The sequence below is a fragment of the Artemia franciscana genome, chromosome 4 (genome assembly GCF_032884065.1).
Source record: "Artemia franciscana chromosome 4, ASM3288406v1, whole genome shotgun sequence".
Taxonomy (NCBI): domain Eukaryota; kingdom Metazoa; phylum Arthropoda; class Branchiopoda; order Anostraca; family Artemiidae; genus Artemia; species Artemia franciscana.
Genome location: NC_088866.1, coordinates 59753523 through 59865471, shown reverse-complemented (window position 1 = coordinate 59865471; position 111949 = coordinate 59753523). Strand labels below are relative to the sequence as shown.

Here is a 111949-nt window from a genome sequence, read left to right as displayed (position 1 = left end):
TTTCCATGAGTAGGGGGCTTTCTCCATGGAGATGGGGTCAGATCTCCCGGCAATATTTAAAAAACGATCAGAAATGAAATTAAAAAACAAGTTTTTTCAACTAAAAGTTAGGAGTAACACTAAACTTAAAACAAACAGAAATTTCTACGTATACGAAGGGGATCACCCACACCTCAATACCTCACTCCTTACGCTAAAGGTTAAATTTTATGCCAGTCCCTTTAGAACAACTCCTGAAACACAAGGGCCGTTTAACTAAAACAATAAGAATCTTTTTTAAAAGTGCTTGAAACTTTAGCCTAGAGAGTAAGATGCTGAGGAGGGGGCAATCCCCTTCATATACGTAATAATTACTTTTAGATTTGAATTTTTAATGCAGATCCTTACTTTCAGTTGGAAAAAATAGTTTTTTACATAATCAAACAGTTAGTGGTAACAAACTGTAAGTAAGAAGCGACCCGGCTCAATAGTAACCGAAACTCTAAAAACAGAATTTCATTAACCAATAGATATATCAAAATAATTGAATTTTTATGCTAATTTCCAATAAATATCTTCATTAAAATTAACCTTACCCATCAAAGTTCAGAAACTCAGAAAATTTGCCTAATTTTCGGAGAAAGGAAGAAACGTCCCCTAAAAGTCATAAAATCTTAATGAAATCCACACCATCAGATTTCAGACAGTATCAGAGACCCGTACTGGAGAGGTTTGAAGCTTCTTCCTGCAAAAATGTGGAATTTTTTATTTTATGCCAGAAGAAAGATCCCAGAAACGTGTTTATTTGTTGTTTTTTTCAGGGATGATCGTGCCGATCCAGTGGTCCTAGAATATTCTGAGAGCTCATTCAAACAGAAATCAAAAGTTTTAGTGTTCTTTTTACGTGACCAAAATATTGAAGGGCAACTAGGCCCCTTCCCCTACCCCCTTTCCTGCACAATTGTCCGATTAAAGTTTTGAGATAGCCATTTTGTTAATCATAGTTAAAAGGCCCAATAAATATGGCTTGGATATAACATCGCGCCCCCCCCCCCAAAGCCCCAGTTGAAAGGTCTTTAAGTTATAAAAATTTCCTGTGGCTTATGCATAGTATTTATTGTTATTTTCTTCACTTTAATACCTATCCATCTTACCTCTTACTCAACATCCCGTAGCTTTCCACTTTTCTAATTCCTCACATGCATAATCCTAGTAAATTGATCTACCTTTCCCCTAAAATCATTTTTTTTAGCAAATTTCCCATTCATACAATTCTCCGTCCATTAGTTTACCATGCAACAATTTCAAAATTATCATTCTAGCTACCCACGGCGGCAAGGGGCTGCTCCCATTCATTAGGCCTATAATATTAAAATACAAATTTACAATAAATATACATTTTTGTACTTAAAATATTTTCACTTTTCTTAAATTACTTAGAAACAACTTTTCACTACATTTAATCTACATAAATAAAAAAAACATACCACTTTTTTTTTAGTACATCACATATCACATTCTACTCTCGCTGGGTCCTGCGTTACTGAGTAGCTACAATAATCCTAAAAATAAATTCCAACAGATAAAATATTTCACAATCCAGTCGAATCGTATCTTCCTCAACATAAAAAATAAATTCCTCTAATTTAAAATAAATTTAAAACAATCATTAAAAAATGATTTCAAATCTAAACTCTATAATCTAAACATTCTTACAAAATCCTATACTATTTCTACATTCCCCAAAAAATGTTCAATCTTAAAACCCCATGTAAAAATTCTAATCAAGTATCGAACTCTAAACTCTAACACTTAATTAAAAGTTCAGAATAGAATTTACTCGTAGTATTTGTTATTGGGAAGCATTCGTACACTGTAGGAGGGGAAAAAAATTTCTACTGGGAGTTTCTTGACGGGGGACTTTCCATGGGGAGGGAAGTTTCCAGGGGGTTGAACTTGGCAGAGGAAATTGTACACTGGGGAATTTGTCAGAAATCCTATACAAAATTCTTTTTATATTTCTTGCTTTCTCTTTTCCGCCTCAATTTTACGCGTGGAGATGTTAAGGGTAATTGTCTTGGGTAAAATTTTCACCGGGATTGAATTCTATAGACGATATATCCGTGGGGAGGGTATTTCTCCGTGGCAGTAGGGCGAGACTTCCTGGGATTATTTAAAAAATGATCAGAGATTAAATAAAAAAACAAGTTTTTTCAACTGAAAGTAAGGAGCAACATTAAAGCTTAAAACGAACAAAAGTTATTACTTATATGAAAGAGGTTGTCCTCCTCCTTAACACCTTGCTCCTTATGTTTAAGTTTGAATTTTGTGTTAGTTATTTAAGAACGACTCCTTAAACACAAGGGTTGTTTAATTGGAACAATAAGAAGCTTTTTTTAAAGTACTACAAACCTTTAGCTGTACTTAAAAACTTCAAAACTAAAGAACAATGCTGGAAGTCTGTTTATTCCTAATGGATGTCTTGACATTTAAACAATAAACTAATTCTTGTTTAGAGAATAGCGTTTGCTATTCAAAGAGCAACTTTCTCAGTGTAGCAAAACTTACATATTTGGACAGTCCAAGCAACAAACTTTCTTTGCTATGCTGTCAAAATATCTTAGAAGAGAGATGGGAATAGCTAAAATTCAGACAAACGTGAGGCCTCGGTTACGATTAAGAAAGACTGCCTTTTAAAAGAGGGGTCCTTAATTTTCAAAACGAATATATTATATTGTTAGGTATAGAGATTGTTTTGTATTTTCACAAAAACATAACTCCGATCAATTTACGTACTCAACTTTCAAAATAATTTCTCTTTCTTGCAATGATTTAATATTTTCTTATTATAGGCAGTATTTGATATACTGGGAAGCAGCCCTGTCTTTTTCAACTGAATTTTAACTAGCAGCTGTGAAATCAAATTAAACTGAGGTTAAAAATTACTCGTTCTATGCTGTTTAGAAGGTCTGTGTTGAACATCTTCATCATGCCTTCCTCTATATTCTGCTTTTGGGTTTGTCTTCATCCTGCCGTAGACTCGTATTTACTAGGGTATAAAAAAGAAAGAAGGGCCTCATATACTGTTTCGTACCTTTGGTTACAAAATGAAAAGGATAGAATTTAGGTAGCCATTTGCATAACAAAGAGGACAGAGTGGCCAATCTACACTAATTGCCTATTTGAGGGGCTTTCCAGTCAAACAGTCCACTTCTAGTGGGTTGCTTGTGCAATCAATCACTAGCCTCGCATCTTTATTACATCTATGGCTTTCAAAGGCAGCTATGATTAAATATACTACACCCCTCTTAAGAGCATGGTATTGCATTTCCGCCAAAATATTTTTTTCCTTTATAAATAAATAAGAAATATTGATGTGAGTTGTTTTGTGCATATTCATGTGAGAACTTTTTCCCAAGACATTTATGGAATATCTACAGTCTTTTGACTATGAGAATATGTTTACCTATGTGATTTGGCCTTCTCCAGCAGGGAGAAGTTAAAGGTTTTTCCATATTTGAGATAAGAGAGGGATTTTCCCAATGTTTTACTTCTGCTTGGTTAAAAATAATTTACCCTCACAAAAAATTCATCACACTACTGAGTTATTATGGCCAAATCCACGAATATAATAGAGGCTCAATTAATATGGTTATTCCAACATCTTTATAAATTCATACCTGTATTAACATGAAATGATGAACCACAAAAAATTCAGATGTTGATTTGAAGGATCTTATCTGTATTAAATGAATAACAACTTTTAATTAAATTAATAGCAACGGCAAAGAGCAGCATTAGGATTTCATCAAACTAAAATAATACTATTTTTCAGGAGGGAGGAGGTTTTCTGCCACCAGCTCTTTACACTACCGTGAAGTAAGTTTTTTAAAAAATATTTCAAAATGCAACAAATATAGCCAGATGGTCCTTGCAAACGTTTTATTTGGCGATACATGTCATAAAATTCAAACGAAAAGCTTTATTATTTATTTACTCTTTGCCAGGATCAAGGTGTCGAGTTGAGAAACATGATCCAGAACTCGAACAGAAGCCATCTGTGGGATGTGCACTCTTCAAACTAGAGATGGGACAGTTCCGGTGGGAAGTCAAAGAAGTCAACTAATTTTGAAATGACCCTGGTACTTTATTTTTTTTTGTTGTTGAAAGAACTTTTTTTAAAAGAACATTCAGATGCATTCGTTTTACGAAACAAAATAAGATTTAAATAAGCATGGTAGGACTCTTACCCCTCGAAAACCCAGTCTTTACATTAGTTTTCTTAAAACCGAGGGCCTGGAAGCTACAATTTAGTTAGAATCCAATCACTAAAATTTTTAAACTTTAAAATGTGTGTTTGTAAAATCACTTTGGTTTTTGAAACTGTTTTCTTTACAGATCCCTATTAACAAAGTTTCACATCGAGCAAAAGATAATCCCCCTCCATGGACGTTATCCATTCTGGAGCTTGTTTTCATGAAAATTGGATTGACCTTTTTTCAGATGGTTCTCACTTAACTTGACTGTAACGGAAGAATTTTCATCGGGATTACCTCCAATATTGATCCACCGATTGTATTTGAAAGAAGTGGTACATAGATGGGTCTGAAAGTCACACGTGAGGCTCTAAAGACTATACCCTAAGCCTCATTATCATATTACAGACGGAACGTCTCATTAGCATATTACAGGCAAGAAATACTTAATATTTAGAAAGCCCATGACAATTTTATAAATAAAATTTTTATTTCGGTTGCATGAAACCAGTTCGCATTATTATAGGATTCCTAAATTGAATGAATAAAAATTTGGATTTTAAATGCTTTTATGATACGAACCGAACTTTAATGAATCAATTTTAATAAAAGTTTTCGAAAAGTCTGCTACCCCTATTTCTTATGACATGCCCTTGGCTAAAGTGAACTGGCGAAATTATGTGCCCAATAAATCAATTGCTATGGTATTTTATTAGAGGGAATTTATGGTCATCCATGTCCCACCTCCAAGTGTCCTCAATGTCCCTCCCCCAAATCTCCCCCTTATTTTGAACTTATAATTTTTTCTTTTGAACTTGAAATGTTTTATTTTTTAGCTTGGAAATATTTTCAACTTTTTGGGGGCACTTAAGAAATTTTTCAACTTTATAAAGCGGGATTTTAAATGTATCATATTAAAAGTCACTGAGAATAGAATTTTAAAAACAGTGAAATAAAAAAGAAATAGAAAATGAAATGAATATAAGAGAAATAAAAAACTAAGTCCAAGAAATGTGTCCAACCATCGTGTGATATTATATTTCAATGTGCACTTTTGTTATTGACGACGGAACATGAAAAAATTGACTCTTATCACCAGAAAGTATTTTATAATAAGTTTGAGTATGATAAGAGCTTGTGGAGTGCTATTTAACACCAATATGAATTTCTCATTTAAATATGTAGTATAATACGTACCATTATATCGATAAGAACGTTTGCTTAAATTTCTTTTTATATTTCCAATGTTTAATGTGGTCGTCCCCGGGGTAATCCATGGTTGTTCATAGGCAGCAGTTGGCTTATTATATGTTTTACATCAATATTAGTTCTGCACTGGAAGGATGTTTACTTACATCATATTTAAAAAAAGTGACGGTGAAACATTCCTAGAAAGTCTATGCACACGCTACAGTTATTGCAGCATTGAATGCTGACAAAGAAAAATATTTGAACTACAAAACAAGTAGTAGTGCTGAAATTATTGGAAACTTATACATGCAATGCCATGACAGTGAGGGATTAAATTTCTTTGGAATATCGAAAAAGTCAATATTACTGATGCTGGATATGTGAGAGTAGCATTTCCAGAGATGATAACACTAAAAGAAAAAGCAAGGATAGAAATAATAGTCAATGATGAGGGGAAACGTCTTGCAAACGCTAATGGTAACACGTTACTCAGTGATTATCCTTATCGCCAGTTTTCAGGCATTAGCATTAAGCGGAAGGTAAAAAAGATTGTCGTAATACTCTACCAATATCATGAACTATATCTCATCTACGTGTCGGAACTTTTAAAACTTGTAAACATAATGTGATAATAGACAGTGAAATCACATGCAAAATAAAAAGAGTATTGGCAGATAATATCAACAAGACATATAAAGACGAATAGACGAAAAACAAAGCGCGTATGAACATTATTATTACATTGATTTTATACCAACAGATACAGTCAATGAACTCAATATTACCAATGTCAAAACGCATATTAAGCTTGTAGGTGAGACCATAGCAAAATTAAGTACGACTCAAAATGGACTAATGACTATTCTAGTGGATACAAACTTAGAGAAGAGAATAGCTACACTATCAAGAGAGAACATAGTGAATTATTTTATGGAACAGACTCATTTTCCCAGTTTTTCAATGATACTAATAATGTGTAAAATTCTATGTAACATTGTTTCAATAAACATTTTTCTTAGAATTTTGGTGTTATGATTTGGGACTTTTAACAGGTCCGTATAAGAGCTAGACTTGATATGGTGATAGTTACGTTGATATAGACAATTTGAATTTATGTGTACGTAAATTTGATAGGTTACCAGCAAATGGCTATTTCAAATGAATATTTTGGAAGGAGACCATAGGACAATAGTTTGTAAAATTGGTAATTTCTTTTGAAAAACTACAGATTTAAATCAAGGATTTTTCTTGCTATTGTTTTTTTTAAGGATATGCTTTATGTTACATGCTAGAAAAAAGCTTGAATCAACAAATGTACCCTGACAAACCTTCATTGATGTTGAAAATTGAAGGTCTTTTTTAACAGGTTTGTATTAGAATTTGACATGTTATGTCGGTAATAAGGTTGATATAGAAAATTTGAAATGATTTGTAAGTAAATTTGACAGGCTATTAGCAACTGGTTCTGTGAAATGTTTTTTTTCGGAAGGGTTTATTTTGAAAATATGTTGTGTTACTGATAAAAATTTCAGCGAAGTGTTTCCAAATCTTTTGTAATATTACTAAAATATTGTCTGATATTATCAAAAATCTTGAACTACATTGTCAAAACTTGCTAATATAACAAGATCCTCTATTGATTTATCAAAACTTTCCGTGGTATTATTAAAATCAACAAACAAACACACAAATATAGACACAGAGACAAGCAAACAGCCGCTCAGACACATAGGCACAGATAGAGAGAGAGAGAGAGAGAGAGAGAGAGAGAGAGAGAGAGAGAGAGAGAGAGAGAGAGAGAGAGAGGAGAGAGGAGAGAGATAGCGAAAACGCATACAGAAACACAGAGTCAGACACAGAAACGTAAAGAGAGATTGGGACAAGTAAACAAAAACTCACACACATAGGCACAGAGAGAAAGAGATAGAGAGAGAGAGAGAGAGAGGAGAGAGAGAGGAGAGAGAGAGAGAGAGAGAGAGAGAGAGAGAGAGAGAGAGAGAAGCAAACACCCGTTCAGACACAGAGACTTAGAGATAGAGAGACATGCAAACATCAGCTCCGACACACAGGAACACAGAGGAAAAGAGAGACACAAAGACATTACAAACAAACAGAGTCATGCACACAAACCCAAAACGACAGATGCAGAGACAAGGAAACACCTGCGAAGACACATAGGCATACAGAGAAAGAGAAAAGCAAAAACTCGCTCAGACACAAAGGCACAGACAGAAAGACCAGCAAACACCCGCAGCAAAAAGAGCAAGAGAGACAAGCAAAAAACCGCTTTGACACGAAGGCACAGAAATAGATTGAGAAACTAAAAAACATGCACAAACACAGAGTCAGACCCATGAAGACACAAAGACAGTTAAAAAGACAAGCCAGTATCCCGCTCAGACACATAGGCAGAGAGAAAGAAGCAAACAGATGGTCAGAAACACAGGCTCAGAGAGAGAGAAAAACCACATAAAAACACAGAGAGTCAGACGGACAAACAAACAAAAGACAGACATAGAGACTTAGAGAGAGGGAGAGTGACAGCAAACAGACACTCGGACATTCAGGCACAGAGAAAGAGAGAGAAAGACAGAGAGAGAGAGAGAGAGAGAGAGAGAGAGAGAGATATAAAAACACATAATAACACAAACAGATTCAGACACACTAACATGAAAAAGACAGACACGGAGAAAAAAAGGAAACACCCACTCAGACACATAGACACAGTAACAGAGAGAGAGAGAGAGAGAGAGAGAGAGAGAGAGAGAGAGAGAGAGAGAGAGAGAGAGAGAGAGGAGAGAGAGGGAGAGAGGAGCGAGAGTGAGAGAGAGAGAGAGAGGGGGGGGGAGAGAGAGAGGGGGAGGAGAGAGTGAGGGAGAGAGAGAGAGAGAGATAAACCACAGAGATAGCCACAGAGACATGCAAACAACCACTCAGACACACAGGAACAGAGAGAGATAGATAGACACAAAAATACTTACAAAAAACAAAGTCAGACACACAAACGTGCAAAGCCAGACACAGGGACAATGAAACTCCCACGTAGACACACGGGCGAACAGAGAAAGAGGCAAGCAAATTCCCACTCAGACAAACAGGTACAGAGAGAGAGACAAAAAACTGCCGTTTGGACACACAGGTACAGCGAAAGAGAGAGAGAGAGAAAAGAAACTACAACATAAAGTGTCAGACAAACCAACACACAAAGACAGACAGAGAAACAAGCAAACACCCGCTCGAAAAACAGGTACAAAGAGAGAGAGATAAGCAAACACCCGCTCAAACACAAAGGCATAGAGAGACAGCGACAAGCAAACACCCGCTGAGACAAACAAGCATGGTGAGAAAGACAAGCGAACACAAGTTTGATACAGAGACACACAGCGTCAAACACAAAGACAAACAGAAAAGTCATGCAAACAACTGCTCAGACACCTAGGCACAGAGAGAGAGTGAGAGAGAGAGATAGAGAGAGAGGGGGGGAGAGAGAGAGAGAGAGAGTAAAAGACAAGAAAACAGCTGCTCAAACATAGAGGACATAGAGTGAGATAGAGAGACAGAAATACCTACAAACACGAAGTGGTCAGACAGACAAAACACACGAAGACAGAAACAGAGACAAGCAAGCACCCACTCAGACACAATAGCACAGAGAGATCTCTGTATCTCTCTCTCTCTCTCCCTCCCTCTCTCTCTATCTCTCTCTCTCTCTCTTTTTTACCTGCATTCAAATGGTATAAAAATATACCATTTTTATACCTGCATTCTCTTTGAGTGTTATCATCCCTGGAAATGTTACTCTAGCATATCCATCATCAGTAATATTGAATTTTTTCGTTATTCCAAAGAAAGTTAATCTCTCGCTGTCATGACTATCCATGCATATTTTCCCAATAGTGTCACTACTACTACCTTTTCTGTAGTTCAAGTATTTGTCTATCTCAGCTTTCAGCGCGACACTAACTTCATTATGTGCACACACTTTCTTGCGAACGTTTCATCTTCAATTTTTTAAATGTGATGTAAGTGTTTATCCTTCTATTGCACAATTAATATTGATCTAAAATATATAATAAACCAGCTACTGTTGATGACCAGCCATGGAGTACGACGAGGGCGGCTGCATTAAATATTCGAAACATAACAAAGTAATTAGACGAAATATTCTTATTGAAATAATGGGACGTACAATATTACATATTTACATAAAAAATTCATATTGGCGTAATTTAGTACTCCACAAGCTTTTATCATACTCAAACATGCTATAATTCACTTTCCGGTGGTGACAACAGTCAATTTCTTCATGTTCCACAGATTGTTTTTCAAGCCCATATCAAAACAAATTCACTTTCGATATTTATAAAATGTAAAATGAAAATGGTATAAATATGCTCCTCGTGATTTTTTTTTAAGAAATAATATCTAATGATATTTTCTTGCAATTTTTTTCTTTGTGTTTTAATTCTTTTCGTTTTTTTTATTTCTGTGTTATTAAAATTCTATTCTCGATGCCTTTTAATATAATATATTGAAATTCTGCTTTAAGTTGAAAAATTTCTAAGTTCAAAAAAAGACGAAAAATATCCAAGTTAAAATTTATTAAAAATTCAAAATTCAGAGATTAAATTATAAGTTCATAAGGGGGAAGAGGGGAAGAGACCATGAGGTCCTTGAAGGCGGAAATGGATGACCCTAAATTCCCTAAAAAATGCTATTACAATTGATTCATTGGGGACATAGATGTGCCGGTTTACTTTACCCAAGTGCCTGTCATAAGAAAATGGGGTTGCAGACTTGTCTGCTTTTTGATTAATTAAAGGTCGTTTGTATTATAAAATTCATTTTGAATCCCTATTTATATTCACACAGCTTAGGAGTCCTATAACAATGTAAATCGGTTTCATTCACTCCTAATAAAAAAATAATTTATAGAATTGTCATGGTACTACTGAATATTAAGTATTGCCAGCTGTAATATGCTAATGAGATGTTCCATCCATTATATGGTAATAAAGTTTAAGGTATAATCTTTAGACCCTCAGGCGTGACTTCTGGATCCATCTATGCACCACTACTTTTGAATATCCTTTCTATAGAATTTTAGCTACCACTGACACGGTTCACGCTTTTCTTGCCTTTCATTGTCATCAGCTGTAAGAATTAACAGGGGTCTTTTTTCATTTTTCTAAGGAATAAATAAAATCAATGCTGTGTTACTTCAAGACTTCGGAATTAACATAGAAATGACTCCATTCAGAACTCTAAAATCTGGCCTTAAAACCAAACCCAATTGGGGCCAGGTTCTATACTTTTTTTCTTCACTTGAACTATTGCTCATAAAACACAAGTTCTATATTGGAAATTGTGGCTAAGTCATTGAATTTTTTTTTTTTTTTAATGGTACTCATGACACATTTTTATTGTTTTGTTTACTATTTTTTTTTTTGCTTCGTTTGAAAATTATTTACAGATCACAAGCAAGGAAAAGAAAAGAAAAATAATCCAGATTTTAAACCTTTTCGTCCTGTCCTAACGACGAAATAAAAAAACTCAAAAGGACATTCAAAACAAATTTAGAATGCATCATTTAATTCCTTTCGCACGTACAAAAAAACGAAAAAAATGAAATCAATTTCTATCGAACTCAGTAATCTTGAAACGGTGGTTGCACGAACTGACATAATGTGATAACAAGAACGGTATTTTGATGAGCCAATTTTCATTTTATGACTTGGTAAACCTATAAAACAAGGTGAAATAATTATTCAACACGGCACTTTTGGATGGGTGTTTAAAGATCAACGCGAGGGGTTGTCCACTCTCCACCAATCTGGTCTACGTCTTGGAGTGCCGGCTGCTCCACAACATTGGCCACACATCTGCCATGCCCGACCTCTTCACACGTCGCATGGCACACTTACTACCACATGTACCACAAATTTTCCATGCAAGGGATGCGCCAACTTATGTACACAACTATTGAAAGTGGGGAAACCCCTCGGATGAAAGCTAATTTATCTAATGCATCTACACATAACTTTATTCAGAAATTGTTATGATTTTAAACTGAAGTGTTTAAAATTGGACTTTCCACACTCTACCGAGCAGATTATATACCGGCACCATATTGAAGTAATGACTGCACCAAAAAAATATTAATCTGTCACGACCGTACCTTGCCGTATTAGGCAGAAAACTGTTTTTAACATGACGAATTTTTTTTTAATTTAAGGAGCTTACACCTAGTTCTACAGAATAAGTTCAAACTGAGCTTTGATATGTCTGTCAGAGTCTTATTATTGAAGTGTATATGACACAGTTTATTGAGTGCCTTTAACAGGAAATAATTTCCTAAGAACAACAGACGGGTTTCCTTTTTCCATGTCTGATTATTCCAGTTGCCACAAGAGGGGATCAAATCAGCTATCTTTATGTTGGTAACATAAATGTAGTAACTCTTCCGAGGGTTGCGCACTTTTAACCCCCCTGGTGTGTATCTCAGAGTGTCACTTGGGCCGTCCAATTTCATCACGCTTGGCACACTGTTCACCATGCATAGCACGTGCCATCTGGTACAAATGATTTCCGAAAGTGGATGCCCCCTCGAACTCGTGATCTTCTCTTTATAATGGATGTTTTTAAACTCAGTTTTTTTTTTAAGTGGGCCAACGCTTCTAGAACTATGACGATACAGCACCAATAATATGGAATGTTCAGTCCACTAAGTAAGTGCGAATCATTTTTCTAGTACATATTTCGAGCTTTTAGTGATTTACAGCCCCATACTAAATGAAAAGAAATAATAGGCTTAGTTTTCATTGAATTTAGCCTTATCATCAAATTCACGACACAATGCTGGGAGGTTACCGCAAGTAACAACACAAGACGTTTATATTAGGCTTGATTATATACATTTTCTAAAATTTATAAATTATACATATGTTAGCAATAAAAGCCTTAAATCCATGAGGATTAGCTCTATTATAGTCAGTTATATGTTATTACCTTCATCGTAAGATAATTCATAACTACAAATTCATTCACCTGTATGCTCGTAAATAAAACAAAAAAGGGGAACAATCAAGTATCATTTATAATAGAAGCAATGACCTTTGTTTTATTTTCTTGTATCATAGAATGGGAATAATAAATACAAGATTCACTATCGTTAACAATATTCGTCTTCTGAAACGTAAAACTAATAAAATCAGGTTTAACACAGTCATTCATAATGATTGATGGCTAATGCCAATATTTACCTAACACCAACATTTAGTTAGCATCAACAATTTAACTTATAAAAGACCCATTCATAAATAATATATCTGATTGGGCAAGTCTCATTAGTGGAGATTGGAATATGGCTAAATTCCAATATACATTTTCTTTACACAGCTAAGAATTGATAATCTGGTTAGCAAAAAGTATGCTTTTCATGCCATAAAGTTCATTTAGTCACGGAAGTCTGTTTCCAAAGGAATTAAGGAATAGCTTCGAGTTTTTTACTAGCAGGAATAAAGATAACTAAATTACTGAAGTGTCATCTGATATTGACCAGGTCCAAAACTAAACCTTAATTGATTTCAAACGAGCAATATTGAAATTTGGAACTCTTGCGGCAATTCTATTGACTTGAAAAAATTACATCCAATACAATAAAGAAGGGAATAAGATTACCATACGTGCACAGAGATGAGAAAGGGGAGAAGGAGATTCCTTTCGATCAGGAATAGTACAAAATTGAAAAAAAATTACATTTAAAAATGTTCGTTTATCTCAGAATGAAAACAAAAATTATTTTCTTTTTCTCTCTACTGAGAAAAATTGCAACTTAATGAGTAAAACAGAGAGCCTGGAACACTATAGATTTTATAAATATTTTTATTACTTGAAAAAGTAGAGTTGTGACAAAGAGTCAAACTTTAGCATAAGGAACGAGGCGTTGAGGAGGAGACAGCCCCTTTTATACACGGAATAATTCCTTTTTATTTTAAGTTTTAAAGTCACTCTTTACCTTTAGTTAAAAAAAAATACTTTTTTTAATTTTCTGAACATTTTTAAGCTATTGCAGGTCCAAATTTGGCTCACCGTACACAAAAAACTAAAACTGAATTTGTATATTTTGTTTTGGCAAAGTTTAACCCCATGTTAAATTTCCTCTGGAAATTTCCTTCTATTCAAATAAGCGCCCTCTCCTGGTTGTCTAATACCATTGGTTTCGACACGATCACTCGACTATGCTTTAGCTTTTAGCACTCTTAAAAAAACTTCCTGTTCTTTTTAAACGACCTTTGTGTTTTAGAATCCGTTCTTAAGAAATTGGTAGGCCTACAGACAGTAAAGAAAAAAAAAAAAAAAACATATATCTATGATCGTTCTTCTGGCTAGAAATGCAAAAATACAAAATTCCACATGTTTGCAGATCGGAGCTCCAAACCACTACGGTACAATTCTCTGATACGCTGATTCTGATAATACGATTTTTATTAAGATTCTTTGACTTTTAGGGTGACTTTTTGGTGCAGGCGACGTGGTGGTCAATTGCAGAATTGGTGGACAACTGCCAAAAACGACTTCGACCCCATTGGCGGATATCGAAGGTTTGGAAGAAAGTGGGAGAGCTGCTGGCTCCAGTTTGGTAAAGAGCTGGCATAAGATTGCGACAAATGGGAGTCAGCCATGCGTAGTCTTCTAGATGCTGGATGAGGAGTCCTTGTTTGGTCCCGCTACAAGTACAAGTAAGTGCAAGTAAGTAAGATTCTAATAATATGATTTGATGGGTATTAATTTTGGAATAAGTCAATTTTATTTATATTTTTATCCGTTTAAAAATTCAGTTTGTTAGAGTTTCGCTTATTATTGAGCAGCATCGCTCCTTACTTATTGTTTGTTACCGCAAACTCGAAAGTTTATTCTAATTAAAAAGCTTCTGTGTTTCAGTTGTCGTTCTTAAAAATTGGGACAAAAAGTCAAACTTTAGCTTAAAGACAAAGTTATTGAGAAGGGGCAATACCCTTTATGTACGGAATGATTTCTGTTTGTTTTGAATTTTAATTTTGTTCCTTACGTTCATTTAGAAAAGACTGAATTTTTTATTTAATTTCTGATTGTTTTTCAAACTTTCTGGCTCACCCTTTATGAAATATCCCCCTCCCCTCACGAGAAACTGCTCCGTCAAAATTATACCCCACTTAAAGTGCAAATTCCCTCTAGACCGTTCCATCTTGATTGGAAATCCCCCCCTGTAAAATATCTTGGGACGATTCAGCCAGAAAAATTCTCCTTAGCATTCTTACATTTGAAAAAGACTTCGATTTATAATCGTCTTCTGTATCTCCCTGGAAAGGGCCCCTTCCATAGTAATTTTCTGGAAATCAAAACACACGGAAAATGGCCCTCAGATAACTCCATCGGAAAATCTCCATGTGCAAAATTGAGTTGGCAAGGATAATGTAAGACATTTAGCAGGAATTTTGCATAGGGATTCTGTCAAATCACCGTAGTATAAAATTTTCCCTGGAAAATTCGCCTTTCGGAATCCCATCCCATCCAAAAATACCCCGTCCCAAAGATTGTCTGTATACTTCCTAATAACAAGTACAGTTCGTAAGCAATAGGCATATTTCATAACTTACAAGCCTCTCTCAACGGGCTTGATAATGTCATTTTATCTTTAAAGACCCATTTGTTGGATCTTCCAACTATACTGAACAAAATGGCTACTTGAAAATTGGGATCAGACAACTTTGGAGAAAAGGGGGCGTAGCAGGGTGGCCAGCTGCCTTACAATCTTTTTGCTCAATTTAAAACGGTACTAGAGCTTTTAATTTCAGTTTGAATAAACCATCTCCCGACCTTCTAAGACCATTATCTCAATACGATCACTCATGGGGAAAAAACAAAAAATAAACGGGCATCCGTGACCTATCTCTGACCATTAACTAAAAACATTCAATTGCAACTAAGGAACAGCATTACAACTTTTAAAGTTTAAAAAAACTTTTGAAACTTTACAGCATTTAAGCGAATAGAAATTACTAAGTTTATGAGAGGGGCTGTCCCCTCCTCAACACCTCACTTTTTGCGTTAAGGTTTTTTAGTACTTTTAAAAAAGCTTCTTATTGTTCTAATCAAACGTCTCTTGTGTTTAAGGAATCATTCTTAAAGAATAGGGACACAATTCAAACTATAGCGTAGAGAGCGAAATGTTGAGAATGGGACAACTCCCTTATAAACATAATAATTTCAGTCCCAACCTTTTTCAGTATGCGTACCCCTAATCAAGGCCCAAAAGGTTCTGTACCCCTTACTTTAGAATCGTTACTTTACTGTTTTCTCAAGTAAGATCGGATTGTCAAAAACACGATATTTATTGTCATATATAACAATAAATGTTACATATACTTATTAAATGTGTATAAGTACTAACAAAAGTCAAAAGTGTCGATCACTTTTACAATTGTCACGTTGAGGGTCTCGTGCAGATATGCGTTCATCCTTTTCGATGCAAGAGCTTGCCTGTGAATGATACAGTGCAACAACTTCACATTCATATTTTTCTTCCTTATCCAGGCCTCGATCCCTTTATTCTTCCCTGTTAGGGTGGCAGCCCCATCACAGCAAACTGACGGACACCGGTCCCACAAGATGCCCTTTTCTGAGAAGAATTGGTTGATCACCTTGAATAGTTCTTCTCCTGTTTTTCTTGACTCTAGGTTTTGACAAATTAGAATATTTTCCCTTATGTCAGAATGGTCTTGATATCGGACAAAAACAATAATCGGGACTTTACCTGGCACATTCATGCTTTCATCAAGCTGCAACGCAAACACCTTCGCCACCATTTTTTACTCAACAATCTGCATGACAATATCACTTGCAATGTCTTCTATCCTTCTTGAAATTAAATAAAAAAAACAAGTTTTTTTAACTGAAAGTAAGGAGCGACATTAAAACTTAAAACGAACAGAAATTACTTCGTATATGAAAGAGGCTGCTTCCTCATCAACGCCCCGCTCTTTACGCTAAAGTTTGACTCTGTCTATTGATTCTTCTTTTTAAAACAGTAAAAAACTTTAGCGTAAAGAGCGGGGCGTTGATGAGGAAGCAGCCTCTTTCATATATGAAGTAATTTCTGTTCGTTTTAAGTTTTAATGTCGCTCCTTACTTTCAGTTAAAAAAACTTGTTTTTTTTATTTAATTTCTGAACGTTTTTGAATCAATGCATGTTTTGATTTTGGCTCTCCGCAGAGGAATAATTAAAACGAAATTTACATTTTTTTTTTTTTTTTTGGCTAAATGGCTTTCTCATAATTTTGATCGAATGATTTTGAGGAAAAAAGAGCGAGGGAGGAAGCCTAGTTGCCCTCCGATTTTTTGGTTAATTAAAAAGGCAACTAGAACTTTTAATTTTTTACGAATATTTTTATTAGTAAGAGATTTACGTAACTTATAAATTAGCTTACGTAAAGAACTTTTGTATTTTCATATTTTTATTACATATATGAGGGGGTTCACCCCCTTGTCAGATCCTCGCTCTTTACACTAAAGCTTAAATTTTGTCCCAATTCATTAAGAATGACCCTAGAATCACAAAAGCCGTAGAATAAATAGTTGAAATTACTAAAAATATTTTAACGTAAAGAGCGAGGTATTAGGAGGAGGTGAGCCCCTCAAATGGGTAATAATTTCTGTTTGTTTTAAGTTTTAATGCTGTTCTTTACTTCCAGCTGAAAGTACTTTTTCATATTTATTTTTTCATTGTGTTTTTAAATAATGCTAGTAAATCCTGCGCTCCCTTCATGGAGATTTTCATCCCCCATGACAAATTATCGATGGAAAGTTCCCCCAGCATATCCCCCTCTTCTCAACCCCTCCCCCAACCAAACAAATCCTCCTGAAAACGCCTGTACACTTCCCAATAACCATTACTATATTTAAGCATTGGTCAAAGTTTGTAACTTGTTGCCCCTCCCATGGGGACTGTGGGGGAGTAAGTCGTCCCTAAAGACATAGTTATAAGGTTTTTCGACTACGCTGAATAAAATGGCTATCTCAGAATTTTGATCCGTTGACTTTGGTAAAATAATTAGCGTGGGAGGGGGCCTAGGTGCCCTCCAATTTTTTTGGTCACTTAAAAAGGGCACTAGAACTTTTCATTTCCGTTAGAATGAGCCCTCTTGCAACATTCTAGGACAACTGGGTCGATACGATCACCCCTGGGAAAAAGAAAAAAAAACAAAAAAACAAAAAAAACAAATAAACACGCATCCGTGATCTGCCTTCTGGCAAAAAATACAAAATTCCACATTTTTGTAGATAGGAGCTTGAAACTTCTACAGTAGGGTTTTCTGATACCCTGAATCTGATGGTGTGTTCAAAAAGAACACACTGAGCATTCACTTGATCAGACTTTGTCGCACTAAATCCGAGTCCTAAGTATTCTGACAAGTGCCGACACACTTTCACCGAACATGATTCGTCACATTTTTTCTTCTTAGATGCAGGTTCTAGGTCAGGGGTACCATCATTTGGCTGCTTTTTATTCCTAGGAATCTATCCATTCTTGTTTGAAACCACTTTATGTTTCAACAGACGACAAGATACTGGTCCTCGTCAACCCGAAAGGGGCTTAATCGGCCAAGGGTGGAAATACAATGAACAAAGAGCGATTTTAACGAGACCTTGCTACTACTAGCAGGTCAATGAAAACGAACGTTTTGGAAGTTGAGTCTGAAATTGTGCATAGTGGAGAATCTGATTTGTAAGGACAATGTTGGAACCGAGTCAGAAGGGAGTCATAAAGCTGTACACTAAACTGATTTTGGAACCTTCACGTACCCCTTGCGAGGGGTTCGCGTACCCCCTAGGGTATGCGTACACCCGGATGGAAAGAACTACTCTAGACAATTCAACCCCGGCAAAAATTAACCCCGGACAATTACTCATAACAACTCCATGCGTAAAATTGCGACGGAAAAGAGAAAGCAAGATATATAAGTAAGTTTTGCGTAAGTATTCTGTTAAATCCCCCCAGTGCACAATTTCCCCTGAAAAGTTAACCACCTGAAAACTTCCCTCCCTTTGGAATGTTACCCCTTGGAAAACCCCCCAGCAGGAAATCGCCCCTGTCACCCGAAAATACATGCATACTTCTTAATAACAAACACTATGCGTAAACAATGGGCAAATTTTATAATTAGAGACCTTTTCCCTGGGGCTGTGGGGGTCATGTTATACCCAAAGGCATAGTTACTAGGCTTTTCAACCATCATGAACAAAATGACTATCAAAATTTTTTATCGGACGATTTTAAGCAAAGATTTACCCTCCAGTCTTTTTGGTCACTTAAAAAGGGAACTAGTACTTAAATTTCAGTTTGATGAGCCCTCTCACGATATACTAGGATCACTGGATCGGTACAATCACACGTGAAAAAAAACACGGATCCTTGATCTTTCTTCTGGCAAAAAATACAAAATTATACATTTTCCCAGATAGGAGCTTGAAACCTCTACAGCAGGGTTTTCTGATATGCTTAATCTGATGGTGTGATTTTAGTTAAGATTGAAAAAATGTTGGGGGTGTTCTCCCCCTCTTTCCGAAAGTCAAGCAAATTTCCTCAGGCTCGTTACTTTTAACAGGTAAGACTAAGCTTTTTTTTCTTTGTCCTGCATTATTTTCTAATTTATTTTTGCCACCCCCTCAGACAAATTCTTACTTCTCGGAGTGGCTGCTATTACTGTTTTTGTTTTGGATTAACAATAAACTTTTCTCTCTCAAACTTAATGAACTTTATATATTTAACATCATCATAACAAGCCAATTCCTTTTATATATCTATTGGTATCAAAATTCGTTTTTTTACAGTTTCGGCTACTATTGAGCTGGGTCGTTCCTTACTTTCAGTTCGTTACCACAAACTGTTTGAAATACCAGAGTTCTACATTTTTGTATATAGGAGCTTGAAACTTCTACAGTAGGGCTCTCTGGTCCGCTGAATCTGATGATGTGATTTTCATCAAGAATCCTTGATTTTTAGAGGATGTTCCTGCTCTATTTCAGAGTTCAGGCAAATATTCTTAGGCTCGTAATTTAGGATGGGAAAAAGTAAACTACACGAATTTTATACATTTCAAATCAGCATATTAAGCTGATTCCTTGGATATATCTATTAATATTGATATTTATGCATAATTGATTATCATTATATCTAGCATTTATGTACTATCGATATGATCGATATTGATGAATCAATTCCGTTCTTTAGAGTTTTGGTTACTATTGAGCCGAGTTTTTCCTTGCTTACAGTTCGTTACCAAGAACTGTTTGATGACCCCCAGTAATTCCTGAGAAAAGGATTGTAAGATACACACTTTATCCATTGCTCATATGTAATATTGGTTATTCAGAAACTTACGCAAAATTTTTTGAAAGGGGGGATTTTCTGCAGAAGGATTTTCCACGACGAGAACTGTTGTCAGGGAGGAGTATTTCCGGAGGAATTTTCTAGAAGAAATTAAATAAAACAATTTTTTCAGTTAAAAGTAAAGAGCAGCATTAAAACTTAACATGAACGAAAAAAATTTGTTATAATAGGGGGGCTGCCACCTCCTCAATTCCTCACTCTTTATGCTAAAGTTTGACTTTTTGTCACATTACTTATATTTTATATACCTTATATTTATAATACTTTATTTTTTTATACCTTATTTTATACCTTATTTTTAAAATACCTTATATTTTAACAATGGGCAACTTGCATAGCTTATATTTCTTGCCTTGGGGTTTGAAAGGGAAGTTGCCAAACCCATGGGCATGATTACTTGACCTCTGGATTATTTTAAACAATAAGACTATCACGAAATTTTGATCGGATACGTTTGAAGAAAATGGGAAGGGGAAAATAATCCGGGGGTAGGATTTTCCACCGAGGAAGAGAATCTTCCGAGGAGAATTTCCATAGGGGGGAATTTCCCACCAAGGAGAATTTTCTGAGAGGGAAATTTCCTCAGGGAGACTTTTCTGGAGGGGATTGTCTCCGGAAAAACGCCTAGACCACCTTTTCAGGGTCTGTGGGTAGGCATGTTACCCACAGAGGCATATTTATCAAACCTTCCAACAATGCTGAACCAAATAACTATCTCAAAATTTTGATTGGATGCCCTTGGGAAGAAAAGGAGAATGAGAAGGGTGGGGGGGGCTATATACCCTTCAATCTTTTACGGTCACTTATAAAGGGCAATAGAACTTTTACCTTCCGTTCGAAGAAGCCTTCTCCTGGTCTTCGAAGACCATTGGTTCAATGCGGTAACCCCTGGGAAAAAAAGACAAACAAATAAATATATATCTGTGATCATTCTTCTGGTAAAAAAAAAATACAAAAAAAAAATTCCACATTAAATGTGGACACAATTACACAAATTTTGTGTAGATAGAAGCTTGCAACCTCTACAGTAGGGTTCTCTGATATGTTGAATCTGTTTGTGTAATTTTCATTAAAATCACTTAAGATCCTTGGGGATGTTTCTCCCCTTTTTATAATCAGGCATATTTTCTCAGGCTGACAGCTTTTTTATTGAACAATAAACTAAATGGATTTTCAAAATGTTCGTGGTACCGAACTGTAGTATGTGACCTTGCTAAATAAAAAAACAAAACTCTAAAAATCGGAATTTTGATACCAATAGTTACATCAAAAGAATTGTATTTTAATGCTGATTTTAAATATATAAGTTTCATCAAGTTTAGTGTTACCCATCAAAAGTCAGGAGCCTGAGAAAACTTGACTTATTTTAAAAAATAAGGGTAAATACCTTTTAAAAATCATATAATCTTGACGAAAATTGCACCATCAGATTCTGCGTATCAAAGACCCCAGTAGAAGTTTCTAGCTCCTATCTACAAAAATGTGGAATTTTGTATTTTTTGTTAGAAGGCAGATCAAGGATGTGTGTTTATTAGTTTTTTTCACAGGGTTGATCGTGATGACCCAGTGATCCTAGAATGTCACGAGAGGGCTCATTCTAACGGAAATTAAAAGTTCTAGTGGCCTTTTTAAGCGACCAAAACAAATTGAAGGGCACTCCTACGCTCATTTTTTCCCAAAGTCACCGGGTAAAAATTTTAAGATAGCCAATTTGTTCGGCATAGTAGAAAACCTGATAACTATATCTTTGGGGATGATTTAATCCCCCACAGTCCCCGGGGAAGGGGCTGCAAGTTAGAAACTTTGACCATTGTTTACATATTGTAATGGTTATTGGGAAGTGTACAAGCGTTTTCAGGGGCTTTTTTTCAGAGCGTATATGAGGGTGAACCCCCTCATATACATAATAAAAATATACAAATATAGAAGCTCGGTACGTAAGTTACTTCGTAAGTTACGTTTATTTATTTCTAATAAAAACGTTTGTAAAAAATAAAAAGTTCTAGTTGCCTTTTTAAGTAACAAGAAATTGAAGGGCAACTAGGCCTCCTCTTCCACCCCTTTTTCATCAAAATTATGAGAAAGCCCTTTAGCCAAAATACTTAATATACAAATTTCGTTTTAATTATTCATATGCGTTTAGCATAAAACAAAACAAAAACAAGTTTTTTCAACTGCAAGTACGGAGCGACATTACAACTTAAAACGAACAGAAATAATTCCGTATATGAAAGGGGTTGTCCCCCCTCAACGCTTCGCACTTTACGCTAAAGATTTTTATTGTTTTAAAAAGTAGAGTTGTGAGAAAGAGTCAAACTTTAGCACGAAGAAATTTTGTGCTAATTTTCTTTATTTAATATATACTTGGAACCACCATAAAAAGCCAATTCTTTTTATACATACATTGTTACCATTTTCTTTTTTTTTTGGGGGGGGGGTCGTTCACTATGAGCCTACTTATAGTCCGTTACCACAAACTGTTTGATAAGTTTCTGTAGTAATATTTTTCAGTCCTAAGAAAGAAATTCCAGGGAAATAGCCTAATTAACTTAAATTAGCGCTAGCTACATTTCAAATTTAGTAAAAATCTTATTGTAAAATATTTGGATATTTAGCCATCTTTTGTTGCCTCTCCATCCTGTTGACTCTTTGGCTGTATTTGGACCAAAAATTTGGTTTCTATTGCCAAATATTCAGAAACGACATTATGATGCGGACTGCCGGCAATGAAATTAAAACACAAAGTCTGTATTTGAATCAACCCTTTCCCAATCTGCTAAGGTCATTGGCTGAGTGAAACTGGGCACCACCCTTTAAACTAGAAGTATATTTGGTCATCATTAAAGTTGGTTCTCTTGAGGTGCGTTTTGTTTTGAACGTGTTTTGTTTTAAGCCCACGCCTACGACGAAAGAGTGTTTATGTCACTTGGTATTAACCAAGTGCCATATAGCCATCGCAAATTCTGTCGGTCGGTCGGTCTGTCGGTCCCGGTTTTGCTACTTTAGGAACTTCCAGTTAAGCTAGGACGATGAAATTTGGCAGGCGTATCAGAGACCCGGACCAGATTAAATTAGAAATAGTCACTTTCCCGATTTTACCATCTGAGGGGGAGTGGTGGCTCGTTAATTCAGAAAAAATGGAAAAACTGAAGTATTTTTAACTTACGAAGGGTTGATCAGATATTAATGAAATTTGATGTTTGGAAGGATATCGTGTCTCAGAGATGTTATTTCAAATCCCGACCGGATCTGGTGGCGTTGGGGGGGGGAGTTGGTAGGGGGAAACCTAAAATCTTGGACAACACTTCGTGTGGAGGGATCGGGATGAAACTTGGTGGGGAAAATAAGCACAAGTCCTAGATACATGATTGACATAACAGGAACGGATCCGCTCTCTTTGGGGTAGTTGAGGGGGGGGGGTAATTCTGAAAAATTAGAAGAATGAGGTATTTTTAACTTACGAAAGGGTGATCAGATCTCAATGAAATTTGATATTTAGAAGGATATCGTGTCTCAGAGCTCTTATTTTAAATCCCGACTGGATCTCGTGACATTGGGGGGGGGGGGAGTTGGAAGGGGGAACCTAAAATCTTGGAAAACACTTAGAGTGGAGGGATAGGGATGAAACTTGGTGAGAAAATAAGCAGAAGTCATAGAAACGTGATTTACATAATTGGAGCGGATCCGCTCTATTGGGGGGGGGGGGCTAATTCTGAAAAATTAGAAAAAATGACGCATTTTTAACTTACGAAGGAGTGATCGGATCTTCATAAAACTTCATATTTAGAAGGATCTCGTAACTCAGATCTCTTATTTTAAATCTCAACCAGATCCAGCGTCATTAGGGGGGGGGCAGTTTTGGGGGACCGGAAAGCTTAGAAAATACTTAAAGCGGAGAGATCAGGATGAAACTGGATGGGAAGAATAAAAACCTGTCTAAGATACGTGACTGGCATAACCGGACCAGATCTGCTCTCTTTGGTGGAGTAGGGGGGGGCGTAATTTTGACAATTGAGGTATTTGTAACTTACGAAAGGGTGACCAGATCTTAATGAAATTTGATATTTAGAAGGATCTTGTGCTTTAAAGCTCTAATTTTAAATTCCGACCAGATCTTGTGACATTGGGGGGAGTTGGAGGGGGTAACTGAAATTCTTGGAAAACGTGAAAATTTGGGGTATTTTTATCTTACGAATAGGTGATCGGATCTTAATGAAATTTGATATTTAGAAGGAATTCATGTCTCAGGGTTCTTATTTCAAATCTGGCCGGATCTTTTGACATTGGGGGAGTTTGAGGGGAAATCTTGGAAAACACTTGGAGTGGAGGAATCAGGATGAAGCCTGGTGGATAGAATAAGCAAATGTGCTTGATACGTGATTGACTTAACCATACTGGATTCGCTCTCTTTGGGGGAGTTGGGGGGAGGGACTCAATGATTTGGCGAGTTTGGTGCTTCTGGACGTGCTAGGACGATGAAAATTTGTAGGCGTATCAGGGAGCTGCACAAATTAACTTGATGAAGTCGTTTTCCCAGGTTCTACCATCTGGGGGGGGGTTAAAGGGAGAGGAAAAATCAGAAAAAATTAGGTATTTATGACTTACGAGTGGGTGATCGAATCTTAATGGATTTTGATATTTAGAAGGATATCGTGACTCAGAGCAATTATTTTAAATCCTGACCGGCATTAAGCCTCTGATTTTCCTTTTAAATCAGTCTATTGATTCTTAGAATTTTGTTAAAGCTCATACCATATGAGCTCTTGGCTCTTAGCTCTTCTTGCCTCGTCACAAGTGCCATATGAGTTCTTAGCTCTTGTTTTCTCTACTTGCCGTCCATTGTCGTGAATGGATAAGACATTTACCGTAATGGTTCCATGAAGGGTTTGGTTAATCAGAAGGATAGGCCTTACATAGGCCTACTCGACTTAAGTCTAAATATAACCACAAATCACCTCAGTTTGTACTTAAAACAGTTCGTGAATAAAGTATACTAAACACTAATAGCACATAAATTGGACAACTGAGTACAGAGAAGTGATAATCCAAACGGAATTCTTTCCATACAACTGTTAAATTAGTGGTTTAAATTGTTAGTAGTATTTTATTTACAAAATATTACCCGTTTCCCATTATAGGCTTCGAAGCCAATCAAAATTTTCACTTGCTGCCCAATTTCAATATCCAAAGCATCTACACCTTTACACTTGCGCCAAGCCTCTTGTAAATATTATCGATTATTAGATCAAAGGGTTGGAAAATTTAGAAACAGATTAATAAAATATAAAAAAAAAATATAAGTTTGGTTTAATAATGAAAAACCTAGTAATGAGTAGAAAATATTTATTATTTCTAGAAAATCTAGCTTCTTTTTCACTCTTAAACAAGAAAGTATAGAATGATGAATAATGATTCTTTTTTTTTACTACATTTTTAGTATACTGAGTTTCTTCAGTATAAACATCTCATTTTATTTTACAAGTATTACTAAACATTCCCATTTTCAACTCGGTCAATTAAAATAATTTTCTCACGATTCTATCTAACGTTTACCCAATTTTGGATAATAAGACATGAAAATGGAAGAATATTCAAGCGACAATTTTGTGCTCGCAATTTGTTTTAAATACATGAGCCCTTGAGAGAAAATTGTGTAGCACAGCATCTCAGAAGAAGACGAAAGTCCAATTTTGGCGTAGGGGCAAGACATTATTCACTAAAAGGCTGAAACACGAGTCGAACAAGGTCGATGACATATCAGACATAGAGTCATGATTACTTGTGGCATAGGGTATTATCCCGTAAAAGGTAATTTGTTAAACAGTATTGAAGGATGTGTTTTCCTCTGCTCTGTTTAAGATAAAGTAAAATTCTAACATTGTTTGCACAGCAATGCCATCTGACTGGCTTGAAATCAACAAGTTCGGTCTTCCCTTAAAATTATAACCATTATCGAATAGGAATTAGAAGCCCTTAAAAATTACTTGGGATTAATCCTTGTGCTTATTGTTTTTTTTTATAATTCTCTATTTATTAATGTTTGCAATTTTCATTGGTAAGGCTTAAAACTGGGTGAGGAGTGATTGATTTCATTTGGAAAGGAGAGTAGGAGGGATAAAATCATATGGTAGTATTCCAAATGAATCTCTTGAATTTGGTATGAAAATGGGTAATAAATTATTTCCTTCGCACCTATTCAAATATTGCACCAAAATACATTTTCTTTATATTTTCCGATTGCACGAATTTCTTACAATTTGATTTTTCTTTTTTTTCAAATTTTCACAAAGAAGTAGGAACCTAAGTTGTAAATCGAAAACGCCTCTATCATGTTGAAGTTTATGTTGAGTTAACCAAGGAGCGAACTTACATCTCCACGGATTCCGAAGCACAATATCAGAAATAATAAAAAGTCAAAACTACGACCGGGAGAAGAAGGTGAGGTTGTTCATAGCCTTGTACAGCCCATCGTACCAAATGCTTGAATGTTTAGTAGCACTAATAGACCTTCTAACACAGGCACAAATTGTGTGGGGTATGGTCTTTGTGCTCACCCCGACTTTTCCGCTTTCGAAAAAGAAGTTAATTTTTTGTTTCATAAGAAAATGTTTATTTTGTAAGAACCTCAAACGAAAAAGTTCTAAAACAAAATACTTCAGTAGGCTATTCACATAATATTCTAGGGGTGCTCACCTTCAAAAATCATTTGCAGGCTTTTTGAATCATATATTGCAGAAATTTACCACGTGTGCCACGTAAGTTCCCTATGCTTGGCGTGAATTGGTGTGTAGTAATGGAGCCACTGGCACTCCGAAATGTACGCCAGATGATGAAGAGTGAGAAGCCCCACGAATATGTTTAAACATATTTTCAAAAGAAATAACTGACATCACAAAAATTAGAAATTAATATAACATTGAAACGAACCCTATCTCCTATTCCCACATCGTCAGAATAACAATCTGGCTAAGTTTCAAATTTGACGTATCAAATGAGCAGCGATTCGAGTCAAAACTTGGATCCAATTTCACTGAGGAACTAGGGCTTAACTTATAAATATACTTTACTGTTTGATTCCTGAACCGTGTAGATATTGCTCCCATATGAATTTCTAACACATAAGGATGCGACAAGAAAACCTAATTTATAGAACACTTTAGATTTCAACTCACTGATTTATGTGACATCAATAAAAGTAGGTATTGAATGAAGCACTAGCAAAATACAAAAAGAAAGGGGTGGCATTGAATTTAAAGTTATAGACGGCGACCTACAGGTCAAGTAAAAAAAAAAATTCATTCGATTGGGATCCATTTCCCACTGAATCAACATTAATACCACTGTTATGATAGAAGATCTCTCAAGTAATTAAATAAAGGTTTAAATATGGTTTTGACAGCTTCAGAGTAAGTTTTATTTAATTAAAGTTTGGAACTTTAGAATCAAGCTTCTGAGGAATTCTAAGTTTTTTACTGACGGCTTTTGTGTAACTGGCAGGCTGTAGATAAGAATTTAGGTTTCAAAACAAGGTTTGATTAAAAAACAGTGAAATGTAGGGCATCTCAGAAGCAACTGTTATCATAGACCAGAGAATTATTTGCTCCAATTGTTTTTCGTTTGTTCCTTCCAGCCATAAATCCATTGTTTCCATAATTTTCTTCTTTGGTTTTGGTAAAAAGGTCGAAATGTCAAAACTACTCGATTGGTTCTTCTGTTCGAACCTTTACGTCAGAAAATAGAACAATAAGTTATGAGCCACAAGTTTTGTTTTACTTATGGGTTTCTTTATGGCTAACCTAAGATTAATCACCTTATACAGCCATATGGTATATAATACTTTAAATAACTATTATCTGAAAATTTCAACTTTTTTTTAAGCACACAAGTAACTAGAGAAGAATGACTCGCGTATGAGTTAAGAGACATGTTATAAGTCACGAATGTCGTTCGTCATTAAGGTTCAAAGCTGATAAACGTTTTTCAATTATACAATAAACAACAGTCTGTGATTAGAATTTTGAATGTCATTTAATACACAATAGATAAATTTTAGTCACGTATCAAGTTAAACCGACAGGATGCAATTAAAAGCGTTGGTACGCAAATTCTGAGCATAGGTCTACATGATGAAACTTACCGAGGAAGCTTAAGTTTATTAGAGATGAGAAGGGGTAAGTAATTGAGTCGATTTATTTTTGGCCAGAATACCCAAATAACTTGTACAAGAATTTTTAGCAACAGCAATAACAATGGCTTGTTATTAGTATATGAAATATACCAATAGATTTTAGCATTTTCAATGATTTAAATTTTCAGGGTCGATTATTTTTGAAAAGGTAATTTTTTGACGGCTAGATTGTCAAGGTTCAAAAATATTTATTGTAAGAATATGATAAACGGTAAAGCTTTGTAAACAGTGAGAAGCAAGCCGCCTGTAAACGACAGATTAGCTGCACTGTAAGGCATTTTGAAATACAAAAAAAAGCAGCTGAGAGGACTAAAACCCATGCCGAATGATATTATTTCTATTTTTTCAGTGGCATGTTCTTTTGTATTTTTTTTGTGTATAGGTACTATGCATTGCTTTAGTGCACTACATATTTCGTCGAACATACGCACAATTTGATTTTTTTTTTTCAAATCGTGCTTCTATATCCCGACTTCGTCTGTCTTCCACTATTTCTTGGATGTTATACAGATTTTCGGATGTTTTATTTCGATGTTGAACAATCAACCAAGCAGGAGCGAATCCGGGAATTTCTTTATGAGGGCGCATAATAGGTTGCATCGATAAGCTTGCGAACAAAGAAATACCCGCAATTTCAGGGGAACCTCGAAAATTTTTTTAATGTTTTAAAAAGAAGAGTTGAGAGAAAGAGTCAAACTTTAGCGTAAAGAGCGGGGCGTTGGTGAGGAAGTGTGTTTTGAAAAGTAAATACACTAGACAGTTGTTTTTCTTGAAGTATTTTTCTACAAAAACTACACTTTAATGCAAAAAGATGGTATTTGAGGGAGTGGCAGCCCTTGCCATATTGAGGATACCCTGAGACGACATTGAAACATATAGAATTTAAATAAGAAATAGCTTGGTTTTAAATGAAAATAAAATTTAACATAGAAGCTTAGAACAATCATGTATATTCTGTATATGAGGGGGATTTCCCTCTCCTCAAAACCTGCTCTTCGGGGTGAATTTTGATTTTTTGCACTCAATTTTTTGAAAGCGAATTCTCAAACACAAGGCCAGTCGGAATTGAATATATATATATATATATATATATATATATATATATATATATATATATATATATATATATATATATATATATATATATATATATATATATATATATATATATATGTATATATATTATTGCCTCTGTAGAATCATTAATTCTACATTACCTCTGTGGTAACAATAGTTTATCTTTTAATAAGACAAAAAAAAAGTTCGACTATCAACACTAATACTTTCAATCCTTAGCTAGTCACTAATCTTGACCAGTGAAAACAATCGTGTGACTTAATAAAATTTATATCTAAAGCCAAGCAAGTGTTTTCTACATTATAAAGTAAATAGGTTTCATTGAAATGGTGATAATTTTTTTTGCACAACTCTAATAAGTGTACCCAAATTAACCCTATCATCAAATAAAAAACGCGATAGCATATGACAACATATCGACACAATACCTATCAACGATAATTCACTCAGGTCATTCACTCAGACGACCTTAGAACTCGCAAGCTTTAGACGGTTTACGGAAGACCACACACAAAACTTGTCAGATGAGCGTCTTTAAGTTATTAAATAAAAAAAACAAGTTTTTTCAACTGAAAGTAAGGAGTGACATCAAAACTTAAAACGCACGGAAATTACTTCGTATATGAAAGAGGCTGCTTCCTCATCAACGCCCCGCTCTTTACGCTAAAGTTTGACTCTTTCTCTCAATTCTTCTTTCTAAAACAGTAAAAAACTTTAGCGTAAAGAGCGGGGCGTTGATGAGGAAGCAGCCTCTTTCATATACGAAGTAATTTCTGTGCGTTTTAAGTTTTGATGTCACTCCTTACTTTCAGTTGAAAAAACTTGTTTTTTTTATTTAATTTCTGAACGTTTTTGAATCAATGCATGTTTTGATTTTGGCTCTCCGCAGAGGAATGATCAAAACGAAATTTGCATATTTTTTTTTTGGCTCAATGTTTTTCTCATAATTTTGATCGAATGATTTTGAGAAAAAAAGAGCGGGGGACGAAGCCTAGTTGCCCCCCGATTTTTTGGTTAATTAAAAAGGCAACTAGAACTTTTAATTTTTTACGAATCTTTTTATTGGTAAAAGATTTACGTAACTTATAAATTAGCTTACGTAAAGAACTTTTGTATTCTCATGTTTTTATTACATATATGAGGGGATTCGCCCCATCGTCAGTACCTCGCTCTTTACACTAAAGCTTAAATTTTATCCCAATTCATTAAGAATGACCCCCTGAATCACAAAAGCCGTAGAATAAGTAGTTGAAATTACCGAAAATACTTTAGCGTAAAGAGCGAGGTATTAGAAGGAGGTGAGCCCCTCATATGGGTAATAATTTCTGTTTGTTTTAAGTTTTATTGCTGTTCCTTACTTCCAGCTGAAAAAGCTTTTTCACTTTTATTTTTTAATTGTTTTTTTTTTTAATAATGCTAGTAAATCCTGCTCTCCCTTCATGGAAATTTTCTTCTCCCATTACAAATTCTCGACGGAAAGTTCCCCCAGCATATCCCCCTCTTCTCAACCCCTCCCCAAAACCAAAAAAATCCTCCTGAAAACGCCTGTATACTTCCCAATAACCATTACTATATGTAAGCACAGGTCAAAGTTTGTAACTTGTTGCCCCTCCCACGGGGACTGTGGGGGAGTAAGTCGTCCCCAAAGACATAGTTATAAGGTTTTTCGACTACGCTGAATAAAATGGCTATCTCAGAATTTTGATCCGTAGACTTTGGGAAAATAATTAGCGTGGGAGGGGGCCTAGGTGCCCTCCAATTTTTTTGGTCACTTAAAAAGGGCACTAGAACTTTTCATTTCCGTTAGAATGAGCCCTCTTGCAACATTCTAGGACAACTGGGTCGATACGATCACCCCTGGGGAAAAAAAAAAACAAAAAAACAAAAAAACAAAAAAACAAATAAACACGCATCCGTGATCTGCCTTCTGGCAAAAAATGCAAAATTCCACATTTTTGTAGATAGGAGCTCGAAACTTCTACAGTAGGGTTCTCTGATACGCTGAATCTGATGGTGTGATTTTCGTTAAGATTCTATGACTTTTAGGGGGCGTTTCCCCCTATTTTCTAAAATAACGCAAATTTTCTCAGGCTCGTAACTTTTGATGGGTAAGACTAAACTTGATGAAACTTATATATTTAAAACCAGCATTAAAATGCGATTCTTTTGATGTAGCTATTGGTATCAAAATTCCATTTTTTAGAGTTTTGGTTACTATTGAGCCGGGTCGCTCCTTACTACAGTTCGTTACCACGAACTGTTTGATTGATTTCTTATTAAAAACTTAGGTATTTGAAAAAGTAAAGATGTTTTTGTGAGATTGAAGGATGCTATTTTTCAGGCAAAATTCGTATTCAATTGTAAGTTAAATGTGCGAAGTTATTTGCCGCTTTGCAATAATGTTTTGCTAATCAATGATAATCCCTGCTGACTTACTTCATACAGAATTCCTTTAAAATACAATCGAAAATTGTTGCGTACCGAAAATTCTTATAACTGTAGCTGAGATCAAAAGACTATGTGCATTCTCCCATAAACTGAAAAATAAACTTGAAAAACAACCACTTATACATGAGGAATAGTACCAAAATAGTGCTATGAAACTGCTCAGGAGCTTGAAAAAACAGGCTTGATCCTTGGATTAATTTCTCTTATTTTCCATCACATTATTTTGCGAGAGAAGAAAATAATCCTTCTCCAAAACACCTCTAGGAACGTCTAATAATAGAGATAAGTGATAAATGAATTTAATCTAAGAACAAGCAACCATTAACGCCCTAGTTTACAAAAAGTATTTTTCTACATTTGTTAACTTCATGGTTACATCCAATAACATTTTATACAGACGATTTAAAAGTTTGTAGCTTAAAGTTTATTTTTGTTTTGTCTCCCTTCACCCTTGAATGTGGTATGTAAAGTGTCACTTGAAGTTTGTTGTGAAAGTGACGTGTATAGACCAGAAAGTGAAAAACGACAAATTTGATTTATTCACCCAATAAGCTTTATTATGGCGCTTGGTATTTACCAAGGGACATATAGAAATCGCATTTTTGTCTATCTGTCTGTCGCTCGGTCCCGGTTTTACTAGTTTGGGCACTTCCATTTAGGCTAGAACAATGAAAGTTTGCCGGCGTATCAGGGACCGGATGAGATTAAATTAGAAATAGTCACTTCTCCGATTCGACCATCCGGGGAGAAATGGAGTGACGGTTAATTCGGGAAAATTAGAAAAATGAGGTATTTTTAACTTACGAACAGGTGATCGTATCTTAACGAAATTTGATATTTAGAAGAGTGTCGTGCTCCAGCGCTCTTATTTAAATCCCGATTAGATCCGATGACATTGGGGAGAGTTGGAGGGGAAAACCGGAAATCTTGGAAAACACTTAGAGTGGAGAGATCGAGATGAAACTTGGTGGGAAGAATAAGAACAAGTCCTAGATACGTGATTGACATAATCAGACTGGATTCGCTCTTTTTGGGGAAGTTGGGCGGTATTTCCAGTGCTTTGGCGAGTTTGGTGCTTCTGGACGTGCTCGGACGATGAAAATTGGTAGGCGTGTCGGGGATCTGCACAAATTGACTCGATAACAGTTATTTCTCCGATTCAACTGTCTGGGGGGCTGGAGGGAGGAGAAATAATAAAAAATGAGGCATGTTTTTCTCAAGAACGGGTGATCGGATCATAATGAAACTTTATGTATAGAAAGATGTCATGTCTCAGATGCTCAATTTTCAATTTGGGTCAGATCCAGGGACATTGGGTGGTGGAGGGGGGAAACAGAAATCTTGGAAACTGGAGTACCGAGTCTAATTTTAGGTTCCAACCTCGTCACAAGTGCCATATGAGCTTTTGGTTCTTCCAACCTCGTCACAAGTGCCACACGAGCTCTTGGCTCTTGTTATTTATTTCTATTCATATTAGAAGTTTCTGGTTCTTATAAAACCAGATTCTATTTTATTTTTACCCATGCAAATATAGATGGACATCATAGTTGACCTGATTGTCTTTTGCCATATCTTGGAGCACTTAAAAACGTTTCTTGTCCAAGAAAATGTTACACATTTACAGCTTTCCACTTCCCTGTGCAATTGATCTTGGGAACAAATTTCCTTTAAAGTTACAATAAAAAGACTGAAATGTCAAGTGTATAACTGTTCTTGTGGGTCTATTCAAGGGACCTAGTGCCACCACAAACTATCAGCAGCTCAACACTTAACATTGATCATTCGAGGGAAAATTTAAGTTGAAGCAAATTTAAGTTGAACTTATGCAAAGCTTAGTTATGTAGGATTAGTTAATTGTGTTAGGAATTTTAATCGTGTTATGATAGCTGTACCAAAAAGTTTATTGTCAAGTATTATAATACTTGTTAACCATTGTTAAAATTAATATACTAAGCATTGTTAAAAGTCATCTTTAACAAGGCTCCTTAACATGTCATAATTCCCGATCTCTGATCGATCGAATATTACCGATTCCTAATTTTTTTTTTCAAAAAATAAACAAGAATGAATCAAGTTCATTGCCACAATCAGAAAAAAGAACATCATTCACAGTTCTCCCGTTCATCCTTCTTTTTCACAATCAGAAGAAAAACCATGTTCTTCTTCCCATTTTATTGTCCCACCCGGTAGTTATACAGTTCAGTGAGCACAAAAGTGAAAATAATTGCGAAGGTGATGTCCTTTGCTTCATGAAGAATAGGTTTTATCATTGGCTATTACATAATCGAATTAACTAATAATATTCCTTGTAGAAAAAAACGGTTTAATGTCAATTATTGTGTAATATAGTGTAGTCCAAAAACAAGAACACGTTATCAAATTACACTTTTACTGTTAGGAAACAAATTTTTCAAATCAAAAACATCACTTCTAGGCTTGTAAGAAATTATTTTATGTTTAAAATGTATTTTTGAATGTAAAAGAATTGGCCAATTGTATGTTGACCATTTTCTGTTGTCTGTCATGCACAGAAGTTTGAGAGCAAGATCTTGAATATTCCTTTCGAGCCACTACTTGTTTTGAGCTGTTCTTCAGCATAGCCAAAACTGTTAGTTTTGTCGTTAAAAATATGCCTTTTGCGCAAAAAGGTGAAGCTTTAAAAACTTCTGAGAATCGAAAATTAATAGACAATTCATTGCATTTTTAAAATCTAGAAATCTCTTATGCCTCATATTGCATATTTAAATAGTCTTGACCGATAACTTAATTTTCTCAAATTTTGATTAGTTACACTGCAATAGCTGTCGAAATCCAGTTTTCAAGCCTGATGAGATTGTTATAAGCTAGACCAAGAATTTAGAAAATAAAAAGCTGGTGTTACGCTAGCATTTATCAAAGAGAAGCTGAATTGATTTGGGAGAAGATCATGTCTTTCAATCCACGTTGCTGAAGAAATTCATGGCATGTGCATTTATTACTGAATAGACAATTAAGACAATATATTGAAATTCAAAAGTGTGTCATTTATACGAGTTTTAACACTTGATTCTCTTAGAATTTTTAAAAGTGGCGAACGTTGAAACAATGCCTCCTAAAACCAGTAAATAAGAGTCGTTTAAACAAGCCGTATACCCTTTTTCATGTCAAGGTCTGTCACCACAACCATCTTTCAGTTCTCAATTGGTTGTTGTGCAACAACAAACAAGAGATCTTTTCAAACAGTTCGTGGTAACGAACTGTAGTAAGGAGCGACCCGGCTCAATAGAAACCAAAACTCTAAAAAATGGAATTTTGATACCAATAGCTACATCAAAAGAATCGCATTTTAATGCTGATTTTGAATATATAAAGTTCATCAAGTTTAGTCTTACGCATCAAAAGTTACGAGCCTGAGAAAATTTGCGTCATTTTACAAAATAGGGGGAAACACCCCCTAAAAGTCATAGAATCTTAACGAAAATTACTTCATCGCATTCAGCGTATCAGAGAACCCTACTGTAGAATTTTCAAGCTCCTATCTACAAAAATGTGGAATTTTGTATTTTTTGCCAGAAGGCAGATCACGGATGCGTGTTTATTTGTTTGTTTTTTTTTTGTTTTTTTTTTTCCCAGGGGTGATCGTATCGACCCAGTTGTCCTAGAATGTTGCGAGAGGGCTCATTCTAACAGAAATGAAAAGTTCTAGTGCCCTTTTTAAGTGACCAAAAAAATTGGAGGGCACCTAGGCCCCCTCCCACGCTAATTATTTTCCCAAAGTCAACGGATCAAAATTCTGAGATAGCCATTTTATTCAACGTAGTCTAAAAACCTTATAACTATATCTTTGGAGACGACTTACTCCTCCACAGTCCCCGTGGGAGGGGCTACAATTTACAAACTTTGACCAGTGCTTACATATAGTAATGGTTATTGGGAAGTGTACAGGCGTTTTCAGGAGAATTTTTTTGGTTGGGGGAGGGGTTGAGAAGAGGGGGATATACTGGGGGAACTTTCCACCGAGGAATTTATTATGGGGGAAGAAAATTTCCATGAAGGGAGCGCAGGATTTACTAGCATTATTTAAAAAAAAAATGAAAAAATAAATATGAAAAAGTCTTTTTTTTTCAGCTAGAAGTAAGGAACAGCATTAAAACTTAAAAAGACAGAAATGATTACCCATATTAGGGGCTCACCTCCTCCTAATACCTCGCTCTTTACGCTAAAGTATTTTTAGTAATGTCAACTATTTATTCTACGGCTTTTGTGATTCAGGGGTCATTCTTAATAAATTGGGACAAAATTTAAGATTTAGTGTAAAGAGAGAGGTACTGACAAGGGGGCAAACCCTCTCATATGTGTAATAAAAACATGAGAATAAAAAATTCTTTACGTAAGCTAATTTATAAGTTACGTATATCTTTTACTAATAAAAAGATTCGTAAAAAATTAAAAGTTCTAGTTGCCCTTTTAATTAACCAAAAAATTGGAGGGCAACTAGGCTTCCTCCCTCGCTCTTTTTTTCTCAAACCATTCGATCAAAATTATGAGAAAGCCATTTAGCCAAAAAAAAAAAAAAAAAAATATGCAAATTTCGTTTTAATTATTCCTCTGCGGAGAGCCAAAATCAAAACATACATTGATTCAAAAACGTTCAGAAATTAAATAAAAAAAACAAGTTTTTTCAACTGAAAGTAAGGAGCGACATTAAAACTTAAAACGAACAGAAATTACTTCGCATATGAAAGGGGCTGCTTCCTCATCAACGCCCCGCTCTTTACGCTAAAGTTTTTTACTGTTTTAAAAAGAAGAGTTTAGAGGAAGAGTCAAACTTTAGCGTAAAGAGCGGAGCGTTGAAGAGGAAGCAGCCCCTTTCATATGCGAAGTAATTTCTGTTCGTTTTAAGTTTTAATGTCGCTCCTTACTTTCAGTTGAAAAAACTTGTTTTTTTTTTATTTAATCTGTCAAAAGATCTAAACAATTCAGCCACAGACACAAAATAGACCGTCTGCAACGAGCTTAAACTCGGCTCTGTACGTGACCGGTTTGAATTTCAATCTTTTCAACCAATAGTAGCAAAGTTTTTTTTGAATGTCTAACATTGACACCGTCCACGATTGCAGTATGGACTGTACGAAAATACTGGTGGTCTAAAACAGCAGCAAAGCTCATCACCAAAAGGGTGCAAAATATTATCCCAATTAGTCATCATCCACCCATATAGGAAGTTTTTTAACGACGGCCTAAAGTGCAGATTCAGCCTTGATTAGGTTTTTTGGAGAAGAGGCTGACTTGAAAAATCGAGTTTCTCATTTTCAATAGTTTTTGTTCAGAATTTGGATTTTCGAACTTCGAGAAGATATCACCAACTAGCTTTCTACCAAAAGATGTCCCCGGGTGGAAATACGAAAAGAAATAACCTTACTTTTTATCCCCTAAGAAGCGTCTTGAATCGCCGTGATTGGCATTCCCGTTTATGCTGCATGCTGCGCTACCCTAATGTCTTATCGTAAGTTTGGTTTCTGCATATAAAATGTAAAAACATTAAAATAATACATATTAAATATTAAAATATTGAAAGTTATTTCTTGTTAATTCAAGTTTTAGAAATACATCATGCTGGTAGCTGCTATCTTAATTACAAATTTATTTCTAAGTACCAAGAAAATCAAATAAAAATATTTATTACCCATCGGGCCCATCTTAGGTCTCTTTATAGCTGAAAACTGCTATTCAAGGGTTTTCTTTCGGCTGTTCAAATATTTCTGTTTTGCCTATTTAAACTGTCTAGATAAATCAACAAAGCTAATTATTCTGGCAACGCCTTTTGACCGTAAAAACTCAAACATCAGCAACCTGTTGACGCTTAACCCTTTCAGGACTGAATTATGATAGAGCTAAAGAAAAAAATTAATTTTCAGATTTTAGCCTTAAATGACCTCACTTATGATGAGTTTGAAACAAAATATCAGTTTCATTCATTCATTCCAGACTTACAGTCTTGACTCCAATTGACATCATCCGCTTTCACACGCCGCAAAATCCATATAGTTATCTAACATGGAAATTTATTTTTAATGCCAATGTAAAGAAGAAGAAGTACAAAATAGTCATTGAGTACGAAAGATTTTGAAACAGTTTCTGTTCTGCACCAGACACAACGAAACCTGACACTTTGAACACTGGATTCGAGCACAAGCGGAGCATAGCCGGCATCGCTTCTTATCAGCCACTGCCTCTGGCCAAGGCTGGATGCCGTCATAGCGAACACTATCATATGGCTTTGGTTTGACAAGCTTTGGTCTTTATGGAAAGGAACAGTCTTGGTGTCTGAGGGGTCTTCCACGAGACCTTGGAGTTCCATTATTTGCAGAGGTAAGGTAATTGGAAATTTCGCTCTTGAAGTCTAAGAGGCTCTTTTTGTGGGTTCGGCTGTGCTGACCCATATGATGCCGATAAAGCAACCATGCGCTGACGACTGAAAGATCCAAGAAATAGTAAAAAAAGACGAATATGCCATTTCTTTCCATGGATATTTATCCTGTACAGCTCAATGAGCATGCCACCGAGGACAACGCCACCCATGAATTTGTTGTACTCAGCAATGCACAGGGGATGGAAAACGCCGACGTATTTCCTCAAATCACTGTCCCAGCGTTTGCAGTTGTCTGAAGGTTCGGCGCCGACCAAAGACGAAGCAATGCAGACCATCTTGTTGTCGAACCACTTCGTGACCCCTCTACCGCTATTGGTCTCAACTCTGTAGTCAAAACTTCCTCTTTCCCTTTTTTTCAGTACACCGTCAGCTTCGATAGAGCAACCTTTCAGTATGTTTGCCCTGATGGTGCCAGCTGAATGAATCCCAAGTAAAAGGAGCTCGCGAATCAGTGGTATACTTGTGTAATAATTGTCAAAAAAAGAGCTTGAAGTTCTCGTTTCTTGGAATCATCTCTGCTAGTCTGAGCACAACCTCTGCCCTCCGACCAAGCTCATTGACCGGAACCGAACCTTTCCCAGTATAGACCTCAAAGTCGTAGATGATTCCGCTGGCTCCTGCACGACTGAATATCTTGATTCCCAAGGAGCTGGGTATGTCCTTGATGTATTGCTTGAAGCTTAGCCTTCCCTTATAAGGGACTATTTGCTCGTCAATCCTCTGCCTTTTCTCCGCAGGGATCTTCTTTAGATTTACTCGCAGTCCGTCTATCATCGGCTGAAGTTTGAAAAGAGAGTCGTAGCCGTCTTGACCTTTTGGAACAGCAAGATGGATATCGTTTGCATGAAAAAAATCTTCGAAGGGTTTTGAACCAGTGCCTGGACATGACATTTGCAATGAGGGGAAGCCTTGTAGCTCTACCCCAGTGTTGAGAAATTATGGTCTGTTTTATTATGCACATGAGTATGTGGATTCTCAGGAACTGTCCCATCTCTTTACTGGTGACTTTCAGTTGGACATCCTCCTTCTACATCGCATGCAAATCGGACTGAGAAACAAGGCCTTCGACCATGTCATCGTCAAAAATCTGCTTGAAATATTCAACAGGGGTTGGAATTTCCGGAGGAGGTGTAGGAAGAGAAGACTTCCAGGTTACATCGGGTGATTGAAATTTTTGTCTTCTCCATCGAAATTCTCTTGGAGATAAAGATTCGAAAGGTGTCACTGTACTAGAGGTAGATGGGTCACTAATGACAGAGGCAACCAAAGGGGATGGTGGCGGAGATGCACTTCGGTTGACGATGTTTGCGCGAGTCAACGACGATAAAGGCAAGTCATCTTCTCTGACGTCGCATTCAAGGGAAGGGTCGACAGGGGGGTTTCAGTCAGGATCGTTATCTTCCTCGTGGTCAAGGTCCTCATTGTCGTTGATTTCCAGATCAGATAGTTCTCCATCTGGTTCAAGAATATACTGAACAGCTTCGTCTCGCGAAAAGATCTAGTTCGCATTTCGTGTGGTCTGGCTAGTCAAAACGGCTAGAAAGATTCTAAGGTTACAAAGAAATAATCAAAAACATACGAACAAAAATAATAGCCCACGCAAAACAAAACCGACTATTATAACGTTTGTTTTACCTTCATGGCCGGTTGATGCCTTGTGGGATCAAGACAAATGAATGGACCTACCTGTAAACCAGAGATCCCCCACCTCAAATAATTAGTCGTAATTGATATTCTAATCATTCTATATCTGCTCAATTTTTTCTTTAACTGTAAGACTCCAGTCAAAGAAAATAAAAGAAAATTTATTTCTCCTATCTTCAGGGGTTCCTTCAATTACAAAACGAAGGACTGAAATGACACGGGTAAAACACAACAGATGTTTGTGCGTCTAAACAGGTACTTATTCGAAAGAGCTCGATGTCTGCTATCTGATGGTATAATTTTCGATTCAATTTCTTATAACTTGATGGCACTTATGCTGCAGCAAAGACTGTAATTCCAATTGGAATCCCACGCCATGAAAGGATTAAAAATGACTCTACCTTCAAAACCTTCTTAAGCTGCTTAGTGCAATAAGTTTTAGCTTATTTGCTTCCTGATTTTCAGCAATGTTTCTTTCTCATTTGGCACCCGCTACCCATTACTGCACAACTGTATATGGAGGTCTTTTTCATTGCAAATTGAGATCCCGACTGTTGAAATTTGTAAGATATTTATGGATGTGTAAGTTTTCACATAACCAATTCAGAACATTACATTTCATTTTCATCGTCATTTTTACTTTAAAATCGAAGACATATTTTGGTGTTGGTATTATTAAAACTAAACTGGCGAACCTTAAAAAGGTTGCACCTTCCTCATTACCCGTTGAAATAATTATATACTTCATAACTACCGTTTTTAATGGTGGCTTCAATTAAACCAAATGGTCAGAAGCAATCTTGTCGGCGAGATACCAGTCGCACCAGGTTTTGTGTTAGTCTGTAACGAAAAAAAATTACGTCTACAAATCACCTAATATTATACCTTTACAGTAACAGTAAGCACAACTGTCATGATAAATTACTGTTTTAGAACTGAACTTAACAAGTAGAAGGATTTTGAAGGTTTGAGAACGTATCTGAAAAGAGTTACTATGCTAAAATATCACAGGAGAAATAAGTATCTTTCAAAGTCAAAATTCCAGGAACAAAGGATGATGAAAAGCTTTACAAAACGTCACAAAATATGACAAAGACTAAATATATACTAGCCACGGTTGCTTTTACTTTGCATTTGCACACAACAGCTAGTTCTAGCCTGGAAAAAAAGGAGGAAGATTGGGCTTGCAATCCTGAACCTTCAGAGCAAGCCCTTGAGAGAAACTCTTATTGCAACCAAAACATCAAATTTGAGCCTTGGAACAAACCTCCAAATGATGTTAATGTTTGTGTGGCAAAGGGCAAGATTTTTATAGCAAGAGGGAATACTATATTGGGCTTTTGGGATGTAAAGATATATATATATATATATATATATATATCTATATATATAGAAATAAGTTGTCTGTGTGTGGATCTGTGGATCAGGTGACGTCACGTTTCGGCTGACGTCATGAAATTAGTTGCCATCATTTTTGTTATGACGATGCTTAGTATATTGTAAAACACATTAATTTGGTTAATAATATACCATTTAAAACACCAAAATGAACATGCTGGAGTAGTCACTCGGTGAGAGAGGGCGTAAGAACGGAGAATGAAGGTCCCAGGTTCAAATCCTGGTTAGGCTAAAAAAGGTAAAAAACTAAAAACTAAACAAAAAACTGAAAAAACTAAAAAAAGGCAAAAACGACCGGGACACAGGGACACAACTACAACGGGGACGCCGGGGGGCACAGGGGGATATAAATGACGATCAGGACACCGGGACAGGGAATGGTCGATTAGCAATCACCATCAACAAAGCTCAAAGGCAATCATTAGAATCATGAGGTATAGATCTGAATACGGATTGTTTTCCCATGGACCATTATATGTTGCATGTTCAAGAGTCGGTAAACCTGACAATCTATTTATATGCACAGACAATGGGACAGCAAAGAATGTTGTATATTCGCAAGTTTTACGTAGTTAAAAACATATATATAATATATCTATCTATATTCACAGGTGGGACATAGGGACAAAACTACAATGGCGCGTAACTAATATGGCGCGTAACGACTTACGCGCGCGGGGGGGCTTGGGGGGGGCACGAAGCGCCCCCACCAACTAGGTGTTGGGGTGGCGCGAAGCGCCACCCCAACAGCTAGTATATATATATATATATATATATATATATATATATATATATATATATATATATATATATATATATATATATATATATATATATATATATATATATATATATACAATGTCTCAGTTATCCAACAGAGCAAGTTAAAAGAGAAATATGTAATTACCACCTGTACCTGTTGGCAATATTAGAAGTACGAGGGCCTGATTCTGGACTAAAATGAGTTCACAATGATCATTTCACCGTCTATAGTTGATCAGAAACTAGACAAGAATCAGGAATAGAACTTATGATAACGAAACAAACAACCATTGCTCTACTAAAGTGGACTTAATCGTCATCAAGGATCGTCGTTGTATGATCCCTGGGAGTGAAGGCCAAAGTAACAGCTACAGCCCACTACAAACCTACGATCAAAATTGTAGACGAAGATAAGGATGAGTCCTTATAGTGTATTTGATGCTACAGCTGAGGATATCCCGAGGCATGACATCATTTTTTTCCTAAGAGAATCCAGAGTATTATTTTTGCCCAATGGTGGATACGGAGTAGGACTAGGCTAACAAAATGAAAATGGAAACCTGTTGATTGACTTAAATTGTTTATGTAACCTTGCCATTGGCGGAAATCTTTTTTCTAAAACGTAACACTTATGAATACTCACGGACATCCCTGATGGATATACAATGGAACAAATAGACTACTGTCTTATTTCAAGGAAAAAGCCGTTAAAGTCTTACAACCGTCTGAGCCCACAGATGAGCCCAAATCTGCTGTGACCACAATTTGATTGTCGCAAATCAGAGGCTCTTAATAACACCATCAAACCCACTTTTTTAGTCTGGTAAGTTATCTAATAAGATAGTAAATAAAGTCATTTAAATCAACGTGTTAAACAGATCCGAAGCTCTATCTATGCCGGATGATGAAGACTACGAATAAATGTGGGAGTGTACAAAGTAGTGTTGCCATGAAGCAAAGGACTAAAGGACCAATACTTGGCAAAAGTACTTGGTATGATATACTTGGCAATACTTGGCATGAAGCAAGACAAAACTTGGCAGCTTCCTCCTCGTTCCTTATCCGGAGACTAATTCCTTGGCCGATGATACTGAAGAACGGTATTTCTCAGCTGCAGGCAAAACAGCAAAGAAAACCGCTTGAAAGGAAACGGAGAACCTAGTTGAAATCAAAGCTACTGAAGCATAGCAAGTGGCAAAAAAGGAGGCCCTGGAGTAGTGTAGCGAATTAAAAATGAACCAATGGGCAAAATCAGCCACAGAGCATGGAACGGTTCAACACTCAACGGAGACACTGATAGCAGAACTCAGCGGCTGATGACATCCAGGCATACTAATTTGAAATTCTACTGAATAGACTGACCCCACAAGAACCATCTAGGATCTTTTTGACTCCTGTATTTTCTTTGGGCATAGATGTTAACCTCCCTATCTGTACTGGGAGTTATAAGGCAACCAAGAAGCTAAAAGGCCGGAAGTCTCCAGTGGAAGATCGAACTTTGGTGAAAATATTTAATTCCTCAGTATTATCCTGTTTTTGCTTCTAGACAACCCTCTTCACAGCAATCTGAACAGCGACTAAAGAGCCCACTGGTTTAAAACACAGCATCTTTGTGAGGATCTTCAAGTAAGCGGCTAAAAAAAGAATAAAAGTGTTATGCATTGTTGATTTTCGTAAGATTCTGAATATGAAAGGTGATACTTCTGGTGTCTTTGATCGTGACCTGGGGATCGTACAACCAATTTATGATAAAACCTGCCCAGTCATATTTTAAAAATCACTTCAGAATGAGCCCTGAAAGCCTCGGATCAGTATGGAAATTTTTGTAGAGTCACCATTAAGAAATCAAGTGTACAATCATTATTTTGATTGGCAGTATGCCAATAAACTTGAAAAACTCAAAGTAGTACTCTATATAATGAATGCGATGAGAACAACAGCTATATAGTAATTTTTTAGAGTTGCTGAGCTTAAAACAAGGATAATTCTAAAGGCACTTAAAAAGATATCAATACCCATTCCGGAAGAAGAAGGAAAGGGGTTGATCCGTCCTCACCGCTCCGCTCTTTACGCAAAAATTTGACTCTTTGTCACAACTCTACTTTAAAAAAAAATAAAAAAAAACTTTAGCGTAAAAAGTGAGGCGTTGAAGAGGGGACAACAGCTTTCGTATGCGGAGTAATTTCTGTTTGTTTTAAGTTTTAATGTTGCTCCTTACCTGCAGTTCAAAAAACATGTTTTTTTATTTAATTTCTGAAAGTTTTTGAATTAATGCATGTTTTGATTTTGGCTCACCGCATATGAATAAATAAAACGAAATTTGCAAATTTTTTTTCTTGTGTCAATTTTGAAAGTAGTGAAAGTAGATTAGATACATAATTAAATTCTCAAGTTCTGTCAAAAACCCATTTCCTAGATGGTTACATTAATTCTGAGTATTTGCAGTAGTTCCCAGTGTTGTCACATGTTTGATGTTTATTTCCTTGTTTCAGTGAATAACATAAGCTACCGTTTTAGATTACTTGTGTCAGTTCCTATTCTGTTTCTGTCCTCGTCTTATGTACATTTACTGTATTATATGTGTAAATAAACATCTTTATACTCTACACATAAGCTTTATGAAATTTAGAGACGCTTGACATCCTCTACTGGTAGAACCCTAGATTGTAGGCCAACACTACCATAAGACTCTGAAGAAGAGAGCACAGAGACATAGAGAAACCTTTACAGAGTGATGCAACGGTTTTCACCGGAGAGGATAGAGTTCTTACCATTCTCTGGATTTCGGTCTGCGGTTGTGTCGTGAGTTTGTTTACCTTCCAATTTTGGTGGAGTTCATCATTGTCAGCTGTGATTGTGGCATGGAGACTGTCCGCTGAGAACTGTTTTGGTTCGTGCACGTCCGTGTTATTGGTGTGTGTTGGTCATCGTTTGACTTCGAAAATTGAGAGCTGTTGCTGTTTTCGTCGTCGGTGATTCCAGGTTTCAGTTCCAGGTTCCCGCTCCAGAATCCAGTTTTAGAAAAAAAAGTGAGGAACTTCGAAGAACAATTTACGATTATAAGTCACGCATTTTAGGTTAGCACGCGAGTAGGAAATCTGTTAGGAGTGTTTAGTAAAAATTTTGCCTTGTTTTTACAGCTTTCGCTTAATTAAATTTCTTTTTAGTTATTTTTGTTTCTTTTAGAATGAGTGCAATTCCAATTTTGATCCTTCAAATCCTGAATTTGATAGAGATATTGCTTTATCATTTTTGAATGAAAAAAAAAGTAAAGGTTTAGAGGCTTGAAAGGTTTGATTTTTCAAGGTTTGAAAGGTTTCAAAGGTTTGAATTTTGATGCTTAAAGTCGGGATTATAATCCAACTTCAGTCGTAAAAGTTTTGACAAATGTGTGTAAATTAATGGCCAAAGAAAGTGTCAGTGTAAATATGGGAGATATTTCGCGGGAAAATATAACCGATACACCTATCGAGGGTAACACCAACAAGGGTAATACGAATCAAAGAGTAAGTAATCAGATCAGTAATCGATCCCCTATTGAAAACACACTTCGTGAAGAAAAGCAAGAATTTTATCAGCAACCGTAGTTGCTGAATTTAGACAGGACACAATAAAGGACTCCGTCAGAACTGGAGTGACGTAAAACGTGACCAGGGAGAGGTAATTTTTTTTAGCATAGGATGAAAGGATTGGATTAGTATTTTAGATAGACATTTTAGAGGGAAAAAAAATATGATGAGAAATTGGTAATATATTATATGGTACTGAGCGTGAGAGGTGTAGTGTCAGAAGATATGGGAAATTTATTAAGCACTGACGCAAAGAGGTATAGTGTGGAGAGAGATAAGGCTGGTGAAGGGGTGGACTGCACTCGACCGAGGGACCAGGAATATCTGGAAAGGGCTGACATGGTGGAAAGGAGCTCCACACCTGGGATATATGCAGACAGGTCGGAAAAGAGTTCCGTACCTGGGAAGTTAAGGGCTGACATGGTGGAAAGGGGTTCCACGCATGGGATACATGCCGACAGGTCAGAAAAAAGGTCCGTACCTGGGAAGTCAAGGGCTGACATGGTGGAAAGGAGTTCCACGCATGGGATACATGCCGACAGGTCGGAAAAGAGTTTCGTACCTGGGAAGTTAAGGGCTGACATGGTGGAAAGGAGTTCCACACATGGGATACATGCCGACAGGTCAGAAAAGAGTTCCGTACCTGGGAAGTTAAGGGCTGACGTGGTGGAAAGGAGTTCCACGCATGGGATACATGCCGACAGGTCGGAAAAGAGTTCCGTACCTGGGAAGTTAAGGGCTGACATGGTGGAAAGGAGTTCCACGCATGGGATACATGCCGACAGGTCGGAAAAGAGTTCCGTACCTGGGAAGTTAAAGGCTGACATGGTGGAAAGGAGTTCCACGCATGGGATACATCCCGACAGGTCGGAAAAGAGTTCCTTACCTGGGAAGTTAAGGGCTGACTTGGTGGAAAGGAGTTCCACGCATGGGATACATGCCGACAGGTCGGAAAAGAGTTCCGTACCTGGGAAGTTAAGGGCTGACATGGTAGAAAGGAGTTCCACACATGGGATATATGCCGACAGGTCGGAAAAGAGTTCCGTACCTGGGAAGATAAGGGCTGACATGGTGGAAAGGAGTTCCACTGATGGGATACATGCCCACAAGTCTGAAAAAAGTTCTGTACCTGGGAAGTTAAGAGCTGATATGGTGGAAAGGAGTTCCACGCATGGGATACATGCCGACAGGTTGGAAAAGAGTTCCATACCTGGGAAGTTAAGGGTTGACTTGGTGGAAAGGAGTTCCACGCATGGGATACATGCCGACAGGTTGGAAAAGAGGTCCGAACCTGGGAAGTTAAGGGCTGACATGGTGGAAAGGAGTTCCACGCATGGGATACATGCCGACAGGTCGGAAAAGAGTTCGTACCTGGGAAGTTAAGGGCTGACTTGGTGGAAAGGAGTTCCACACATGAGATATATGTCGGCAGGTCGGGGAAGAGTTCCGTACCTGGGGAGAAAGGAGTAGATAGCGGTTTTGCGTCTTGGCAGTTAAGTTTTTTTGACGGCCTGTTTCTGAGTAATGGTGTCCATTATAGTTATCCACTAGGAGGCGTTGGCAAGAACAAAGAGATCCCTAGAACAGCTAAATTAGTCTTGCCATATGTCCTAGTAGACTTGGCGTTAAAACTGGCTCATGATCACTTACTCATTGGTGGTTTGAAAGAATTTTATGTTTGAAAGAATTTTTATGTTTGAAAGAATGAGCACTAAAGTTCGAGAGTATTGCGAAAATTGTAATTTGTGCTTGTGTAGAAACAAAATGCACCAGAATATCAAACCTATGTTAGGAAATAATGAAGAGCCAAAATACCCGTTCCGAGTGTTTTCGGTAGACTCTGCTGGTCCCATGAGGGGTGCATTTGGTGGACCTACTGAAAACGGAAATTGTCATATTTTAGTTGGGGCTGACCATTTTTCAAAATTTTGGATCCTGAAAGCCGTGCCAAGAATTACAGCAGAATCTGTATGCAACTTCCTTTGCGAGTCAGTGATAGCATAGGCTACTTTGGTCTTTTTGAAGTTTTGATCACTCATTCCCACCAGTCTTTCCGTTCAAATCTAATTTCACAGATGTGTGCAAAATTGAAAATTAAACATCATTTTTCGTCGAGTTATAATCCTCAATCGAATGGGCTATGTGAGAATCGTATGAAGGTAACAAAATCTGCATTAAGAGCTTATTGGCAGGATCATCCCAACTCTTGAGATACTTATTTGCTTTTCGTTCAGAATGTACTGAATACTACTATTTCTTCCACAACTAAATATTCACCCCTTCACATAATTTTTGGTAGACAGCCTGTTTCATTTTTAGATATTTAATTGTCACTGCCTTCCATTGATTATTTTGATAGTTACGAGGATTATATGGTTATTTTAGTTAGAAATTTGTTTACGGTTTGCAGGATCTATGATGAACAAATTGGGAAACAGAGAAAGTCTGAAAAAGGCGAGTATAATAAAAATTCTGTAGAATTACCAGTTTTGAGAGAAGGGGACTTAGTTTATGTCCAAGATAAAGCTCAGAATCCAAGGGAAATTAAGGGTTTAAAGCTTAAATTTCGTGGACCCTGTATAATTTTAAAAATCCTAAAAGATTCTTATTCCTGGTACAAGAACTTTCGGGGAAGTTTGTAAGAAGAACAGTAAATGGTCGTCTAATGATCACCTGTAAAGGATTCAGCTGCTTTCTTACGTTTGAACCCTATGTTTCTGGAGAAAATAGATATGATTAAAAACCCTAATATTGTCAGTAATAAGTCAAAATCTAAAGACGAAGAACAAAGTAGCAACAGTTATAACTTACGGCAACGTCCGGTTGAGAAACTTTGGTAGTTCAAAACTGCCTTGAGCAACCAGTAATAACAAGTCAGTTAATATCGGAGGAATCAGAAAATTGTAGAATTGGAGATAGAGAGTCGTGGGCTTAGGAGAGTCGATTCAAGATCATCTGTATACCAGCTTCGAGTGGACACTCCAGCAGTAACTTCTGAGATAATGGAGGATAGCTCCGTTTCTAGTGTTGTACAACCAGAGATTCAAATAGAACATAGTCTAGTTAGTTTAGAGAAAAATAAAGGGGGAATAGAGGGTGAAGCTGGCTCGAATAGAGAGTCAAGTAGTTTCAGGAGAAGCAACAGGAAAAGAAGCAATAAGCCTCCAGGTTATTAAAGAGAGTATTGAAAATTAGTATTATAGAGATAATTAGAGTAAGCCTAATATAGAGATTAGTAAGGGATGGATATGGTATTTCAGTATAAATGGTGTTGGGAATAGAACTCACAGTTAAAAATGAGGATGTAGATAGATTTCGTGCTGATTAACTAGACAGAAGAAACACTTTCTTTGAGATAGGAATATAGAAAGATAAATATGGCAAATGAAGGCTTTGTAGCAACTTTTCTCAAATGGCAGGCTTACTTCCTTTTGATATATAATGAATGATAAAAGAATCGAATAATTTCTGGAAGAATTAAATCTTTGGGTGAAAGAAAAAAAAATCATAGTTTTCTTTAAATTTGAAATTATCATTTTTTTTAAAGTCTTATGTTCAAACATAAATTATTTTTAAAGATGTTCTTTCGATGTTTAAATTTTTTCTATTTGGTGTAGTTATGCGAATTCTATGCGAACTGAGCGTGACAATATGAAGTGAAATGAATAAAGCGTATCAATTGGGACAATATTTTCTTGTGTCTTCTTGTTCAGTTTTATTACCAGTAGTTTATTTTGTGCTCTTATTAAGTGTACCTTTGTTTGAGGATAGAAAGCATTTTTTTTGGAAAAAAAATGATTTTGAAAACCCGGGGGAGAATCTGTAAACTTTGAAAGTAGTGAAAGTAGGTTAGATACATAATTAAATTCTCAAGTTCTGTCAAAAACCCATTTTCTAGATGGTTACATTAATTCTGAGTATTTGCAGTAGTTCTCAGTGTTGTCACATGTTTGATGTTTATTTCCTTGTTTCAGTGAATAACATAAGCTACCGTTTTAGATTACTTGAGCCAGTTCTTATTCTGTTTCTGTCTTATGTACATTTACTGTATTATATGTGTAAATAATCATTTTTGTACTCTACACATATACTTTATGAAAGTTAGAGACGCTTGAATCCTCTACCGGTCGAACCCTAGATTGTAGGCTAACGCTACCATATGACTCTAAAGAAGAGAGCACAGAGAAATAAAGAAATCTTAGAAATGGCTTTCTCATAGTTTTGATTCAATTGATTTTGATAAAAAAGGGGTGGGGAAGGAAGCCTAGTTGCACTTCAATTTTTGGTTACTTAAAAATACAACTAGATTTTTTTACTTTTTACAACGTTTTTGTTAGTAATAAACATACGTACCATATGAAATAACTTTCATAACAAACTTCGATATTTGTGTATTTTTATTACGTGTATGAGGGGTTCACCCCCTTATCAACACCTCGCTCTTTACACTAAAGCTTGAATTTTGTCCCAAATCTTTAAGAATGACCCCTGAATCACAAACGCCGTAGAATAAATAGTTTAAATTACTAAAAATACTTTAGCGTAAAGAGAAGGTATTGTGGAGGAGACTAACCCCCTTATATACGTAATATTTTATGTTCGTTTTAAGTTTTAATGCTGCTCATTACTTCCAATTGAAAAAAAATCATTTTCTCATTGTTTTTTGTTTAATAATGCTGGAAAATCCTGCGGCCCCCTCATGGAAATTTTCTTCCTTCAAGAAAAATTCCTCCATGGAAAGATCCTTCGAGGTAATCCCCTCCCCCTGATCCGCCCCGACCCCAACGCGAAAAAGACCCCTGAAAACGTCTGTATGCTTCATAATAACCATTAATATAGGTAAAAAACAGTCAAAGTTTGTTAATTGCAGCCCCTCCACCAGAGACTGTGGGGGATTAACTCGTCCCCAAAGACATAATTATTAGGTTTTCGACTAAGTTGAACAGAATGGCTACCTAAAAATTTTGACCCTGTGACTTTGGGAAAAACATGGGCGTGGGAGGGGGCCTAGGTGCCCTCCAATTTTTTTGTCACTTAAAAAGGGCACTATAGCTTTTAATTTCCGTTAGAATGAGCCCTCTCATGACCCGGAGGTCTCAGGACCTCCGGGTCGATACGATGACCCCTGGAAAAAAAAACACATCCATGATCTGTCTTCTGGCAAAAAATAGAAAATTCCAAATTTTTGTACATAGGAGCTTGAAATTTATACAGTATGATTTTCTGATACGTTGAATATGATGGTGTGATTTTTGTTAAGATTCTATGACTTTTAGGGGGAGTTTCCCTCTTTTTTCTGAAATAAGACAAATTTTCTCAGGCTCTTGACTTTTGATGGGTAAAACTAAACTTGATGAAACTTACATATTAAAAATCATCACTAAAATTCAATTCTTTCGATGTAACTATTGATATTAAAATTCCGATTTTTAGAGTCTCGGTTACTATTGAGCCGGGTCGCTCCTTGGTATAGTTCGTTACCACGAACTGTTTGATTCGTATCAAGAACAGTTTGATTTACAATACAATTTTTTTTATTTACTCAAAGCATTCAAATTTAAAATGATTGTATTGTATCTAACAAATAAAGTGACACTAAACCAGCGAACAGAGTTAAGGGTAAATTAATTTGATTGACAAAATTGATTAGATTCTATAGAAAACATAATACCTCTGTCTATTTCTCTACAAAAATAACTATGCTCTTGAAAAGCTAACTTGAAAAAATTTCTTCTCCTAAGCAAAAATAGTTCAAAATGATAGATGTGGACAATGTACGACCATGCTTACAATAGAATTCCATTAAAAATAATTTGTTTATATAATTTCTGGAAACTTATCTTGAAATTAGAAAAGTGGAAGGGGAGATCCAACAGAATTTGCCAAGGAGTTCAATTCAGGCTGTTTCAGAAATCATTGCACTAATCGAAGATATTCAGACTTTGGCCTAAGAATTAACTCACCTGCAAGAGCAGGCTGTAAAGTTTTTTTGTTTTTTTTTTATGCTGAACTCAAGACAAAGTTTGAAATACATTATATCCTTTGTGTCAATGTTAAATTAAACTCTGGAGCAAGTATAAACAAGAAGCACTAGAATTACAACAAAGGAAAACCACCCCGTTTGATTAGGCCTTTACGTAGAACTTGGCCTTCCACTGAATTCGCCAAAATCCTTTCATTTGAACTGCTTTCCCTATGTATTCCTGTAATCTTCCTATAACTGTGTTTTGAAGGTTTTGAAGGCCCCTTCCCCTGTCCCTAAATAGTGATTCGTTCTTAATATTAATCTCAACCCATATTCGTTTCTGATTCAAGACAGTCACTTTGGACGATCTTTGAAGAGATACTGACGATGTAAAATTTAACAAAAGAATATTTCTAAATGGCGTTAGCGATAAATAAAGGAAGAAATAATTAAAAAGGGACATTATCGTTTAAGAGTAAAGGATGCCCCATTGTGATGCACGACTGTTATTTTGTATTCAAAAATTAATTCTGCAGATTGACTGGTAAAATCAATTTGTTAGCGATGAAATTGCAATTTTAGCGATTATTCAAACGCAAGTAGGAAAATGTTACTTTGCGAGTCATCCCTAATTTTCACAGTTTAATTAAGTGAAACTTTTGAACCAATAGTCAGGCTTAAATATCCATGAGTGACTTCTATTATTGCTAGGTGCACCAGGGTGGGAACCTGTACCTAAAAATCCAGTCTTATGAAAGGAGGACTTAGAAGTTGTAAATAGTTTACGAAAAATTAAGCAAAGAGAAAACGGGTTTTAATTTCGACAAAGCAGTGAGCAAAAAATAAAAAAATAAAACTACGCCTTAACTAAAAATACTCCGTATTTTTACGTAAAAAATACGGAGTATTTTTTATATTTTTTTAATTAAAGTGTAGTTTTATATTTTATTTTTGTTCACTGCTTTGTCGAAATTAAAACCCGTTTTCTCTTTGCTTAATTTTTCATAAATGGAAAAGCAGTATGGTCTAAGAAATTATTGTAAATAGTTACTATGTACATTTTATATGAGTGACTTGGGAGGGGAAGCGGCAAGTACAAAAACTGTTGAAAAATTGTTTTCAACCATATTTGTAATTTATGTGTACTTAGAAACATGGTTAGCCAGAAAAGTACGTAGAAAGCCAAAGAATTACAAGAAAAAGCCGTTCTTTGCATCATTTCTTCATTCTTTTTTCTTTAGCAGAGCGACACTTATTTCGTTTCCAAGAAAGCACCCAATGGATTGGCAGAGGAGGAATCTATTGCTAATAGTATTTTTAGGTAAATCTTTCTCTATTAATAATTAAAAAACGATTTGTATTTTCAGCTGAAAGTAAGGAACAACATTAAAACTAAAAACGGACAGAAATTATTGTGCATATGAGGGGTTTTGTGCCTTCCAAAATCCTCCCTTTTTATGCTAAAATTTGACTTTTTGTCACAATTATTCAAAAAAGACTGCTCAAACACAAGGGCCAGAGTTTGAATAGAAGTAGTGTGATGGATGAACAATGATGGATGTGATCAGTGATTTTTAGAGTAGAATAAAAAAAATGAATTCTAAAACTAAAATAACAAAAATATGAAATAAAAATAACAAATAAAAAAAATATATATATGAAACCAAAAAAAGGACTAACTAAAATATACATTCAAAATCAATCACATAAAATTACCAGCTACCCCCATGAAAACAGAAGTAATTGGATTATAAGTTCAAAATTACAGATGAACTTAATTACATTGTTGCCACATAATGTTATGATAAGATTTTGATGCTGCCATTCTCTTGGGTTTTTTATTTAAGCTATTCTCTTGTAACTTCCTATATAACTATGGTAGTGGACAGCGTTTACTCCTCCCCGAAAAATATTCCCCCAGAAAATGCCCACGTGGAAAAAGCCCCTCTCATAAAATCCCCCCGCAGAAAATAAACCCTTGGAACCCCCCCCCCCCCAGAAAATAACCCCCCTGCAGAAAATAACCGTCGGAAAATACCCCCTGGAACATACCCCCGTGGGAATTACCCCGAGCAGAAAATCTTCCCTCGGAAAATACCCCTGGAAAATACTCTCCCCCCCCCGCTTGGCTGGCTGGTCTCCAATCACTTTCGACTTATAAAAAAAGGACTTGAACCCCCAATTTCCGATCTAATGAGTACCCTCTGAAGTTTCTGTGACCATGAACTGAAGGTGTGGATGAGGAAGGGGCAGTCCCCTACTATACGGAATAAATTCTGCTCATTTTGAGGTTTAATGTTACTCTTTACTTTCAAATTAATAGCGTAGACCTGAAATATTACCTGAAATCATAAGGGAATAGTTATCAATTTTAAGGTTTTGCTTAATTTTCTCCAGGGGGGGGGAATTATCTGGGGGAATTTTCAGTGGGGAGTAAATTTTTGGCAATGATTGCTTTTCAGCAAGGACATATGTTCTGTGGGATATTTTCCGCGGAGTTTATTTTCCGTTGGGAGGTGATTTTCACAGGGGGTATTTTCCGGGGGGGGGTAAAGGCCTAGAATCACTATGACAATTATGGATGTCGAAGTCAATATGGAATTGGTTTCGATGGTCAACAAGTACCCTATTCCTTTTATTTTGCCTTTAGAGGAGAATTTCATCAACAGGTCTTCGGTTTATCAATGGGTGCTCCTTTGAGTCCAATTCTGGCTTCTCCTTGGATGTCATTGAAATGTCCACTTGTCAGTGTTCTTATCTGGCTCCTTGTTTCTGGAGCAGGTTCTTTGACAACTTTTTATGCTTTTGGGAACATGGATTAGAAGCCCTAAACTTGTTAATTAAATAAAAAAAAACTAATTTTTTTATCTGAAAGTAAGGAGCGACATTAAAAGTTAAAACGAACAGAAATTACTCCGTATATGAAATGGGTTGTCCCCTCCGCAATCCCTCGCTCTTTGCGCTAAAGTTTTTAATTGTTTTAAAAAGTAGAATTGTGGCAAAGAGTCAAACTTTAGCGTAATTTCTGTACGTTTTAAGTTTTAATGTCGCTCCTTACTTTCAGCTAAAAAAAATTGGTTTTTTTATTATTTAATTTCTGAACGTTTTTGAATTAATGCATGTTTGGTTTTGGCTCTCCGCACATAAATTATTAAAACGAAATTTGTATATTAATTCTTTTTTTGGCTAAATGGCTTTCTCTTAGTTTTGATCAGACGATTTTGAGAAATAAGGGGTGGATACGTAACTTAAGAATTAACTTACGTAACAAACTTTCATAATCTTATATTTTTATTATGTATACGAGGGGGGTTGTACCCTCGTTAATACCTCGCTCTTTACACTAAATCGTAAGTTTTGTCCCAATTCTTTAAGAATGACCCCTCAATCAGAAAGGCCGTAGAATAAATAGTTGAAATTACTAAAAATAATTTACTATAAAGAGCGAGGTATTTATCTCCTCCTAAATACCTCGCTCTTTATGCTAAAGTGTTTTTAGAACCCCTCATATGCGTAATAATCTCTGTTCGTTTTAAATTTCAATGCTTCTCCTTCCTTTCATTTGAAACAAGGTTTTCATGTTTATTTTTCATTGTTTTCTTATAGTAATGCTAGAAAATCCTGCGCCCTTTTCATTGAATTTTTCTCCCCCCACGACAGATTCCTCCAAGGAAAGATCCTCCAGCTTAGCCCCCTCCCCTCAGCCCCACCCCCAAACAAAATAAAATCCCCCTGAAAACGTCTGTACACTTCCCAATAACCATTACTATATGTAAACACTGGTCAAATTTTGTAACTTGCAGCCCCTCCCCCAGGGATTGTGGGGGAGTACGTCATCCCCAAAGACAGTTATTATGGTTTTCGACTGTGCTGAACAAAATGGCTATTTCAAAATTTTGATCTGTTGACTTTGGGAAGAAAATGAGCGCGGGAGGGGGCCTAGATGCCCTCCAATTTTTTTGGTCACTTAAAAAGGGCACTAGAACTTTTCATTTCCGTTAGAATGAGCCCTCTTGCGACATTCTAGGACCACTTGGTCGAAACGATGACCCCTGGGAAAAAAAAAAAAAACAAATAAACACGCACCCGTGATTTGTCTTCTGGCAAAAAATACGAAATTCCACATTTTTGTAGATAGGAGCTTGAACTTCTACAGTAGGGTTCTCTGATACGCTGAATCTGATGGTGTCATTTTCGTTAAGATCCTACGACTTTTAGGGGGTGTTTTCCCCTATTTTCCTAAATAAAGCAAATTTTCTCAGGCTCGTAACTTTTGATGACAAAGACTAAATTTGATGAAACTTATATATTTAAAATCAGCACTAAAATGCGATTCTTTTGATGTAGCTATTGATATCAAAATTCCATTTTTTAGAGTTTTGGTTACTGTTGAGCCGGGTCGCTCCTTACTACAGTTCGTTACCACGAACTGTTTGAAATGATCATTTAAGCGGGTTTGACAAAAATATTAAATCGATGCTAGAGTTCTGTTTTACTGATAATCACTGCAAGTACTATTTTTTGGGGTGTAGCGTATAGCTTTTTTTTCTATTGAGTGAAAACACTAAAATGTGATAAAAATAAGGTAAATAAACTAAAAGGTAAAACATCAAGCAGGTTAGATGTTATGAGGACGTTTTCAATCTGTGAATGCATTTAAAGGACAACGCTAAAGTACTTTGGGAAATGTTTTGTTTATCATCATTCCATGTATACCATCATAAACGTAAATATCTTATGCCTTTATTTTTTTTTAATATCCGAATTAAATAGAAGAATACAATTTATTCCATTGAACATCCCAGTCCTGCTACCGGTTTTTTTTTCTTTTACTTTTTTCAAATATGCAAAACAGTAGCAAAGTACTTCTTAGCATTTTATGGGATTTTTATTTCTTCTTAACACAGGTTTGCACTCCATTAACGACTGTCTTATGGGGTATATTTGTTGAAGAGGTTGTACAATCTTGTCAAAGGCCTTTTAAGCGTAATGTTTCTACAGAGTTTCAAAATTAGTTAGTCTGGACTATAAACTTAAATGGCTCAAAACTTCAGCTGTAAAACCTTGAAACAATGTCGATCTTGATGACATTTTATAAGAAGCAATCGATAATAATAAAATAAAAACACTCGTAGTTGTCAACTGTTGAGAGGAAAAGCTTTTTTTAATATTTTCAGGTATTTTTCTAGTTTCAATTTAAAGTTAAAATTATTGCCCAGGCACCATAGATACGTTTGCTGTTTAAGTAATAACTTTAGCGAATCTGAACTGAAAACTAGAATAATTTTTTAGTCTTTAGTCTTGAAATTTTTTTAGGAAATAGTTAGAAAGTAACCCAGTGTGGAAAGTCGAGAACATATAAAGTATATTTTCAGACGCGGAGTGATCTTGAAGTTTTCCTTGAAAACTCGGTTAGAATTGGCTACGAACGATTACAGGCCCAAGAATTTGTTTTCCTTCCGCGCCGTTGTTTCAACTGCCACAAGATAGGCCATCTAGCTTCCAACTTTGAAAATCAATCAACATGTTCATAATGCGGCTCGCATGAGCAAAATTCCACGCGCGAAGCTCCCTGTTCAAAACTCCGTTTTTGTGTAGAGTGTAAAGTGCCGGGTCATACCTGCTACAGTATTAGTTGTCCCAAAAACAGGCAACTACAGAAATCATGAGTAAGTGCTATAGCTTCATTTCATAGAATATTAATGGCTCGTTCATTGAGAAGCTCCAGATCCTCAGTGATTTATGTGTCGAACATGAGGTGTGTGCATTCAAGAGCACTTTATTACCGTGCAAAGTGAAAACCTGCTAGAACTGAATCATACCACAAAGGCCTACAAAGTTCCAGCTAAGCAGAGCTGCAGCCGAGGAAGACCTTCAGGTGGCCTAGCTACGTTTGTTCGGTCTTGTGTTCTGTCCAGTCTATTCGAAATGTCTGACTATTTTCTCGCAGTACGAATTGAAAGTTGTGTATTTATTAACGTGTATTTGCCAACAGATTATAAAGATGAGCGTTCAGAACGTCTTTTTGCCCTTTCTCGTGAGAAACTAAATTCATGTATATCCAAAATTAAGCGCCAGTGTTTTTCTGGTGTAGTAATTGGAGATTTCAACTGCAACCTTTCTGAGATTTAGTCTCTACAAAGGATCTTAATCAAAGATTCTTTGATTAAGAATCTTTTTGGTGATTACCTTGCTGTGGTAGGAAAAGATAAGGATTTTACATATATTCACAGCTCCTCCAGTGTGTCAAATCTAGACCATGTTGCCATTTCTCATAATTTAACTGTTCAAAATGTTAGGGTAGTAACGGATTATCAAATTTCTGACCACCTTCCTGTTTCGTCTTCTGTACATATTGTCTCTTCGAATTGTCACCAAACCCGCCAGGAAACTCAACAGCCTAAATTTCGTCTTGATTGGCCTAAGGCTGATAAGCAACTATTTGCTCTGGCAACAGAAGAAATTCTTAATAAAATCCGTATTCCCTTTAATCTCCTCCAAAAACCGAAAGATCCCTCTAAAAAAGAAGTCCGAATTTGTCTCAATATTTATTGTACTGAAATTTGTCATGCTCTCCTTCATGCTGAGAGGTTAGCGGTACCTAAAGTAAAAGTTCGTAAAGGAATGGTGCAAAAATGGCTCGAAAATCATTCGCTGGTAGCTGCTTGTCATCGAGCAAAATTCTGGTTTTCGGTATGGAAAGACTGTGGGTGCCCAAGATCTGGTATCATTAAGAGCATCAGACTGACTATAAAGCGTAGATTCTCGAAGTAGCTCTCCCTCCACGACAAATCTCTCGTTGATAGCTATTCCGCCCGTGCAAACAGGATCGAAATTTTCTTTTCAAGTCTGTATCTTTGGCAAAGCATACCCCTCTGTTGTCACCCTCTGAAATCCCTGTCGAGGACTGGTATTCTTATTATGCGAATGAATTTGCTGCTCCTAACCCCCAGCTGGAAGACATGTACGAGAGAGAATTGGATGAATTCCTTGATAAGCTTCCGCACGGTAATTTTGTTGTCAGTTTAGAGTCGGTTATTCAAGCAATTCGTCGGTTGAAAAATAAGTCTTCTTGCGGAATTGACCGTGTTAGCGCTATCCATATTAAACATGGTGGTTCGGTTCTCGCTATGCATCTTTCGCTTTTTATGTAGATGATCTTCACGCAAGGTGTTGTTCCCTCCTCCTTCTGCGTAGGGGATCTTACCCCCATTCCAAAGAAAGGGAAAAATGACATCAAATGCTCGTCTTTCCGCCCCATTACAGTCGCCACATCTTTATGCAAACTATTCGAGCTTCTATTCATTAATGAACTGAAAACTAAATGCTACACCCCGCCAAGTCAATTCGGATTTAAGCGCCGCACTGGTTGTGCCGATGCCTTGACGGCTGTAATGAGTGTGCTACTCGATGTGGATTTTTCTGGAGAGAGCATAGCCTTAGCTAGTCATGACATCAGCCGTGCATACGATTCACTCATACACGCTGCAATGTTATTAAAAGCTTCACAACGAGGTCTGAATCCCTGCATAGTTCGATCCCTACGTGATATGTACTCGAGGCTGTCCATTCGCTTCAAGCTTCCTCCCGACAAAAATTTGCCTCCCCGGCCTTATGAAAAATTGATCCCCGTTTTGAAAGGTGCCCGCCAGGGAGCGGTCTCCTTCCCTCATTTGTTCAATAATTATGTTCTTCAAGCACAAGATAAATGCCCAACCTCATGCATTCTTTCCTCTATAGACACCTCCTGAGTATGCTACGCCGACGACGTCTTGAACTTAAGTATAACATTGCAAAAAGCTTTTGACATTTTTGAAACGCTTAAAACCGAATATCTAAAACTTAGCCTCAGTTTTAACACTGAGAAAACCGAGATAGATCTCTTCAATTGGCAAAAAACACCACACGTGCCTTCATTGCTTTTTGTTGAAAATCTCGTGAATACTGCTGACCACATAAATTACCTCGGAGTCCCTATTGGCTCGTCTCTAAGGCATACACGTCTTCTACTGATCAAACACCTCAATCGACGAATCTCCGGCTCGTATGCTTCCATAGTCTCTGCTAAATTCCGTTTTAGCCGCCCCCTCCTTGGCAGCCTATACAACGCTACTGTTTTACCTCATATTCTGTACCTGGCACCATGTTGGAAACTATTCTCGAAGGCTGAACTGTCTAAAATCCGTGCGCTTTTCTTCCGTTTTGCTAAATACCTCCTACGTTTTCCTCCCTGGTACAGAAACTCAATCCTCATTAAAAAGTATCACATAACCCACCCTCATGTTGCAGTTGAAAGTTTAATCAAAAGACACAATATTAAAATAGTAGATCACGATTGGTATAATCTCCTTTTACAATAGATCTGTTTTCGTTTTATTCATTTTAGTGCTATTTTGTTTGCCCTTTTATTAGTTGGGTCTCTTTCTACTTATGTCTCTTCTGATATGTTCTTATATATTTTCTTATATTTATATGTTCGTGCTCTGTCTTTTTCATTTCGTATGATTGACGGGTTTTCAAATAAATAAATAAATAAATAAAATACCACAACTTATAGAGATGCAATGTTAAAAATCTTAAAAAGTTCATTCTATTTCAAAAACTATTTTTTTATTACAAAAGGCAGTAGATGTGGCAATTTTCTTTCAAATGAACTATTAAATAGCTCATTATGATGTTCCAGTACTCAGTTATCTTGGGAGAAAAAAAAGTAAAAAGATACTATAGATGCAGAATATCATAGTTCAAGCAAGGTTCCTTGATTTTCAAGCCAACAGATTTTCCTCATTAAACAAGCCAAGGGACAGTAAGTTTGCGATCTAGGGATTTCAGACAAGGCGATTCTAATTGTGTAGTTCTTGTTTTCATCTGACACTATTCTTAGGAGCTTCGGGCTATTACATTGCTTTGGGTTGGACGTGATCGTCTCATGCTAGGTTATTAGCTACCGCTGCAATTCGGAATAATTAATTTGTTAAGTTCCTCTTTATACTAAACACTTCAGTTAGTATAGATTAGAGTTCATGTTTATGATACTCTTAAAAGGCAGTTTTTTTTTAAAAAAAACATGTTTATAACTTTTGGCAACTATCGGCTATGGCTAACCTTTTTAAAGATTTCAGCTGTAGCTGAAACCATGATTTAGATTTCCTTCTTCACTTTACCTACAGTTCGTTCTTTATCATAATTAAATAAGAAGCAAGTTCTTTTAACTGAAAGTAAGAAGCGATATTAAAAGGTAAAACGAACATAAAATTCAACATATGAAAAGTTCTGTCTGCTTCTCAACGTCAAAGTTTGACTTTTACGCCTAAGTTCGACTCTTTGTCACAGCTCTACTTTTTAAAACAGTAAAGAACTTTAGCATAAAGAGCAGGGCGATGAAGAGCGGACAACCCTTTTCAAATACAGAATAATTTCTGTTCGTTTTAAGTTTTAATGTAACTCCTCAATTTCAGTTAAAAAAAACTTGTTTTTATTTAATTTCTAAGTGTTTTTGAATTAAAGCAAGTTTTGAATTCGGTTCACCGTACACGAACAATTAAAATGAAATTTGCGTGTTAATTCTACATTTTAACTTATAATAACCTAAGTTTGATTTTTGTTCCAGTTAGATAACTTCGAAGACCACTCTGCCTTTCCATGAAGAAATTATAACAGTTCAAAATTGGGATGAAACCTTTTAATCAACAGCGAACAGAAATAAAATTTTTAACTGGATATTTTGAACACATATACAGTGTTCATCATCAGCAGTAAAACATTGTTTTACGGATGTAAAGTATAAGTGTTTAAGAATGACTCTGGAATCACAAAGGCTGTCCAATTAGAATAATAAGCTCTTTCAAAAGTAAAAAAGAATGTTTCACGTAAAAAGGAGCTATTAAGGAGAGTCAGCCCCCTCTTATATGTAATTTTTTCTGTTCATTTCAGGTTTTAATGTTGCTTCTTACTTTCAGTTAAAAAACCCGTTTCTTATGTAATTGTTCATCAATTTTTAAGTAATTTCGGGAAATCCAGCTCCCTCTCAACGGGAAATTCCCTTCCACAGGAAAAATTTTTCCATGGAAAAATTCTCTTATGTAACTTAAATTAGTGATATTTGTGGAACTAATCTTGTAAGGCACACTAAAAGAACAGCCAAAGAGGTCGAAACTATTTTATTAAAATGAATTTCACAAGTAGATCAATTCTCAAATTACTGATACGAATGAAAGAAAAGATCTTTAAAATATTAAATTAAAAAAAAAAAAATTTAGCTGAAAATAAGGAGCGACATTAAAACTTAAAGCGAACAGAAATTACTCCATGTATGAAAGGGGCTGTTTCCTCGTCAACCCCCCGCTCTTTACGCTAAAGTTTGACTCTTTCTGTCAATTCTACTTTCTAAAACAGTAAATAACTTTAGCGTAAAGAGCGAGGCGTTGAGGAGGGAACAGCACCTTTCATACACGGAGTAATTTCAGTTCGTCTTAAGTTTTAATGTTGCTCCTTACTTTCAGCTAAAAAAGACTTGTTTTTTTTTATTAAATATCTGAAAGTTTTTGAATTACTGCATGTTTGATTTTGGCTCTCCGCAAATGAATAATTAAAACGAAATTTGCGTATTAATTTTCCTTTGCTAAATGGCTTTCTCTTAGTTTTGGTCAGACGATTTTGAAAAAAAGGGTGGGGGAGGAGGCATAGTTGCCCTCCAATTTTTCGGTTACTTAAAAAGGCAACTAGAATTTTTAATTTTTAGTGAACATTTTTATTAGTAAAAAATATACGTAACTTACAAATTAACTTACGTATCGAACTTCTATATTCGCATATTTTATTGTGTATATGAAAGGGTTTACCCCCTTGTCAATACCTTGCCCTTTACACTAAAGCTTTATTTTGTCCCAATTCTTTAAGAATGACCCTTGAACCATAAAGACTGTAGAATAAATAGTTGAAATCGCTAAAAATACTTTAGCGTAAGGAGCGAGGTATTTAGGAGGAGATGAGCCCCCTATGTGCGTAATAATCTATGTTCGTTTTAAGTTTTAATGCTGATCCTTGCTTTCAATTGAAAAAAAAATTTTCATATTTATTTTTTCATTGTATTTTTTCAATAATTGTTAAAAATCCTGCGCACACTTCATGGAATTTCTCTTCTCCCATGACAAATTCCTCCAAGGAAAGTTCCTCCCACGTGTCCCCTTTCCCTCAACCAAAAAATCCCCCTGAAAAGGTCTGTACAGTTCCCATTAACCCTTACTGAATGTAAACACTGGTCAAAGTTTGTAACTTGCAGCCCCTCCCTCGGAGACTGTAGGGCAGTAAGTCAGCCCCGAAGACATCGTTTTTATGTTTTCCGACTATGTTGAAGAAAACCGCTATCTAAATTTTTGACCCGTTGACTTTGGGAAAAAATGAGCATGGGAGGGGCCTAGGTGCCCTCCAATTTTTTTGGTTGCTTAAAAAGGGCACTAGAACTTTTAATTTCCGATAGAATGAGCCCTCTTGCGACATTCTAGGACAACTTGGTCAGTACGATCACCCCTGGAAAATAAACAAGAAACAAACAAACAAATAAACACGCGCCCGTGATCGTTTGGAGGAGTTTGAAACTTCTAGAGTATGGTTCTCTGATACGCTGAATTCGATGGCGTGATTCTCGTTAAGATGCTATGACTTTTAAGGGTTTTTTCTCCCTATTTTCCAAAACAGGGCAAATTTTCTCAGGCATGTATCTTTTGATAAGTAAGACTAAATTTGATGAAACTTATATATTTAAAATCAGCATAAAAATCCAATTCTTTTGTATCTATTAGTATCAAAATTCCGTTTTTTGGAGTTTCGTTTACTATTTAGCCGGGTTGCTCATTACAACAGTTCGTTACCACGAACTGTTTGATAAACGTAATAATTTATGTTCGTTTTAAGTTTTAATGTTATTCCTTTTTTTCAGCTGTTAAAAACTTGTTTTTTTATTTAAGAACAAACAGAGGCCACAGACAAACAATATATTTGGTTTATTATCATAAGAAAATCATATTTATCAAGTTGTTTAACAAAATTAAATGATAAGATTAGCCAGAAATAATACAAATAAATTATTGCTTATATCGGCCATTATCTAACAAAATTTGAACTTTAGCGTAAAGAACAAGTAATTGATGAGGGGGCAAACTTCCTCATATACGTAATATGAGGGGGATTCACCCCACCGGCCAATATTTCGCTCTTTACACTAAAAGTCCAATTTTGTTCCAATTCTTCAAGAATGACCTCTGAATCTCAAAGCCCCTTTAATTAGAATAAGTAGCTCTTTTGAGATTACTAAAAATACTCTAGCGTAAAGAACGAGATAATGACCAGGAGAAGAACCCCTCATATACGTAATAATACCTGTTCGTCTTAAGTATTTATTTTACTCCTTGTATTCAGTTGAAAAGACTTCTTTTTTATCTAATTTCTGGTTGTTTTTGAATAATGCTTGGAAATCCAGTGTCCTCTTCATGGAATTTGTTTCCTCCATAAAAAATTCTTCCATGAATAGATCTTTCCACGTAACCCAATTCCCCGTTCCCCCACAAGAAAAAACAACCCTGAAAATATCTGTATACTTACCAATAACCAGTACTATAAGTAAATAATGGGCAAAGCTAATAACTTCCAGCCTTTCCCCGGTGACTGTGGGGGATTAAGACGTCCTCAAAGACATATTTATCAGGCATTTTGACTATGTTAAACAAAAAGGTTATCTCATATTTTTTTATCCGGTGAGTATGGGAAAAACATGAGCGTGGGGGCTTAGCTGCCCTTGAACTTTTGTGTCACTTAAAAAGAGTACTAAATCTTTTAATTTTCATTCAAATGAGCCTTTTCACAAAATTCTAGAACCACTCGTTTGATACGATCACCCTTGGAAAAAAATAACAAAAAACAAATAAACACGCATCTGTGATCTTTTTTCTGGAAGAAAATACAAAATTCCACATTTTTGCAGATAGGAGCTTGAAACCTCTACAAAATGGTTCCCTCATACGCTGAATCTGATGACATTACTTTTATTAATATTTCAATGACTTTTAGGGGTGCTTCCCTCTTCTTCAAAAATAAGACAAATTTTCTCAGTGTCTTAACTTTTGATGGGCACAACTAAACTTGATGAAACTTATATGTTCAAAATCAGCGTCAAAATCCAATTATTTTGATGCATCCTTTGGTATTAAAATTCCGTTTTTAGAGTTTTGGTTACTACTGAGCCGGGTCACTCCTTACTTACAGCTCGATACCACAAACTGTTATAATTGTTTATTTAAATACTTCAATTACTATTGGCTATTGTTCGTTCTTTAAAAAACAAAACAAAACAACAAATATGACTTATTAAGGACTTTTAAGGGGTGCTTCCCCTTTTTAGAAAATAAGGCAAATTTTCATCTACTTTTGATGGGTAGAACTAAACTTGATGAAACTTATATGTTTTAAATCAGCATAAAAATCCGATTCTTTTGATGTAGTTTGGTTACTATTGAGCTGAGCTGCTCCTTACGTACAGTGTGTTACCACGAACTTTTGTATTTTGTATTTAAATACTTTAATTACTATTGGTTATTGTTCTTTCTGTAATACAATTCGAACACCACAAACTGAATGGTGTATTTATATCAGAAGTTTCCACAGTACAGTGGAGAAAGGACTAATAAATTAGCAGATTTAATACTTTTCCACTACAGGGTCTATTTTCCCCGAAACAGAAGGTAGATTCTGCTTTCTTTTCCCTTACTTATGTAAAAGGTGAAACAAAATATAAAGTTGGTTCGTACATATACACTATTAAATCCCAGGCGACTTTTAGTTTTAGAATTCCTAAAAATATCACTTATTCAAAGGGACTGGACATTTTTGTAACAAGCCCCATTCCTGATTATCTTGATTAAATAAATTTTTTTCACACCTTATCAGGTCATTACCTCATAAGGGATGGTATCTCAAACAAAGAAGGCTATCTACTTGTCAACATTCTGGAATATCAGGTTACCTTCCCTCTCAGATCGTTGATAAAATAACAAAAGCGTATATATCATTAGCACATATCCGGAAATGAGCTGATGTTTTGCTTCGAGCAATGAGGCCAGGAAATGTTTGCTGACCTAATCCAGCTGATTAAATACTAGAGGAGAATGGATCTAGAAAACACGTTGGCCGATGTCCCCCTCAACTAAAAGCTGAACGCCTTGCTAAAAAAAATAGCGGAATAATAGTGGGACTGCCTTTTTGAAAAATATTAAGTAAATAATGCTAGTAACATTTCGAGAGATGTGTTTGTAGGCCAAACTTTTTGCTCACTCTCTTAATTTCAAATATCCGTCAGACTTTGCTTAAATATATGATCACAGGAAAATATGGGATAGCCCTTCCCAAGAATTGTTTAAGAATTTTACAAGAAATTACATAAAACACATGACGAAATATTACTATGTGGCTGATCATATGCTTACTTAAATAGTCACTGCTAAACAGTAATATCATATAATTTTCAAAAAGGTTTCAGACACGGCAACTTTTGCGATCTGCATATTTTTTGAATCAAATTTCAAAAATTGAGCTTTGTTTGCGTTCAATAATCATATCGAAAAAAAAAACATTCGGTAATGCAACAACTTTTCCATAGAGGTTTTTTTGGTTCAACCCGGCCTGACTATATTTGGTGCATTTCCCAACCTTGAATCAGTAAAAATGCGACTTCAGACAAATGGAATGTAACAAAACACTACTCAGAGTATCAACCCCCCTCCCCTTCTTAAAAAAAACTATCTTCATCCCTTAATTTGGCTGTATACACCTTGGTAGAGGGGGAATTTGGTCGTTTTTAGACTTTTCTCTGAAGGATTACTGGTTCATTACAATTGTGACCAAAGCAGGACCGTATTCAGGATTTTTGTTTGGGTGGGGGAGGCACAAGACAAACTTTAGAAAACAAATTAAAAATGTATTTTTATGTATTTTGTTACGTTTTTACAAGCCAAACAAAAATTTCAAGGGGGACTCGAGCCCTGTAAATCCTCCCCTAAATATGGCTTTGAACCCCAGCCAATTATGGTAATGATGTTTTTACTCAAAGCAGAGCATCATACAAATTGAACTCTTCTTGGCTATGTATTTGACTTCAGGAGGTTAAGGTTTTTTTGTGAAGACAAGAACCCTGTATATAAATATATATATATATATATATATATATATATATATATATATATATATATACATATATATATATATATACATATATATATATATATATATATATATATATATATATATATATTCATTTTTGTTACGTTTTAACGAGTTGAACGAACTTTTGTTCTTGGGGGGGGAGGTTCAAACCCGCTAACCCCTCTTCCCCTGGATACGACCTTGCCTGATAGCAATGATAACTGTAACAATAAAAATAATCAAGACAGCGAAAATTATCTTTGGTTTTTTGGAAAACTTATTGTTTCTTTTTTTATTTGCTGTTGGTTTTCGTTTTAAACTTTGCTCTTATTATTTGCAAACTTATTGTTTTTTAATTTAATTGAAGCTAAAAATACTGGGAATAATATATACTGTGTTCAATGGCTACTACTAATGCTACTAATGACATATTAATCAATGATTTAGTGGCCTCTCATATTCGAAAGATAAGTAAATTTCTCATTAGAAACAGTCCAATTTCTAGGTGACAAAAATAATGAGGGGACTTCAATGTCTTAGACAAGGTAAAAACTATTCTGCACCATTTCTTCAAGTCCCTGCTTTTTCTCAAAGAGATTGGCTTACTTGAGTTATTCATAAATCAAATGTCATGGAGCAAAAACTAAAAACTCCCTTCAAAATTCTCGGAGTAAATGACCATTACCAGATGAGACTGTTGTTGAAAAAGAGGATTACTTTCATAGGCGGTTCTTTTTTGTTAGTACAAGCTCTTTATCTTCTCCAGAGTAGACATTCAACGTACAGCGGAAAAGAAGACAAAAGCCAGTTGTCCAGGATAATGCTAGAAATATAACGCAAGCAAAATTTAAGCTTTTAAATATAACTGTAATGAGATCTATACGAATATGTTTTGTATCTGTCACATTTTATTCTTGAAGTACAGCGACTCAACAAACTTTCTTGGGCATGTGCTCAAAAATCAAACAGTTCGTGGTAACGAATTGTAGTAAGCAGCGACCCGGCTCGATAGTAACCGAAACTCTAAACACTGAATTTGATACCAATAGCTATATAAAAAAAATCGAATTTTAATGCTGATATTAAATATACAAGTTTCATCAAGTTTAGTCTTACCCATCAAAAGCTACGAGCCTCAGAAAATTTGCCTTATTTCAGAAAATTGGGGAAAATGCCCTTAAAAGTCCAAGGATCTTAACAAAAAGCACACCATCAGATTCAGCGCATCAGAGAACCCAACTATAAAAGTTTCTATCTGCAAAAATGTAGAATTTTGCATTTTTTGCCAGAAGGGACAGATCATAGATGCATGTTTGTTTTTTTTCTTTCTTTTTCCCAGGGGTGATCGTATCGACCCAGTGATACTAAAATGTTGCGAGAGGGCTCATTCTAACGGAAATTAAAAGTTCAGGTGCCCTTTCTAAGTGACCAAAAAAATTGGAGGGTACCTAGGACCCCTCCCACGCACATCGTTTCCCCAAAGTAACCGGATCAAAATTTTAAGATAGTCATTCTGCTCAACTTAGTCAAAAGCCTAATAACTATATCTCTTGGGGACGAGTTAGTCTCCCACAGTCCCCGGGGGAGGGACAGCAAGTTACAAACTTTGACTATTGTTGACATATAGTAGTGGTTAGATGTGAGGTTACATGTGAGGATCTTTCCATGGAGGAATTTATCATGAGGGAAAAGAATTTTCATGAAGGGGGTGAAGGATTTTCTACAACTATTGAAAAAAAAATGAGGAAATTAAATTAAAAAAAATTTCAACTGGAATTAATGAGCTGCATTAAAACTTAAAACGAACATAAAATATTACTGTATATAAGATGGTTCGTCTCATCGACAATACTTGCTCTTTATACTAAAGTATTTTTTAGTAATTTCAACTATTTATTCTACGGCCTTTGTGATTCAGGGGTCATTCTAAAAGATTTTGAAAACAATTCAAGCTTTAGTCTGAAGAGCGAGGTATTGACGAGGGGGTGAACCCCCTCATATACGTGATAAAAATACACAAATATAGAAGTTCGTTACGTAAGTTAATTCGTAAGGTACGTATGTTTATTACTAACAAAAACGTTTGTAAAAAAAAAATCTAGTTGCTTTTTTAAGTAACCGACAATTGGAGGGGGGAACCAGGCATCCTCCCCAACCCCGTTTTTCTTAGCAAAATTGTCCGATCAAAACTATGAGAAAGCCATTTAGCAAAAAAAAAATATGCAAATTTTGTTTCATTATTCATATGCGGTGAGACAAAATCAAAAAATGCCTTAATTCACAAACGTTCAGAAATTAAATAAAAAAAACAAGTTTTTTTAACTGCAACTAAGGAGCGACATTAGAACTTAAAGCGAAGAGAAATTATTCCGTATATGAAAAGGGTTGTCCCCTCCTCAACGCCTCGCTCTTTAAACTAAAGTTTTTTATTGTTTTAAAAAGCAGAGTTGTGACAAAGAGTCAAACTTTAGCGTAAAAAATAGGGGGTTGAGGAAGGGACAACCCTTTTCATATACCGAATAATTTCTGTTCGTTTTAAGTTTTCTTGTCGCTCTTAACTTGCAATAGTTTTCTTGTTATTTTTAAATGAAAATATATGATGAAACTTAACAATGCTTACACTCTAGTCAGAAAAAATCTTTTGGACCCCCTAGAGTGGTTTTAGTTTGTTATAGGCTCCAGGTAAATTTTGATAAATAGCACACACAACACAATCTTTCATAAATAAAATCCAAGTCAACAGGTTTTGGGTTTCCAGAAGTGTACAAAAACCTTAAGTTTTATTTTTGAATGAGTTTCTTTGCCTGATTTCTACGATCATCAGTTTTGCTTGAAAAGGTTGGGGAAAAAACACAAGAAAAAAGAGGTTTCGTTCTCTATTATATCAACACTCTGTGATCAGTGTGATAAACTCCACAATGTGATCAATGTGATAAATGTTTCATTATGAATTACCTCGAATGGAATGACCCTAAATACTTTGCCATTTCACACTTAGAGCATAAATATCCGAAAATTTAGCATCAACATAAGGACCTCTGGTGATGGAAATTTGAAGACAATTGGAGACAGTCTAGCAGGTATAGCCGTGATAGTAGACTATTTTAGTACGGAATGACCTTGTAGGCCAACTAATTTGATTATCAAGAAGGGCTTTTGTGGACTCATCAAATGACATAATCCCCATAAGGTTACAAAAAAATGGTGGAAAGACCCAGATTAAAAGTATTAAAACAAGAAAGAGGTAATTCAAGGTATTCACCTTGTCCTATTTTGCTATTTGTACACTGCTTAAGACTTTCACTTTAAGCCGTCCTGTTGAAGATTCTGTTTTCAAGAAGGTGCACATCAGATTCATTTTTATGGGTAACAATTTTGAAAATTCTTAACTATCAGCGTCTGTGAAAGCAGCATTTAATTTGTTTTGGTTCCTTGAAGGCTTTTATAATTCTTGATGGAGTACACCTACCAATAAAAGTGGCTGGAAAATCACAGAACGTTATAGACACTGTTTTTTTTTCAAACGATTGTGATTACAGCCCTTGGTATTAACCAAGTGACATACAGTGATCGCAAATTCTGTCGGTCGGTCTGTCTGTCTCTCCCGGTTTTGTTAGTATAGGTACTTCCAGATAAGTTAGGAGGAGGACATTTGACAGGCGTATCAGGGACCAGACCAGATTAAATTAGAAATAGGGGGAAAGTTGAGGAGGGACCTAAAATCTTGGACAACACTTAGAGTGGAGGGATCGAGATGAAACTTGGTGAGAAAAATAAACATAAATAAAGTCCTAGATACGTAAATTTATATAATCAGAACGGATCTGCTCTCTTTTGCAGGATCTTCGGATCTTGCAAAATCGTCAACAAGCTGGTTGTAGTCCAAATTTTTTACTAAGTTCTTCTCTGCAAATATCAAAAGGAGGTGACTGAGACGATCATCTACTGTTGTAGACCGCAGGTAGTTTTTCACTATTTCTAGGCTAGAAAAAAAAAGTTCATTGCTCGCTGATGTCTCAGGAAGTGTGACAGCAATACGAAGTACTTTAATTACTTCTGAGTAAGCCACTGGTAATGCCTGAAGATGGGCGACAATGTCTAGGAATTTTTCCGGCTTTTGCTCTTCATTGAGCAAGAAACGCTTGGCAATACCAGCTTGAGATTCGAGAAGAATGCTGTCGATATCCAGCTCGCCGTAAAGAGAAGAAAAACGCTTGGGCAGCTCTGTGTCCATAAACTTGGTTGATCTTGGATCCCAGGCTTCGAGCGTACTCAGCACTGGCAAGTTATCTGTGAACCTTCTGTCAAATTCGGCTAATAGACGGTCAAAAGTTTTGAAGTATTTTTACTTCATTTCATCCGCCAAAGTAGTAGTCCAATTTCCAGATTCGACGAAATTCTTTCCTAGCGTCAAAGTTGTCACAAATTTTTTCCGATGCTTGGTGATCTTTTGAGTTCTTCAAGGTCGTCCTTTCTGACCAACAGAGGAGAGTCTAGTCGCGGGTCCATTCACAGCAGGTACTTCAATGTCGAGTTCTGTTGCAAACTCTTTAGCCTTCTTAAAAAGCGATACAAATGAAGGTTCTGAACGCAGGTCGGTGAGCTTGCTTCTTGTGGCCTGAATCAGGGTGCACGGTCGAGAAATAACCAAGTCGATGGTGACGGCGTGGAGCTGCTGAGACAACGATTTCGTCGCTCGCATAATTGCTTCTATATAGTGCAATTGGAAGATAACAAGGAAAGATTCCATCAAGGAATGATAGGCCAGGAACTGACCTATTTTAGTCTATCAACTTAGAGGAATTACTGCAAATATTCAGAATTTATAATATTAGTATAATCATCTAGGAAATGGGCATTTGACAGAACTTGAGAATTTAATTATGTATCTAACCTGCTTTCAAAGTTTACACTGGTTAATAGCAAATAATGTTATTATTATGGCCGGCAAAGGGCCTTTTTGGTGGAAGCTTGGACCCCCTGGAAAATCTTGGGTGGGCATTTGCCCACCCCTGCCCCCCCCCCCAAATGGCGCCTCTGACAGTTCTCCAGTTCCCGATGATAAGTCCTATATTCAAACGATGGGCAAATGGCACAATATACAACCCTTGCCCTGAGTTTTTTTGGGTTGGGGGGTATGTCATAACATAACCGGAAGTATTATTATTAAACTTTTTTTATTCTGAAAAAAACTGGCTATATGAGAATGCTGACCAGTGGTGGGGGGATTTACAAAAAAGGAAAGGATGGTTGGTTAGCCTATTTGGATCAAACATGTCATTCTTTTTTTTAATTATTAGAAATGTAAACAATGCCTTCGTACCCTTAGCCTTCACTCAATTCCCATTAATAAGTAGTATGTGCAAACAATGGGCAAATTGCAAAATTTACACTGCCATTGCACCTTTAGACTGTTCTGATAACAACAGCTATTTCAAATTTTCATCGTTGAGGGGAGAATCTAAAAGGGTGAGGGGGAGTTGACCTCCAATCACTTTTCAGTATCCCCTTCCACATGCCCTGGATATTTCATCTTAATTCTTTCAACTGCCCTTGAACTATTGCAGATGCGCCATTTTTCTTCTGGATATACATAGTATCTTTTGATTTGGTTAAATATGTCCCTCAATGTACCCCAAATTTTCCGTTTAATACTCTTAGTCTTTATAATCACATTCATAAACAAAACTTACTTCTTTCCCAGTGACTGTATGCAAGCAATAATAAAGTTACATAGTTATTTGACCTTTCGACTATTTTAAGTAATACTGTCTGACTCGACAACTCTGAACATAAATCCTAGATGCGCCCTTGTGCCCATGCGTAATGAAAGAACTACTCCTCTAGTTTCCCTAGTAACATCAGATTAGAATACTGCTTTTCATTTTGTTTTGAATGCTCTACTTTAGTCAGCTTGAAAATGTCACTCACTCAGCTTACGTAAAAAGAAAAGAAAATAATATTGAACCGATTTTTGGTTTGCATGTAGCTCTCTTTAGTTTTATTTTCGTTTTCTTATATTTAGCCATCTCTCATCGCTTTTACTCTGTTCCCCCTCCTATATTAGACTTCTTTGAGGCAGGCCGAATTGTGTATTATATGGTTTTATTCTGCATTACAAGCTACCTCAGGTCTTTTGAACCTGTTAGAACTTTGAACCAAGACAATAGCTTTCTTAATTCTTTTTTTAAAGTCCTTTTTCGATTAGGGTATTTTTTTCTTCTCTTGCTGCGTTTCTTGGCTAAAAAATCTTGCAGAAGCTACCTTGATATAGTTTGCTTTTTATTTTTGGCTGCATTGCTGTTCAACAAAGAACTAATTTTAATCTAAGGGTTTGTTGCCTAAAGTTCAAATATGCAGGCATATTTGAAAGTTCCTTATCTAAAATTCCTTTATCATCTACTTCATTTTGAATTAAGCATAAATAATTAAGAGTTATGCAGAAAAGCATAATTCCATGGCACATTAATTTTAAAATGACATTCCTGGAAAAAACACAAGCTCAGCAGGTTTTACGATTATTTTCTGTTTTCATTCATTGTAAATTTGCTCTAGCTTGAGGAGAGGGGAATATTTTTCCCATTGGAGTATTTCTCATTTTTTCTCTAATGATTTTTCCGCTTAAAATGAATGCAATCAACGGCAATACAGGATTCCAGTGTCAATTTTCAGATGCGTATGACAAATATTGAGATTCAATGTGTTCTGGAAACTAAAGACCAAAGCTTAAAAAGAGTTGAAATCTTCTAAAAGATAAATATTCCAACGAGTAAAAATATTGTTCATAGAAAATAGAAAAAGAGAAACAGAATTTATCCCAAGCGATAAATTTCTTTGTGTTTAAACGATAAATTGAAACCTTAAATGAGCAAAAATTTTCTCATATAAGTGTAGTTTTGCTACCTCTCCACCCAGGATAAGGCCCCAACGGTTCCCAACCGTTTTTGGGCCATGCCCTAAATGTAAAATTTTAAAATCCTTACGCCCTTCCCCTGGTGCAATTTAAGCTTTGTTATTCAAAGTTTTACGTTTGTTCGTCACAAAGAAGCTTGAAAAGCCATTAACTTAGTATTTTTTTTTCTTTCGGGTCTTCCACTAGGCATATTTCATCCCAATGAAAAATATTGTCTATAAAAAATAACTTTTATACAATGCATGACGTCATTGCAATACTATCATGTATATTTTTTGTTCTTTAATTCATATGAATGTGACGTCCTTCACATGAAGATGATTTTTTCAAAATTAACGCTCTAAGGCCGAAGGATAAACGTCCTGCTCATCCCCCCCCTACCGACATATTACCATACCCCACGGTGGGGTCTGCATAAGACATAAGGAATCATTGGGCTTGAGTATAGTTTGCACTTCACTGAAAATAAAACGCATTTGTTTAACTTCTGTAATATATCGACTATGATTTTCAAAACATAGGTTAACATTTTGGACCTAACTCGAAGTCAGAACCACCAAAAGGCCTAGTGTCTGCTTTCACTAACACTTTTATTTGCAATTTTGAAATTCTGTGTATTTCTAAGGAAAGACTGAGATCTTTACCCTATAAGTACCTTCTGGGAAGAAGATTATATTTTACAATTAAGGACCGTCTAAAAGCTCCGGTTTATCAGGACCAAGACTCCTGTTGTAGCTTATGGACTCTTCAAATACTAGCGGTATCTAGGAAAATTGTATGGGCGAGAGTTAAATAGCAATAGCAGCATGAACATCTTTAGCTTATATGATTCATATAAAGATGTGCCTGAACAGCTTAAAGAACAATTTTACCGTGAAATTCTGACAGTCATGGACAATATCCCCAAACTGACATACTTGTGACTAGAGGTAATTTTAATATAACAGTTGGTGGCAGATTGAGTGACTCTAAGCAGGCCATTGGCAATCATGGCATCAGTGAAAGGTTCTCCAATGGAAGTAGAAGGTTCCTGTTCTCAATGCAAATTTTTTTTTGGCTACTACCTGGCTTAGGCAAAAGCCCTTCTGCAGATGTGCCTGGGAATCCCGCGGTGAAAGATTGAAAGCTCAAATTTATTACATGCTTATATCTTGGAGGTAGAAGAAAATTACTTTAGATTCATGGGTGCACAAAGTTGCTGATACAGGCTCAAAATATGGATGAGATGACTTCTTGCTGAAGACAAAGCTAAAATACAGATTCAATACGAAGAAGGTGTCCGTTCCCAGTCAGTAAGTAAATATATCTAAACTAGATAAATACCGAGAATCTTTTGTCCTTGAAATTTCTAACCACTTTGCCACCCTATAAGACGATGCTTACAATTTAGTTTCCAAGTCATCAGGATGCCCAATGACCAAGATGAAAAAATTATGGAGGAATACTGAAGGCCACGTGGAGGAGGCTGCCGCAACCATTCCCGGAGCTGTAAAACAAAGGCAAAAAATATATTTACGACAAAACACTATAATTCTCTGCAAATAAGAAAGGGATAACCAGCAGAAAGTCTTCTGCTAATAAACACCTGCATCAAGGATACCACAAGTCAAATAGGAAGATAGAAAGGCCTACTGGTCCATTATAGCCGACGGGGTGTGGAAAGACATATCACAAAGTGATACAAGAAAACTTAACCAAATTTTTGGAGAGTGTGCAGGGAAGCTGAAACAAAATATGATCCCCTTGTTCAAAACAGAGGATAGGAAGCTGCTCAAAATTGGAAAGAACTTATTGAAAGCTTTTAGCGTAGACTAATACGAATTTCTGAGACCAGGAGCTACTAGAAGCGGGAATTCCATCAGAGACGAGAGGGCAGACGATCTAAAATCTTCATTGATTCAATCACTACTTTTGATTTGGTCCCTCAGGAGGCTTTACGATTAGCAATGAAATAGGACGGATTCCTTAAAAAGAGCACCTGGCACTTGAAAGCATTGTAGACTACTATAGAACCTAGACCCAAGTCAAAGTCTATGGTAAGCCTTAGTATCTGGTTTCGACTGAGGAGGGTGGACGCGACGGCTCTGTTCTCATGTAGATATTACTAGACCCGGTCATCGACTGGATTGTCATGTACCTTGACAAGTAGGACGGTGTAGCGGTGAGTATGTCTTTCTCCGTTACGGACAGGGTGTAGTAATAAGCCCGCTCTTTTCTGTTACGGACCTTGACTATCCTGAGAATACAGACTTTCTTGCTGAGTCTGTTGTTTATCGCAACAGATTGAAGTAGCAAACAAAGCACTCTCAACTAATTTCTAAATAAATGTATCGAAAAAGAAGACAATGTTGACGGATGGGATAGATAGTACCCCCGTGAGTAACCTTAAATGGTGGTCAAATCAAGGAGGTTAAGTCCATCAAATGTTTGGCTCGATAGTATGATCACTCACCAAGGGTTCCTTGATTTGGTGACTTAATCTTTGTGACTTAACCTTCAGTGCATTATTCTGTACCGGCAAAAATTATAAAATCTTCAGGTAAACCCTCAGGTGGTCTAGTAAGTTTTATGTCAGCTAATCTTAGGTGTAGTCTTTTCGGTGCGTCTGAATATGTTCCTGCTGTTTGAATTAAAGATTTTTTAGTTATAAATGTGTACTTACCCACTGATTACCGGGATGAAAATGCAGAGTGATTACTTGCAATAGAGTGTGACAAATTAGCTAAATGCCTTGTCAGGGCTCAATTACTGTCTTTGCCTTGTATTGTTTTGGGTTATTTTGACTGCGATCTGTCTGTGGTTATTCCTAACCCTTCAGTTCATGGTACTTTGCTGTCGGAGGCTTTTGGGCATGGTCTGGGACTAAAAACAAAAACTGTGAATTTACATATGTTCACTCGTTATTCTCAACTTCAAATATTGACCATCTTGGACCATCGCTTTTGGTAAGGCTTGCCCCTGTTTGTGTCCAAAGCAAAAGCTTTCGCATATTTTTAGTCAAAGACCCAATCGAGAGAACTAAATATGTTAGTACAGTGCTGGGTCACCTAGACGGGCACTTTTGGGCACATACCTACCCTGAAAAATAAAGAAGAGGACTTGGGTCTTCGCAGAATCCATACTTAGTCCCATTTGTAAATATCTACCACACAGGTAATCAAAACCTCGTTGAAGACAATCTATTAATTGGCACAGATTTAACAGATTGTCCGCACAACCAAGCAGTGATGTATCCATCTCTTTCGAAATGGAACTTATAGGCAGACAATTTGCGTAGGAAGAGACACTTTGTTACAGATAGTCGGTGATTTGATGTCTCCTTGCTTTATTCCAACGATAAAAGGGAGCTTCCTATCTGAAAACAAATTTTCCAACTTCAAAAGAACTTTTAGATACCTATACCAATAGTAAAATGGGAAAATTACATCATGACTAACACCACGGCTAAGCAACTCCAACAAAGACTGCAAGTGAACAAGTGAAACAAAAGCATTCGTAACATTGTATGCTCCGAGAACCAGTGTGCTCCCAGATGCTTCTTTATCTCTGAGTATATTACAGAGCTCTAAGGGCATGGACGTGACCTAAACCTGATTGGAACCCGAACTGGGATGGTGGCATAATACACTTTTATTTCAAGTGGTCAGCAATCAGAAGTTCAAATATCTTAAAAACTCTTGACACAGTCACTGGCCTATATGATATCTATTATATGATAACGAATATATATATATATATATATATATATATATATATATATATATATATATATATATATATATATATATATATATATATATATATATACCCTTACCCTAAGTGCTACCTCCTTGAAATTCTGTCCCCCTGAAATTCTGTGCAGAGTGAACTTTGTTTCAACCTATTACTGTTTCAATGACTCTGTGCAAACGGGACGAATTAGTCATTACAGATGAGTTTAAGACTAAGTATTATGCTCCACTTCACCAACTAGACTTTTGGCTTATATGGAGGGTTACATGCTTCCCCCAAATTAATTGGTCACCAAGAATAGACTATGGCTTTTGGGTAGACAAGGCAAGTAGGTTTGATTTGCTGGTAAGCTTAAGGTCAGTTATTGACAGGAAAGGGCTTAGCAGCACTCCTGGTGTCGCTTATTGTGGTAGGGATCTAGTAGTGATTCTATAAGGCCTCTGAAAACAGCCAATGGAGATACTTGCCCCTCAAGACGTTCTTACAAACACCTTGGTCTTACGTAATAATATAGCACATCTGTAAGCGTACAGTACAGTCGTATGTTACGTAATAGGGAATTTTACTTGCGTTAAGAATAAGCCAGTCTCTTATGACTCTTCTGGAGCCCAGGGGAAATCCCAGGTTGTAACTGAGGACGACACACACTTGGGTTGTTCCGTTGTGATGATGTATACGTGGAATGTTGCAAAACACTTAAAGAGATTTTTCTTCAAGATTTCATTTTTCTTTCAAGACGTTTATTTTCTTTCGATGCGTTTTTTTCCTTCGAGATTTCATTTTCTTTCAAGACGTTTTTCTCAGGGAACCTTTATACTCCAAAGATTTTTCTCCGCTTTAGGAGTTGAAAGAAATTGGAGCCCATGGGGAATTCCCTGGTTGTAACTGTGGATAGCCCAATGTAAAGGTGTTACGTGACATTGTTGACGTGGGTGCTATGTAATTCTTCAAGAATCTTTTTTCTTCAGAATTTCATTATTCTGTCAAAGCGTTTTTGCTCAGGGAGCCTTTATATTTCAAAGACTTTTGTCCAAATTAGGGTTTGAAAGAGATTTCCCCTCAACGGAGTGGAGTGATAGACACCTGGACCATTAAACACTTTCTAATATTTTTATTCTGGTAATGCTTTCTACGTGCCGAAATATTCCACGCACGGAGAAATCCCTGCAATAACCGACATGTAGGGGGGAAATAGATTACTAGAAACCGGTTACGTTTGATGTGCACCTGCATGTTAAAGTGTCATTAACTTTCTAGCCCGACATAGACAGGTTACGTTAGCTATTGAATTAGTGAGATGTTACATAGCATTGGCGTTAGAAATTTCATTGCGTAAATGATAACGTATTGAAGATTAATCTTGGAACAATAAATCTAGAAAACAAAGCCTTTTCTATTGTACATACAGGTTTTATTAATGATAAACATCATAAAATAAAGAAATCACAGAAAAAGCAATTGACACTCAACAAACAAAACGGAAAAGTAAAACGTAAAAGAAGCTGTATAGGATAAAATACAACCAAAAGCAAGCGTGAATCAAAGAAAGGTGGGGTGCCTAGCAACCAATACAAGGGAAAGGCGGAGGGTTGTTATTAAAGGTAAATATAAGCCAAATTAAGAGATATTTCTGAGAGGTTCTAATGAAAATTCTTTGGTTTTTTTAGCCAAAACTATGCATTCCTGGTTGACAACCACACATTTGAATAATATTCTTTTTTGTATTTTGCCCACATTAACAGATATTTTTGAGAGACTTTAATGAAAATTCCTGTTTCTTTGACTGAGTCTAAGATTTCAGCCAAAATCCATCCATCAGCCCAAGTTCTTTTAATATCTCTCAGATTAATGTTAGTTCTTGACAATGTATGTCACCATGGCAAACTATGGATGTTAGACGTTACTCTTTCGAACCCTTGTCATTCCAAAGGCATTTTCATGATAAAAGTATGACGGTTTTTGTTTAAGAAATTCACCCCCAACGTTGTGCCCCATGGCAATTAATGTCACTGAGGCAAATTACAAATGGCACACTACCCCCTCTGGTGCACATTATCCCAACTAAGGGGTATTAAGACTTTTTACATCAAAAATAAATTAGTAAACAAATATGACCATTGTTTTTATTTGAACAGAGGAAACTTGCCATTTTATTGTTAGACTGCAACGGTTCATAGCAATTCACACCACCTTGACAGTACATGACTGGCCTATAACCTCCCTGTGATACATACTGTCATTTCTATGCCATTCTCTACCTATCGCTGATTCCGATATTTTGTATGCAGCTGCCCCAGGGTAATCTATAGTGGATCATCTGCAAAAGCTAGTTTTTGTACACTTTTTAGCAGTATCATTCGTATATTAGAAGGATAAACACTCATATCTTATTTTAAAAGGTGAAGATGCAATATTTCAAGGGGTGTGTATTCCTGATAAAGTTATCGTAGCATTAAATGCTGACAAAACAAAATCTAAACTAAGAAACTGGAATTAACGAGGATCTTACTGGAGACTCATGTGCAAGTTGCCATGATAGTAAGGTGTTAAATTCCATTGGAATACCAAAAAAAAATCCAAATTACTAGATTTGGTAGATATTCGTAAATAAGATCTCCAGAGTTGATAATATGCAAAGAGAATGCAAACCTAAAACTTTTACTTGATGTCGAAAGCTAACTTTTTGCTACCCATTGATAGATCCTATCATCATCTGTCTGTAATCAATATCCGAAAGAAGACAAGAAGAAAATAAGCCTAGAACACCACCAATGTCATTTCCCCTATTTTATCCACCTGCCAAAACTGCAATATATGCAAAAATAATGTCATAATAGACAATGAGATGACGAAAAAAAATGATATCAGCTTTGACAGAAAATTTGACAAAGGAATATAAAGATGAATTGATGAAAAACAAAGCACCAGCAAATGTTACTACAACTATCATGGGCTTACCTGCAGATTCAGTCAGTGAAGCCGATATTATCAACTGTGAAATGTATGACGGGGCTGCTAAAAGTTGTGTTCAACCCCAAAATGGGAATATTAATATCTCAAGAGAAAACTTGATTATGTATTTTATGGGATGGATTTTAGACATTAATTTTCTGTGATGATATTCCACATGCCCTTTTTTCAATAAAAATGCGTTATTGCTTTACTTTGTCATGCTTCCATTATTTTTAGTATAAGCTAACAACTCCAATGTTTAAAATGTTTATTCAAAAGTCAGAGATACAATAAAAATAATTTTCTGACAAATTTACTCATACTAGTTTCATGGGGAGTCTACTAAAGTCTGAGATAGGTTAGCAGGTTTTTTTTACGAAAGTCAGCTAGATGAGCTGGATATTTTCCAAAATCCACATAAACACACACACACACATGCACAACAACACGAACAAACGCACACACACACATGCAAAAACACATACACACAAACACACACACACACGCACAAACGCATAACCACACACACATTCATACAAACACACAAACACATTGTCATACACACAACCACACAAAGTTAGACACAGAGGCAGGAACACAGAGAGTCAAACGCACAAATTACGGTGAAAGAGAGACAGAAAAACACACACAAACACACAAGGACATACTCAGAGACAGGGGCACAATTTAGAAATATAGGCATGAAGAGAGAAAAAGAGAGACCAAAAACACAAATACACAGAGTCAGAAACACAAACACAAAAAGGTAGACACAGAAACAGGCAGCCAAACTATCTAACCCACAGGAAAGATTAGAGATAGACGAAAAAGCACACAAACGTTGAGAAAAAGACACAAAAACACACAAAAGTAGACACAGAGACAAGCAATCATATACTCAAACACACAGGCACGATGAGAGAGAGACAAAAAACACACAGAGTCAGACACAAAACCAACAAAGATAGACACAAAGACATGCAAACACGGAGTTTGTGTGTGCAATTTTGTCTCTGTCTCACCGTGCCTGTGTGTTTGACTGTCTGTTTTCCCGTCTCTATGTCTATCTATGTGTGTGTTTTATCTCTCTCTCATCACGTCTTTGTGCTTGATTCTGTATTTGTATGTCTCTATGTCTACCTTTGTGTCTTGTTCTTTGTGTTAATGTGCTTTTGTGTGTATCTCTCATCGTGCCCATGTGTTTGATTTCTCTATGTCTATATTTTTCTGTTTGGCTCTGACTCTATCTGTGTTTCTCTCTCTCTCTCTCTCCCCTCTCTCTCTCTCTCTCTCTCTCTCTCTCTCTCTCTCTCTCTCTCTCTCTCTCTCTCTCTCTCTCTCGATTTTAATTCAAGGTTTCACTCACTCACCCATGAGTCCAAGCGAATTCAGACCAAAATTTTTCATACTAATATTAACCCAAATTCAATCCAATTCTTTCATTCCTTAGTTATGTGATTTTCTACCATAGTTTTGCCCTAAGAACGACACGGGGATGGAAAAAGATGGACTTATCTATCAAAAATGAACTAAAATTATTTTAATACAATGTTAATAAGAACTTTTGCCATATTTGCCCCTCTCACTCACTCGGACTATCTCTCTTGGCTTTTTCTACATTTAGCCACAGCTTGATGCCCACACCTACTTGATTTTCATTCAATCAAGATTTAATTAGTTTAATTCAATTAAAAGAATCAAAATTAAGAAGTTGTGGGCATTAAGCCATGGCTAATTGTAGAAAAATCATCCGTCTTTGCGTCATTCCTATGGCAGAATAGATGTATATAGTCATAGCACTAAGGAATGAAAGATTTGAATTAATTTTGGGTCGATACGGGATGGAGAATGTTCCCTAGACTTGTATGCAAAATCTCGGACTGAATTCGCTTGGACTGAAGGGTGAAAGATTGAAGCCAAAGCCTCTTAGGCTTGGCTGCTTGTAGTCTAAATGTAGAATACCCCAAAACAGAAATATGTGATATTTCAAAAGAAAGCAATATGAAGTATTTTATGGGATGGATTTAAGGCGTTCTTTTCTTATGATGATATTACACATGCTATTATTTAAATAAAAATATTTTATTGCAAGACTTTGTCATGTTTCCATAATTTTCAAGGTACACCAACAACTCCAACGCTTATAATGTTTATCCAAAAGTCGGAGATGCAAGAAAGTGAATTTTTAGAGACAAATGTACTTCTACCAGGGTCATGGGGAGGAGGGGTTAATAGAGTCTCAGATAGGTTAGCAGGTTTCTTTTTAACCAAAATCAGAAATAGATGAGCTGAATTTTTTCAAAATCCACAGGCACGCACAAATAAACACGCATGCACAAATTAGCCATGAGTTTATGCCCACAACTATTCTATTCCAATTAAACCTTACTTTCATTGCAACCTACTCATAAATTTCCCATGCAACATTGTAGTAACGTACTCAATATCCCTTTAATGCCCGTTTCATAGTTCAAATATTTCTCTTTGTCAACGGTCAATGCTACGGTAAGTTTATCATGAACATGTGGTGTCTTAAAATATTTCATTTTACCTTTAAAAATTGTATGTGAGTGTTTATCCTTCAAATGTACGAACGATATTGCTCAAAGACGTACAATAAACTAGCTATTGTTGATGACCAGACATAGATTACCATAGGGCAGGCGCGTGCAGAATCTCAGAATCAGCAAAATTTTGGAAATGCCATAAGAAGGATAATAGGTATCAGAGGGATGCCATAGGCCGGTCACTTATTGTCATGGTGGCATGAATTGCCATTGAATATTGGAGTCTTACAATGAAATGGCACGTTTCCGTTTGTCAAATCGAAAACCATGGCAATTTTTAGTTTTTAAGGTTATTTTTGTGGAAAGAGCTTTAAAAATCCTTAGTGTGAAAATATGTGCCAGAGTGTGTTGTTCCCCACCTTTGGTTTTCCACAATATTACAAATTGCCATGGGGGGCATCACGTTGGGGTGGAATACTAAAATATGAATCATTGGATCTAGAGCGCATTTTTTTCATGAAAATATCTGAAAAATACCTTTAAAATTACAAGGGTGCCTGATAGTACCGCGTGCCATCCATAGTTGGCCAAGGTGGCGTTAATTACCTTGAACTAATGTGTTTTACAGCTTATGGTTAAGCTGAAAGGTATTAAAATAATTTTTTCGATAAAAGGCGGGGGGGTAATCTAACACTCAGTCGAGGAAAGGGGGCGTTTTCATTAAAAGATCCCAAAAATGTCTTTAAATGTTGGTTAAATTTACCTCTAATGAGATTATGCAAAATACAAAGAAGAATATTATTCAAATGTGCACTTGTCAACCAGGAATGCTTAGTCTTGGCTCAAAGAAACGAGGCGTTTTCATCAAAACCTCTCAGAGATATCTCTTAATATTGCTTAAATTTACCTCTAACAACGACTCTACCCCTCCTTCTGGAATTGGGTGCTAGGGGTTCCACCTTACAGTAATTCAAGCTTGTTTTTGCTAATGTTTTATCCTGTGTCAGCTTATTTCGCGTTTTATTTTCCTTTTATTGATTTTTACTTGCTTTTTTCTGTGATTTCATGATTTTATATTTTCTATTAATAAAACTTGTATGTACAATAATAAGCCTTTGTTCTTTAGACTTCTTGTTCCACGATAAATACGATATAACACGTAATCATTTAAGCAATGAAATATCTAAGGCCAATACAATGCAAGATATCACTGATTTAATAGTTAATTTAACCTGTCTAGGTCAAGTTAGAAAATTAATAGCACTTTAACATGCAAGTGCACATCAAATATAACCGATTTCTATTTATCAATTTTCCCTTCTGCGTATCAATTATTCCAGGCATTTGAATAACGCGTTCCATTTAGCATTTCTAAAAATCGGGCCGGGATTCCTTCGTGTGTGGAATATACCGTCTGGTATATATCGTCTGTGTGGTATATATCGTCTTGTTCCAGGTATCTAGCAATCGATTCTGTAAAGAGAGAACCTCTTTTGAATCCTAATTCGGACAAAAATCTCGAAAATCCTGACGAAAAAATCTGTTAAAATATTATGCAAAGTCCCACACATGCTGCGTCATTACGTAACACGTCACGTGTTTGCCCTCCTCAGTTACGACTGGGGATTCCCCAAGGGCTCCTTGAGAAACAAGTCATGTTATGTTGCGTCGTCCTTAAAACAAATAAAAATCCTCTATTATGTAACCTAAAGGTGTAATATACCCTTGCAGATGCGCTATAGTATTACGCAAGGCCCAGGTGTGCGTAATTGCGTCTTGAGAGGTTAGTAGCTCCAATGGTATGCCCCCAATAGTAGTCGTCGGAAGCCTTATAGTATCACTACTGATCTAATCTATCAAGAAGTTACACAGGGCATGGGGAAAACACATCCTTGTCTTACTTCCAGGTCATTATTGAAAAGTGCAAACTGACTTGTTTCAGCCCTGACTTGAATACCCTTTTATACCCTCATCGTATGCCTACATTAGACTGATTAGCTTGTGAGGTAATCTCTGACTTTGCTATCCGTATGGCGTTTCTCATCACTTAAAACAGTGATCAAGTCCATAAACACCAGTATTGTCTCTAGGTATTGTTAAAATATGTTCTCTAGAATATATTCAGACCAATCAGACTAAACCATCCTATTCGCTGTGTCTTGTTCTACTGTTACGGACAATACAGAATTTACTATGTAGTAGAATGGTGAATATTGTTGCTGTCATATTTATTAAAGGAATTTCCCTTGTACTAAAGGCGCTCTGCCTTTTTTTTAAGATTTGGATGGTAATACATTACTTCCGTTCCACTGGAATCATAAATCATGTCCATGGTTTCAAAAGAATCATAGGGCCCTCCATTATAAAAGAAAGTTAGATAAACAAACCTGGTTGTATTAGCTTACCGTGTCAATTTTCTTTCTTTCTTTTTTATTAACAACAAAACAGAGCTATTAAATATAATTGATCTTGATATGCATGGAAAAAAACAAAAGATGCTTTCAGAGCTACACTATAGCGTTGCCCATAGTAAAGAGTCATAAGGTTTCAGTTTTTTGTTGTTATTTTTTCTCGGAGGTACTTCATAGAGAAGGGATGGTCGTATAAACTGCGGATGGCGCTTTTTCGATTGGACCAGAGTCAAAAGTGATTCGAGAGCAACTAACCCTGGCCACGGCTTCTTTTCCCCAAATAAATCCGATGAAAATTTTCAGTTAGCCATTTTGTTCAAAATAGGTCAATGGTCAAATAGCTATGTCTCTGGATATTTTCACCCCCTCCTGCTTCTAATGCAAGAGCTGTAAGCTATGCAATTCAACCATTGTTACCATATAAGGTTTTTTATAGAAGGGATGGTCGTATAAAATTTGAAGGGGGTCATTTGATTGAAAATCGAATGTTTTAATGTTGTTTATTAGAGTCAAAAGTGTCTGGAGGACAGAAAAAAAAAAACAAAAAAAAACAAACCCTTTTATCTCTTATGCATCCAATCAAAATATTGAGATAGCTGTTTGTTTAAAAATAGTGTAAAAATCAAACAGCTATAGCTCATGGATTGATAAAGCACCCCCCCCCCCCCGAAAAAAAACTGTGGGACAAAAGCTATACGCTATGAAAGTGACACATTGTTAAACTAAAAAGTATTTTTCAGAGGCAACGTAATGGCGTTGCCTAAAGTAAAGGTCATCCAACTGCAATGTTTTATTACTTATTTTTTTTCCCAGAGGAACTTCTTATTGAAGGGGTTGCCGTATAAACTTCAGGGGGGCTGATTCGACTCCTCCGCTCAAAAAAGTCTTATAGGATTTCTTGAAAATTTCGAGTTGAAAATCTTTTTGTCCTGTAAGGAAAACTTTATTGGAGTCTTATGAACCATTCATAGGAAAATAAAGAATAGGATAACAGCAAAAAAGTCAAATCAAGTATTATAGCTGTGACATGTATTTTTTGAACAATTAAAAAAAAATTGCAACGCTATTACTATTATTATTATCTCTTGATTGACAGCACATTTGCGATTTCACTGCTAGCAAATTGATTTTAGAAGTTACTTCGCGGAATTTTTCTTTGCGAACAATTTAGCGGTCGCAGATCACAGTGGGATACCTTTACTATTATGTAGTAAGGTCCCTTTTTTCTTCTTTATTACTTTTGTTTGATTTTAATACAATTTAAAGATGATCTTTTGATAAATTTTTGTTTGTCATGACATTGACAGTTATTTTCAAAGTATTTGATATTTACACGTTTTGAGACAAAGGGTTTTCCATCTTTCCCTGTCCATCTAGTTGATATGCCGTAATACCCCGCTGGCTTTTATTAAGGACAAAGGACAGGGCCAAATACTGACACCTGAAGGGTCTATAGCTTAAACAGAAGGAGAATTGGCAATGTTGCAACTGATAACAGCGCAAAATAAAACTGAATTTTAGTCTATGCTATACTGAAAACAGAAACCAAATTTGACATTAACTCGGGACCAACATTTACACTAATCATTGGCAATTTAAACGTTATCTGAAAGTTTAAAAACATGTGTTGTGAACAAGTGTCTAAGTAAGATTGGATAAAAGTACTTGAGAGGATTGCTGATGAACTAGGAGGATGCCACTTTAGAGCTGAATCCAAAGGGGTTAAATTTTGGGATTTCCCATCATTTAGCTGCGTATAATGTGAACACGCCACTTGATGCGTCTTTTAATGCTCTTTCCATATATACTAATCGCTTCCTTCAGAGGTTTTATTTAATCCCTTAAAGGTGCTCTTAAAGTGACAACTTGTTCCTTAATACTTGCCAGAAAAAAATTGTTAAAAAAATTTAAAAAAAACTACTTCAAAACAATCATGAAACAATTGCTTACTTGCCTTAAGAATAAAGTGCAATGCTTCACTTAACCACCAATGCCCCCCCCCCATGATGATTAAGTATAATTCTGTTCAGTAAATGTTCACCCTTTTTGGAATCGTGCAACTCTGTTCTTCCCGCGAATTGATTAGCGCACAGCTATTGAAATCCTTTTCAAGAGGGTCCAAATCTTAACTATTACGGTGGTTCTGACTTGCCTAAGCAGGCTTTCGACACTGCTTTACAAGGTTTGTAAGAATGTAAAATCCTTTATGATCAGTGCATAATTGTTAGCTGGCCAACCATAGACCATTTTACATACTCATGTTATGAAGCAACAGTATGAAATGACAAAGTGAAACTTCTTTTATAGGTAAGTGAACGAAATGTTTAAAGATTTTTCCAGAAATACTACTAACGCTATTATAGAAAACAACTGATAAGGCTATTTATCATTGCATGCGAAATTCGTAAGGAAATACATTCCTTACATATCATTTTAGGCAGAAAGAGCCTTTTCAGGAAAGGTAAAAAATATTAATATTTTAAATATTAAGGGTGCAAAAATTTTTTTCACATTTTTATTTTTAAAATATTAAGATTTCATTCCTACGCAAGATGATAAAAAAAAACGTCTAGATTGGCAGGTAGATGGCATAAGTCCTTGTTCTTTTTTTCTAACATTAACGTGTGCTCCTAGAGCCAGAGTGCTGGTTACCTGACTTGTCCGATGTCTATCTTCCTCCTAGATCTAATTAGTAATTACATAAAAAAAAAACTAGTTTTTCTAACTGAAAGTAAGGAGCGACATTAAAACTTAAAACGAACAGAAATTACTCCGTATATGAAATGGGTAAAAATTATTATAAAAAATTATTAAAATTATACAGGGGCAAATCCTTGTTGCCCTTAAAATAATTAGAATTGAATTCAAATCAAAAAGTTGTTTGCATCAAGCCATAGCTAATTGTAGAAAAAGCCAAGACAGATAGTCCGAGTCCGAGAGGAAATCTTACTCCGACATTGAGTACTTATCCGACGTCTATCTTCCTCCTAAAACTTACCTAAAAGTTATTTAATTCTGTCTCAACAGAAAATATTTCTATTATCCTCGTAAATAGAAAGATAAGCTAGGATAGGAAAGCGAACCCATTTTTTAGATGAGTGATATAGATGATTTTTCGATGAGTGAACTGCTTGTTTGTTTTCTGATGTTAAGTAGTGGCTATCAATGGTTGGAAAATCACGTGTTTTGTTTAGTATCTATGCCTAAATCCAACCACCACTTTTTCAAATTTTCCGCAAAACTCCACCTCAAAGCTAGAGTCATGCCATAACATCAGCATAGGTACTATATAGCAAAGAGATTTTATTACACGTCAAAGCGCCCAAAGGGACACTTACCAACCCCAAATGGTTCATAACTGTTGATTAATTATTATTTGCGCTCGAGCGACGGCGGAGTCATGTTGAAATGTACAGGATTGATGCATCCCAAAAATATTTAATGGAGAAGATAAAATTTTCTCTACTGTAAAGTACCTATGCTGTGGTCAGAACCTACATCCTAACAACGTCTTAAGAACTCAACAATCTCGAAACTCGTTTCAAACGATGTTGCCATATCCTTTGACTTGGCCTTAACAAATTGTTTTGCTACCTTTTCAGATCATAATTTTGATGCGTGGCCCTCCCAGAGTCTTTGGCCTCATTTAAAAAAACTGATTGATTCTACAGAAAAAAGAGGCTATATGCCTCAAATCAAAAGCAGTAAAAATAGGTCTATCCAGAAGTAATCTCTACCAGTCGCAAAAAAAAAAATCTATAATGGACATGATTTATGATCCAACTCTTAAAAGAAAAATTGAGACAGAGCACCTGAAGTATATGGGAAATCCCTTTTGTAAATGTGACAGCAACAGTATTCACCATTCTAAAGCATAGTAGATTCTGTAAAGTCTGTAACAGTAGAACAACACCCAGCCAAGGAGACTCCAGAACAGGATGCATTGGTCTGAATATATTCTAGACAACAGATTTAATATCCCGTGAGGATTCATTCAAACAGAAATTTAAAGTTCTAGTTTCCTTTTTAAGTGACCACCAAAATGGGGGGGGGGAACTAGGCTCCTTCTCACGCTTACTTTTTTCCCAGAGTCACCTGATAGAAAATTTGAGATAGCCATTTTATTCAGCATAGTCGAAAAACCTAATAACTATGTCTTTGAGGATGAATTAATCCCCCACATTCCCCAGGGGAAGGGCTGCAAGCTGTGAACTCGACCCGTTGCTTACATATAGTATTGGTTATTAGGAAGTATACAGAAGTTTTCAGGGAGGATTTGTTCTAGTGAGGGGGGAGGGGAGAATTTTACGTGGGATGATCTGTGCGTGGACGAATTTTTCATGGGGGAAGAGAATTTTCCAAGAAGGGGGCGTCAGATTTCCCAGCATTTAAAAGAGCTATTTATTCTAATTAAACCCTTTATGATTCAGGGGTGATTCTTAAATAATTGGAATAAACTTCTAACTGAAAGTAAAGAGTAAAGGATTTAATAGGGGGTGAACCGCCTCAAATCCTTAGTAATGTTTGTTTGTTTCAAGTTTTAATGTTGCTCCTTGCTTTCAGGTGAAAAACTTGTTTTTTGTTCAGTATTTTGTACAGAAAGACTTAGTATCAGGAGACACTCTTCATATGGAGTTAGTCTTTTAACTTTTGTATTTGATAATAGTGCTGAATTGTACAGTGTTATACTATATACTGCCAAAAAATGCCCTTGTTTAAAGTTTACCAAATGAAACAAATGTAATATTCAATTTTTATTTACTTTAATGAGCCTAAATACTCAACTCCACCTCTTATTTATCCAACTAATTGAGGAAAAGTCTAACGATGAAATCAGATATGTACCTTATCTACCACCCTATCCTAATGGAAAAGCCTCACCCAAGAGGTATCAATTTATTATGAGCGCAGCACCCCAGCTAGGTAAGCGTGATTGGAGCTGCCAGAAATTCTGGACGAAACTGTCAACATTAGCAAAGGGGAAATATTTTGTATTCCTAAAAAGAAAAAATTGGGTCTAAAAAATTTTCCGCTCCGACTGCTTCAAGACTTTGGTGATTTCCTCCCCCATGGTACGATTATAGTAGGCTTCAAATAATAAAATTACTAGCACAAAGGTGATTACAGTCTTTTTGGTGTAAACTCAACTATATTCTATATTTTTTTTTGTTTTAAAAGCAAATAGCTCATAAATTGATTCAAAACAGAAAAATTCACAGCCCATATTTTATTTATTATCATTAGAATCATTAGATATCATTTATTATCATTAGAACGATTTATTATCATTAAGTTTTCAACCTGATTTCAAATATACAAGTTCCATCAAGTTTATTCTTACCCATCAAAAGTTACGAGCCTGCGAATATTTGTCTAATTTTAAAAAAAAATGGGAAAACACATCCTAAAACTTTGCCCGTTATTTACATATATTATGGTATATATAATTGGCAAGTACACAGCCATTTTGGAGGGGGGGTGTTTGGGTGGATTTCTATGGGGATAATCTTCCTTGGGTAGGGAGATTTATGAGGAGTGAATATTGAGAAATGTGACACATAGGGGCTTTGATAGAGTTACTATAAGAAATTCTTTTTTATTTTTTACCTATTTTCTTTGCCAATTTTTTTTATATGGAGATTTCGGGGAAAATTATCCAGGGGCTTTTTCCCGTGTGTTTTGTTTTCTGGGAAATAACTTTAAAGGAAGGGGGCATTTCTTGAGTGATCAAGAAACTGACTAGAGGTTAAAGTCTTATTCCAATGAAAGAATCCTAGGATAATTTTTCAGGGTGAATTTTCTACAAGTAATTCTACAAGGAGGGGGATACTCAGTGAGGGTGGAACTGTATAGAGGGAGTTAAACGGGGTGAAATATACGTTTGATGGGATTTCCATGGAGCAGTTTTCTGTGACGGGGAGGGGTATATTTCACAGAGGTTGAGCCAAATTTACCGGCATTATTTCAAAATCGAATAGAAATTATGCCATATATGACGGATTGTCCCCTCTTCAATACCTTACTCTTGACTCTGAAGTTTTACTGTTTACTAAAATTAAATTATGGGGGCCGTTTAGTTATAATATAGAAGCATTTTTATGAGTGCTAACAGCTTTAGTGTAGAAGACAAGGTATTGAGGAGGGGGCAACCCTTCATAACGAGAATAAATCTACCGAAATTGATATGCAAATTTAGTGTTATTTGAACGTACATTAATTGAAAAATGTCCAAAAATTAAATATAAAAAAGTTGTTTTTAACAGGAAATAAGGAGCGACAATAAAACTTAAAAAGAACAGAAATTGCTCCGTATATGAAAGGGGCTGTCCCCCTTATCAATGTCTTGCTCTTTAGGCTATAGTTTTTGTTGTTTTAAAAAGAAGTATTATGACGAAGAGTCAAACTTTAGCGTAAAGAGTGAGGAGTTAAGGAGGGGACAGCCCCTTTCATGTGCGGAATAATTTCTGTTTGTTTTAAGTTTTAATGTCACTCCTTACTTTAAGTTAAGTTTTTTTTATTTAATAGAAAGAAGAATCAACCAATATGACAAAGAGAATTGCCATTTTGTATACTGCACTCTTGTCGATTAGCAGCCTTGTCAGTACCTTCTTCTGATTTTAAAATGTGTTTTTATTATTTATATTATTATTTATATTATTTATTATTATTATTTATATATTATTATTATATATTATTTATTATTATTATTATATATTATTTATTATATTATTTATATTATATTATTATAAACCTTAAATGTGTTTTTTATTTTTATTTCATTAAATACAGAAAATTTGTGTTCATTTTGTTATCAGAGTAGCTTTCAGTCTATCAGTGTTCCAGCCCTCTCCCCTCACACACTCTAATGCTTGTTCATAGCCCTTACCAAAAGTTGTGTGATTTTGTTGGTTTCAAGCATTTTGTATTTGTTTTTCAATAGGACTTAGCTAATAATACCAGATAGTATCAACTGGAGGAATAAAAAATCTGCAGACTTATTTATATGTCCAGGTATTTTCGAGGTAACACCTTAAATTAGGTATCCTTTTCTTAGACCACACTGCCGTTTTATAGTAAACAAACAAACGCTCAAATGGAGATAAATCCTTTTATTTAGACAAAGGAAAAAAAAAACAACAGTACAATAGTCCAAATATTTTATCACATATATAGCCACTCCCCTGAGAGCGGTTTTGTCGTAACTAAGGTTTTCAAAATTCCGAGAAAAACGACTTTGAAATTTTCACCTTTGCTTGAATTTACACGGTACAACCGATTTTCTTCGCAAATAATTCAAAAAAAAAGAGAAAAAATAACTAGGAGGGTCTCCTGAATATAAGATGGAAAAGGTGAAGTTTTCATTGTCAAAACTTGAAACGAAATACAGATACGACAATCCGACCTTACCGAAATTTTAGTAAACTTAGATACGACAAAATGTTGTGGGCTGCCTATCCTTTTCACCATGAAGGTACGACAAACAAGTTCTGATGCAGCAATACTATTTGAAAAAGTATAAAAATTAAAGAAAACCTAAGAAATGTTCATTTTTTGTTGAGTTTCTGTGCTGGCCGCCGTTTTGTTTCAATGGAATCCTTCTCTGGACATGGTCTCGCGCAGATGAAGAGGCTTCCAAACGTTCAGTATCCCCTTTGGCCTTCTAGTACTGTTCAATCTTGGTTTCAAAATACTTCTGGTCTTGGTTGGGGATGAACTTCAGGAGATACTTGACATCTTTGATTTACGCATCAGGTAGATCAATATTTTTGCCACAAAGTTTGGGCAAAACAAGACGTTCAACAACACGGACAGCCGAAGCGTTGTGACACTTTTAACCAAAGTACATTCTTGTGATATAGTAGCCATTTGCAAGTCTCCAGAGAAGGAGATTTTGAACCAAACTCTCTTAGCGTTATCCTGATGGAACTCAAGTTGTTTTAGCTTTGAATACGGTACCAACGAGCACTTGTACAGCATTGCTGGCTTTTGAAAGTCAAAGAACTTTGACTGGGTCACTTGTAGGACATTCAAAGGACGTGTCTTTCTTACTTTCAGTAACTTCCTCGCCAGATCTATCGGAGAAAACAAATCAAGGTGCTTATGTATAGCATCAACCTGGTTCACACCAGTTGTGAACTGGTTCACAATACTTCATAACCACATTTTCGAAGCGTAGAAATGTCGTTAGAACATCTTGGATGGCAAAGCTTATAATTGAGTTTCGGTTGTGGGACACACGTGAGTCCGACCAAGTAATTAACTGACAGATATCAGGGTAAGCATCAAGAATCTTTTCTAGTATAGTCAATAGTCCACTAGCTATTTCGTTTGCTCCACGTCCAGCCTCAAACTCGGACCAAATGCAACAGTATACCTCAATGATTTTCTTACTGTTTCAGACTGTTTGAGAAACTTACTGTTTCACTATGAATCCATTTTTTTAATGTTATATAATCTACAAGCACCAATTTTCAACGATTAAGTTGGATAAGTAAATTTTATTTTGCCATTTATGCCATTTTCTTCTTCCTTGACGCCAATTTTTCAATTAAAGTATGCGTTTTCGGTCGTTTTTGACAAAATAATACTACGTTTTCTCAGCGCCAAAATTATTTATAGTTAGGTTAGGTTAATTAGGTGAGGTCAAAAAGTGCTTAAATTTGAATTTGCGATAGAAGCGATTATTAAATCCGTTAAGAACATAAAAAAGGGCGTCGAGTGTATGTTCACTTTACTTGTAAGTCAATAATACGAACTGCGAAAAATTTACCGACAGGCTGCTGCGTTACAAGGAATCACTACCAAAATACGATTATAACCAAGATATATTCTGACCACTGATACGCAACAAAAATAATAACAAATCTGGTATTTAATAATATTAAATTATACTCTATATATGTACAATATATAATATAAGATATAAAATATATTATATTCTTTGAACAAAATATTAGTCAATTCCACAAAAATGAGGAACTGGATTCCTATAAATTTTGCGCAGCTTGTGCAGTTGTTAATAATGTCCGTTTGTGACTCATTGTGAAACTTTTACCAAATTTATTCGTCGACGGAGTTACGACAAAAATGCCGATGTAATTTTCCCATATGAGATACGACAAAACCGCTTTTAACAAAACGGCAAAATGTGAGATACGATAAAGAGAAATTTAAAATTGATGCACTTCTAGTTGAGATACAATAAAATGGTCGACGGAATCGGATAGAGCAAAGCATTTCACATTAGACGGCAGTCTTAACTCCACTTCCCGAAAAAGTTGCAGATACGACAAAACTGCTCTCAGGGGACGAATAATGAACTTCCGGATTATACATTAGATTTTCTTTCTGAGAGAGTTCAACGACAAAGTTCATTCAAAGTCTTGATATAAATTTCCTTCTTTAATTTTGCTTAAATGTAAAACAAATTTCCAATGAAGGTAGCAGAGCCTTCTGAGTCTTCTAATTGCAAATGAAATGTTGAATTTATAGTTGTTGACTTGGTTGGTCTTGCTCAAATAAAAGTTTGTAACTTCTCTAGGTTAAAAATGAACGCACCTTACCATAAATTACCTTAAATCGTATTGTAAAGTGAAATAAGGATTAAATCCTGTAAAATCGCTGATTAGTAATGACGATAGTTGGACGTCCCAACGGCATCCCACTCAGTTCCCCACGGCTTCGATAACAATTCTCCATCAACAGTTCTTCTAAAGGCGGGTATTTCAATAAGAAGAATGTATTTGTTTCCAATTTTTTTTCGATGAGTTTCAGCATCAACTTCAACTTTAGTGAAATTTAATCGCAGTGAGATTTATATGTCCAGTTGATTTCTGAACTTAGTTTTAATGTAAGCCATAGCCGGAAATCCGGCCTCACATAGACAGATAGATAGGTGTATTTCAAAAACCCGTGGGCAATATACACACAAAAATATAAATAAATAACAAACAAGCAAGGAAATTAACAACAGTACGAACACGCACAAAAAAACAGAATTCAACGCAAAAAGTACCTAATCAAACTACAAAAGAAATTAATCATATACAACTTTTTCTTCTTATTAAAGATTTATCTATATATACTCCCACTCGAAATATTGTGGTTGGGTTACTATTTTGTAGAATACGAAATGAGTGAGTAGAATAGATATGAGTGAGGAAATTGCAAATTATAGCCATGCTGTTGGGCTACATAGATTTCCTGTTACATTCGCATATGTTTATAAGCACCTTAATGTTTTGTGCTGATAAATATTCATGTTTTCTCTTTCAATCTTCGCTTAAACTGTTTAGAATATTCAGGATCAAAATCTTATTTAATAAAATTTGAAATTCATTTAATAACTAGACTAATAGATTCAGATATGTCAAAAGTATTTTTGAAAAAAAAAACCTTAGTCATTATTTAAAGGTAGTCATTATGTGCCAGTGCTAATAGATCATATTCAATTTATGTTCTAACTTTGGCATAAAATGGAATTTTTTCTAATTGTAAGTTTACTTTGATAGTCATTAGTAAGTTATGGAAGCAATTATTTCATTTTGTTAAAAAAAAATTAACTAGCTAAAGTCTTCAGAGATATAGAAATGGTATCAAACGGTATAGACTTGATTCTAGCACTTTTGCTGTCTTGCAAGAATATTTCAGGGGGGAAGAGAATGGTAAAAAACAGTGGCGTAATTTCATCATATTCCTATAGAGGAGGCAAAATTTGAGCAACTTTTTTAAGCTCAAGTGAAAACTGAAAATGAGCCTCTGGAAATGAATATACTACCAAAAAAAGTAAAGATATGCTAAAGAAAACTGACTCGTGTCTGTGGATGCTTTAACTATGTATTTTAATCTTAGTATTGAAAAGATTTTTGAAGACACTAGATTCAGATGGGGGAGAGGACAATCTGGTGTCAGTGGGGGGAGGCATACCAAGGTTTGGGAGGAACATTTCGTCCTCCTGCCCCACAGAAAATTACGTCCTAAATGCAAAAAGAGCCATTTTTCATAATTTTAATAAGGAATGCATAGATGATTTCGTTAGAGAGGAGGGAGGGGGCCTTTTGCGTGCCTCCTTGGCCTGGTTAGTGAGAATATTTAAACATTTTCAGTGGAAGATTATGAATGTTGTGTATCATATTCATATTAAAAGTAAAACAGTTCAAAATAGGGATGATACCTTTTTATTGACAGTGAAATATAAAATTGTTTAACTGGATATTTCGAACACATATACAGTGTTCATCATCAGCAGTAAAACTCTTAAAAAAAGATTTATAACATTTGCATGTCTCTTATGGGTGTTAATATATTTAGACACCTCCTTGGTCACATTATCCCCATATACTCGACGTAGATAACTTCGAAGACCACACTGCCTTTCCATGACGAAAGTAAAACAGTTCAAAATAGGGATGATACCTTTTTATTGACAGTGAAATATAAAATTATTTAACTGGATATTTCGAACACATATACAATGTTCATCATCAGCAGTAAAACTGAACACTGTATATGTGTTCGAAATATCCAGTAAAATAATTTTATATTTCACTGTCAATAAAAAGGTATCATCCCTATTTTGAACTGTTTTACTTTCGTCATGGAAAGGCAGTGTGGTCTTCGAAGTTATCTACATATTCATATTAAATTGTCGTTTGTCGGTAACTTCTTAGCCCAAGGGCACACTCTTCCAGGGGCAATCGCAGTCTCTCTCCGATAAAAATAATAACTCGCAAAGCGATTTATAGACAGCTGGTAAGGTCATGTCTTCATTATATCTTTCTCAGACAAAGTCTCTCGTATTTTTTTTTTACTTTTTCAGGAAGTGCCAGTAGCATGGTACTTTTAAGCCTCAAAAAGGCAAATCAGGCCAATTGAAGTGTTTTTTATTTTTTTGAAAAGTCTGTTTTTCTACAATCAGAAAGCTGTTTTTGCACGGCCGAAGTCACCTGAAAAAGCCATAACTAAGACATCACACAGTTTTCTTAATAATGAATTTGTGAGTATCTAAAATAAAATATAGACATAATTATAAATGACAGCATTAAACTCCTGAGCTAGGTACACACCTGCTGCCCATTTCAACCAATTTTATCAAACTAAACTAACGTGCACTACGCTTTCTTTTGTTTAACACGTACTACTCTTCCAATCATGTTTTATCAAACAGTTCGTGGTAACGAACTGTAGTATGGAGCGAGACGGCTCAATAGTAACCGAAACTCTAAAAAACGGAATTACCAATAGTTACATCAAAAGAATCAAATTTAATGCTGATTTTAAATATACAAGTTTCATCAAGTTTAGTCTTACCCGTCAATTAAATAAAAAAAAACAAGTTTTTTTAAATGAAAGTAAGGAGCGACATTAAAACTTAAAACGAACAGAAATTACTCCGTATATGAAAGGGGCTTTTCCTCCTCGACACCCCGCTCCTTACGCTAAAGTTTTTTATTGTTTTAAAAAGTAGATTTGCGAGAAAGAATCAAACTTTAGCGCAAGGAGCGGGGTGTCGAGGAGGAAAAGCCCCTTTCATATACGGAGTAATTTCTGTTCGTTTTAAGTTTTAATGTCGCTCCTTACTTTCATTTAAAAAAACTTGTTTTTTTTTTTGTTTAATTTCTGAAAGTTTTTTAATTAATGCATGTCTGATTTTGGTTCTCCGTACATAAATTATTAAAATGAAATTTGCATATTAATTCTTTTTTTGGCTAAATGGCTTTCTCTTAGTTTTGATCAGACAATTTTGAGAAATAAGGGGTGGGGAAGGAGGTCTTGTTGCCCTCCAATTTTTCGGTTACTTAAAAAGGCACCTAGATCTTTTATTCTTAACGAACGTTTTTATTAGTAAAAAAAAATACGTAACTTAAGAATTAACTTACGTAACAAACTTTTATATTCTTATATTTAATGTCGCTCCTTACTTTCATTTAAAAAAACTTGTTTTTTTTTGTTTAATTTCTGAAAGTTTTTTAATTAATGCATGTCTGATTTTGGTTCTCCGTACATAAATTATTAAAATGAAATTTGCATATTAATTCTTTTTTTGGCTAAATGGCTTTCTCTTAGTTTTGATCAGACGATTTTGAGAAATAAGGGGTGGGGAAGGAGGTCTTGTTGCCCTCCAATTTTTCGGTTACTTAAAAAGGCACCTAGATCTTTTATTCTTAACGAACGTTTTTATTAGTAAAAAAAAAATACGTAACTTAAGAATTAACTTACGTAACAAACTTTTATATTCTTATATTTTTGATTATATATATGAGGGGGCTGGTCCCCTCGTTAATACCTCGCTCTTCACACTAAATCTTGTTTTATCCCAATTCTTTAAGAATGACCCCTGAATCAGAAAGGCCGTAGAATAAATAGTTGAAATTATTAAAAAAATTTTAGCATAAAGAGTGAAGTGTTTATCTCCTCCTAAATACCTCACTCTTTATGCTAAAGTATTTTTAGAACCCCTCATATGCGTAATAATCTCTGTTCCTTTTTAAGTTTTAATGCTTCTCCTTACTTTCGATTGAAAAAACTTTTTCATGTTTATATTTTCATTGTTTTTTTTTATAGTAATGCTAGAAAGTCCTGCGCCCTTTTCATTGAATTTCTCTTCCCCCATGAAATATTCCTCCAAGGAAAGATCCTCCCATATAGCCCCCTCCCCTGAACCCCACACCCAAACCAAAAAAATCCCCCTGATAACGTCGGTACACTTCCCAGTAACCATTACTGTATGTAAACATTGGTCAAAGTTTGTAACTTGCAGCCCCTCCCCCAGGGACTGTGGGGGGTAAGTCATCCCCAAAGACATAGTTATTATGGTTTTCGACTATGCGGAACAAAATGGCTATCTCAAAATTTTGATCCGTTGACTTTGGGAAAAAAATGAGCGTGGGAGGGGGCCTAGGTGCCCTCCAATTTTTTTGGTCACTTAAAAAGGGCACTAGAACTTTTCATTTCCGTTAGAATGAGCCCTCTTGAAACACTCTAGGACTACTTGGTCGATACGATGACCCCTGGGAAAAAAAACAAAAACAAAAAACAAAAAAACAAATAAACACGCACCCGTGATTTGTCTTCTGGCAAAAAATACGAAATTCCACATTTTTGTAGATTGGACCTTGAAATTTTTTCTATAGGGTTCTCTGATACGCTGAATGCGATGGTGTAATTTTCGTTAAGATCCTGTGACTTTTAGGGGGTGTTACCCCCTATTTTCCAAAATAAGGCAAATTTTCTCAGGCTCGTAACTTTTGATGACAAAGACTAAATTTGGTGAAAATTATATATTTGAAATCAGCATAAAAATCTGATTCTTTTGATATATCTTTTAGCATCGAAATTCCGTTTTTTAGAGTTTCGTTTACTATTGAGCCGGGTCGCTCCTTACTACAGTTCGTTACCACGAACTGTTTGAAAATTGCGAGCCTGAGAAAATTTGCCTTATTTTAGAAAATAGGGGACAACACTCCCTAGAAGCTATAGAATCTTAACAAAAATCACACCATCAGATTCAATATTACCGAAAACTCTACTGTAGAAGTTTCAAGCTCCTATTTGCAAAAGTGTGGAATTTCGTATTTTTTGCCTGAAGACGGATCATGGATGCGTGTTTATTTGTCTTTTGTTTTTTTATCCCCAGGGGTGATCGTATCGGCCCAGTGGTCCTAGAATATCACGAGAGGACTCATTTTAACGGAAATTAAAAGTTCTAGTGCCCTTTTTAAATGACCCTCACCCTCATTTTTTTCCCTAAGTCACCGGATCAACATTTTGAGATAGCCAATCTGTTCAGCATAGTCGAAAAACCTAATGACTATGTCTTTGGGGACGACTTAATCCCCCACAGTCCCCAGAGGAGGGGCCGCAAGTTACAAACTTTGACCATTGTTTACATATATTAATGGCTATCGGGATGTGTATATACGTTTTTAGGAGGACTTTTACGAGTTGGGGTGGGTATGGGATAGGGGAGGGGGTTAAATTGGAGAATCTTTCTGTGGAGGAATTTATCATGAGGGAAGAGTATTTACATGAAGGGGGCGCAGGATTTTCTAGCATTATTTAAAAAAATAATGAGAAAATAAATAATTTTTTCCAATGTAATTAATGAGCAGCATTAAAACTTAAAATGAACAGAAAATTTACGTATATAAGGGAATCCGTCTCCTCCACAATACTTTGCTCTTGACGCTAAAGTATTTTTTTTAGTAATTTCAACTATTTATTCTACGGCCTTTGTGATTCAGGGGTTATTCTTACAGAAATTCATTACGTAAGTTAATTCGTGAGGTACATATATTTATTACTAACAAAAAGGTTCGTAAAAAAAGGTCTAGTTGTATTATTAAATAACCAAATATTGGAGGGCAACTAGGCCTCTTCCCCCACCCCTCTTTCAAAATCGCCCCATAAAAACTATGAGAAAGCTATTTAGCCAAAAAAATTCTTAATATGCAAATTTCGTTTTAAATATTCATGTGTGGTGAGCCAAAATATTTATAAAATTATTTAATTTATTAAATTATGTAATTATTATATTATTATACTTATAATAATTTGTATAACCATATTTGTGAAAGTATTGAATTATTTTTAAGATAAATTAGTGTAATTTCTGTCCCATTACTTCATATCTATAATTCATCAGTAGTACTTCGGATCTTTCCCGCAATTAAACAAAAAAAAACAAGGTTTTTTTAACTGCAAGTAACGAGCGACATTAAAACTTAAAATGAACAGAAATTGTTCCATATACAAAAGGTATTGTCCCCTCCTCAGCGCCTCGCTCTTTACGCTAAAGTTTGACTATTTGTCACAACTCTACTTTTTAAAACAATAAATAACTTTAGCGTAAAGAGCGAGGCGTTGAGGAGGGGACAACCCCTTTCATATAAGGAACAATTTCTGTTCGTCTTAAGTTTTAATGTCGCTCCTTACTTACAGTTAAAAGAACTTGTTTTTTTCATTTAATTTCTGAACGTTTTTGAATTAATGCATGTTTTTATTTTGGCTCAACGTACATGAATAATTAAAATGAAATTTGCATATTATTTTTTTTTACTATATTGCTTTCTCACAGTTTTGATCAGATGATTTTTATAAGACAAAGAGGCGGGGAAGGAAGCCTAGTTGCCCTTCAATATTTGGTTGCTTAAAAATGCAACTAGAATTGTATTTTTTACGAACGTTTTTGTTAGTAATACATATACGGAACTTACGAATTAACTTACGTAATGAACTTCTATATTTGTGTATGTTTATTACGTGTATGAGGGGGCTCGCCCCCTCATCAATACCTTGCTCATTACACTAGAGCTTGAATTTTGTCCCAATTCTTCAAGAATTACCCCTGAATCACAAAGACTGTAGAATAAATAGTTGAATTTACTAAAAATACGTTAGCGTAAACAGCAAGGTATTGTTGAGGAGACGAACTCCCTTATATACGTAATATTTTCTGTTCATTTTAAGTTTTAATGCAGCTCATCAATTCAAGTTTTAAAAAAATCATTTATTTTCTCAGGGTTTTTTTTTAATAATGCTAGAAAATTCCGCACGCCCTTCGTGGAAATTCTCCTCCCTCATGATAAATTTGTTCATGGAAAGATCCTCCCACGTAAACCCCTCCCCCCGACCCACCCCCACCTCAAACTGAAAAATTCCCCTGTAAACGTCGTACACTTATTAATAACCATTACTGTATGTAAACAATGGTAAAAGTTTGTAACTTGCAGCCCATCCTCCGGGGACTGTGGGAGATGAAGTTGTTCCCAAAGACATAGTTATTAGGTTTTTTCGACCATGCTGAATAAAATGGTTATCTCAGAATTTTGATCCGGTCACTTTGGGAAAAAAATGAGCGTGGGAGGGGGCCTAGGTGCCCTCCTATTTTTTGGGCACTCAAAAAAGGCCCTAGAACTTTTAATTTCCTTTAGAATGAGTCCTCTTTCAACATACTAGGACTACTGAGTCGATACGATCACCCATGGAAAAAAAAAACAAGAAACACGGATTTCTGATCTATCTTTTGGCAAAAAATACAAAATTCCACATTTTTGTAGATAGGAGCTTCAAACTTCTACGGTAGGATTCTCTAAGATTCCATGACTTTTAGGGGGTGTTTGCCCCTATTTTCTAAAATAAGGCAAATTTTTCTCAGGCTCGTAACTTTTGATGGGTAAGACTAAACTTAATGAAACTTACATATTTAAAATCAGCATTAAAATGTGATTCTTTTGATGTAACTATTGGTATCAAAAATTTCGTTTTTTCGAGTTTTGGTTACTATTGAGCCTCGCTCCTTACTACAGTTCGATACCTCGAACTGTTTGATTCGGGAAGTTGCCTTCAAATTTAAAAAAAAAATGTCGTTAATTATCTACCAATAGTTATTTTTCCTCTCTGTCAATGATACTAGAAAAATTAATTTAAAACCCAATTGTTTATATGTTGATAAAACAATTTTTTCCAAGAATCAATTTGGATTCAGGATCTGTTATTCAACCGACCAAGCTATAGCTGTACTTATAACAAGCATTAATGATTCTCTCAATGATAAAAACTAAACCCTTTTTTTATGACACAAAGAGGGCATTTAACATGGCAAATCACAGAATCCTACTTGAAAAAAAAAACAAATTTTTAATTTTGCCTGGCAGAAAAATTCATATGGATGGAAATGGTCACGCATCAAATCTTAGGTCTCTAGATAATATTAGTTTCCCTGAGAGGTCAGTAATATTATCATTATTATTCATTATTTACATTAATGACTAACCAAGATGTTTCCCTTCTAATGACAACCTAGCAGTAGTTTTTCAGATGGTACTCCAGCGACAGTAAAACTCCTTCCTGGCTGGTCGAATATCTCATGACAACAGTGAATTCTCCTATTACGTGGTTTCCTTGCAATTTTTTGGCTCCAAATTTACCCAAAACTGAGGTCATGAGATTTGGGCACTCAAAGCAGGCACTGCACAAGATCAGAATAGAGGAACTAGCCTTAGGTCAAAATAGGGGTTAAGTCATTTAGCTGTCTTAGGATCATTACATATGAGACGTTTTCTTTTTGCAAACACTCTGATTATTTGCATCTAAAGCTTGCTCATCATTTGGAAGGTGTTTACGGAATAAAATGTGGTTCTCTTCTATATTCTTAAAATCTTGTATCATTCACTTACTGAACCCTATCTTAAATATTTTTCAATAATTTATGTTAACACTTTTGTGGTTCACTTACAACCAGAGCCATTACTAAGGGGGCAACCGGTTCATCTGCTCCAGGTAGCATAATCGGGGCAGGGAGTGTGGCTGGGAAACAGCCAACTTTGATCAGATTTCACTTTGATTTGACCCTAGGAGCGTTTTTGCTTATGTTTGGATCTGGAGGCAGCACCAACCCTAGGAACGGCTCTGCTTACAACCCCTAAGGATAATCCAGAAGGCAGTAAGAATTCTTAGATCTTTTATCGTTTGCCTTAAAAACCTACAAATTCTATCGGAAACCCATACCCTCTTTTTATTTCTGGATATTCTTAATTTGAAGCAAGAATTACAAAGAACAATGTAAATTTTTGACATTTAATCTCCAACAGACTTTTTCCATGATAAGGCTGTTGCCGGGGTTTCGTTTTTTTGTCCATGTTCGCTCCTATAAGCTTCATCTTCCTTTACTTAAATTAGAAAGGGCTAGATTTTCATTGAGGTATCAGATCTCTATACTGCAAATACATTTAAATTTGGCTAAAATAATTTCAAAGAATTGTTCACCAATAAAAAAATAATTAAAATAAAAAATTTGAGATTATTCTTTGTCCAGATATAGGGACTTATGAATGTTAAATTCATTTTTTTATTTTGGCCTGATTCAAAATTGCACTGAAATGGCCTATACTTTTTTTTCTCTGTTCTTTCTCCTTCTTTTTTGCCTTTTGATCTATTCTTATCCTGTTGTCTTGATCTATTCTAGTTATGTCTGAAGATTTATTACTTTGAAGAGTTAATTTTATCTTTATGTTCTATGTATTAAGCTGACATATCCATCTGTACTCTCTGTTGGCTAAAGCGGAATTTTGTTATACCTTTTGTATTAATTAAAGTTTACTAATATTAATTACTTAATCTTATCTCGTATTTAAGCCAATTTTAGCTAGATGTACCATATTACCTTTGTATTGAAATGCATTTACGATGTTGTATTCCATAAACGCTATTTGCCCAAATACTGCCGAATATGGGTGCTTCTAAGAATTGTGAATATATGCTAGATTTTTCTAGAGGAACTTTCTCAGGATACTTTGCTTCCTAGTCTAAATGAATGTATATCAAGAAATAAAGCTGTGAGAAAAATTAGATTTTCGCTCATTTTCTAGGACGGTAATGTAAGAAAGGCTAGTTCATGTTTTGAGTATAAATTATAATAGGATGCCGAAAATAATTCCATTTGGCAGACTAACAGGGCCGAACGAAAAGCAGGACGTCCCTGGGTAAGATAGAAAAGTTGAAACCGAAGGATACAGAGGAAATAGGGATTTTATGGAGAGATAAAGGGGGAGAACCTGAACACATTGCATAGACGAGCAGCACAAATAGCTTTGCTCGCCTCGAGTGCAATGGTGCTTGGATAAATGTTTAGAAATAGCGGTAGTAACTGCTACCCGTTAAAAAAATACGTATCAGTGACTATTCTTCAAAAAAATATGACATTTGGTTTTTTGGAGACACATCTGGAATTTTTTGTTTTGAGGTTCTTAGTAATATCAAATTTGATGTCCTAATTCTCATCCAAGTCGCACCTTCTTATGGGACCGAGTAATCTATTCTTGTTGAAACCATATTCATTTCAATTACAATGTTTTATAGGCAAATCAAAGCTCTAAAAATGCCTACATTTGGCATTAGACCAAACTTTAAATGCTTTTGCAGTGTTTATCATTTTAAAATTTTTATGATATGTTTCTTACATTCTAATAAGCTCCTAATGAATTGCAAGTAACACTATACATCTCTTCATTTCACAACTCTACTTTTTTAAACAATAAATAACTTTAGCGTAAAGAGCGAGGCGTTGAGGAGGGGACAACCCCTTTCATATAAGGAACAATTTCTGTTCGTCTTAAGTTTTAATATCGCTCCTTACTTACAGTTAAAAGAACTTGTTTTTTTCATTTAATTTCTGAACGTTTTTGAATTAATGCATGTTTTTATTTTGGCGTGCATGTTTTTATGTTTTATCGTGTTGCTATTCCCAAACTCCTTAGTATTAGCATAATCAGTGGGGCTGTCGATTAATTACAAAGCACAGATGCCGATTACATACAAAGCACTGGTGCAGCTATACTACCAGTCAATCATTTAGCCCGTATTGCACTACCTAGAACACAACCAGCAAGGCCTGGAACCGGAAACAAAATTTGGATTGAGGATGCTCCTCCCTTAAAACTCTTTAATTTACTTGGAGTAAATATCAGGCACTTATTTCAAACCAACTAAATAACATTGTCAGTCATTTGTAAGCGATATATAGTTTCACAACAATGCATCTCTTCATTTTTGTAGGTGAAGGAAGTGAGACAAAATTTAAGAAGATACGTTTATCAATTTAACTACAATAAGTTTTGCCATAACACGGCTCCATTTTTTTAAGAATTTTTTTTTTTAGATCTTGGTAGTGCTACTCCCAAACTCTTTAGTATTAGCAGAATCAGCAGGAGCGCCGATCCAATACAAAGCAGTCACGTCTGCAGAGGCTGGTGCAGCTATGCTAGGAGTCAATCATTTAGCCCCAATTGCACTACCTGGCACACAGCCAGCAAGACCGGGAAAATTTGATATACCAATTGCATCTTTGTTTCCATTGTCTCCAGTCGAGTCAATGAATGGTGCAGAAAACCAGCTATTAGCATTACACCCAAAACCTGTGAATTTCATTGGGGCAGCACCAGCACCAGTTCCAATCCCAGTGGCGGCTATGCATTTACCCATATTTTTCGTGTAAGATCATAAATGCTTGTTTTATAGATTATTTTCAAATATATTTATTACGACAAAAATGAGAGGTGATACGACTAGGCCAACGTCATAAGGAAATGCTAATATTATCATTATAACGAAAGGCTATTCAAATTACAACTATTACCAGCACTCAATATTCTTAGAATGCGCTCTTTGGAGTGGATCTCAAAACTTATCACTTGAGACCACAAGGTCTTTTGATTGGCCAGTTTAACTTCATTTTTAATATTATTTAAATAAAAAAACAAGTTTTATTTTAACGGAAAGTAAGGAGCAACATTAAAACTTAAAACGAACAGAAATTACTTCGTATATGAAAGGGGCTGCTTCCTCATCAACGCCCCGCTCTTTACGCTAGAGTTTGACTCTTTCTCTTAACTCTACTTTTTAAAACAGTAAAAAACTTTAGCGTAAAGAGTGGGGCATTGATGAGGAAGCAGTCCATTTCATATACGATGTAATTTCTGTTCGTTTTAAGTTTTAATGTCGCTCCTTACTTTCCGTTAAAAAAACTTGTTTTTTTTATTTAATTTCTGAACGTTTTTGAATCAATGCATGTTTTTATTTTGGCTCTCCGCAGATGAATAATTAAAACGAAATTTGTATATTTATTTTTTTGGCTAATTGGCTTTCTCATAGTTTTGATTGAATGATTTTAAGAAGAAAAGGAGTGGGGGAGGAAGCCTAGTTGCCCTTCGATTTTTTGGTTAATTGAAAAGGCAACTAGAACTTTTAATTTTTTACGAATGTTTTTATTAGTAAAAGAATTACGTAACTTGCAAATTAGGTTACGTAACGAACTTCTGTATTCTCATGTTTTTATTACGCATATGAAGGGGCTCACCCCCTCGTCAGTACTTCGCTCTTTACATTAAAGCTTAAATTTTGTCCCAATTTCTTAAGAATGACCCCTGAATCACAAAAGCCATACAATAAATAGTAGAAATTACTAAAAGTGCTTTAGCGTAAAGAGCGAGGTATTAGGAGGATGTGAGCCCATCATATGCGTGATAATTTCTGTTCTTTTTAAGTTTTTATGCTTCTCCTTACTTTCAGTTGAAAAAAATTTTTCATATTTATTTTTTCTTTTTTTTTAAATAATGCTAAAAAATCCTGCGCTCCCTTCATGAAACTTTTCTTCCCCCATGACCAATTCCTCCAAAGAAAGTTCCCCCAACATATTCACCTCTTTTCAACCCACCCCAACCTAAAAATCCCCCAGAAAACGTCTGTACGCTTCCAAATAACCATTACTATATGTAAGCACTGGTCAAAGTTTGTAACTTGTGGCCCCTCCCACGGGGACTGTGGGGGAGTAAGTCGTCCCCATAGACATAGTTATAAGGTTTTTGACTACGCTGAATAAAATGACTATCTCAGAATTTTGATCTGGTGACTTTGGGAAAATAATTAGCGTGGGAGGGGGCCTAGGTGCCCTCCAATTTTTTAGTCAATTAAAAAGGGCACTAGAACTTTTTCATTTCCGTTAGAATGAGCCCTCTCACAACATTCTAGAACTACTGGGTCGATGCGATCACCCCTGGGAAAAAAACAAACAAACAGATAAACACGCATCCGTGATCTGCCTTCTGGCAAAAAATACAAAATTCCACATTTTTGTAGATAGGAGCTTGAAACTTCTACAATAGGGTTTTCTGATACGCTGAATCTGATGGTGTGATCTTCGTTAAGGTTTTACGACTTTTATGGGTTGTTTCTCCCTATTTTCTAAAATAAGGCAAATTTTCTCAGGCTCGTAATTTTTTATGAGTAAGATTAAACTTGATCCGACTTGTATATTTAAAACCAGCATTAAAATGCGATTCTTTTGATGTAGCTATTGGTATCAAAATTCTATGTTTTAGAGTTTTGGTTACTATTGGGGGGGTCGCTCCTTACTACAGTTCATTACCACAAACTGTTTGATCACCCAAAGGCACTGCGCTCCATGATGGCATTTTTACCTCAAATGTTATTTCCAGACAAGAATATTCTTCTTAAAAAATAGAAAAGGAGCTAAAAATTGCTTATATTTTAAGTCGGACGGCACGCCGGAGAATTTTGAATGATGATGGAGGAAATGAAATTTTTTTCTCGTTTAATGCTTCAAACCATCCCCTTCTTCAATAGTTTGATTGTTTCTATAATATTTGCTGAATACGAAATCTCTTTATGAGTGGTTTAAGATCCACTACGACTTCCAAACTAAAGTTTCAAAAAAACCTGTAAAATCGGAAAATTGGTTGGGAGAAAGACTGATAGGCAAAGCGATAACTATGGCACAAATAAACTGTCTCGAATAGGTAAAGCGACCACACAAGAAAGTAACTTTAATGAATTGTGATTTACTAAAGGTGGCTCCCCTGAGAATACCCCTACAAAAAATTAGCTTCCCCCAGAATATTGAATTTAGGCAAGATACCAAGTGCAAAAAGTACGATCAGAGAAATTGTAGTTTGATGGTACTGCAATGTTAGATGGATAAAAAGAACCATTTTAGGTTTAGAATTGAAATGTAAAAAGGAAAAAGTTTCTTGAATAAAAGCAATTAAAACTAGAGGAACAAATGTTCGTCGAATAGCAGCTTAGTTCTTAGCCTACATCAAAGGTGTGGATAATTTTATGTTTTTGAGTAAGCTCTAATGATCCTTGCCATTATTAGTCAATTTTCAGACATCACCAATCAATATACCATCAGTGATAAAACTATATTATATGTTTTTAACTGTTTCTTATAGGTAGTTTGTTTTGATTTTGAACAGTGACATCTACCTCTAAACTTTCAAAAGGGACACAATATCTTTTGATTGCATGTATTTCCAAAATTTTATCTAGGACTTAAATGGTACAGAAGCTATACCAAAATGGAAACTAGTAGAAAACTAATAATTGTAATTCCATTCATCCATGCATAATTTTAATTAAGCTAAAAGAGGATTAATAATTCTCAAATTTACAATAGTATTTTTAGTAGATAGTAGGCATTTCTACTATAAAGGCACCTAATTATCCAAGATAATAAATGACAGTAATTATGAAGCTTAGAACAGAGTATAAGTAACTTATAAAAGGGAATTGGCGCTAGTATTGAAAATGATTATCACTCCCATCTAGCGTCTGGTAACAGTTGGCATTTTTCAGTGTAATACAAGAACAACTATTATAAGCAGTGTAACTGGTAAAATTAGGTAGTAATAAGTGTATGATCTTATTTTCTGACCGAAAAATGAATACAGAGCTTGAAAACATGCCAAGTGCTTCGAAACGCTTGATGACGTTCCTAGTTTTTTGTCCACACTGGTGTTATCTTCCATTCTTATAAGTTACCCATTTTCAGTAGCGCGTAGCTCATAAACGTACTAATTTATACTAGACTAAAGACAGTATGTATTTTTGCAAGCTATAAATATTTTTTAATGTGTTTGCAGCATGCAAAACTGGGTATTTTGGGTCACTATTCTAAAGTGATTGATTGATTATAATTGTTTCCACTATTCTTCTGAGGTGTTTGATGCTACGCATAGAGTGAATGTAGTGAAAATTATGGTGAGTACACCCGCACAAGAGAATACATCCTTTGTAACTAAAGAGGTTTTCAAACTTCTTCTTTAGTGTTATTACTCTTCTTCTTTAGTGTTATTACTAATTTTATTGTGAGCAAAATCCTTCCGAAATTTTCAGTGGTTCTCGCTTTAAAATCAGCAAGAGTTTATTAGGGTCCATGATCAAGTTTGTTTGGAATGTGACAAACACATAGAGAGTGTCCGTTTACAATTTTGTCCAATAGTATTTCCATTGTCAGAGAATAAAAAGGTTTCTGCACTTTGTGATTTAGCGTTAGGGGCAACTTGGGGTACCTAAAAGCAACAAAAAATTCTCAATCTCCTGCACAATCGGTACTGACGTTACACTTCGCAAATATTTTAAAATCAATAGACTATAATTGTAAATGTTTCGTCTATTATATGAGGGCCTTAAACTTACTTGTATGTTCCATTATGTGACAACTAGACCACAGAAGGAATTTGCTTACCTTGTGAAAGGATTTTCTTTCTGAAGTCCCATTTTTCTTGTTAAGAAATTTCAAAACTATCTTCATATCCAAAGGCTAGTAAATCCAATATCGGTGTCAGAAACCTCTTTAGTGTTTCTATTTAGTGGCAATTCATATATATAATCATACTGTCTTTCTGAACCCTTAATATTGTTATATTCGTCAGTTTCATGTGACAGTTACATGCGACGCATCATTCATGTGACATAGCCGAGAAAAGGGAGAAAGAAGGAGAGAGCAAGAAAAATAAAACAAACACCGACAATACTAAGGAAAAAGCAAAGAAACGGCGTGAATAAAAGAAATGACAAGAATGAGCAAGTATTTTAGTGTATTAGTTTAGCAGCGATCCGTAAGTATATGCTTTAACATTCCTCTAGGAAAATTTCAAGCAATATCCCTGCTAGCGCTGAGGCGACGATATACTTGCCAAGGCTTGCGGCACATTGCCGGTATCACAAATGTCTTAGAGGAGAAAAAGAAGCTTACAAGAACCAAGTATTGCCGCGTATCCGTGTCATCAACCACTGAAGTAATACACTCTATTAGTACTAAGCTTAGATAGTAAGTATCCAATTCTTTTTATTGTGCTGCCATGCAGGGAATTTCTTATATTCGGAAGCGAAACAAAAGAAAATCGAATGTTCAGCTGGGTTTGTTTTTTCGAAGAGTACCTGTAAATTCCCATCAGGCTCCTCAAATCAAAATTTGACTCCTGTCAAAACGACCAACCTTCAAAACATGGGCAATATTACCAAACATCAACACGGTCAAAATAAAGCCATGGACCTAAATCTACACTCGGACTATCATCTTGTGCTTTACGTACAGGAATAGGAAAAAGTCAATAGCTTTACTTATCTTGGCTCACTAATAGACCCTCGTGGAGGCTATGACATTGAGGCACAGAATAAAATAAACAAAGCCAAAGACACCTCCTCTCAACTCCACTGCCATTTGTGGAACCAACGGGAGATCATTGTGAAGACAAAAATTTTTGTGTAAGGGGATGTTAGATCTGTTTCTTTTTATACAATTGAAACTTGGCCACTGATGGTGTTTTATCTCCATTTTAATGAAGTCTTTTGCCACTGGTGTTTACGAAAAATCCTGGGGATTCGATACTCCAACGGAACCTCAAATGATGGCCAACACAGAGCCCACAGTCACGATTGTGAAAAAATAGACTGCGTTTGCTTGGTCATGTCATAGGAAAACCTAACGACCGCATAATAAAGCAAGTGTTTCTAGCTGCTCCTTTTCTAAATTTGAGCGGACGTCATGGCGGTAAATTGAAGAATTGGTTGGTAACTGACAAAAGTGACCTTGATACCATTGGTGATTTTAAAAGTTTGGCTGAAAGTAGGAGAGCTGCTGGCTCCAGTTTACTGAAAAGCTTGCACTAAATCGTGACAAACTGAAGTCGATCATACGCAGTCTTCTAGGTCTCAGGTAAGACGTCGACTTCTGGTCTTACAGCAAGTACAAGTAAAACATTACTGCAAAGACACAACACTACTCTGGAACTGGAAAATAGATGTTTTCACAAAATATAAGCAATTGAATTTGGAGTTATCAAGCATTACTTGGAAAATTTAGGGACAAATCCTTAAAACTCAACAAAAACCATGTCATATATTTCACCAACCCACCTGGGAGCCGTTGTCAAAGTGATTTCATTAACTCAATCTTTTTGACTATTATCACTATTAACAAAAAAATAGATGTAAACTAATCCCAAAACATGCTATTTTCGAAAATTAGGTCAATTGCTTCAAGATAGGATCTGTAATTAAATACGTGGTACTGAAGTACAACGGGCTGGTCAATTTAAATACCTTGGCGTTCTCCTGGATGTA

General features: G+C 35.7%; 2 long non-coding RNA genes across 2 annotated transcripts; one reads left to right on the top strand and one right to left on the bottom strand.

The window, feature by feature from the left end:
* Positions 1–11015: 11015 nt before the first annotated feature.
* Positions 11016–31642, bottom strand: LOC136026675 (uncharacterized). The gene is made up of 3 exons (XR_010617390.1): positions 31559–31642; positions 20686–20745; positions 11016–11169 (listed from the first exon to the last, which is right to left on the bottom strand). It is a non-coding gene; the product is annotated as an uncharacterized LOC136026675 (long non-coding RNA).
* Positions 27875–106074, top strand: LOC136026674 (uncharacterized). The gene is made up of 2 exons (XR_010617389.1): positions 27875–28028; positions 105684–106074. It is a non-coding gene; the product is annotated as an uncharacterized LOC136026674 (long non-coding RNA).
* The last annotated feature ends 5875 nt before the right edge of the window (positions 106075–111949 follow it).